The 119,820-nt window shown below is 42.1% G+C and overlaps 3 protein-coding genes and 1 long non-coding RNA gene across 4 annotated transcripts; all 4 read right to left on the bottom strand.

The window, feature by feature from the left end:
- Nucleotides 1-712: 712 nt before the first annotated feature.
- atxn1a (ataxin 1a) lies at nt 713-9,826 on the bottom strand. The gene is made up of 2 exons (XM_080484892.1): nt 7,864-9,826; nt 713-4,209 (listed from the first exon to the last, which is right to left on the bottom strand). Exons 1-2 carry the CDS (start codon nt 9,697-9,699, stop codon nt 3,616-3,618), a joined length of 2,430 nt encoding a protein of 809 aa, XP_080341018.1. The 5' UTR covers nt 9,700-9,826; the 3' UTR covers nt 713-3,615.
- On the bottom strand, nt 9,826-83,432 carry LOC308122803. The gene is made up of 4 exons (XR_013936171.1): nt 83,290-83,432; nt 59,606-59,795; nt 27,301-27,415; nt 9,826-10,239 (listed from the first exon to the last, which is right to left on the bottom strand). It is a non-coding gene; the product is annotated as an uncharacterized lncRNA (long non-coding RNA).
- A 29,350-nt stretch (nt 83,433-112,782) lies between these two features.
- fabp4a (fatty acid binding protein 4a) lies at nt 112,783-114,249 on the bottom strand. The gene is made up of 4 exons (XM_080485459.1): nt 114,106-114,249; nt 113,812-113,987; nt 113,638-113,739; nt 112,783-113,060 (listed from the first exon to the last, which is right to left on the bottom strand). Exons 1-4 carry the CDS (start codon nt 114,176-114,178, stop codon nt 113,007-113,009), a joined length of 405 nt encoding a protein of 134 aa, XP_080341585.1. The 5' UTR covers nt 114,179-114,249; the 3' UTR covers nt 112,783-113,006.
- An 836-nt stretch (nt 114,250-115,085) lies between these two features.
- mrpl53 (mitochondrial ribosomal protein L53) lies at nt 115,086-117,425 on the bottom strand. Its single transcript, XM_080485458.1, has 3 exons — nt 117,329-117,425; nt 115,777-115,889; nt 115,086-115,282 (listed from the first exon to the last, which is right to left on the bottom strand). Exons 1-3 carry the CDS (start codon nt 117,421-117,423, stop codon nt 115,164-115,166), a joined length of 327 nt encoding a protein of 108 aa, XP_080341584.1. The 5' UTR covers nt 117,424-117,425; the 3' UTR covers nt 115,086-115,163.
- Between the last annotated feature and the right edge of the window lie 2,395 nt (nt 117,426-119,820).

The following is a 119,820-nucleotide window of genomic DNA, read 5'->3' as shown; positions in this document are numbered from 1 at the left end:
GTCGTGGCAAAGAGGCAGAACTGGGCGGGTCGGAGACGTCTGCTGCTTCGCCGGCGGTGCGAACAGCAGCGTTCCCGACTGACCGGCACAGAAAGAGGAGGTTTGAGGGGTTTTGTTCAGTTACTGCATATATGAATGACTTCCCTGATAACAAGCAACTGGAGTTGCTACTGCAGTTAGTTCAACTTTGTGAGACGTGGAATAGTGTCCTGGTATATGAAGCTTCTAAAAACGTTTTTACCAGAATCTGAGAAAATTGGATTTTCTTAATGAGCTGAAAGTTATTTTGGTTGTAATGCTAGAGCATTATTATAATTATTATTATTATTATTCATTCTTATTATACATTTATTGCAGAAAGTGTTCCAGTCCTACACAAGGAGAGTGCCTGAATATTGTTGTACTATTGCTTTCTAAAGTAGCCAAAGCAACAAAAGCGTCATTTGCTTTGGCTTAATCTTTTAAAAAATATTTTACCTGATCAACAGTAGAAATGTTTTAGTGGCTGACAGGTTTGTTCAGATGTTGGTGAGGGAGGGTTGGGCAAACAGGAAAAAAAAACGTATACACATTTACAAAACACACACCCACACATGCGCGTATACACACACACACACACACACAAACCTACTATTGTTACTCGTGATGAGCCTGACGTTTCACCAGGTAAACGGAAGAAATGAAAATGCACCACTGTGGTGGTCTTGATTTGAAAACCCTGTTTTATTATCAAAAATAAAGCATTTTTTCAAATCTCATGTGGGGTCTTCTCTTACTCACTCATCATCAACATAAGGTCGCTCACATATCCAACCACCTATACGCCCACTCCCCATCCATCCGTCCTGCCATCGCCCTGGTAAACACCCACCACCTGGAACACTGTCGCTCCATCAGTGGGATGCACACGGCACCGATCCACTCCTCCAAGGCAAGCAACGACAGCCATTTAACAACACCTGAATCCAGACACTGGAGCCCAAAACGGGCTCCACAGAGACGCCGTGGGGAAGCCGCCGCCTCCATAACAGCACTGTTGTGTGTGTAAGCACATGCAAACCTCACAGCAAAACATGGTCACACCACTTTATTACATTTGAGGAACGTTCATGTGTTAAATGGCACCGTCATCCGTGTTAACACATGGAAGAGTTCCAACAGTACAAATTTAGAACACCGTCACAGCCAACCTCAGGATGAGAAGTGAAGTTTATAAACAGCCTGCGAGGATGTTCAGCCTCTGACCCTGTCGTTTCGAAGATGTTAATGGCAGCACGTATGTTGAGGTATCTGCTGGGTTTGGACTCTTCCAAACTGAAGCCGATCCCCTGCAGCCTGAACATCCTGGCAACACCGGTCTGTCTTCAGTGAAGATTCAGTAGGCAGGCACATGTTAAAATCTGCTCTGGAGCTATCTAGGTCATAACCCGACATAATTTGACCTGCTGATGTCGGATCGCTTCCCTCGCATGTGGTAAGTGTCTCCGGAGGAACAGAACTATTTGCCTCCTCCGGTGCGTGATGTGTTGCAGGGCTTCGCTTAGGACAGGGCGGTCAAAAATCACGTCTCCACCTTAACTTCGTCCAACTGATGTGCAAATTGCAAGATTTTCTTAAGTAAAGACTCCAAGTAGAAACACTGGACATTTATCTATATATCAAATGAGTATATGCTTTTTTTCCTATACACAGTTCACATACACTCTTATACAAACTCCCACCCATACACAAACACACCACAGAGCACTTTTTGTAGAGCTGTAATGTCAGCAGTGGGCGTCAATCCAACGTCGGTCCACCGGGGGACGAGATGGACCAAAACACACGTCTGCAACTACAGTATGTGAATGTGCACGACACATCTACAGTACATATCATAGGTCATTTCATTTATGGGATGATCTTTACTGTTCTAGTCTGTAAGAGTGTGTGCGTGAATGTATCAAGAGCTGCAGACCAGGATCACACACACACAGACACACACACACACACACACACAAACACACACAAATATTAGATGACCTTCAAAATTCTGTGGTGCAATTGTTTTTCTTCAAATCATCACATCCTTTTTTTAACTAGTTCACGCCAGATCCTGAACTTTCAGAACACATTCCAAATCTTTCCCCAAGATTTAAACACGATCGGCTGGCTGCACGTTTTGCACAGACAAGTCCTATTTTCAACCTCATTCTTTCCCACTAACCATCATCTAACTGGAATTCCTCTCCACGACCTGTCACATTCAGCCCTTGCTCTGTGATTCCATGGCACGTCTGCTACCGCGCCGCCAAAACGACCCCTTCAATTCTCTAAAGCTTCACCTCTCCAAAGTGCTGTTGCTACTTTCTACCATTGTCTAAGTTTTAAAAAAAAAGAAGAAGAAGAAGAAGAAGAAAGAAATCTAAAAACATACAGTACTGTGTAAATAAAGAGACAACAATAAATTTCTTGGCTGCGTGGTGAGTGTGACAGGTGTGTTAAGTGCTTTGAAACATCCTGACCCTCTCAGAGCTGACATGCAGATTCTCTCCGTCCCTCTCACACAACTTTTCCGGATAAAAAAATATAAAGTAATTCGTCATAAAACAATGCGGATTGTACGCAGTCTTCCTCTTAACATTTTTTCTTTTCTTAAAGTGAAGTTCACCAACCCAGTGTGTTTGCACTTGTACGTATTAGGTTAGGGTATCTCACATTTATACATTAACATTGACCCACGGAGGCTCAATCTAGGACTAAATGACCCCTGATTAAGGTTTCTGACAATCATTGAAAAAAACAAACAAAAAAACTATGTGGTGACACAGGACATGAGGGACTCCAAAAAGAAAAGAAAGAAAGAAAAAAAAAAGAAAACACTAATGATGAAGGTAAAGACTCCATTGTCATCTCAGCAGAGTAAGAGTTGTTCCCTCTCTATTGTGTGGCACACTGGAGCGACGCCTGATGGCGTCTGGTTTCATGTTCGGCACCGTCGAACCACAACGTGAATGTCACACGATACATTAAAGACGTCGACAGTCGGACTTTTCCGACTTTGCTCTGATTTAACAAGTTAATACTTAATTGACTAGAAAAAAAAATAAAAAATAAAATCCTTCATGCTCAGGATCAGCTGACATTAAAACCATGAGTGAGACAGCAGTGGTTGGGGGAACAAGGTTTGTCCAGACAGTCACGTTGCCGGCAGAGCGACAGGGAGTGAAACCCCCCCGTCAAAAAGCACAACCGGGAGCTTCTTCTTCTTGTGTAGTGTGTCAGCGGGAAGCAGAGCCATCAGGCATTGTGCCTGTGTGCCACACAGCCACCCATGAATCCCTCACCTTAAGTCATCTCATGAAATCCACCAAGACGGGACTGATTGCTCCTGTGATAATAAATCCATCTATAAAAAAATATGGTATAAACTATATGGACTTAACGTAAGGTGATACCATGTAGGGTAGGTTTACCTCTACAGTACAGTATTCAAGATGAAGAAAACAACAAAAAAACAAAACTGAAAACAAAACCAAGACAATGAAACATTAATGTGGGCATTCATGTTTTCGTAAAATCCTTTTATGTATATTTTTTATAAATCCCAAGGGTTAATAACAGTCCTGCTAGCCTTCACTTGCCAATATTTGACCTTCCCTCGATGCTGATTTTCACCTCATGAGGGATGAAGGAAGGTTTGGGTAGGGTCAAAGGTGGCTCCTCCTCTGGTTTCTCTACTTTTCGACCCTCGGGGGCGGACCACCTCCGCTTCCTGCTTCCCGATGGCTTACTCGAGCCAGCATCCGTGCTGCTGGCAGCCTGACCTTTAGCGCCGGATCCCCTCTCCACAAACATCAGATCCCCATTCTCCACACCGGAGCCCCCTCCACTCTCGCCGCTCCCTCGTTGCCTGACGCCGTTCTCCCGCTCCCGGTGCCTGGAGGCTCCTCCACTGCAGCTCGGCGGAGCGTCTGGGACCGCTCGGGGGGGTTTGAGGAGCCCGTGGCTCGAGGCTGGAACAGAGGCATGGGAAGCTGGCTCCAAGGCCTGAGCATTCTTCAGAGATCCATTCCTCAGGTTTTTGAGGGTGAGTGAAATACAAACATCGCCCACAGACAGCTTGGTGCAAGGCAGCTCCAGAAGCTGGGTGGTCCGGTCTGGGCAGCAGGAGGACCAACCTTGGCCAAAGACAAAGAAGGGGTACTCCAACAACACCTCCACACTCACCTGGAGAGGAAGGAAAGACATGTAAGTACATGCTGCAAAGCTTGTTCTGCAAGTGAAATGTGCAATTCTGTGGCCTGGCATGGACGGTGAGGACATTTCAACCTCTTCAACTCTGATTGGTTTTTATTCTGCCTTTTCTAGTCTGTCCTCCAACTTTATGAAAGTGCAAAAGAACATTCTTCAGAAAAATACTGCAGAGGAGTACAGGAAAACCGAAGGTGAAAACGTTCTGATCACAGACCAGTGCTCCAAAATGACCCCTGAGAAAAGCTTTAATACATTTAAAACACTTGTATGAAGACGTCACCTTGGCAAGAATATCAAATTCCAGGATGCATCAAGAATACAGGAAATAATTGAATCTGTAAAATTTATTTTGGGAGCAACAACCACATAATGACCACGACTGAGATCACTGCTTTTCTGGTGGTAATAATACGTAGGTCCGTTACTATGTTTTCCAAAAACATAATCAAAACGAATGTTTATTTTAAAGTAGAGTCAAAATCCTGAAAAATCCTGGAAAGTCATGTAAAAGTAGTTCTCTCAGGTATGTGAAGGATTACTTTTTAGTTAGTTTTGAATAGTTTTTCAAATGAAAATGTACTCCTTTGAAAGGATGTTGTAATATTTTCAGGAAAATGTATATATATATATATATATATATATATATATACACACATACAACATTGTTTCAGCCGACTGTATTATTTCCTTTGATTTAAATACAGATTCAGTTTTAAGGGTATTGATTGGGTCCTGTATTACAATATGTATGTAAAATGGAATGAAGAGACAGTAGAGAGAATGGAGGCTTTGAGAATGCAGACTGGGAGAAAAAAAATCCAGAGGAGAAAGAAAATGAAGTGAAGAAAGATTTGAAATACTGAAGATTGAAGAATGAGAAGGTGGAAGTGGAGGAAGTGAGATGAAGATGAAACAGAAGTGGAGAAAAGAAAGGGGGAGGGATGAATGAGAAGAGGAGTGAGGAAGTAAGTGTGAAAAGGAACACAAGAAAGATGTGAGTGAAAGACGGATCGAGCAGCCTCTCAAAGCAAACGTCAGACAATATTTTCCTTCTCGTATTACATAAAGAGTAAGTTTTCCGAGTGTGGACTCAAAGCTGCTACCACCTCTCAGAGAGAGAGAGAAAAAAAAGTAAGAACAACCACTAAGGGAGTAGAAGAGAGGAGGATAAGTCTTTGAAAGATGGTCAGCTTTTGTGGGGTACGGTATCAAAGAGCAGCTGGCGGCGGCAGCGATGGTTGGAGATGTGCTGTGTAGGAGGACGAGTCGCAGCATGGACAGATGAAACAGATTAACTGGCTTTAACACACACCCTCAAAGACAAGCAGAAGGGCGGTTGTGAGAGTGTGAGAAGGAGTTGGAGAGAGCTGGAGACAGAAAACAGAAATAAATGGTGGCAGAATATCAGATTCTAGCAGATTATGAGGAGCTCTGAATAATAAAGGCGAAAGACAGCGAGAGAATCAGATCGTATCCTAGATCATTTCCAGGCGAATGTTGTCACTTTCTCAACTAGCAGTGGGGAGATGGAGCAGATCCCAGCTGATAATGGGTGATCGGCAGGGTAAACACACACACACACACACACACACACACACACACACACACACACACACACACACACACACACACACACACACACACACACACACACACACACACACACACACACACACACACACACACACACACACACACACACACACACACACACACGCGACCTCGAAAGGAAGAACAAACCCTGATACTGAAATCACAACATGTCACAGACAGAAATCCACACCTAAAGATACATTTTGAGGCCATTGTACTTATTTAGACGAATAAAAGCACACATGATGTAACTGGAAAAGTAGGTACACCGTTACATTTATCGCGCCTTCACAACTTTTTTAGAAAGTACTCTGAACCCTGTTAGATTTTCGACGACTGATTTCAAAGATCTGATGTTAGTCAAGGTTTTTTTTGCTGTGAAGTGTGTGCTTATTATGCAGATATAAATAGTTGTTTCCGACTAAATGTGTTTATAGACAGAGAAAGCGAAGATGCAACAAGTTGTCCGCACCTAATAAGGCTGCCTGGTGCTGACTGGAAACAGCTATTCAGTGTTGAGTAGCTGCCTAAGGGACAGTACAGAACAACCCAAATGACCTCTGAATTGTATAAGAGTGCTCGAAAACAATTCCCCCGTTAGAAAGTTGACCTTTAAACAAGATGATCTAAACACCAGGATGTGATTATCGTGGAAGAATGGGGGACATACCCTCTCTTGGAGGGGGAATTTATCTCCACTTTATAGATACTGAATCACGTTCAGCTTTTTTAAATCAGATTCCTTCCAAAATAAAAATGCTAAAGAACCGGGCATGTTGCGAAAACATCCCACCTCTCTTATTGCTGTCTCTCTCAACATATAAACAAACACAGCAGGCATACATACATGAATAAAAACTGATATTTTGGATGGTCTTGTCAAAATCTGCACATGAAGTCAATTTATTTTTTGCGCGCGGGGGGGATAAGGGGAGGGATGAAGTTTTACAAGAAACTGGTGCACTGCACTGAAAAATGCTTTGATTTCAGCTTCTGGCACTTGGGATATATTTACCTTGTCCATAATACAAAATAACATCTCGTGATGTTTCAGAGGGCAAAAAAAAAAAAAAAAAAGACTGAAATTGCTTAATTTCATTTGTTGTACATAAAAATCATCTTTGTGTCTTGACACAATTTTTACGGGAATCAAGTGTTTTTTATTTTTGTGAGCTTTGATTGTTTTCTTCAAACACTCCCCCGAAAAAGATCCAAATAAGATTGAGATCTGCGAAGACATTTCTCGGGTGAGACAATCGTATATCAATACTTTGCACCATTAACATTACAGAAAACAAGCAAATTCTTATTTCTTTTCATGTAATTGGGCTTCAAGTATGCAAGTACTGCATACAGCATCAGAAATGTGTTCCTCTACTGTATCAGTGCAGGGATGTGCTCGGCTTTAGTGAATAATTAATACAGTGTGATGAGCACATTCCAGCACTCAACTCTCTGAACTCACGCTCATTTCCTGAACATGTTTGTTACATGACTGCAATTCTATTACATTGAATCTAATTACAGTGGAAGTAGCTGAGACCTGAGAGAATCATGATAACAGAGTAATTAATGTGGGAGCAGAGCAACACGTGTCATTCAACATTAATATCACCAGCTAAGAATATGAATCAAAGCCCGGCTTGCAGAGCTCGTGTTAAAAGGCATTTGTCCTCTCGCTCACAGATTAAAAACTGGATTATTCAGGGCTGTGACGGATGGATTCAGGTACTTCATGATTTTAAATCTGTTTTTATTTTGAAATGACCGAAATAATGTCTCAAAGCTGAGCTAAGCTAAGTAGCACCTAATGAGTACAACATTTTATAAAAAAATATCAGCACGTAACTATTTTGCATGAAGGCTGTGTGAACACTCATTAAATGTTTCAATATATTTTAATATGATCAGTAAATCCCAAAATGTTTCTGTTCGATGTTTCAAGCGAATGCTAAGTGAGCAACGGCGGTTATGCTTCATGATGGCAGCTATCTGAATATACCCAATATATTCTGATGTATAAAAATATCTCACCTGTGTGCGGTGCTCGCCGACGGAGAACTGGACCACAGCAAAGTTGGATGAGGTATGGCTCCCTTCGATGCGCTCCACTGTGGACGAGTCGATCTTCAATTCACTGCTGATCTCTGCACTCTGAATGAAGTCCTCCGTCTTCAGGTCCTCCACGCGTTTCAGCTCGCCGTCGGCCAACTGGATGATGGAACCCTTGATGAAATATGGGGGGAGCGAGGGAGGCACCGCGACTGTACCGGCGGTGGATGGCGGAGCCGCCGGAGCAACCATACCCGGCGGAGCAGGAACGATGGGGAGATGAAGCTGGGCCTGAAGCACTGCGCCTGAAGTGTCATGGTGGTACGGGCTGCTCGGTGTTTCCAGAATTTCTCCTTTGGGCACAGGGGCAGCAATGTACGTGTGAGGGAGTGTAGTAGGAAAAGGTGTGGCTTGGGTGGATGATGTAACATGGGAGGTCATCGGTTCCAAAGTGGGGACTCCACCTCCACTAACTGGGATGATGACCGGTTGCGTGCCTGGAATGAGTAAGTGTTGTTGTAGGCTAGTGTGGTAGCTGCTCCCGCTGCCCCCCGCTATGTAACCTATGATAGGTTGAGGGTAGATACTAGTGGAGGGGAGTCCCATTGAAAGAGACTCTGTGGCGTTCTGGGTGGTCTGGATGACGGTGTGTGGTGGCAGCGTGCTAACGGCAGCTTTAAGGCTGTCGACACTTAGTGGGGGTGGAAATGTGAAAGAAGAGGTGGTGTTGGATGTGCGATTTACAGGTTTGCCCTGAATGATGCCACCTTTCTCCATGTGTGCTGGGGCAGACGTCGTCAGCTTCTCAGGGCTGACTCTGGGTGGTGCCAGATGGTGGTCCCCATGGCTGTTGGGCATTAGCATGACGGAGTTTCTCAGCCCTGAGGGATCATGCGTGTGGTAGTCTGATGGCAGAACTAGCTGGCGGGCCTCATAGGAAGACAAGGAGGACGTAGCATCGCGCACTTTGCTCCCTGACTTGGAGAGGCTGTGCTCAAGAGATGCTCCAAACCGCCGACCCCTTTCCAGCTCACCATTGTGAAGCTCTCTATGTCTGGAGCTGCCTTCACCTTTCCTGGTGTTTCCGTCCATATACTGCACCACAACCTGAGACATGCCATGTCCCATACTGTGATGTGGATGCAGCGACTGGGATGGAAGGTGAGAGCCTCCTTGGTAGTGAGGCGACAGCACAGTCCGAGGGGATATTGACATGTGATTATGATGGGGGATGGAGTCAGTGGAAGGAGGAGGCATGGAGGTGCGCCCTGTGGATGCTCGCTGCTGGTCCTGTTTGGAGGCCTGCGAAGGAGCAGAGGCTGTCTCTGTGTGTGAGGGTCTGTACGCAGCCAAAGAGGAGGAGGAAGAGGAGGATACGGGGGGAGGTGGAGGAGGGGGTGGAAGCAGTTGAGGGTTTATGTAGCTTGTGTATGGGGCAGTGTAGGGTGACGCTATAAACTGCACATTTGGAGGCCGTTGGGTGTAATGGACAGTTCCTCCGACAGTGGACTGTGACAAGGGGGATGTGTACACTGTAGGAAGAGATGAGACTAGCCTCGGTGAGGAAGAGGATGTCGAAGAGTCCAATATAGAGGAGTAGGATTTATACTGAGGGGACTGACTGGAGCTATAATGTGTACTCAGACTGCTTTCATTCCCGCCAGCCACACTGGCCAGCCAGGCCAGGTTCTCTGTGCGCTGGCTGTCACTGGCAGGCGGCAGGGTCGGTGAACGAATTTCTGATGGTAACGTGCTTGAGGGGATCTCCCTCTTCTTGGGGGGCAGACATTCATTACTGCGTTCCTGGTTGGACTTCATGCTGATCTCACCTTGCGTTTCTCAACAGAACTTATCCGTTATCCTTCCTTCAACTGTTGGACTATAGCTCTTTGTTCCCTCGCTCTCTGACTTTCTTTTTTCACTTTCGTTTCTCTTCTTGTTTTTACTTCCGATGTTCTGTCTGGTTTTGTTGTTGGTATTTTTTCTTACATTAATTAGCTATAAATTAACTTTCCCTATCTTGCCTCTTTTTTCTTTCTTGCTCTATCCAGTTCACCCAAGGCCGGTGATGATCAGGTTGGCTTTTTGATTACAAAGAAAATCCAGGCTCTAGCAAGGAGGTGAGGAAGGATTAAAGATGGAGATGAAGATATGGCGGGGTGGTTAGAAGGGAGGAGAAGGGCGCTCTGTTCCGTCCGGGGATCTTTAGCGGCGGAGGGGTGAGCTCAGTGTGGTAGGGGAGAGTGTCTCGACGTCACACCTGCTGCTGCCGCAGAGGATGATGGGGGGCCGCGTGCGTTGCACTTCATGCGGAATCATTTCCCTGCAAAAGGAAGCCTCCCCACACGCAGCAAGATCCTGTGGACAAAGAGAGACACGGTTAGTAAAGGTGTGGATTTTAAACAGATCAATATGCAAATACAGACAAATCTCAAGACAGTTCACACCTTCCATTGTGAACAAACAAAAACCAAACCCACAAAAACAGATCACATCTAAAATTCCCAACTTCTAATGACACACAAGGGCATTTTCTTTTTTTTACTGAACATAATAATTATCCCTGCTGCATGAACAGCACCTCCAAACTGGTATTGTTAGTATACAGCAGACATTGTAATACTGTCTCAGAGGAGAAAAAATTAACAACCTCAGCCAGATGGATCGCTAATGTAAAGCAGCACATTTCCAACAAACCAAAGACAAAAGAAATCAAAACACAAAGAGGATCTCTAGATTCTGGCGATATTATGCTGTGTAAAGGAGCACAATGAAACACGCCAAGGAGTGTGAAAGTTAACTGATACGTTTTCCTAAAAGCTGAACAGTCAAAACAGGACTTTAACCATATTTGTAAAAACTGCCATTAACAATATTCAACGACATGTAGAGGGACACAAACCCTGGTAAAAATGTCAATTTACTACGATAAAAAATTCCATTTGCGGTTTTCAAAACTGTTAAGAGATGACAAATGGAGGTTGTCGTCATGAATGGAAGGCGACTCTGTACACACAAAGGGAAAACTAGGATGAGGAAGAATTCCATAAAGAATAAATATCTTCGTTTTCCAGAAACTTTAATATTAATCAAAAAATAAAAAAAACTCTTAAGTTTGGGCAAACTGTTGTATTTGCGACTCCGATTACACCGTGCACAACAAAGCATGTGTCAGTGTGTATCACATATGTGTGCAAAGCATGGGTGTGTGCCATCTGCTAGTGAGGACCTCCTGCTGAGAAAGATGGAAGGCTTGGTGTGAATCTCATAAATAATGTACAAGCACTTCAAGAACACATGCGCGCTCACACACACACACACACACACACACACACACACACACACACACACACACACACACACACACACACACACACACACACACACACACACACACACACACACACACACACACACACACACACACGAGATGTGCTTACTTAAACACTGACACCTGGGTATATTCAATTATGCTGACACGTGTTCTTTTCTCGGCGCACAGCACAACTGCACACACAAACAGGCACAATCTCATGTGCACGGAGAAGAGTGTACATTCACTTATATTTATTCAACTAAAAGACGCTTGAAAGTCATTTGGGCATCCATTGGCTGGCACCCTATAAACCTGTGTTTAACATGTAAAACAAAATGCTGTAGTACAACAACTGGGCAGTGCTTGCATGTTTTCCCTGCGTACGTGCGTGTCTGTGTGTGTAATCTTTAATGACTGAATAAAGCTGTTTAGAAGGTGATTAGTTGATCAAATTAAACTTCAAGAATTAATCATATAATTAGGTTTCGGAAAACTCAAACATTGCACAGTGGGTCTTTCTTCAGAAGTAAATCAGAAACACAATGATGGCCTGAAAATATGGAAACTCATTTACTATTCATGTCAGAACACTTGTCATGAACAACACAATGTTTAAAGAAGACATTTGCATTTGTTTTGCAGTAGGTTCAGTTAATTTATGCAAATAACGTTGATATTTAATGTATTTTTCTGTGCAGGTAAAAGCTGTCCTGGAGATTGGAGTTGTGTTGTTGCTGGATAAATAAAAGTCCCATCTGATTTTAAGTTGAAAAATGTGTTGGATAGGACTGCACTCCAGCTGACATTGAAAATGTATTTTCGTAGTCACAGGAAGCCTCCTTGTTGGATATCAATACCTTAAAAGCAGAACGTCTAAATAGAGCAGGAGGATATAAAAACAAGTCACAGTTAGACACTATGCAGCTGGTTTGACTGACATCAGTAAATACAAGGCTGTGGTAGTTGTTAGCATCAGACCCCAGAACACTTACTTTTTAAAGGGTGATTAGTGTTAACTGTCTGTTGTCTACAGGCACTAATACACAGAGGCTTTCTGTCCTTTCACCAGGATGACATTGTCAAAACTTTAAGAGCTTCCCAGGCCCTAATTGTCAATTCTTGTGGAGTGATACGCGCTGCACACACAGTGTGTACATACTTGCCGTGAGTGTTTGTGGTCTTAAGGACGAGGGACATCTTGCATCTCAAGCAGATTCCTGTGATTTAAGACGTGTCGCAGTGCTACTACAACACAACTGCAGAGGAGGGCCTGCGCACACATGCACACACTTGCTCCACTACACACCATCTGTTCCATCAAGCCGCCATGACTCAGAGGTGTGTGAGAGGTAATTTTGATCGTTGAGCTTTTAGCACAGCCAGCATGCACTCTTTTCTCCATCTCTGCTCCGCCTCCACTTCAATATCCAGCTTCAGCCATCCAACCTCTACCGCTGCACATCGCTCCTCTCAATTATCATTCTTCCATCTAATGCTTTTTGTGTTCTTAATCTTCTGTCTCTTAAAGTATTCCCTTCCCTTCTATCATTCATAGTCTACTTGTCTGTCTATTGTACCAAACCTTTCCCACTGTACTTCTCTACCCGGGTCAGGAAATGCAGTTCATCGCAAATTAAAAACAAAACAAAACAAAAAAAACCCTGCTTATATTCAACAAACTGCCTGCTCAAATTAAAACTTTGAGATGAGAGGAATGGTATGTGTCTGAGGGATTTCAGATCAGAGACATTTCATATCGGCTGTCACATCAAACGCTGACAGTGTCGGTACATCCAGCCACAGATCTGCTCATGCTGCCATCTACCAGCGCTTTCATCTTCACAGCAAGGCAAAGTCATTTTTGACAATTCATCCTGGCATGTGAAAATAGTTGTTGAGAACTCCAACAGGAATGATTTACACATGGTGTCCAATGACGTTATGTTTTGTACACTCACATTCAGTCTGAGTAACAAGTGTGCAATCGCACTGTAGCCCTAAAATAGTTCCTACCTGAGAAGAGGTTTTTAATAGAGCAATCTGGCAAATTATAAAACACTTAAATATAGCAATTTAATTTAGATTCTGCAACCAATTGAGTGTGTGACACAATAGACACAAAGTCATTATTCCTTAAACCTGAAGCTTCCATCTTTATCCTGCAGTGTTTCTGAGAACGTTGAACAATGAGAATGACAGAAATGTTTGGAAGTGTGAGAAGGAAAAAGCACAGGGACATGTGCTTTATTTAAGTCAAACAAAGACTAATGGTTGAAAAAATGTCTTAAGAGAAGGATAGAAAAAAAAAAAGGGTGTGGATGATTGGCGAACACAGAGCTTTGAATGGCTTCAGATGAATTGGAGATATGTAAGGAGGCGTTCACACTCAACTGACCTACATTGCAAAAAAGAGAGTATTGCTTCACTGAAACTGACACCCAAACACACATTCACTGAAAAGCTCAGCCACCTGAATCTTGCTGAGCTTGTACGTGTGTGTTTCCATGTGTGGCTGTACGAGTGTGTGTGGTGTGCGAGTGTTCATGTGGCTGTGTGAGTGTGTGTATATCAGATGACCTGTAACCCAAACCGCCAGTCCTCCATGCGCTTTAGTCACTATTTTACACTGATACACACACACACACACACACACACACACACACACACACACACACACACACACACACACACACACACACACACAGAATGGTTTGTCTCGCAAAAACGCTGTTTGCTTGCGTATGTGTGTGTGTGTGTGTGTGTGTGTGTGTGTGTGTGTGTGTGTGTGTGTGTGTGTGTGTGTGTGTGTGTGTGTGTGTGTGTGTTTGTGTGTATGATGGCCCAGTCATAATCATAATCACTATCAAAGGGATAAGTCCAATGTGATGTGTTATCTCACTGTTAAATATAGTCCAACTGGAAAGTACAGTGTAGCTGCAGGCTGATTTCTCTCTCTCTCTCCATTTCCTCCATTTTCGACTCTCAAGTTCGTTTTCCATTTTTTTTATTCTTAAGTTTTGTGAATTTGTATTTGGGCGTGTGTGTGTGTGTGAGAGAGTGTGTGTCCCATGGAAACTTGCCTGACTGGGAACTTTAACAAGGTTGCCACTTTATTCGCTGCCATTCTCCACTACTCATTGCCCACAAAACACGATAAGTGAGAGAGTATTGGAGGATCTGCCACTGACAGATGGAGACGGAGAGTTGGAGAAGCTGGTGAAGAGAGGAGGGAGGGGCGAGTGAGAAAAAGAGTAACAAGAGGGAGAGAAAGTATGAGAGAAAGAGAGATGGGAGAGAGAGAAAGTGGCTAGGAGTTAGAGATGGAGAGAAATAAATGACCGTGAGAAGAACAAGAGAATCTATTTCAGAAAACAAACACTTAGGCAGTGTTGCATGACTTGCACTTTCTCACCCCTCTACAACCCTGATGTGGGGCGGGGAGGTGGGGGGTGGGACACAGACAGGCAGGGAGAGCCAACGAGAGGAAGAAGAATGAGGAAAATGTGAAGAGAAGAGCAGAGAAGAGGTGAAATGCTTTCCGAAAGCAACGTGTTAAGCAACGGCATTTGTCGGGAGAAACTAGGGCAGACGCAGTACGCACTTACAAATGAAACGCTGTGATCCAACATCACAAGTGTGCAGGACACGCAGACACGCTCTCCTGCTCCCACGCGCACTTCATTCAGAGCGAACGCAAAAACTGTGTAAAGTGTACTCACCAGGGTAGCAGGAGTAGCCCACTTCTGCAGCATGCTCATTCTCCCCCTCTCATTCCTCTGCTCCCTCAACTCCTCCTCCAACTCCGGCACCCGGAGTCTTCCTCTGTCTCCCTTCCTTCACGAGCAGATTCGGTGGACTTGTCATACAAACTCTCCCCACCAAACACACCGCAGACACTCTCACACAGCCAGCAACCCTCTCCTAAATCCTGACAGCGAGGCAGGAAGCTCCCTCACTACCACTGACATACAGCACTCAGGTAATCACACTCACATCCACACACACACACACATACACACACACCCACATACACACACACACACCCTCAAAATGTAGCACAGACTTGCACACGCCCACGGGGAGGGAGTCCCGCATGCAGAGCTCCAACGTGTATTATGCAAGGGGCTGAATGCGAGCCAGTGCTCTCACACTGTCTGTCCTACACACACACACACACACACACACACACACACACACACACACACACACACACACACACACACACACACACACACACACACACACACACACACACACAGCCCCTCCCACGGTTCGCTCGTCCAACTTCATCAGGTATTCATTCAAAAAACACACACATGCCAGCTGGCTGCACGCCCAGAGACCGCTTACAAGCACAGAAAGAGAAGTGGAGAGGGAGGGGGGAGAGGGGAGAGTGGTGTTACAGTGAGAAGGGCAGAGGGGGAAGTGTGGGGCAGATAAACAGGCAGGGAGGGAGTGAGCAGTTGAGATTAGAGACAGACAGAAACAGTAAGAGAACATGAAATAGTGACACATGGAAAACTCGTCCACACACTGAGATATGGTCGTGTTCAAATGAGCACAGGCTGTTTTTGCAATTTATTGATTATCCATGATATCAGTCTACTGTCATACAAATGAAACACTTGATAAATAATGAGTATTGATCAAAATTAACTGTATTCATCAATTGATTTATTCCAGACATTGGCAACAGGTAGAATGTGCATTACTTATGCATCCATCCATACATGTTGACTTGGAATAGAGACATACAGTGAGCTTGCTATGAACATTAACTGCTCAGCCATAATTTCACTCTGGTAGTCAGGATGAAATTATTGTGATAATCCAAGTAAACTACTCTTTTGTTTCATTTAATTTTTTCATCAGCACAGTTAACAAAGTCACTGATGCTTAAATACGTGTATCATTATCGTTCACACAGTGATGTTGACATGCTCATACACATTCAACATTCACAAATGTAAACAGACACGTGTGTGTGAAAAATCAGTAAGATGCAATCAAGAAAATGGCCTCAATGTGAAGAAACAAAGCTTTAAGGGTGTATCTTTTTATGCAGGCACTGTAGGTTTGATGGTTGAGGTCGACCAGGCTGCACTTCTCGGTTCCGGCCACTAGATGGCACGACTGACTACAAGTATACAGCAGTCTATTTCTGTTAGTTAGCTGACCTAGTTAAAAGACCATTTGGAAGTAAATATAGATGAAATGTGCTCCTCAATGCTAAGAGATGTAGCACGCACAGGAAAGAAATGAGCACTCACGCATAAGATGCTAACACAAACACACACACAATCAGACACACACACAAACACACACATGCAAAAGTGTAATTCCCACAGGATAGTGTGGGTCTAAACATGCACTAAAAAGACATCCTGTTTGTGCTGGTTGGTTTTCCTGTCAGATTGATATCAATCCAGTGTTTCATCGCGCAGCACTGATGAAGTGTTTAACTATTACAAGGCTGGAAAATCAAACAAAAAAAAGTCTTGTTTTAAAGTTGTTTCAAAGTACTAAAAGTACAGAGGAGTGCTTGGCTGACTAAACAACAGTCTGAGAGTTTGTTAAGCTGTTTTTTTTTAAAATTATTTTTAATTCCAGCTGTTAAGATTTTGCCCCTTTAATGGGTCAGCTTGAGAAAATATCCGAATATGAAGTTTCGTCTCTTCCTACTTTATGTCAGTGCAGGATGCCTGCTTATTTGGATTGTTCTACTGTTGGTCTGCTGAAGTTGCTGCTCATGCTTATGAGAGTTTATGTCGCCTGCTATAATGTTTAAATTCCTGACAGAACGAGAGACTGGTTTAGAACTACCGCATCATATTTAATTTCTTTAATAATATCGTAATATTGAGTTAAAAATAATACAACACAAGACGAAGGCAAACTGGAATGAGGCATTGACAAAAAACCAAATTAGCAGAGATTGAAAAAAAGAACTGAGGGGACTGTGTATTTGTTTCACAGTATCAAGTGACCTCAGCAGCACAGCAACATTTGTCTGTTTCCTTGGTAGCTAATTGGAGCCTATCTGCGTTTAATCATAATTCATTTGTGTGGGTTTGTTTACAGTCTGCCATCAAGTGAAGGAACTACGAGACAGAGAGAAAGTGGGGGTTGAAAGTGAGCGCCAAGCAATGAAGGAATCAGTTCTGAGAAATGTTTTACTCTTTCCATAGTGGGTTTTTTTTTTTCTCTAGATGTCTCCTTTTTTCAGTTAAGCTGTCTCCTCACAGGAGACCTGCTCCGTCTGCTTTTAACAGTCACATATCAACACCTTGCAGTCATTTTTGAAAACACAGAACTCTCTACTGTCCACCTCTGACTGACTCTGGATCCATATGTTATCTATTTCCCTCAGACTTTCCCTCTTGTCTAATTATGTCAACCACAAAACCTGTTTTGGTTGGATATGAATAACAACTGGAGACCACTGGTAAGTGTCTCAGGTTTAATCACTTGCATATAATGTGCCAAGACTGAAATTCAGCCCTTTTGCAAAATCCATTATGTCGTACATGAACCCAGACGTCTCTTGTTTTTAAACATGTCAACACTTCAAATTCTTGACCGACGGCCCGTACATTAAAACGTACGTATTTGAAAGCGACCGAAGCAAATTGCATTCACGCAATACAAGGAATCTTAATAAATGAGATAAGTTTGAATAACTTTTTATATATTTAATTAAGGCGCTCACTCAAAGCATTTCACCTTACATGCTTGGAGCATGTCGTACTAGTTATTCTGATCCTGGAGAAACACGACAATATCCAGCATGTTGTAGTACATCTGAGCAACCACAAATTCCTGAGGTGCCTATGCAAAGTCCATCCATCTTCTTCACCACTTTATCCAACCCATGATTACAGGCAATGGGCGAACACACCCGGGACAGCCTGCCAGTCCGTCACAGAGCACACACACTCACTCACACGTAAAGGCAATATAGATTCACCAAATAACCCGTGGAACAATGGGAGTAGCTGAAGAAAACCCACTGATGAACATGCAAACTGCACACAGAAAGACCCCCAACCCCATCCTAGTCGTTATAGTAGTAAATATTATTTATGGTGACAGAAGTAGTCATAAGTGTTTAATCTCAAACAAAAATAAAACTGTACGAAACTGAGCAGATGGGATGTTTGTTTACAGAACATGGATTTATCTCGGAAACGGATATTATGTATCAAAATGTTTGCTCGTGTTGAACATAATCAAACAAACCCAAACACATACTCGTAAAAATAAAAACACACGGGCTGCACAATATATCTTTTGTGTTTGTTGAAGTCACACTTCTCACAATTGATTTTGAGACTAATTGGAAGATTCACAAGTATGACTTCAGTCAACACAGAGGCGAAACATTTGTCAATAGTACTCTGTATTAACATCAAAGCTCAGTCAATGATCTCCTCGTAATAAGAATCAATGAAATCTCGAGTGCACAGAGAATTTCCACTGCAAATACTGACTTCTTCTCTCCGTCTTTTGCTTTTCTGCAGAGCTGAGTACAGTCTCAGTCACAGCCAGTCACTAAGGAAACTGATGAAAAGCTTCTATATATACACACACACACACACACACACACACACACACACACACACACACACACACACACACACACACACACACACACACACACACACACACACACACACACACACACACACACACACACACACACGTATCACAGTGTCCTCTGCTCTCTCTCTCTCTCTCCCTCTCACACACACATACCGACTCTCCTGCCGCTCTCTCTCGCCCACGCAAACTTCACACAGTGTGGTTATGACAACAGCAACCCCCGCCTACCTACGCTCTCTTTACCCATCTATCCCCCTTCGTCTGTTGGGAAAAGGCTTGGCTCTCTTGTTTATCTACATCTTTCCATCTGTCTCTGTGTATACGTGTGACCCTGTGTGTGTGTGTGTGTGTGTGTGCGTGTGTGTGTGTTTGTGTCTGTGTGTGTGTGTGTGTGTGTGTGTGTGTGTGTGTGTGTGTGTGTGTGTGTGTGTGTGTGTGTAGAGCCATAAAATTGTTACATACCTCAGCTACATCATCCATTGTCAAGCCAGTTTTATAAAACCACACCTTTAATACACGTTCGTCATATCTTACCAATGTTGTCATAATAATCTATTAATAAGAACCTTTTGTAATTGCTCTATAACCGTGTTAACAGTACCCTCTTCAGTTTGAGCCATTTACACACTCAAGAAATATCTTTCACTTTTCTTTTTTTTTGTTTTGTTTTCTGTACCACTTCATCTCGGTCTCTCTGCCAGACTGTGTTAACTTGCTGGCAGTGTAGTGCGCTACTTCGGCCCAAACCACATCCCATTCACAAACCTACTAATCCACACACACACACACACACACACACACACACACACACACACACACACACACACACACACACACACACACACACACACACACACACACACACACACACACACACACACACACACACACACACACACACACACACACACACTCACTCCCAGGCTTCTAATAGTGTGTGTGTGTGTGTGTGTGTGTGTGTGTGTGTGTGTGTGTGTGTGTGTGTGTGTGTGTGTGTGTGTGTGTGTGTGTGTGTGTGTGTGTGTGTGTGTGTGTGTGTGTGTGTGTGTGTGTGTGTGTGTGTGCAGGATTAGGGAGGGAATGGAATGGATGAGCAAATCACTGCTAAGCTCCTCTATTGCTGTATAATCCTGGTGAGTACACACACACTAACACACAATCACACACATGCTGATGCACAAATGTGTAAATATGCACACATGCATTCAAACATGTACACACAGACACACACGAACCAAAGCACTCTCATTCATGTTCACGCACACATACGCTGTATGTATTTGTGCACTCCCACTCACGCAAACAATGGCAGTCATCACAGACATTTAGGCACACAAACATGCGGGCAAAAGTCCAACACTCTTATTCAGGAGCAAATGCAGACATAAACAACCAAATATTATTTCAAAGACAATGTATAATCCTGTTCGGAGAATGAGTGTTGACTTACAAAAGGAAGAACTAGAGAAATGTGGGAGGATGGGAGACAGTTGGGGGACGAAAACAAGATTTCTTTTTCTTTTTTTCTTTTTATGAAAGCCCTCACTGAAGAAAGAAAAATCAAGGCAAGAAAAGTAAAAACTCAGAAATGAAGAATTCATTCACCATAATACCATTGATTCATTTATTCAAGGCACACAACTATTACCCCATCATGCATTATACCACCCAAACGTCTAAACACTGCAATACAAAAGAGTGTGTGTGCGTGCTGTTACAGTTTTGACTATGACAACTCAAATACTGTTTGAGAACAAAATATAATTTCCAATGAGATTCTTCTCCACAGCCTAAAACCACACAGTTAACTTGGATTTCACTCATTCTTCTTCCTTTGGGCACGTGGACTGACCAGTCTAGGGTCTACCATGCACGCGGCCATTGTCAGCTAAGATTGGATCTAAAAAGAATGAATGGATAGTAAAATGGCCTGACATACTAACAGTCTCTGTAATAATCTGCTTGGTGTGAGTGTTGCTTTTAGGCTATGTATCATCACTGTAGCGATGACTGCAGAGGGGAAAAGGGTTGTAGGTGTGTCCATTAAAGTTAACAATACTGTAATTCACTGGCACCAGTTGAAATATTGAATAAAAAAGTGCATGGCTTTCAAATAGCATTTTATTTTTTATTAGCAGTTCTTACATTGCCCTCAAATGTTACTGTGTCCTGTCTGTACAACGTCTCTCTCATTTAATAGGCAGTAACTGCAGCTCTACAGTGGCACCATTATAGTCTAGTATCTGGATGTGTTGTGCGTCTGGCGCTGTTTTGTTCTTTGTACATATATATTTGCCAATGTTCCCTTTAAATGAAAAGACATAGCAGTGATTGCAGAGATTTAATTTTGAAAAGATGTGAAACTTAGGTCTTCTATCACACACACACACGATGCAGTCAATTAACAAAGTTTCTCTGACAAAGCACATGGATTCACTTATTGCTCTTTAACCAGAAAAATCAATTTGTAATGCTAATTTGAAGCAAATCCTCTTTAATGGTTCTAACACCTCATCTGTGAGCCTCCATCATCTGTTTATGTGGGTGGGACACGGTGCAGGCAATCAGACTCACATGACGAATGCAGCATCGTTTCTGAGATGAAAAAGTGTTTGGGAGTGGGATGGGTGACTCTGAGGGGCTACAGAAGCTCCTTTACTGAACACAACAGCTGTGACGGAAATGTATTTCAATGCACGCACACACATACACACACTATGGTGTAGTAAGGGTACCGGATTTGCTTGCAGGTGCGGTTCAATTGTTTGACAGAAGAAGATGACAAACACTGCATATTGGTGGTGCTGCCTGCATGTGTCCACCTCTCGGACAGAGAACCGTACTGCTGTGCTCTGTGAAGGTGAACCACCCTGCCGTAACAGGCACAGGCAGGCAGACTGGCACTAATTGGCATGAATGGGCATAGCAGCCAGCATTGTGTGGATGAAGGAGAGGTGAGTGACTGCTCAGCATGTGTCCTTGTCTGTGAATAATGTGTTCCACCTTTTGAAAAAGGCACAGGGACACGAATGTCAGAAGGGCCGCAGCAGCAGTTGAGCACACATTCATCAAAGCTCTGCGCTCTGCACAAACACACACCCAGCACCCCCGGGACTCAACAGGACACGCATGCTCTACACACCGGGGCCATACAGAACCCAGCCATCATCCAAACAAACAATTTCCACTGCCAGGAGCACACACACACACACACACACACACGCACACACACACAACATAATAACAACACACTCCACAGGTGTCCGCATGCTGCCCAGCAGCACACCTACTCCTGACGCCAAAAGCTACACGATAAACACAATAGACTTTGATAAAAAATGCTCTAACCCATATGTATGGCCAACTATGCTCCTGTATATAATCATGTTGGATTACCGTGTTGATTGCCGTCAGACTCTCGAAATAAGAAAATAGCTCCAATCAGTTTTGTATGTCTTAGACAAATCTGCCAGAAAAATATGTAAATGTTTTGTGTATCAAAACTTTACATGGTAGTCGCTAAAACAAGAAGTGATTACCTTATTGTTCCAGGAGGGGGGGGGGGGGGGGGGGGGGGGCATGCCTGCTACAGGAACTGGACATTGTGATTTTCATGGCAGGGAGGATGATATGTGGATGTAAGAGCAGGCAGAACTGGAGCATGAGAGCAAAACCAGCGAGGCAGAGAGGCGAGATCTGCGGAAGGAGTCGACTGAGGACACGAGAGACTCCATATAAAACTGGATGTAACCAGGAAATGTGTGACAAGTGTGTGTGTGTGTGTGTGTGTGTGTGTGTGTGTGTGTGTGTGTGTGTGTGTGTGTGTGTGTGTGTGTGTGTGTGTGTGTGTGTGTATGTGTGTGTGTGTGTGTGTGTGTGTGTGTGTGTGTGTGTGTGTGTCCGTGTGTGTGTCCTTGTATCCATTGCCCTACTCCTGATTTTTAAAAATTGACTGCTGTTTAATTTGATGTGTTTATATTTAAGCAAAATATGGATCAGCATACAATTTGGTGCAAAAACCTTATCTCCAAATATTAGGGATGGTGGTCTATAATCAATAATATAAAATCGTGTTAAACTCAGACCCATCTAGTGTCTGTTTATTATGTGGATATACAAAAACCTGTGACAAAACCCTACTTGACATATTGCATGAATTACAAACTGAAGTCCAAACACACCCACGAGAATGAAACATACTGAGTTCTTTTTATGTCTATTTATCAATGTCGACAGTATTTCTGAAAATATTCTAAATACAACCTAATTCTATTCTAAAGCCTCTCCAGGGGTATTTGTCAATATTGTTTAAGACGGTGCTTAATTTTAAGCTCGAGTTTCCATCTTCTCCTGACTTTATATTGGATGTTACACTCACAATATGCACGTCCACACTGCTTGTGTTAAGTTTTAAGAGAGAACAACTTCTCTCCTGCTGGGAACACCGCAGACAGAAATGTTACAAGGAAAGACTAACTGACCAACAAGCAGTTACAGAAAAAGACCATATTTATATGCTCTATTCTTGCATGCATACGAGCAACTGTCCTGGATGGAAAATAACATGTTTCAGAAGCTGTCATACACACACACACACACACACACACACACACACACACACACACACACACACACACACACACACACACACACACACACACACACACACACACACACACACACACACACACACAGACTTTTCTTGAGGGTGGTTGCATGTTTTCTGATGAGACAGAAAATCCTTTGACCCTGACCCCATTTCGATGCCAAACCAAATCACTACCTCGAAGACCACATAGCTGGACTGTAGTTATGTAAGGCCTTGCAGTGGCAGAGGGAAAGAGAGGGAAGGACACAGACAAAGACAAGAGGAGAAAAAGACCGGGGGGCTGGGGGTGGAGGAGGAGGAGGAGAGGATAAAGACAGGAGTAAATAAAGGAGATGAGAGACTGAGATTTCACCTTGTAGTGGCACTGCAGTGAGGTGGACAAAGAAAATACAATGAGAAAGAAAGAGAAAGACATGAAGGCAGAATCAAGGAAATGACTTGAGAGATCTACAAGCTGATAGGCGACATAGGCAAGGATATCGGAGGGTTGAATGTGAGTGAGTGAGTGAGTGAGTGAGTGAGTGAGTGAGTGAGTGAGTGAGTGAGTGAGTGAGTGAGTGAGTGAGTGAGTGAGCGTGCGTGCGTGCGTGCGTGCGTGCGTGTGTGTGTGTGTGTGAAACCCGTAGATAACTAACAATCATGGAAATGTGCTGTTCCGTCATTTGTGTGTTTGTCTATTACCTGTGACAACACAAGGTAAACTATTACCTTTCGGGGCCCAAGTCTTAGTTTGTTTCTTAATGCATGGATTAGGTTTAGCATGTGGCTTCTCCGGGGAATGCATGTTAGTGAATGTAATATCCTCTTGAGTGACAAAAATGTTTGTGTGTCCATGTGTGTTTCGAGAGGACAGCATAATGGAATGCCTCGGTTCAAGACTCGCCAAGAGCACTTTCCCATACGCCAGGGAGCCAAGACTTCCCCAACCAGCCAAGAATAGCACTGATTCTCTCACTCTCTCTGTTACTCTCTCTCTCTCTCTCTCTCTCTCTCTCTCTCTCTCTCACTCAAAGACACACGCACTCACACTTTTTTTTCCTACTATTTGGATTTGAGAAACAGGGTGATAGCGTGAAGGAGGAAAGAACAGCCTTTCACACTTACATCAGCACAGGGAAACTGACAGACAAGGAAAGACAAAGAGGGACACCATCTGATCTTATAGCAATCACTACAGCGTGCTGACTGGGACTTTTGGGACAAATATATGCTGTGCCAACAGGCTGTTGATCATTATGACAGACTGAATTTGCCAAGAGGCACACAGGAAGAGTGGGAGAGAGGGACAAATCCACAGAGGGAGAAAACGAGACAGAATAGAGCACAGTGCGACTTCCAGCAGCGCTCTCCAAACTCACTGCTCCCTGCGGGATAAATGGATTTACTCCCCCTGTCAAATGTCGATGTCGTGTGTGCACACTTAAACAGGCATGTTCCTTTTTTTGTTTTGTGAAACAGCAATAACAGGCAGATAATGATGACGCCCAGAGAGGGTCTTCCCTACTCCCACCGTACAGAACAGAAACAGCATCAAAACAAATGCAAATAAAGAAGAATCTCTTTTTTTCTACAGAGGAGACTGGAATTCTCCTTCGATTCCCTCAAATAAAATCTACTCTTATGAGACAGGACACACATTTGCCGAGTGTTTAGCACCTAAGTATACCTGAGTAGCACCTCAGGTATTTTGGAGTTTGGAGGTTTGCATAGGTTTCCTCCAACCGTCCTAAAAACATGCATTTGAAGCTAATCGGTGTGGATGTGTAGGTGTGAATGCGAGCGTGTGTGTGTGTGTGTGTGTGTGTGTGTGTGTGTGTGTGTGTGTGTGTGTGTGTGTGTGTGTGTGTGTGTGTGTGTGTGTGTGTGTGTGTGTGTGTGTGTGTGTGTGTGTGTGTGTGTGTGTGTGTTCCATGTGCTCAGGGTGTACAATGCCTTCGCCTTCGCCTGCGACTTCGCTCCAGCCTCCCCGCCACACTGACTCGGATAGAGGAGATGGATGAATCTGCCCCAGACTTGTTTCAATCAACATAATTCTCAATAAGAGCGTCCAGATTGATTTATCGAGTGTGGAAAAAAACTTGAAAACCACATCAATGTCAGCACCGCAATTAGAGTGCATCAATAATTCATTAAAAAATAAATGAATCAATTAAATGGATTTTTAGTAGCGACTTCTTGGTTCAAAGCCTAAAACAGTCAGAGCCGCCAGGTATTACTTTTTAATGTTCGCACAGTTGATGTCTGTACTGCGCAATAATGAAATGTTTTTAATTAGTTATTATTAGCTCATATCTGGACAGATCAGTGCTGCCTTGAGGCCTGCCAATTAGTATCCTGACACTCTGGTGAATTTAAACATTAATCTTCCACTCAAATTTCTGGAGGAGGTTGGTTGGTGTTTGTTATTAAAGTCGCCCATGCCTATTGCTTATTTCTCATGACGGTAGTAAGCAGACACAGAGTATTCCTTCAGGAAACGGGCTGCCGGAAAATAACACTCTGAACATACGAGACCATTTGGAAGGCTTGAAACTTAACGTAAAGGCTTTTTTGATATTGATTTTTATGACTCACTGGATCAACACCTTATAGAGGGTAGAAAAACTAAATCCATCAAATGGATAGCCCGAGTTCAAATCTTTGACCTGATGCATTCGCTCAGCTGTCTGTGAGCAATATAACCAGCAGCAGCTCCAGAGGTGCTATTCTCCAGCTGACCCCGTGATCTGACTGTTCCTGTGGAAGGCTAGAAAGTGAAAAGAGTGCGTTTTGTCTGGGGATCAATATCACCAGAGAAAGACAGCATTGGTGCTGTGAGTGATCACAGGAAGAAAAATAATAATAATAATAATAATAATAATAATAATGCAATCTTTCACGGTAGTTTTCAAGTAATTCAAAGAAGAGCAGATTTAATGAGCAGAAATCAATGAATCAACATGTGCAGAAATCTGAAATGAATACAAAACAATGAACTACAATATATTCCACTTCCCGAAGGCCTCACAGGGATTTTATTTATGGAGTGTTTTTGCACCCTCAGCACTGCCAATAAGGTTTTCATGCCTGCAGGAGGACCCCACACTAACTCGCTGCACATGGTGCAATACATAAAAATATATTGCCACTCCAACAAAGAGCTCAGATGCAACCTAATAAACAAATGCACTTGTCACTAGGCAGACTACAGTCCCCCTTGCGCTAAAAATACATTTCCTCCAATCACAGCAAAAGCAGAAATTGAACATATTCACCACATTTATCTTGACATACTGTACTCTACCTTGATTTCTGTGACTGAACTCGGCCTTGATGTCTCCGGTATTTGCTTGCATAGGTTCCAAAGAGTAAATACATCAAACACTTCTATACATATTGTTTGGTCATCTCATTACACCACATGACAAGAGAGTGAGGATTAGAGGGGTGAGCCTCTAATCTGAGATCCGAGCTGCACTTGTGATGTGCTGCGGTTTCAAAGCGACAAACCTTGGCTCACGAGCTGCCACTTCACGCACATTAAAATCAAATGCCCTTTACTTAGCATGTATCTGCTCAGTGGCCGAGGTGACGGGCTCATCAGCAAAACAAGCCTCTTGGCTGTGGAGAAAACACAGGGCTGGAAAGTCCTTGATGCCACAACTGATAACATCAAATTAAACAGGGCAGTCAGACTAACAGCTTTTAGGTTGAAAAAGCAATGTGATAGCAGGCAGTCAGTAATGATTCAGCAGCAAGCAGTGAGCCACTGTCGTCTAACTTATGAAGCAGAACTTTATCTGTGACAACAACAAAAATGATATGATGTATGTTATGTCATCGTTTAATAATACAACTCGCTGACACGGGACGAAAAAAAAAGACATGTGTTTTCAAGGACAAAGACTCTCACCTCATTCAATACAAGTCCTCCAGACCCCCCTGGTTTGTCAGCAGGTGGTACAGCCCATGGAGAGGGTTCCAGACTTATCCAGAATGCAGTGTGTTGACTCGGGACTCTGCACTCCCTGGTGAATGAAAACAACCAAGTTACAAGTATGAAACAAATGGTTTTTTTGCTCTTATTTATATGTCTTTCATAGTCATGTAACCAAGTCCAGTTGACCTGATTGAATTACATGACGCCTCCTTCCTGGACAAATAAGAACATGCATAGAGTTTGCTATTAGTGTCTGATTCAATCACCTGTAAAGCACTTAGAGCCACATTTACAGTGAGAAAAGTGCCATCTAATGGGAACTGAAGCTTTCCTGCCATTCTGTGTGTTACATCCTCACTCACATGGCAGAAAATATTGATATACAGGCTCTGTTGTGAGCATCAGCAAAGAACAGCACGTCACAGAACAGATCTGGACAAACAACTGAGGATGTATCACAAAATCTACCGGCAGGGCAACACACAGCTCCGCTTGGACACAGAAGCACAAATAGAGAGTCCTCACATCTTGCTTCAAACAGTAATACAGAGTGAAACAAGCAACATGCAAAAACATGTCTTCAACAGTAGAACGCCTTGTTTTCCTGTTAAGGTGAGGATTTCTGCAGCCATGAAGAGAACAAATGTACGTCAGAGAGTGTGATTCTGATCATTAATAACTATATAAAGGTTGGAGTGACTGGATTTATTTGGATTTTATTGTATAATTGTCAAAAATTGGTGAGAACAAAAGTAATTGGTTTTTTGGTGTGTTTTTTTTTCATTCATTCAAAAGATAGAAAGTATTCATTATGTTCATACAGTGTCAAGTGTTTTATTGTGTACACAGCAGAAAGGCAAACAGTGGTCGCCATTATAAGCATGGCCACTCATGCTGATACTGAAACACTTAAAGACATCAAATGTGCAACAAGCTGGCTTTGGCACACACCCACACACACCCCAGCGTAAGAGACACTCTGGCTGATTGTCGGCGGCGTGCACACACTCTATGGGACTCATTAGGCAGGTTGTAGTAGAATTATGGGGATGTTACAGAGACACGAGACACATGTTCACTGTTGTTAGTCAGCCGTGGCGTGGATGTGTGTATGACTCTTTATGGGATGTATGCGTGTAGTGCCAAACATCCTACTGACCCAGTTCCTACACGAATGACAAGAAAGAAAAAAAAAAGTTGTGGGAGTAAGTGGGGACTCAGCTGTCTCGCTGTGGGGAAGTGTTATATTGAAATTTACAGGAAGCCGAAACGGAAAATTATGTCCGTGGCTTGTTTTCGTGGGATACATTACGTGATAGCAAGATGTGTCACCGCCTGCACGCATTCAGCGTTGTGCGCGGCGACTGTATTCTACAGAGAGCAAAGATGAAATATAATAATAGAAGAGAGGCGCAGAGCCAGGAACAGAATGACTATCTGGTGTGTCAGACATGAAAGAATCAATAGATTTCTGCAGTGGGTTTTATAGTGGAGTGCCAGGCTTATGCATGCGAGTACACGCAGATCAAACTGGCACACACAAGGCAGATGGGTTTGTGTGAAATTGAGATGTTTGTAATGTGTGTATGTGAGGAGGAGACAGAGGAAGAGGAAAAAATAGATAAGGCCCTGGATTAGCAAACACCAACTGGCAAATGAATCCATCATACGGTAAGATAAAGACGACAGAAGAAGGGCTCGAGAAAATAGGAAAGAAAGAGAGAAGGAGCAGAACAGTGCAGGGCAACAAAGATTTAAAAATACTTAGAAATGTTAAGAGTGGGAAAAAAGTCGAGTTGATGAGATCCAGAGGTGACGAAAAAGCAAGACAGATGGAAAGAATAGAGAGGACAGAGCAGTAAAGCAGACAGAGAGGAAGAGGGAGGCAACAGAGAGGCAGAGAGACAGAGAGCGAAACAGATGGCGACAGAGAAGAGGCAGATAGAAACTCGCTAGGAGGACAACACTGGCACAGCCAGCCAGACACAGCAGGGAGTATGGAAAGCTGAAAAATGTCAGCAAAATAGGAGGAGGAGAAGGAGGAGGAGGAGGAGGAGGAGGAGGAGGAGGAGGAGAGGGAGGGCAAAGCAGGATAGAGAGTGGAGGTTTCGTTGCAAGTCTCAACTAACTTTAGGAGAATACACAAAAGTGTGGTACACGTCACACTGCAGAGGTAAAACAGTGTTTCAAGAAATCCAACCGAATGATGGTTCAAATTGTCAATATTTCTATGAGACTGAAGACATATTTTGCAATAGGCAACACATGCCACCAGAGGTCAGGCATGGTACAAGTGACTGAAGAACAAACAGACAGCTCAGTAGAGAAGGATGCTGTTTGAGTGTGTGTGTGTGTGTGTGTGTGTGTGTGTGTGTGTGTGTGTGTGTGTGTGTGTGTGTGTGTGTGTGTGTGTGTGTGTGTGTGTGTGTGTGTGTGTGTGTGTGTGTGTGTGTGTGTGTGTGTGTGTGTGTGTGTGTGTGTGTGTGTGTGTGTGTGTGTGTGTGTGTGTGTGTGTGTGTGTGTGTGAGTATAAAATACCATGACTTGGCCAATTGGATAAAATATCCCATCCAGGTCGAAAGATTTAGACAAGCCAGTCGACATGGACAAAACTGTTTGGTGTGTCTGTTTGCAAGTTGTGGCAACGGAGCTCTCAGCCGGTGTGAGTCATGGTGGACCACAAGTGCCTCTGGATATGTGCATCTCGACCGATATTTACTGTACAGCTCCACCAAAATGTTGGCAAAGTGACTCAAGCTGACCACATTAGATTGGCTAAAATAGAGCTCCATCAAAGGAGGATATTTCTGCTTGGTTTTGAAGACTTTATCAGGTCCCTAACTAAATCTATGTCATGGAGACGCCAGAACACTTGCTGTTAATTCTTCATCACATGCGGGATACAAAGCCTTACCCCAATTCACACATAAAAATTATACACAAAAATGCAAGTGAAGTTAATTCCACTTGAACCTACTCTTTACTTGTTGAAGCTTCATGTCAAAGCTAGACATGTAATAATCTAGTTTCAAGATGATCAGACTGAAAATGTAAACTACTTCATCTTGATTTACTAGGAATGAATCTTTCAGATCTGCATACTGGAAGCAGATCTTAATAAATTACGTGATTGTTTGTCTGGATGGTATTTTAAAAATCTCATTTGCCGATAATTTTGTAGTATAATGCAAAATGAAGAAAATCTGTTTGAATTTATGATTTGCTGTCACTCGGTATATATTTTGAATAGTGAGTTAAGATTAAGAGCTGCTTCACAAGACGCAACAGCCTCACCTACACACGCTGTCAACAACTGAACTCAGGACAGTTTGTCTCCGTCCATCATGACTACTCCAGTAGTCATCCTGGTAAATGAGTCAGGAGTGGTTCAGTGTAAACCACATTAACCGTGCGACTAATTGAATTGTGAGGCACAGCAGAGTGGGCAGCCTCTGAGTGAATGGAAGTGGAAGTGTATTACGTTATTGTGCTTCTTACAAATCATTGTGATTTGAGTTTTTCATTATAAAGGCCCAGAATTGCATCAATGTGGATCGGTGTCGCTGGGGCTTCTATACAAAGCGATACGTGCGTTCAGTCTCTGAACCAGCAAAGAGGGCAGTCAGTGCCTCTGTGCAGGCCCACACAGAATGATCACAAATACCCTCAGACTTTGTTTTTGTTTCTGTATTGGTCAGGGAAGCAACAAGGATTCAACAGAGAGGTTTTCTGCAGTCCGATGCTTCATCTAGGCAAACTTAAAATGAGTGAACAGGTCAGGGATTGGTGTCGTGCACCAGGCTGTTCGCAAGCACGGCTAAGAGTTGGGGCCCAAGCTCGAGTGACCAAATGAGTGGCTGACACACTTGACAAAAGGAAAAAGCTGCAGCCTTTTGTGCGAATGTTCTGCTGATGTATTCCACCACTGTGGGTAAATGGGTTCACAGTTATGCATGTGTGCGTGGGGAAGCGTACAAGACTGCTGTGGATCGAAAGCTGCTTATTTTCTACACGTCTGACAAATATATTGTGTGAGTGTTTCTCTGTACTGGACCACATGCTGTCATGATTACAGAATTAATCCAACTAATCATTACTATCGCTTCATGTGCTTGCATTCTTTGCCAACTGTATCCTGGGAAAAAAATAAAAAATAGTCTGTCCACCCACGATTGCCAAATCCTTTGCCTATTGTACCGGTTTTGTTGTTTAACAACTGTGACCTGTGGATACTGAAGCACAAAGTTCAAAGGCTAATTTTAGCTGAAGCAGTAATGCCCTGCAGGCTGCATTGCACTGAAAATTGTGTTGAATGATGAATTGTTGCTTCATAAATAGAAGGTGAAAGGTTAAAAGTGGGAGCCAGTGATGAAAAAAAAGATTTCTAAAGACTGTTTAAAGATTCATAACTTGGCCTTATACGGACTGATATGTGAGAATCTGTCAGTGCCTGAGGCATCCAGCTGCTCTCCCAACTTACTTACAGCTATTATATTTGCTGTAGTACACAGTTCATCATTTGTCATAAATACGGCAGACAATCACACTCAGAGAAACACACGTACAGTCGCACATACACACATGTACACTCACACACACAGAATGCTTTGGGAGCTGACGTAGTGTCTGACAGCCGCTTGGTTGCTAGAGGGAGAAGAATGCTTTGACTCTTGTTGTGCGCATGCGTGTGTGTGTGCGTGTGTGTGTGTGTGTAAAATGACTGACCAACACTGTAATGTAAGGGAAATGCCTTCTTCAACCACAGGCCCCATTTTCCTGGACTGCAACAATTTTGCCATACCACAAGTGAGGAATCAGCCCTCTGAAGGTTTAAGGTGCTCAGAACAGGACAGGAATGTTATCTTGGGTGCACAGATGTCTGGAGAGACCAGTGTCCCTCACTAATCACAATCCTTTACTCACCAGTCTTTGATTCTTTAGCTCAGACAGGGAGTGTGTGAGTCAGAAATCCCACTGGTACTGTTCATATAGTTTTACAGACGGAGCGCTCACCCACACTGCAAAAGGCAGATTGATCCACTTTGGGTAATTTTTGTAGTGGGTGTATATAAAGTGCACATAATCACTGGGTACTATGCAATACTTTGAATAAATGTTGGACCCCTAAGGCCATTGCTGTTGCTGCTGTATGTGAGCACAGGCCTAATTAACCTGACTACATGTAACAAACAATGGCGTGAAAGCTTTCTGCCTGACTTAGTATTCACAGCCAGCTGTGAGTATCTTAGAATAATCAACAGGAGAAAAGCAACACATATTTTGAAAAAAAAGAAGAAAAAAAAAAAGATATGAGTTGAGGTATACGACGTTTGCAGACAGAGAACAGAAGAGCAAACGGGAGCGTTTCTTGCAGCGGGACAAAAGAGTCACCACAGTGCAAAAGCTACAGCACAAATTAAAACCAGCAGAAAGGGATTGTAAAAGCCACAAGGCTGTGTTTGGGTTGTGTTTTGCAAAGCAGCAACATTATTTCATAAAGCAGGACACAAATACACAAACTATAACAATAAATTAGAAACCAAAAGAGAAGTGAGGAAGCAGTGATTTCTTTTTTTTCTTTTTCTTTGTAAATAGATGGTTGCTGAGGGATTTCTTTGCTGCTCCGGCAAAGTTCGACATGAAGTTTGAAAGGAACGTAGCTGTAATGTGATAAGTACACGGAGACGTGTCATGCAGGTATCTAGTTCTTTCACTTCTCAAACTTCTTGTCATAACTTTCTGTCAGTTCTTCAGCAAACACAATCCCTCAGTCCACCGAAACAGTCCTCTGCTCACTCAGTCCTGTTTGGAGTTTGGATTTGTGTTGTGTATTTGAGTTTTAGCTTTGTGTTGTGGATTTCCTGTCCTATCTGAGCTTTACTTTTGTGAAGTTTATCAACTGCAATTCAGTGTGAGCACACACAGACACATATGGGCGAGTCACTAACAGAGAAAGGGCAGGCTTCATTCGCCCTAAATAAAAACAAAAGAGTAAGACAAATCCGTGACTTTGTGTGCGTGTGCGTGTGTGTGCGTGCGTGTGTGTGTGTATGTGTGTATGTGTGTGTGTGTGTGTGTGGTGTGTGTGTGCGCGTGCGTAAGCCTCTCTGTTAAGGGGGCATGCTGAGAGAATAGGAAGTGTGCTTTCTCTGCCAACCCTCTCTTTGGCAGTCAAACAAGGACACACACACACACACACACACACACACACACACACACACACACACACACACACACACACACACACACACACACACACACACACACACACACACACACACACACACACACACACACACACAGAGCACTGAGCGTTTTTAATTGGCCCCTGATTTGCCAGTTAGTGTTCTTGCCACTCTCTTCACCTCACTGTGCTGGCCCCCTGCCCTCCAGCCTGGCAGAGGCACAGCTGGACTGCGAGCTCGTGTGTGTGTCATCCTGAAGTAATTAGTTTCACTAGAGTTTATGTCTGTTTGTATGTTGTGTGTGTAGATATAAAAAGGTGTCATTTAAAACAAATCCACTTGACATGTGTACTTGTTCAGACGTGTACAGGTCAAGTTCAGTTTATCGGATTCCAAGAAAATATTTGAATAATCGTTATCTACTTGACTCTACTCTGCTGCTCTGCTGCACTGAATTATCTGAAAATTTCAGATGCTTTGGCTTAACAAGTCTGGCCGTGTTAGCTTCAGTATTGTACCTTGCTGTGTGGCCGAATATTTCCACCTAATTTTCAAGTAAACAACACCTTCCACCACAGTGAATAAACTAAGTGGAAAACGAGAGTTTGTAGAGTTTTCAGTAGAGTGAATTATCTTTACACTCAAGCTATTATGCAGACAGTTTGCGTAACAAAACTAAATCTACTGAAATGGTGTGCTGTTTGATGCTAAATGCCAAAATCCTCTTAAACCTCACATACGGTATACACACTTCATAGACTGTGGTGTGCTGCAGCTGAACAAAGCAATGCATCACCAGCATGTTGTGAAATTGTTTACATTGAGTCCGTGGCTTACAGAGCAAAACCATGCGTACTGCAGGCTTTCATGTGTGACTGTGTGTAACCACACGAGTGTGCTGCTGAGCATTTGAGAAGAACAGATGAAAAAGATTTTAGACATGTTCAAGTTAAATTCATTTCAATTATAATTTCAAGGCAGATTTGAAATGAACTGTCGAGAAAACATCTAGATTGCAAGAGGTGTGTGTGTGTGTGTGTGTGTGTGTGTGTGTGTGTGTGTGTGTGTGTGTGTGTGTGTGTGTGTGTGTGTGTGTGTGTGTGTGTGTGTGTGTGTGTGTGTGCGTGCGTCCATGGCATGGACTTATGTGCCTGATATCAGAAGAAGATTGTATCCTCCTCTGCAATATTTTGCAGAGAAGTGACAATCAAAACTCACTGCTCTTGCACTCTGCATAAACTCAGACAACCGACACACACACTCACGTCTGCGAGCAAACCAAGGTCAAAACAAAGTGGATGAGATAAGTGTGTAGCGAGTGGTCTGTGTGCATGAGTGTGTAATGTGTGTGCGTGTGTGTGTGTGTGTGTGTGTGTGTGTGTCAGTGTGATGACATCATTACTAGAGTAGAGCACTCTATAGCTGATTGATGGAGGAAGGGTTGTTATGGCTGACTGCTGTGAGCTCATTGCCCGGCAACCAGACAATCAGGCCTTTCCACCGTGTGTGTGTGTGTGTGTGTGTGTGTGTGTGTGTGTGTGTGTGTGTGTGTGTGTGTGTGTGTGTGTGTGTGTGTGTGTGTGTGTGTGTGTGTGTGTGTGTGTGTGGGATCTCAGTGTGAAACGATGTGTACATTTGTAGCAAATGCAAATTTGTAACATAATGGCCTATTGTCAAAACATTAATTACTGTAATAACAAATGAGTATGCGACACCTATAAGTCCCCATCAAAACATTAATTCACATGGACATTAATGTATACAGACACAGCTGCCACATCTGGGAGGGATGTGGGGCTTTATATACCGCAAAGTTAAAGGTAAATGAAATAAAGAGAAACGTGACCTTGCCACAAAACTGTATGTGCATATTGTGGCCAGGTTCTGACTTCAGAGCCCAGTGATTGACAGATTATGATTGTGACATTGCCTATCTGGTCCTCTCTTTCCCTCATCCAGATACCATTAGCAAAATTTATACTGCAATAGCACGCTACAAGTACATAAGTGAATCAAAGCTATTATAAAGGCCTGTCTCTTGTTAAGACATTCACCACACATCCTTTAATTCCATGTTTTTGGTTTATTTCTCGCCTTCCTAATAATTTTCACATTACAAGAAATCCCTTTTAAAAGCATGTGCTAATGTGTGAAAGTCAGCAGTTTTACTTAAAGGTACAGTCGTCACATATACAGTAGCCTGCGACCGTTGAACCATTTACACTGGTTTTTACAGTGTATCTTATTAAAGTTTCACATTTGTCTTGATTATATTTACATACTACTTAATGACAAAGTACATTATTGAACATACAAACAATTGTAAAACTATCCACTTTCCCAGACTTTTTGCCATAATGTTTTTCTAAGAAAATAAAATGGAAAAAGAATGGATGCTGGGAAAAGGCCAACCTCTAATGTTAACCTGCAGCTGGTGTCAGTGTTTACAGACATGTTACACAAATGCATTCATCTGCAAATACTCTAATGCAAACTGTGCATTGCCTTGTCAGGAAAGCTTTTTCCCAGAATTTTTCCCTCAATGTATATTTTTTTGCTTTTTTGTCTTTATTCAGCTTCATTCACAAAACTGCATTGTGTATATTGTGTGTGGCTGAACTAAACATCTGTATTCACATGTATTTTAACAAAAGAAAAGAAAGAAAAAAAAAAGCGCCGCCAGTTCACTGGGATATTCAGTTCAACCTCTCACATGCGCCCGATCGGCTTACCAGTCCCACACATGCATACGTACACACCAACGTGCCTCTCCGGTGACCGCCCATTGAGAAGCAAACCAAGGAGACACAATACTACCATCACGTCACAGACAACAGCCCAGGATGTCTGATGCTGCCAGCACAGCCAAAATTGTGTCAGACTCCTGAGCAGACTTCAAACGGAGCGAGAAGTCTAAAAGGCCTACGGTAACTGACAATGCACTTCTTCATGAGAACAAACGTGTCACTGAAAGTTCATCTTGTATCACAGGTGCAAACGTATGTTGGGGTGCTCCTTCTTCATTTCCAAGAACACGTTTGGGCTTCATGTGAACGGAGGGGGACATGTAAAGCATCTGCGACTGTCGTGTAGATTTGTGGCGTAGCAATAGAAATATCGCTCACAGGTTTACACTGAATCTTTGAAAAGATCAGGAACAAAAACTGTTCCTTTGATGTTTGATGAGACTGAAATATGAAATTCTAATTGTGTTTTACTGCTGAGTAAATGACAAGAGATGTGTAGTTCATTGAATAAAAAATACACCTTACTGCTGAGGTTACACAGGGTTTATTTCCACTGAGATCACATATTACAAAGAAGAAAAAATATCTCGTAGTTTCCATTATGAAATCTCCTGCAGTCTGTGACCCAGTTTATAAATGAGGGCATCACTGTGGACTTATAGATACAGTAACCAATTGCAGGAAGGTGGCAGGTTCATTCAACAGTCCTTAAATAAAGAGGGAAATCATTTTGTTTTCATTCAATAACGTGTCATGCAAAAGATTACAATATCTATAAGGGAGTATTTAATAATTTGGCTTGTAATCCAAGAAAAGTAGTTAAATCCAGACTTAAACATGCTGCACTGCTGCAGAATCAAAACAAGAGTATCTTTGAACCCAAAAATAAGGATAGGAATATAAAAAAAATAAAAATGCAGTGACAGATGAGGGTGGAGCGATAACAGAAGGAATGAACAAGCAAAATAGACGAAACACAGAAGAAGAAATGAAGAAACTGAGTTCAGGCTGAGTGTGATAAAAGAAGAAAGGACCACGTCTGAGAGTCTCTCCCCCTCCTCTCTCACTCTCTCCTTCACTCTAAGATCTTCAAAGACTAATGCAGCACTCCTGAGACACTGTTACCAATGCTGGTGGGACACACACACACACACACACACACACAGCTGCTGAAAGACAGCTCCGCGCTCGCCCCCCCAAACCAAAGTAATGATACACTAGAAGCTCACACAGGCAGATGAAGGGAGAGAAAGTGGCTGAGTCAGACCGAAGAACTGAGCAAAGTAAAAAAATAAAATAAATTAAGCTGTATTTCAAATGTGTCTAGAGTACACTGTAAGTCTTATGCCTGTTAGATATGCCCATACAATCATGTTGCAGTATTGTCATATGTACATTTTGCTATAGGTCATGTCAGGCGGGAGCGTCACACGGTGATGGATACACACCTCACATTGTGTAACATCACACTCCACAACGATTAAACCTGCTGGGGAAGGTGTTGCTACTGCTGATGTACTCCGCAAGCATCGCTGCCAATTACATGATATCTTCACTAATATTATGACTTTCACAATCACTAAAAATCTCCACAATCCTTCAGTGAAACACACAACAGGATAAAAATGACTTCAACAGAGGCACGAATGCCGCATCTTTGGGAAGAAGGATGACAGTAAATGGAGACTTGTCAATGGACTCATCGGTCTCCACTGAAGCACTTTCCAACGACACACACTGACGTAGGGACAGGGAAAGATGGGGGATTGCTCTTATTACCTCACGAGCAGAGGGTGTTTTCTTGCTTTGTTTTCAAGTTCAAAATCCCAAACTTTTCTGTTCTGTTGGTTGGTAAGATGACTCACTCTACCAACTGAGCTTCAAACCCACCTAACCTGCCAACCGAAAGAGGACGAGTGCCACTCGCAACATGGAAACGTGGGCTCCAAAGCAGTTTGATCACTTATAAACAAGGCTTATAGAGCTGGACTCATTATTAGTGTGGCTGTTCTGGGGAAATATTACTTCATGTTTTATTTAGTTCTTTCAGCCATCTGCATTTTCACTTTGTCTCCACAACGTCTCTTCACAAATGCTCCCTTCTCCCGTGAGAGTTTGCCACACGGTGGAGTCGTGGTTAGTCCTGTCGCCTCACAGCAAGAATATCCTCTGCTCAGTCTGGGGTTTGGGGTTTTTCTGTTCAGAGTTTACCTCCCACAGTCAAAAGACATGTATTTGAGGTTGATTGGTGAATAGATGTCATTCTAAGAAAGAAAAATCCCACAACACCGAAGCTTCAAAGCACAACAGATGGGTGTTTTTGTTATTTTTTTTGGGTGCTGTTACTGATTATACTTCTTTGCATTCAGATCCTTTGTGAAACCTGTCAAGAGTCTGGAAGTTTTCAAGGAGAGCTGCCATCTCAAAAAAAGAAAATAGTCTGTGACTATTTCCTTCACAGCGTAGGAAATCACTCTCTAAAAGCCAACACGTCCATTTATTTTCAACCCGGGAACCTGTCGAACATTAAGAGTGCGCAAGACGGACACACACCAAAAACATGGGCAGACTGGCGGCTCCACATTGTAGATTAGCAGGGAATGGTGCAGAGAAAAGACAATTTGTAATCATGATTGTGGCAACGGTTTCACAAAACAAAGCATTCACCGCTAAAGAGTTTCAAAACCTCACTGCATAAGCACCTTTTCATTCTTTTGATAAGTCAACAACACGCGATTTACTCTCAAGTTCGAAATTCCAGATGTAGCCGAATGCGTTTGTAGTGAGGCACGCAAACGGGTGTCATATTTCTTTAAGAGTGTGTGTTCTGTTGGGCAGTCACACACTGAGCCACATCTATTAATAACCCTGCTGTGTTTTGAGTACTCTGCTACACTCACACTGAAACTGTGCGCACGCACACGCACGATCAAACACGCCCGCCGACAGAAACACACACTCGCGCTGATGTCCACACAAATACACTCTCACAGTCACATTTGCATACAGGCAGCCACCCTGGCTGCTGGAGGCTCTCCTGCTGCGCGGGGTTGTGGGAGTGTGATTTGACAGCTTTCTGACAGTAAATGTATGGTGCTGCTCAATGTTACGGCGCAGTTCAGTTACACTGCACAAGTTCAAAAGTGTCTGCATATTCTTAGGAGGTGTTCCGGTGTGCGGTGCTGAGTATAATGACACGCCACTCCTCAAAGTCGTCAAGAAATGCCTTTGTTTGAATGTTAGACTCATGCAGCAGTAATATTCACAGAAAGTTAAGCAGGTGTTACAGTCCCTTTTTCAATTTAAGCGTCACTTTTTTCTTCTTTTTCTTTTTAAAATTTCATGCATGCATAATTGTTCTTTTTCCTAACAGACATTTTGACATGTCATTACTGGAAACGCACAAGTGTTACGAATAACATTAACAACAGCTTCGGTCTATTCAAGTGTCCCTTGTGGGACTGTGAGTCAGTAACACACTATAGCAGGATCCTGGAAGTGCAGCACTTTTAATTGAATTGTCAACACACACATTTCTATTTATATAAGTGCCTTTCTTCGATTGTCACCTGACAAAATATCCTGTTTTAAAAAGGCATATGGAAGTGCATGGTCAACACATTTCTTTTATGTGCACTCTTAAATGGTCTTGATTATGCGAATTATTCTCTGTTTTAAATTATTGCGTATGACGTATATTCACCAGGCTGCCTGGCTTTGTATGTATGTAACTAGGTATGTTAGGGTATATTTATAATTCCAAATTGACTTTTTACCTGAATGTAGGCCTAAATGATGACTAGTTTTTTTTTTTTTTATTAGCCCTGCAATCGATCTGCGACTTGTCCAGGATGTAGTCCATCTCTCACCTCGTGACAGCCGGGGCTGCTGACAGTACAAGATAAATTAGGTGAAACCCATGTTCAACTGGTTAAGGTGAGGGTATCGATACATCACGGTGATTCAATTAAAGCTGTTACAATGCGAGCTGCTCTTGTTTTTCAAGGTTTAAAGATCTGTGGAGTCTACGGTATTAATATGTGTAATGGACTGCGTGTGCACGGGTGTGTGTGGAGAGAGGATGACATCATTACTATGACTGGGCGCTGGCTGATGGAAGGTCATCATGGCTTGCTGCCATGAGCTCTTAGTTTATGGGCCTGTGGGAGTGTGAACACCGCTGTGCCCAGTGTGTGTGTGTGTGTGTGTGTGTGTGTGTGTTCCTCAATGGCAGGGAGGAGGTACTTTTCAAACTCATAATCATAATGCACACCACCACAAAGATTTCTTTTCCTCAACATGAAAGTCAACACGATATTAAAGCCCCTCTTTCCATACGCACATTCTTTGAATGTCCTTATTTTTCGCCATCCATGACCTTCATCATGACTCCCTCCTTCACTCCTTCTACTCTAAATTTTACACAGCATCCTAAAAGTGACAATCTTATTTATACTTGTAATAACCCAGAATTAACAATCTTTTTTTTTTTTTTAAATGTCAGACTGAAAGAGAACACTGCCATCTCCTAATCGCTTCCTCTTTTTACTCTCGACTCTTTTTATGGCCCTCTGCTGACTTCGAGACTAAATGTTTCCTTTCCTGTCTCCCTCTCAGTATAAATATCTCCTTTTCTATCACTCCTTCATTCACTCCTTTTTCCATGCCGTGCATTGTCCCCATTCCTTCTCTCATTCCTCGCACCCCTCCTCCTTTCATTTGTTTATCTGTTCTTCACTCTCACTGTCCTGAACCTCCCTGCATCTGCACAGCACATCTTCCATCTGGCCCGACTTCCTTCGCCGTCTGTCGTTCAGTAGTTAGGTGAGGTAATCTCAGTTACAGCCATAAAGTCTCCCCACACACAAATACAGGCGCTCTTTGAGCATAAACAGTGCGATCATAAAGCTGACAGTGCTGTCCTTCAGACTTATAGTTCTGGGCAGAAAAACACGCAGAGATAAAGCCAAGAAGTAAAGGTGGGAGAGTTGCCGATATGTGTGTAAGTGTGTGTGTGTGTGTGTGTGTGTGTGTGGGCTGAGGGATAGCACACAAAGGGGAGCCACTACGGCAATTTATTGCCGAAAATCAAATGAAGGGAAAACTCAAGTCTTTGACTGGGGGAGACTTTTATATGCTCCAGTCATTTGCGGATTCTTGACATATATTGTGTGAACAAAAAACCTGCATCCAAGAACATATTTCACATATTTCTTCAAGGATAAAACATGAGTCGGGTTGGAGTTCGATTTGGTTAGCTCTGCAGAGTGTCTCCTTACATCATCAAGTGCTTTGGGCTCCTTCACCCAGAAAGAAAAACACACAGGCCTGTGTATACACAAGAACTAATACAGCGGATTATCTGCAGTTGTGTATGTCTCAGTGAAGATATACTGTAATGAAGTCATATGATTGCAGCGGAACACACTGGTTGAGTTTCAAAGGCCTTTTATAGAACATTTTTAATGTGACTCGTGAGAGAGAGCGAGAGAGAGAGAGAGACTCGCAATGTCTAAAAAATATTTCCAAAGCGCTAAGGATTTCTATTTAATAACAATTAGTTTAAAGTAATTATTGGTCAAGAGTTTTGGGAATATCTTCTTATACGGGTCACTCACACTGTTGGGTAAGTATCGAATCTCACAAGCTGCTCACCTTTCTCTTATGGAAACATAAATCTGCAATGCAGCAAAGTGTTGCAAAAGTAAGCGTCACTTTGAAATCTAATGGAGGATAAGGATTAAGACTTGGCTGGCTGGAAAGCTACTAATGGTTTGAATCATCACTATGTTGAAATAATTGAGCACAGTCACTCACATCTTTCAGTTTGTTATTTCTTAACAAACTGTCCTTTGTTAACAATTGCAAGACTAAAACACTGTTAAATTCACACTGCTCTGACTCACCTCTGATTGGGAGGCAGCAATTCTTCCAAAACCTCAAAACTCCAGAACAACGCTGCAATACTTAGAACTGGTCGCCGCAATGAAGCCATAGTATGACAACATTATCTGGATGATAATTTAATTTATATATTAAGATGATGTTTCCCAAAAATATATGAAAATGAAATAATCCATCAGATCCAGCCTATAATCAACAGAATAACAACCAGCATCAAGGCTGTGCATTTGCTCCAGAAAATAACAAAATGGTCCACATGGATGAGAAGCTTTTTGAAACAGCAATAATATAAGACAATGAGTCTTATATTAGGTGTATAATTTTCAGTTCTTGATATTTTGCCATGTTCCTGATTTGTATTTCTAAAATTCCTAGTAAAAAAAAACATTCAAAAAAAGATGTCTTCGTATACATACAAGATTTGGCCTGCAAAACGAAATGAAATCAGCCATAAAACACTCACACACACACAATGTCCACATGAGGACTTAGGCTGAAATATATGATTCTTCCTTAACTATGACTGGACAAATGTTTCAAGCAGAATTAATATTGTCATGTATAAGAGCCAAAAAAAGAAAGAAGGAAAGAAATGGAGAGCGAGTCAAAGACACCAGAGACACACAGAAAGTAAACAAAGTGATGCTGAGATAAAACAGAGAAGACTTAGTCAAAAGGAAAAAAAAAACACAAAAGCGAGTGAGCTACAGAAACAGCTCACTCGATGTTATCTATACAGTTGTCTGCTTTTACCAGAAGAACTGATAAAAACAAATAAGAGTGCAGGTCACAATATGCTCACTGTTCTGTATCTATGATCCCATAAGAGACCAGCTGAGTGACTGATTTAGACTATTATGCTTTATGGAATTTGCTGTAAGTTGTTGTCTAATATGTGCAATAAAAGCATAATTAAATTGAAAAAGTACATTGCTCCCTTCCCGTGGGCTCACCACCTGCAGGAAAGGTTCTTAATCGGTGCAATGTGATATGGGTGACAGTGCTCAGACTGCTACCCCTGCGACCCGGAAACGGAAACGGGAGAAAATGGATGGATGGATGGATGGATGGATGGATGGATGGATGGACGGACGGAAGTACGTTGCTCCTTTAAGTCAAGCAGACATTTCTCCACGCAAATTTGGAATGGAGGAAAAATGCTCAAAAGAGCTGCGTTAACTTATCTTGATCAGTGCAAACGAGCATGGAACACCTTTTACTGGCTAATAACTCAAGTGTGTCTGTCTGTCTGACTGCCTGCACAGCTGTGTGAATGGATGACGGCCTGGTTAACTGAACAGCTGTGTGACTCAGTGCACAGCTGTATGACGGGCTGACAGACAAATTTATTATCTGTCTCACTGGCTGGCTGGCTGGCCAGCTGTCTTGTGGACTGATCAAAGTACCTAACCGGCTGGATGGAAATTTGTTGACTGAATAACAGGGGTACTGGCCCCCTGAAGGATCTAATATAGCACATACCGTGATATTGCCTCCAAACAATAAAAAAAAAAAAAAAAAACTCCACCTGTTTCTATTCCAACATGTTGACGGCTGCATGTCTGCCTCTTCAGTGTGTGATGCCGGTGTGATGGGAATGTGTGAACGTGCGTGCGTGTGTTTGTGTGTGTGTATCGTTTCGGGGAGGAGGCCTGTTGCTCTCTGCTGTTATACAATACATATTGTATAACAACTGGCAGCGTGTGGGCGGCTCCCGCCATCTGGAGAGATGCAACCCCATACCGTGCCTGATGCTACTGTGTGTGTGTGTGTGTGTGTGTGTGTGTGTGTGTGTGTGTGTGTGTGTGTGTGTGTGTGTGTGTGTGTGTGTGTGTGTGTGTGTGTGTCCACGTTGCAGCTACAAATAGATACAGCATCATCTACAGTAGTCGGGTTCCTGGGTTCATGTGCATGACGAATTAATGGGAGGTAATTGAGTGCAGTCCTTTACGCTCTGCGTACACGGCATGTTTCGCTGAGTAAGACTGATTACGATTCAGGCAATTTCATCTATATTCATTAACGCTAAAAATGCGTGGCGGAAAATCCATGCATAAACAAATGTACACACATACACCTTGTACATTACAGCGATGAGGTGACATCCTATGAAGGTTTAACTGCCGACAGCAGACAGTGAAGGCTTCATTATGTGGCTTACAAAGTCCCACTGTTCCACTCCCACCTCTGGGTTTCCACAGAGATCGACTCAACCAAACAAACAAGGTCTTGGAAGTCTTCATCCACAAATAAACAGTGACAGACAACATACAGTGCATGCAAGCAACCGTGTGAGCATCATGCACCCACAGGTCTTTCTCTGTAATTGTTAGTGGCATTAGATTGACCTACATTTATTCCCTGAATGAAGACTACTACCTGCCTCATCTCAACCGATATTAACAGATTTGGGTCCCCACAATCATAGCAATACCAGGACACACATCTCCATCCCCATCCCCATCCCCATCCGCACACGCGCGCGCGCACGCACGCACGCACACACACACACACACACACACACACCTTAATGCAGACAGAGCAAATAAGGTGCTCAGAGAATCCACTCCATCACCTCTAAGTCTGTGCTCAACTGTTGCTATGGCGAGGAAAAGCACGGCTTTCGAGTCTATTTTAAGGTAACGGGTGTTACTTATTTTTTTCACTGCATATATCAGAGTCAAACAAACTGTAACAGCGAGCAATGCCACAACAGTGTCTGACAGCCAGAAGATATTTGTGAGATTATGTTTTTTCTTTTTTGTTGATCGCTTCTCAACATATGTCTAAATAATAACTGTACAATTATCAAACCACAATGAACAGTCGTTCATTCATGAACACATATTTCAGTCGAACCTTTGGCCTATTGCGTGTACATAAAGTAAACACATGGACATATAGTACTGGTCATGTGGAAAGTCTGCACATGAGTACGTGCCTTCCTGTATTTTTGTCTCAAGGTGAATGTGTGAGATCCACCCGCCGAGAGACTTGTTACATTGCCCCTGTTTTTAGCACACAACTTCACACTTCAGGAGGAAACCAGTGGCGCTCACATCCTGCTTATGGCAACGAGGAATCCAAACTTAACTTCTTCAGGCATCACCCAATTCCCGGCAGATAATTATTTCCTCAGCATAAAACCTGACAGAACAACCGAGGTGCTTGTGTGGTTGATACGTCCTGCTATGCAAAGAAAATCATTTATTCAAGCGATATTGAATATTGCAATAAGGCTCATGCTGTATACAGTCCCTGTAAAGTATTTGTGGTACCATCACAACAAAGTATTTTTATCAAGCTATTATATGTCATCATAACAAGGGAATATACAGTCAAAATGAAAGCTGTGTGCTGTATGGAAAACTCATGAAACATCAAATTATGTCGTCAAACGACTGTTAAACGTCTTGCCAATTAGTAACCATAATGCTGAAAGACTGAAAGGTGATTTTTAATAATAAATTTAAAAAGAAATGCCTATGTTGTGAATTCACCTTAAATCGAATAAATGTGAACACCCTCCAGTGATCCTCACCTGCTAAAACACATGCAGAGTTACATGCTTATTCACAGTTGCATACTAAAACAAAGACAAGAGGTTTGGGTAACAAGGCAGTTCATGAATTGTGATTACACAAAACAATGGCTATTAACAAAATAATCAGTTAATAATCTTATGGGGAAATATTGTGACTCACGCTAAAGTCTCGGACTTGAAAAGCGAATTAAACCAGAGGCCACAGGTTAATCACAAAATATGATGCATGACAAGTCAAGACACATTTAGCTATAACCCATGAGAAAGAGAAATATGTGTGCCTTGATCATTTCCTGTTTGTTTACTACAGGCTTACCTAACTCACCAGGCTAATGGCTTCTGTCCACACAGTCCATTAATGACCATGAAAACTCAAATCTGGTTAACACCCAGTTTCTGAAGGAGCACACAGGAAGACCACCGCTGCTGTTGCGTCATATTTCATCCTACTACTTCCCTTCGCTATCTAACCCTAAACAGGAAATAGCTCCTACACAAATCCCAGAGGCCTGTGTAATGAGGCCTGTAGGGTACAAATGTACAAGTGTGTGTGTTTGTGTTTGTGTGTGTGGGTGCGTACGTGCGTGCGTGCATGCATGAATGCATGCGTGCGAGAGCACCATGCCTGTTCGATCCTTCTCTTATTTAGGATTTCTGTGAGGAGTCACACACATATACACACACACAGGTCTGAAAAGGTTATGGGAAAGAGCCTCTGGCTGCAATTCGAGTAAGGAGGGATTGAAAAGCAGAAGGGGAGGAAACCAGAGGAGGCAAAAAAAAATAGAGAGGAAACAGGCTAGAAAACACCAACACGCATATAAACTGAACGTACCATTCATTTTTGGGTTGTTGTTTTTTCGTATCAGATGAAAAGCTATTTTAGACTGCCAGGACGTTGTACGACTGAAATCCGCCTGCTCGGGATTAGATTTGACCAGAAGGGAATTTTACCATAGTTTCCGAGCCAATGGAAAAACACCAGTGAGGGGACTCATAAATAACCAGAACAATGACAGGAGATATCAATATTGAAGAGCAGAAGGAAGAAAATAAGCAGGGGTCAAGATGCAGAGGAGACAAGATTGAGTTAAAGAAGAAAAGTGAATTCACCTGATAAGCTGTGAGGGTGTTTACATTTGCTTTATTTGCAGACAATTTGTGTTGTATAGTAAACAGTGGTAAGAAAGCTGCTAATATTAATGATCACTGACTATTGTAAAATCAATTGGCCCAGTAATATTACTCTATCAGGTGCAGAAAATGGCAAAGTTTTATTAGCCCAGTTTTGATGACTTTAAATCAACAACAAAAATATTTTTTAAAGAAATAGAATTAGGGAAAAGCAGAAATTAACAACATTGGAGAGGCTAATATTTTTCATTATCTTGCCTCGAGAAATAACAATCTAAATGACAAAATCACAAATAGATTAATCAGGTGATTAGTGAATCATCACAGTTACAATTGCATTTAGATGCCTAACTATTGTTCTCCAGAATAATCTAACACATCACATCCAAAAGGAGAAAGTCTAGAAATCTGCAGGAACATGTACAGACAGACGATGATCATATGAATAATAGTGAAGAGGTGCTCTGACCCTAACAAACAGTGACTATCAAAAGTGACTAAAGATAGAGAATGAAAACAGTTATAATTACATGACATGTGTCTACAAACCTACAAAAAGTTTTTTTTCTTCTGTGAGGTTAAATCATTAGCAAAGCGATGCTACTGCAGCTATTTGATCTGCTCGTCGGTGCTGGGCTGGTTATTATCAACCGAGGTTAAAAAAAAACATGACATAGACCCATCTCATTGCCAGAAGCCAACCACAATATCGATTTAGCAAACTGAGGGACAAACTAGTCTCAAGTATTAACACATGACTGTGAATCTATAGAAAAGGAGGGGGAACATCTGAGGTTTACCCAATCATCCCACAACTACTCTGACTCTGGACTGTTTATCCAGAAACGTGTGTGATGGGTGTGCAAAGGAACTGTGGACGATAAATAAAAAGGAGTGAAGGATAATTTATGGAAAAACATTTTCCCACAGGTTGCCACCTACTGATCAGCCATTACCTGTGGGAGGTATATAGTGGAGTAACTGTAAATCCGACCTCTGCTTTATCTGCTTGGGACGATAGTAGAAGGTATGTGTGCAAGTGTGTGTGTGTGTGTGTGTGTGTGTGTGTGTGTTCTGCTGTCACTTTTAATAAGACAGGTGACTTTTCTCTCATGTAATGATACAACTTGTGCTTTTCTATTGCATCTGCATTATTTTGCCATTATTGTGGAGTGATGTATAGCAAATACAATGCAATTTAATGCAAATTCACTTTGCGTATGTATATATTTAAAACTCATCTTCCAATCTCTTGGTCTCTGCTGTCCCAGAGCAGGGTGGAGCTGGATGAAAGAATTACTCGAGAGGGAGCTGGGACGAAGAACGGCAGTAAATAATGACTGTCTCAATGCACAAGAGATTTTAGACGCAGTAATAGCAGGCTGTAATATGGGGCAAATCTGTCCCCAAGGACAACACTGGATTAACCAACATCACTCAAATCACTCAAAACACACACACACACACACACACACACACACACACATTCTCACATACACACACAGCCACTGGTTCACAAATCAATTTGACCCTCCTTCCCACTTATTAAATAATAGAGTATAAAGAAGAAAAAAAAAAAAAGGAGGGAAGGGCAAGCAAAGATGACAGCGTGTGTGAGAAAGAGGAATGCAGAGAGAGAGAGAGAAAAGAGATCTAAAGAGGGAACAAGAAGAGAGAGATGGAGGCAGAGCAGAGAAAAGAGGACAGGCGTTTCAATAATTCACAAACTCCTGCTTCATTTAGAATAGAATCGGTGCCCAAACTGGACCCGAGTGTCCTTTACACATGACACATCATCCACAGCATGCAGCCTTGGTTTCTGGATAAAGTATAAGAATGTGCGTGTGTGCGTGCGTGCGTGCGTGCGTGCGTGTCGACTGCCAGACATGGATTTCTATTAAAGAGGTGAAATGAGAGGAGCAAAAAAAAACAAAAAACAAAAAACAAAAGAAAAAACATGGGATGTTGTGCGAGCTGCTCGGTACAATTTTCACTACCTTGAAGAACCGTGCACAGGTTTACCCAGGAGGACTGGTGCTGTTGTAAAAGCACAGGGAGGTCCCATCACATATTGATTTAATTTAGGCTTTTGTTTGTTTCTTTACAATTTCACTTTTTGTAGAAAACAAAGAAAAGAAAAAAGACATTAGCAAACCTGCTCATCACAAAGCAAAAACCATGTGCTGTTACATTCCATTATTATTATTAGAATTATCATAGAAAGCTGCAGTCCCATTAATGGAGCATAAAATGAAGTGTAATAGCACAAATTCACACCTGGTACACCTCATTCACACACTAAAGCATGGTGCAATGTGCATGATGACTGAACACGACGATTCTATAGTAGAGTGAATATTCCCTCATATCTTTATGTATAAACTTTAAATTTGGAGGATGAAAAGATGTACGAAAACTAAATTCACACATGAGGAGGAAAAATTCTGTGAGTATGCAGCTACAGCCCATGCTGATATTTGTAATGATTTCTGTGTGTATTGTGTGTATATGTGGGTGTGCGTGTGGCTCCTCCCATCGTTCCTGGTGACCTGCAGCAGCAGGCAGCACTGTTATGTAATCCTTGCTGTCAAACACATTCACACACACCTCTACTCATGCAGACACACACACATACTGTATATGCACATGCACATCTACATGCATACACATACACACTTGCACAAACTTTTTTTTTCTCTCTCTCAAAAAGCCGTAGAGGTTATCATCCAGTCATAGCGAGAAAACTCTGCATGGTATCTCAGCACAATCAAGAAAGTGCCGTTTCTTCCTGGCAGGTAAATAACTGAGTAGTGTAATTAATAGTTCATGCCTGGGGTCTGCTGTGCACTCAGTCATTCATACTAATAGTTTAATTATTTTTCAGGATGACAACCTATGTTAATAAAGTCTTCCCAGAGGATTTGATAGTCCAGACAGTGGCTAATTACTGCAGTATTTTTAGAAATATTAACAAAGTTGGGCTTTATATATATGACAGGCTAATACAATAACAATCGAAAAGTGTTTTTTTTTTCCCCCCTTGATGGAAAAATCTTTTCTAATCATTTCTGAATGCGACATGGTGGCAGTTCTTTCCTCCCCCACTGTTTGTGTTCATGTAAACTCCCACACATCAGTCAACCCAATCTACAGTTCTGTACATTGGTGGACTTGCAGCATTGTGCCACGCTCTTGATGTGTACAGCACGTTCCCTGACTACGGCGATCACAACACTGGATGAGGTCCCATCAGAGCAGCGGCGCTGCTGAAAGGGGGCTGTGCTGTACAAACACGTTTGTAAAGAGTCCGGGGGTTTCACGCCAACATGCACAGCGTGTTATGATGAGAAGTTATGAAAGTATGTAAAGGACTGTACAACGTCTACTGTTGCTTGAGCAGAGTTTCTTTCTAGGAATTATCATCTTGCAATTATTGAACGTGGCAGTGGGATGTGCCTTATGTGCACTTCGAATAACTATAGTATTTATAAAGGATTTCATTTGCGGGCACAATTATTAGTGGGATAGAGAATCAGACAATTGCTTCAAAAATAACTGGAAATCGATCTGGTAACTGATTAAATTTCTTTTGGAATCTATGTCATCTAAACGCTTTAGTTTCTCTGGGATATGTTGCTCTTTTTGTCTATATTTTCACTTGAGTTGTATTATTGTTCAAACTCGTATTTAGAGGAAGTCATTTTCTTTTTTTCTTTTTTTTTTTTCTCTTTTTCAAGTCATTTTCAATCTCATTTTTCATTTTTCTTATACTATTTTCTCCACCAGAAACTGACGAGTCACCAGTCTACCACAGACCGCTCAAATTGTTATAATAATTATATAATAAACAGACTTTGTAATGCAAATTTCCAGCAGAGCATTCTTGTGTAAACAGGGTCTAAAGAATGTGCATCCCACACAGGAGCAGCTTGAGTGTGTTGTCACTCATGGCCTTATTATTATTTAGTTTTTACTCCAAAATGTTCACCATGCGCCCCACAAGTCATCGAAATCTAGTTTAGCTGTGTGAGCTACCAGCCTCCATCGCTCCTCACATACAAGGACTCACAAGAAGAGCAATAAAGTGAAGTGTATCAAGATCCTGGTAAAAGGTTTTTTATTCAGACTGAGCATTTTGATTTGGCATAAACAAGTGTATAAAACACAAATAACTGGCAACACTTCTTTTTATAATACGGCCGGCAGGAGTCCCACAGGAAATATTTAGTTTTCCCCTGTGCTCTCCACAAAAGATGTGTGCAAAAGAAGAGTCAGCTCTGAAAAGAACTGAGGTAATCCTGGTGCATAAATACACAGAAGCATCACAAATGCAAAACACAACTCCGAGAACTGCAGGATTGATTGTTTTTCTACAGGCAATTATCAGCCATGGTGGGGGGGCGGCTCAGGTATCATATCAGCATCGGATCAATCGCACTGTATAAACTTGCCAACTCCATTTACCCACTGGAAGCACCAGTCAGCCATGTTGACAAATGACTGTCATGCTAAAGTGAGAGGAAAAAAAAAAGTCTGCTTCGAATGGAGAAAAGTGCAGCGGCACGTGATGTTGACGGCATTGTGGGTGAGGATAAAGGAGAGGGGGAGACACGGGCAGTCAAGAAGCGAGAGCGGCAAAGTCAACGACAAGGAGAGAGACAAAGTCATGCAGTGAAACGCAGACAGAAACTGACAGAGAAATAAGGACACGGCAAGATGAAAGGGAGAAAAATGAAGGGAGAGTTGACAAAGAGGTGGAAAAAAAAAGAACAAGATCACAAAGGCAACAAGGCTGGGAGCTGGAGTAACACATGGAGACAGACAGCGAGATATGAAGAAAAAACAGTAGGTGGGTAGAGAGTGGGTGGTGAGAGAGATGGCACTTTATCATACAGCCTAGTTGTAAAAGCAATAAACTCTGTATAGGTCTCAGCATAAGGACTTCCCAGGCACCACAAAGGCCATCCCCATTCATCTCACTAAAATCTGAAGTTGCTGAACTGAGCTCGGCTCCTCCTGGGGAAAAGTGTTTGTCACCGTGAACTCCTGACTATTTCAGAACATCCGAGCATACCGTCCACAAAAATAGCTGAGAATCACTTTACTTTGTTTCTTTGGAGCTGAGGGACCATTTGCTTTGTTGTTGTTGTTTCATCCTTTTAAAATGGTAAAGTATGTCAAAGCTTGATTTGGAGCTGAACGGAGCTTCTTCTTTATCCTACTGAGAACTATTTTATTGCATCTTATCGCGCTGTATTGCTGTAATGTGACTTTGTAGATGAATATCCTATTCAGGTTGAGTAACTTTTATCAGGGTGGTGCACTCTCGCCTTAAATTGACAATATCACCAGTTTGAGTCCAAGCTGGGAGTGTGTGAGTGTGTGTGTGGTTGTTTACAATGTGATGGAGCTTGGACCTGCCTGGGGTGTATCCTCCACCAGTCAGCTGGGACTGGCTAGATTACTCTATAACCCTGGAGGCTCCTTTATGAGGGGCCATAGATGCACATAGGGAAACACACAAAGACTTAGTCCATACTCATTTCATCATAGTTCTGTTCGTCTCCTGGAAGTTTACAGAATGCTCATTCCAACACAACGTTAGCAATGAAGTTAAATGACAGTGGCGTATCTGTTTCTGTAACTTCGTAGAGCACATATGTGCCTAAGTTGGATGAAGCGGTTCTATGTGTAGATGGCGGTTCTGCCAAGAATCAACCCACCCACCACCACTCCCAGGAAGACCTGGAAATTATCCAATTTGCATGACTTCTCAATCCTGTCAGTGTGTAATTATCATCCTGCGATGTGATCACTCCGGCCAGCCGCCACCCACCTGTATCACTCCCGTCTTTCTTGGTGCTCTTCTCAATTTTCCCCCGACACTCACAGTGCACTTACGCTGGAGGTGTGATTGCATTAAGCTGCAGAGGGCGAGGGCATCCCTGGAGCCGCACTAATGTACAGAACAGAATGTACAGAGCAGCGAATGTGAAGGAGAGCAAGAGAGAGGTTGGAGTAGGGGGCATCCATTACTATAATCACTTTACTTTACTTGAAAAGGTGGCTCTAAGAGGAGGTTCATGAAACAGAGAAGACTGAGGAGTAGTGGGAGTGAGGGGAAGAGGCATGAGTAAATCTAAAGTGGGACTTCATTTTTCAACTGTTATTGCTTTCTCGCACGAGCAGGCAAAGCATCCTCACAATAACTAAAGACATTTTAGCAGTGCATTAGTGTCCTCTTAGCACGTTTGTAATATTCTTGAGGTATCCCAAGAAATGCATTTCAGATTATGGCAATTAACAGGCGCCGTCAAGGATCGGCGGCAATCACGGCTTTTAACACGAGTCGCTTTTCAGGTTAAAACACACTGGCCATAAATCAAAGATGCTAAATTCACAACCTGCTTACAAATGATGAAGTTTGTTTGATCCCACAATGATTACAATAAAGCCGAGAACAATGCTTCGAAAAAAGCAATATGTTGCTCCATGCAAACAATGAGGGGTATCTTTCAAAGCGGGGGCGGAGGACAGGGAATACCCTGAAGGAATAGCATCTAATGCAATCAGATCGCTCTGGCCAATTAGTCAGCACTAGCCCAGCCAGAGATGATGTCAGCCGTCATTACTCATTGCTTAATGCTATAAAGCAGAAGGGAATACGGAGAAAACAAAGAAAAGAGCAACAAAACTGGGTGTGAGTTCGGAAGGAAGGTGGATTGATCACACCAAACGGCAGACTAGCAGACCCGTGTGAATCATAGCACCCATGCGAAATAGAATTCCACACACGTTAATGCTTTACTCTTCTAAAACACGAGTAAATTCAGTGATTTCAGTCAGTCCAATTGAGTTTTGTTACAAATTGTGATACAACAGGCTCAGTATAAAGACAATGCTCGCAGCTTTGTTCACACCAAAACGGGTGGACTGAAATAAAACTCACAAAACTGCTTTATGTAAATGGCAAGTGAACTTCACTTACATAGCACAATTTCTCACTGTTTGAGTAGTCTTAAGGCGCTTTAAACTGTTAGTCACATTCAAATACACATGCAAATGAATGGCGACAGCTGTCATGTAAGGTGCATATGAACATTGCAAGATGAGGGAAACAGCTGAGCCACAGTCAGCCAGATATTCACAAGTTTTAGTCAAAAAAGCTCCATAAGTTCTTAACAACTTCATCAAGAATAGTGAAGGATATGTTGCGCGATTCTGAAACTCTTCTAAAAATGTTGCATAAAAGCCAAAAAACTATGTTTGTTATTTGTCACAGCAATAAAAATCGGTCGCATTAGTGCAGGAAAGTAAAATCTAACAAATGAATAAGTCAGTGCAGCTTTTGGACAAGAGCAGCCAACTACACAAACTACAACATTTCCACCAAGATGTGCACTCTGGCCCGCGCACGTGTGAAAGCACCTCTCAATACAAATATCAATGCTGAGATGTATTTGTGACGCACTAGCAACACTACAACCGTACACAACACCGCAAAAATAGAGTCGCGGGCGTCGGCGCCCGTTCCCCCACTTACACACAATAACGCACGCCGACACACCGAATGTTCCGGAACATGTATGGTTCATTAGTAACGACCTACAAGCAACATGTTTTTCCATGCTGATGGGTGAATTTCAGTCAATACCCCGCAGCTGCAAATGACATTTCACTTACATATACTGTCAGTGTGCTGCGGTGCACATACAAAGTGCTTTATGTTGTGTCTCTCCATCACATACGCCCACGCGCCGCAGTATGGACCCACAGAGATGCAGACGTGTGAAGACGAAGGTGCATTGCTGTATTAACATAAAAGACGTGCTGACAAGCAAACACAGACTGTTACACTTTTGGAAAGACACGCAGGACAAAGTAGTGGAGTCGCGGTTACGCTGAGCAGACATGCACACTGATTAGCTCCTGCGGGGGAAGACATTGGACCTCATGTACGAGTATTAAACCTCACTTCAATATCGCTCCTTTGTAAGCAGAGAGTACCAGCTGCTGCTGGAGTTTACTGTGAAAGACTTCTCATTCCTGATTTTAATACAGACCGAATTATTCCTCTAAATTCTCTTTTAAACGCTATTAAAAGTTGCAATAGAGTTGTAATATGCGGTGTGGTATTATGACCACACAAAAAAGTCTCTTATTTGGGGGATTTTCACATGGATTTGTGGATTCTTCTAGCAAAAGACGAGGAATACAGTATTGTGAGACTTTTCAAACCAATATAAAGTAACAATGTCGAATAAAATTGAAAAAATCATTTTTTTTCACATGCACTTCACAGCATCATATTTTCACACTTGTTAAGAGGAAGTAATAACTGCACAGCGGGGAGTCTCAGGTTTGCTCCTCTAATTGAGAAACTCTCCCTTTTCCTCTCCCGCTTCGCCTCTTTGCAGCTCAGGCACAATAAGCAGTCTGGATGAAATAAATCACAAACACCACGCACGCTGATTGACTAATTGTTTAGTGTGCAGGGGAAGACGAGTATATGCGAGGAGAGTTTTTCTGTCGATGGCTTGCGACATGAAGAGTGAAGACACGAAGATAAAGCGAGGGATTCAAAAAGAAACTCACAAGAGGGATGGTAACAAAGGACTGGCTGAAAAATACAGAAAGGGAAAGAGGAAACATATTGTGTGTCTTGATTTAGTTACATCAGTGTCCTTGTTTGTCCACTACCAAAGCAGCTACTATTGCAATTTTGTTCCTATTTTTAATATTCTGTTGAACCAGTGCAACGAGAAAGTGAAAGAATGAAAACACAAAGGAAGCTGCTTTATCAATATGTTCCTGATTACGAGTGGAAACCACAGTACACAGAGAAATACCACTGAGGTCAAATAAAGCGGAGCACAGCTATTACCGGTACAAGAAAACAGAGAAGGGGAAATCCAAGCTCACACAGAGGAGAAGGGACGAACTCTCTGTTTACTCAGGTTACTTAACCCTCTAAAGCCCCGGATAAAACAAGTAGTGTGGAACAGCGCATGTAGTAAATTCAGTTCCTCTTTTGTTCATCTATTGATTTCAGTATCTATACTAACATCAAGCACACACGGCTAAAATAAACAAGATATCATTAATGTGGAACTCTTTCCTGAATGTAAATTTTTTTTTTTGATGTGTTACTTCTGATGGGTTTTGTATTTTGAGATGCTAGAGATGTAAAACAGATTGAGCTTTCTTTACATTGAGTATTTCTTCCCCTCCGGCAGCGCTGGGTATCTAAAGGCTCATGTGAAGCTTTATCATAAAAAGCATTTTGGGTTAATTAGGAATTTGACATCTTTGAGATTACTGCGAGCCGCCGCCGCTGCGGGCTGCACTGAGTCTAACCGTAAGTGAGAGAGTGGGTGGGAGTAATTTCAGTTTCATGTGAAAAAAAAAGAGAAAGAAATCAATCTCTGAAAATTGATTGAATCCATATAAAGCTGTCAGATTTCCCCTGCAAGACATAAATAAGTTTTCTTTCTCTTGGCACAGAAAATATCTTCACGGCCTGGTTCTGCAATATTAAAATCAAAGCCGAGCATATTCTGCAAACAAGCCCCGAGGATGATGTGAATCTGAACTTACAACCGACAAGTAATGGGAAAAATCTGAAGGGTGCATCAATTGATGCTTTAAGACCAGTTGACAGATGGATGATATGGGTCCCTGGTTTGTAACGCAGGTTTCCTGGAAAACAGTAAACATAAACTCTGAAATAAGGCACATTTATTTTTATTGTTCATTCAAACAATTCAGTTTCTGGTTCTTTCATTTCTTTTTCTCAATTTCTCTTGGTTATGTTAAGTGTTTAATCAATACTTCAATCAAGGAAAATGGTAAAAAGCATGAATATTATTATTCAAGAAAATGACAGACCAATGACTAAAGTAGCATGTCACTGTTCAAACATTCAGAGTACTGAGTGACTTACAGATATTTTAATGTTACCTTAAATAATAGGGGTCGGAAGCACTTCTTTTTAAATCCAGTCACAAATCCTGTGTCTCCTATTTGAACTATTAATAATATCTAATTATCTAAATCTAGAAATATTCGTAAATTTTGTTCAGTTTTACATTTCTCTCATGAACGCCATTATGAATTAATGGCAAATAAGCCTGTTGCTTCGTTTGTATTCAGTTTGTATCTTTAAAGATTATCAGGTACAAACGCACCCTAAATAAATACCTTTTAAAAAGCCACTGGGGCTGAGCTGCCAGTAGCTCATGGTTTGAAAGCTTTTACAAGCTAAGACAATATCAGTTACATTCACAAGGTCGCATTCATTTCTTAAGATAATAACATAGACAGAAATTAAAACTATTTAAAGTCACACATTAAACATTGAAAGTTAAATAGACTGAAATAGAACGATGAGCGCAACAAACAGTGGCGGTAATAAACAAGACGCAAGATTGGCAATATGCTAAACGAAAATATCCTTTATAGGAAGGGGATTGTACTCAGCAGTATTCTCTGTCACGTGACATAAGCTCGTTCTGCTGTTGAAGTGTGGCTGGATACAACATAAGGCGCACGTCAAACATTTAAACATCAATCCCGGGCGATTTTTGCCACATACTGATTCTGACTTTACAGCTTCAACTTCCATATATATATATATATAGAGAGAGAGAGAGAGAGAGAGAGAGAGAGTGAGAGACTTATTCTATATGCGGTGCACCAACAGCCATATGTTGATCATCACGACGTGTAATTGTTGGAGCTTTCAGACTGTCACCCGTCCATCTGCTCAATTCTGAGGTTTTCAGCTCAGAGAAAGACAACTGTCAACAGTGAATTTACAAAAGCAGAAAGCAGCGGGGGGGGGGAGAAATGTGTAATTTTAATCCAGCAAGACTGATGGCTGAAGAAAGATTGATCGAGGGAAGGAGGAGAGAGAGGCTGAATCTCATAAAAATAAAAATCCAATGACGCTATTTTAAATTCAGGCTTTCTGCTTAATCATCCACTTTGTTTCATTTGCAGATTACCTTTCTTTCATACTCTCTGTTAGCGGCGCTCCTGATTTCCCCCTCCTCTTCACTGCTCCTCTCTGAATTGGTACGGCGTTAATTTAATAAACTAATTAGTCTGTACTTCAAAACATGTTTGTAGAGTTGTGAAGCGAGTCCCTGAGCACAGTGAAGTACCTCACAGTGAAATCTAACGACGCTGCGGGCGAGTCAAGTATTGCTGGAGATTGCTGAGGGGTTATAAACAAAAAAGCTGTTTAGTCAAAAGGCGGCATGCTGCTAAAAGGACGAGGCTCAGAAGGCGCTTCTATCTGGGTTGTTTTTTCCAGATTAATGGAACTTCAGAGTATATGGAAATCTTATCTGTACTACTCTGTCTTTATATACATCTGAGGAGGAGAAGGGAGTAAGAAACGTTCATTGAGACGAAAGTCAGGCTGTCTCACTTTCTCTCTCAGAAAGCTCGTCTTTTCAGCCTCTCATCGGAGGAGGGAGTGAGGAGCTTCCACACACAGCTGGCGAGACGGAGATAAAGGACTGATGGAGGAGCTTCAATAGATACAGTTGGAGGGCACGGACACAAAAAAGAAAGAAAATTGGAGGGAGCTGGTTGGGTTAAAGGATGGGTAGAGAGACGGAGACGTAACAGAGAGAGACAGATAGGACAGCCTGCTGAGTAGAGAGTTATTACAGTGGGAGGGGACAAGGTGAACGAGAGGAAACAAGAAAATCAAAAGTCAAATCACATATAGAAAAGAAGCAGGAAAAATATGAGCAGACTATCCTGAAGTGGTTTAGATTCTAAATCAGCCACAAAGACAGTCAAGACTTCCGAATCATAACTATAAATACACAGCAGCACAAGTTCATGAGTTCACTAATACAGAAAAAACTAATTGTTAGTCAATCCTGCTTCATTATGTCACTTCACACCTGCAGTTTTAACTTTTCATGTGAAAAAATATCACAATCTTTAACATTTCTTCACCGTTTCCACGGCGCAATACAGAGAATAATTATTTAAGACTGCAACGTGATCTTTTATGTAAAGAGAAATGGTGACTACAGTACAAGATCATCCATATCAAACTGTAATATTATGCCTGGGCAGAAAGTAGAAAACTTTCTGCCCTGCCTGCGGTTTATCTGTTCATATCACTTATCCGTTCTCTATCCTTTGGTAACCTCTGTATATATGGTTCACTGTACATGCTGGTCTTACTTGACGTGACCTCATCTATGCATCTCTACATGTATGAATCTATCCAGCCATCTATCCATAGTCAGAAGTTTCAAAGACACAACTCAGAGAATACCACACAACAAGTTACAGTTTCCACAGTAAGCCAATTAAGAGAACAATGACGGAAGCAATCCAGCGCTGTTAAATTAGCATGTTTACAAAGACATTTGTTGCTTGAAAATAACTCATTCTTCCACACACTCGACACAAATTCCTTGACAATTTGTGAGCAGTGTATTAATTAAATAGAAACTCTGTCTTCTTCACTTTGCATGCTCATGTATCCAGTCGACAGCAGCCATGTATGGTGTTTGCTGATCTTTTGGGGGAAACTCAGGAGTCATTGACAAACAATCCACTCTATCACCAGAGCATTCAATGCTCCTCTTAAGAGTGTTTGAATTAAATGTAAATTATTAATTTTGGTGATTAGAAAGCATCATGACCAGCTTTGCTTTCAAGCCCCAATTAAACATAAAAAAGAGATCACCCACAAGCAAACAACGTATGTTAAAAAGAAAACTGAGTCCTACCTGAGCAGAGGAGGCGGAACTCGTTGGGTGGAGTAGGTGGAGCCTGCTGCTCGGTTAAGAGCTTACAACTGGCTGGAGCTGAAGTTCCTGATGTGGAGTCTGGATCTCTGTGGCGAAGGGAGGGAAGCGTCCCAGATGTCTGTCTGTCTGTTCACATCTGTCTGTCTGCTGCAGGTGCAGTCACCATTCCCTGCAGGTGGGGAAAACACACACGCGCACGCACACACACAGTAGCTCAGTTATGACTTCAGGTTCAGTTACACGATGCAAAAATAAAACTACTTACAGAGGAGTTTGTTTTCAAAAGGTGTAAAACTTCGGCAAGTTGGATGCCGATACGTTAAAAAGTATTAAAGGACACACATCATCACATGAGGGAATCCTCTGTTACCTTTTTCTTTTGTTCATATTGAGATCACGATTTAAAAAAAGGGGGAATAGCCGGAGTTTCGTGTTAAATGTAAATAAGATGAATTAAATGTAAGTTCTAATCTACCTAAAGCATCTGCTGCTGTGAATGTCTGTGCGATGGGATTTTGCACACTATCACTCTCTGCTAATTCCCCTCCGCTGTTGCACAGCATCCCTCTCCTAAGAGTATTCAGAGAAAACACCCATGCTATTTATACATTGACGCCCTATCGGCATGGCAACCACGCTTTGTTTACCCACATGAGATGGTGGTTTGAGGTTTGTGTCCTCCTCTTTAAAAAAAAATAAATAAATAAAAGAAATTCCTGTTTGTAGTCATTTAGGTTTCTTTCATGAACTTGACCCACTTTCTCTCGGTGAGGACAGCGTTTCACTTTGACCCAGTGCCTGCAGTAAAGTCGGGGCTGTTATGATGAAATGGAAAGCTGCAAAACAAGTGTTTTCTCCGGACAAAATATTTAAATTGTTTGGTTCACATCAGAAATAGTTAGTTTGTCTTTTCCATCACAGATAAGCACTCCTCCAAGCCTCCACTTTTATATCACCTTCATTGGGAGATCCATGGTAATCCAGCCTGCTGGCTTTAGTCTACCCAGCTTAATATCTACAGGGATTCCAGTCATTCTAAATGTGGGCAGCTTTGAAGTTAGATGAAAAATGCTACTTTCAGATGAACAATACTGTATGATCAGTCAGATCGAATAAAACACATCCTGCATGTGCAGAATAACTAATTCCCATTTTACATCGTTTTGATAGGTTCTGTCATGGAAACTGGCAGTTCAGCTGCTTAATTACCACAATAGTAGAATCTATTTCTATCAGAAACACTACTGAGAGTATCACACTTCTCCTTTTCGAATCTGCGAGTGCGCCATTCAGGGAAATAAAAAGCTATTTTCAAGCCCCATGCATCAAATGCTTAAAGAACCAGAAAACGTCTGTTTACGTCTACTGTGCAAAGCACTTAATCCCACAACTACTCAAGTGACACTCCACCATAACCTAGAGCAAAGCATTATCGTGTCATGTATCACCCTGGCGTGAAGCTAACTTTATGGCTGTGCAGCGAGATGTTCATGAAAACAAATGAGGTGATCTTCCTTGGGCTAATAAAAACGTGCCACAATGTTTTATTCCGTGCACAAGCACACACAGAGAAAAACACACTTGGTGCACACGTTCAGTGCACTCTTCTCGTTTACAGGCTGTTACCTCAGTGACAAAGACATGTCCCAAGGTCACACGCCGGAGGCGAGCATCGGGTCGAACCCTGAGAAAGAGCATCGCCCCGGCAACATAAAATGAGGTCAGTTGACCATGTGACAAGTGGGCCCTGCAGACATTAGGTGATAATACACTTTTGCGTTGTTTATACTACGCTGACACACCTCAACAAACACACACACACACACACACACGCGCACACGCACGCACGCACGCACGCACGCACACACACACACACACACTCAAAACTGACCTGGTTTGTGTAAGAGTTAGTACACTGACAAACACAGAACAACAAACAGAGCTGCACGTGAACAGAGAACAAGATGAGGGGGGGGGGGGGGGGGAAGGTTATAAAGGATGGAACTGAAACTTTCTAACATACTGTTAATGAAGACAGTCACAAGTAAAATTTGGAGCTATGCTAAATGTTACTTTTTACTTTACATATATAAACTCTATATAGGAAACTCACTGAAATATTGAACGTGTGTTTTAAAACGTAACAACAGTATTCACTTGCAAAATAAAGAGTTAACCATGTACATGATGGCATACAGTAGCTAATTTCTCTCATTATGTATTTTTCACTTTAGTTCCATTGCATGTCCACATACAATGGCAATCAAGCAATTCTATGTTCAGTCAAGACAAGTCAAGTCACAAAATTACACTTGATCGGTTTAGATAAATGCAGCTTTAAATAGGCATGTGCAACAAGCATACAGTGCAGTATGGCGATGGCCTTTCCTTTTAGGGTTAAGGTATCAGCTGCACAAGTCCGCCCTCTTATGATCTGGATATAAAAAGCAAATCTGTTCAGACACTCCCTGTCGTTTTTGATGCTCACTGTTGTATACAGGGAGAGACATCTTTAGCCAACAGCAAACAAGTACTGACATGGCTTAAACTTTCCCTGTCAAAAGCAGGAAATAAATTATCACTGTACATCGAGGGTAGCCCGATTTACATTACCCGAATAGCAAAGCATGAATCAATAAAAACCATTGTGTAAAAGTAATACAACATAATGAATTTTATTTGATCATCTCTTTCTTTGTGCTTATATTCTTTCCCGCTTGGCCATCTTTTAACCTGTCCCTAGCATAAATCGATACGTGTCTCTGGTCAGTTGAAGGGGTCAAATCAATACCGGACGGAGCTTTCACCTGGGTTCACCTTGTCTGTATCTTTATCATGTTCTGTTTCATTTCAGGCCGGTGAATAATCTCACACGGTCAGCTCCATTTCCCCTCCTACTCAACAGCCTCGCATTCAGCTCTGTCTGTTGCAAAAGCCACCCAATAATACTGGCAGACCCTTCATGCGCAGGTGTGCTTACACTCACACTGACATTTATTACTGTTGAGGGGACATAAATCTGCCCATACAGTGATCGTATAGGAACAAAATAATTTTTTTAGGTTTCAGCCTGAAGTCAATTTAAGGTTAGAGTTGGCATGACACCAGTACAAGTAGTAATGTTTAAGGTTTGAGTCAATACAATGTCCGTAGAAGATAATGAAAACAAAGTTTCAGTTGCGGGGAGGGAAATGCTCGCACGCCAGGCTCTTCAGATGAGATTATTTTTAGGTACATTTGTCATTGTGATGGTTCATGTCAGAAAAAAACAAACAAATTTTTTGAGTGTCCTTGTGAAGAGAGAACTTTCAATAGATAATAGCAAATTCTATCAGGAGTTCTATTTCTCGCAGTATTACAAAAGGGAGCTGGCTTGTCTTGCTAATGTTTCTGTCACTCACAACGAAACCACCAGCAGACAGTGGGCAAAGAAAAGAAATGTAACTCTCTAGACATTTGGGAATATTCATATGAAGTTGTGTCTAACTAATAGTCTGTCACATTTCAATCCCACTTGAATAGTGTTTTCACACATTATTTACTTTTTCCCTCTGTGTATTTCATTACATTTATTAAGCCTTTCTCAGGAGGCCAGGCACACCATACTCCCTTGTCGACAAGTTTGGCAAGGTAAGCATGTCTCCCTTTGTGATGCCTTTGTACTTCATTTGTACTTTTGGAGGTTTAAACTAAAAGAGTTATCAAATCAATGCAATAAAAGGAACGAGCAGAAAGCACCAGCAAGCGACTGGCCTGAGAAGGGAATTCTCCTGAAACCGACTATTACTTGGCTCCCCAACAAAAGACACACTGCAATAAACAAGCTGTTTTTCTGGTTTAAAATGCGTCATAAGCACCAGCTTCCCAGGACAGGGGAAAGTGCAGCGTTGCAAAGTTCTTGGATTGCACTGCAGGTCCTGGGTTCATTGGCTGCGCATAATAGGACAAGTAACTAACTGGCCAGCCATGATAGGCTGGTTAGTTGAACATAATCCAGTCTGCATCTGTTTGTGTGCATCTGAGAGGTGTAATTACGACCCAAAGGAACGTGGACCTGCAAAATGTACACATAAAATATGTATGTCTGTTTACAATTTACAATGCTTAAAAGAACTCGTGAAAGTTTTACAAAGAACATTTAACACAAATGACCCACATATGACTGAGCGTTTTATAAACCCAGCAAAGATTTGGTTTAAAGGAGGAAATGTTCTCTGGCGGAGTGTCCTTACAAGCTGAAAAGATAACATATATTTGCTTTGGCAATATAGTTGGTGAGCTATTATGCGAGTACAGCTCAATAATGTGAAACTGAGAGAAGCAGCGGCAACACAAGAGAAAAAGAGAGCCCCACAGATACAATGAGACACTGAAAGAAACAGAAATTATCTCTCAGTTATGCAACTCACTCGCTCACTCTCAGCACTATCAATACAGGCCAAAGTTCACATCTCCTTAAAAGCTGCCCAAATGTTCCAGTGTGTACCTGATGATCACGCTCTTCCTGCTGATAAACACAGACAAGCTTCCACTACCATTCACACAGAATGTGGACATACGCAATAGCATGCCTGGCAATCCAGATAGCACAGATAGTGGTGCCGTTTGAAATAGTCACCGATGCCCTGACACTCTGTTCCCAGCTGAGATAATGCAGCAGGCTGAAGTGAAAATACACATTAGGACGAAAATGGACCTGCTTTGTTTGTTCAAATCTGGGTTTGAAGGGCTTTCTGTTTAAAGTAGTCATGTTCTTTATGTGCATGTGTAGGGTTTCTCACTGTGTATTCTGGTTTCTTCCCACAGCCCAAAAACAAACATCTGAGGTTAATTAGTGACTTTAAAATGCACATCGGTGTGAATCTGGATGGATGGATGGATGGATGGATGGATGGATGGATGGATGGATGGATGGATGGATGGATGGAAAACACTTTCTCTCAGTCCAACATCACAAGCTGGGACAGTAACTGAGCATCTCCTCATGTTCTGTTAGACCACTAAAGACTGAATAGGAGCTATTTAATTCCTGAGATGACAATCATTTTAACAAAAAGAAGTTATTAAGGGCTGAGAAAGTTACCTGAAAGTCAACCATCAAGGTTGGATTAACCATTTTACAAGAGTTCTGCAAGTTTTTAGAGAACAAATGGAGAGGAAAGATAGCTACAAGAAAGAGTGCTGGTGCTGTAAATCCTCAGAAAAGAGTATTTTCATGCACTATTTCCTTTGAATCAGAGAGTTTAAATGTAGACCAATGAAGGTTTAATCAAATCCAACATTCCTATTTTTCACCTCTTCCCCTCAGCTTTTTCTTTAATCATATCTGCCTCTTTCTACTTCACTCCTCACATGCACTCTTGTTTTCCTTCTGATATTTGTATTCTCCCGGGCAACGCACCACAATAAAACCTCACAACAACACGTGACCGAGACAAAAGCAAGAGGGGGAAAGGACCATAATGTCTACGCTCACACACACATGCACACGCGCCCCTTCACTCTGTAAAGATACAGGAAACTATTAAGTGTAAAGTGAGCAAAATTGCTGCTACACACGTTGCACGGCACAGTGCTGTTTTGACCGGTGAACATACAAGTGTGCAGGGAGCGAACATGTGTAAGCGAAACTGACAGAGTTCACTAATGTTGAACATCAGAGCGCGAGCTGCCACCTCGGGGAATTACTCAGCATTCCTCAGTCGAGCCACGTTAGCGCACAGGGCCCCGAGACATGGGAGTCGCAGGGAGCCCGGCTTTGATCGCCTCCCTAGGATCCCTACGCCGGGATAAGGAGTATACGCTGGGAGGGGGGCCTGCAGGGAACACGCACACAAACGCATCTTCAAAAGTGTACGCACACACCCACTCCTGCGCGCCCGCACTGCATTCTCCCACTTTCACTTCAGCAAACATTCAAAAGACATACCGAATATGCTACCCACGCATGCATAGTAATAATCTACTGCCTTTGATCCTTTCCCAAGTCTTTCTTTCCGCATTTCAAAGATGCATGTACATACAATATATGCACGCATGCAGAGGCAATCTAGAAAACTGTAAAGGGTTCACCGTCACCTTGACACATTGTTTACCAAAACATAAACTCCATGTGCATCACGCTCCAGTGATTAGATTAAAGGGAATATCATAATCAACTAACTCGCCGATTAAAATCCAGCATGAGCACAGGGAGAGTATACAGTCCCAGTGTGAAAGACCCGTGAAAGACGGAAATCTCACAGTGAGGCAGGCAGCAGGTATAATGGCCGGATTACGGACTACCATGGTATTAAAGCAGAGGGGATACAAGCTGTTGCTGTAAGAGCAGGTTTCATGAGATCTCATTCAACTGTTTGACACAAACTTTTCGTCTCGCTCGCCCCCGCGCTTTTATTCCTGTCAGAGTTTGCCGAGTGACGACTCAACCTCTGGTCTTTTTCTTGTCTGCCATGCTTTTAGCTGTGGCAAGAGAGCCATTTCCTTCTGATGGTTTAATTGCTTCTATAAGCCAAAGTTAAAGTTCACCGGGGACACAAAATAGTCTGCAATCAGAGCAAATGTTGACGCTGCATCTTTGGAAAAAGTAAAAGCAATGTGAAAATAAATCCCACACATTTTCAGAGAAGAAAGGCGATAGACGCACCTCGATGACGCTCTCGCCACTTAATGCTCAGATTAACAACAAAACCAGACCAAACAAATTTATCTTTTTTTGTTCAAGAATCAATCTAATTTATGAAGCAACTGAAAGAAGAAAATGATAGAGAAAGCCACCGACATGAGCCCCGCAGGACACACATGCAAAGTGGCACTACTCTAACTTGCTTCTTTGAAAGGCGACAAAAACAAACTGGGTCAAACAGGTGAGGACAGAAACAGCTATCGGCTGCAAGATTCGTTTTTTAAGGAAAATACTCACTCTAATTTGTAATTGTTTTTTATGCGAAATGAGTTTAACAGTTTAAACTCATTTAGCATACAAATGTGCTTTGATTACAGCGGGAACTTGAAATAGACACAGTGTACAGGTCCATCCCCTCAATCTATGCGGACATTGTGCTGACACTTGCACACAGTAGTCCTGGGCTGCTTTGAAAAGCTTTGTAACTAGATAAATATCTTTTTTAATGAGAAAACCTGTTTCACACAGAGTGACAGAGAGAAAGGAAGGAAAACATGTCAATTGAACATAATTGTGCTCTTGGGCACATGTCTGTATTTCACGGTTTCTTTTGCTGGACAGTAAAGCAAGTCAAGTTTAAGGAGCTAATAGTTATTATGGGTTTCCCAGCACGACCTTAGGAAGTCACCCGTATACGTCAGGAAGCACCACAGCCATGGCAGGCTCCTGCTGGCAGCACAGGTGCTCACATGCACACACACACACACCCGCTACACAATAAACACACACACACACATACATATTTGGCTGAAGTACTGTAGATACACCCTCCTAACACCTCCTGACATGTACAAGCACACACACGAAGACACACATAAGCAAAGTACAGGTGCTCACACTGGCCCGCCAGCTGTCCCTGGAGATGACCAAGACAGAAAGGACAAAGGAACACAGAGGCTACAAGAGAGAGGACTAAGCAGACGCCAACACTGACAGGTGTGAGTATAATCTGTGTTTTTGTGTGTCGACGTGTGTGTGTGTGTGTGTGTGTGTGTGTGTGTGTGTGTGTGTGTGTGTGTGTGTGTGTGTGTGTGTGTGTGTGTGTGTGTGTGTGTGTGTGTGTGTGTGTGTGTGTGTGTGTGTGTGTGTGTGTGTGTGTGAGAGGTTGTGGCTCAGCTCCAACACGCGACACTGCCCTTAACCCAAATAAGGTCCAGCTCTCTTTGTTTAACCTTGACTGATAGTACTACATGTATAATGGGTGTGTGCATTCATGTTCATGTGCATGTGTGTAATACATCCTTTATAAATCCAATGCATGATAAGAACTCCTAAAAAATTACGCCATCTAGAAAATTAGATAACTAGTCAGTCCTTCACGAGTTCAAATGTCATGTAGGTCACAGAGTAATGAGGCACAGTGCTGCAGATTCTTGTGGCTTCGGGTTATGTCATTGTTCAGTCATGTCAGCAGCATGACACATCATAAAAAGCTGTTCCCACTCGCTTCCACAAAGCACTGGCGATCAGTTATATAACCAAGGTCAGGAGGTCAGGGCAGCGAACACAGCGAGGCCACACCCTTCAAGCCTGTTAGCATTCCGTAGTGAGCTATCCTGTCAATACTTGACGGGCTGGCGATGTGCAGTCCTGTTGTCCTTCCTCCAGAGGCCAGGCTCATACATGTCTACTGTGACTCTCCAAAATCAGCCTATGAGAATAATCAAGACAGCAAAGGATTAGAATCAAATAATCAGTTGAGTCACGTTGATATCTGGTTTAAAGTGCAACATGTACAGAAAAAAAAAAATGCATTTTGTAACATGCTGACTAATTGTGTTTAACTGATCTAGTTTTAAAGTCTACAGCTATCTTAAGGTGACAGTCTATCACTCCTTAACAAATACACCTATATAATATGATTAACATTTTTTTTTTTCCCATCTCATTCTTATATTACAAAATACTGCGTAGTGTGTGTCACACACAGCGAGGAGACGTGTGGAAGCTCGCTCCTCGACTGCATACAGTATTATATTGTGTTCTTGTCAAGTACAATGGTGCATTTGCTTGTGGCAGCTTGTTAGGCTGGGCATTAGTCACAGGGATGGTACTGTGGGGCTACAAACTACAACAAGGTCATACTGAGATTACATTGTTGGAGGGGCCAACAGACTGATTGTGCACTCACTCAAAAACACACACACACACACACACACACACACACACACACACACACAAACACACGCGCGTCTTGTCTTAGGAGATTGTAATTTGCTGAAACTCGATGTACCAACCTAACACTTTAGAAAAAGGTTGAAGGTTCTCCATCAAGACTTAAAGGTCAATATTTGTAAGGATGATTTATTTTATTTATTTTTTTTACATTATTTGTGCACCATTTAACTTCACCTCCAGCTTTTGTGTCAATATATGCATCAGAATTTCAAAAATGAAATGAGGGCAAAACAAAGTCAATTGTAGTAAATCACTGTCATTGAACCAGCAGAAGCTCAAAGGGTTTGCATGAGGAGAGAAATCGTGTACAGATTTTGTCTTTAGATGTTGAAAGTAAACAGATGCACGCATGAAAAACCACACTCACACACACACACACACACACACACACACACACACACACACACACACACACACACACACACACACAAACACACAGGGTAGTCTCAGGTCAGGGAGTTCTTAAGTGCATTCTCTTCTGACACATACTGTACCAAAACCCTCTCTCACACTCACACGGGTACTGTACACACACACACACACACACACACACACACACACACACACACACACACACACACACACACACACACACACAAACACAGAGCGAGTAAAGAACACACACCACAGAGACACACACGCAGGAGGAGTGCCCCAAGTGTCTATACATGATTAAAAGCCTGAAAGTGGGGCAGGCGCACAGTTCTTGCTCTGTGAAATTACTGCAGCTCCTTTCAGCCCACCTCAGTGCACACACACATTCACACACGCAGGCACACGCGCACACACATGCACACATATATCCAACCTGTCCCATGTCCTGTAAGCATGCAACACACATGCACACAATCCCCCGTCCACAGTAGTGGTTCAATAATTGAGTGATTCCCCTGATGCAGCGTCCAGGGAAAGTACAAGAGGCAACCACTTGTATTGTTGCTGGTGAAACGAGAAATGCTATTTCCTAAAATATAAAACTCTGTTCTCTTCTCATCTCCCTCCTGAAAAGCTGTTTTCCTCACGCTTTGCATTGGAAGAGATGCTGGACATAATTATTTCATAATACCATTCTGAACACCCTACTGTGGGCGCAGTTGGGCATCTGCAGCCTGCTCAAACACACCCCCATGGCTCGTACAAGTGTGTTTTAGGTGTTATGTCAGTTTTTAATGAGAAACAGTTATCTTTAAATTAAGCCCGTTTTTTTTTTTTTTTTTGCTTTTGCTTAGCATAGCATTGCATATTTGGAAAGTAGATAACATAAAGCAGAGCACAAATTAAAGAATCAATTGAAAGGATTAAGAAAAGATCCAGGGGAATTTAAAGATTTGATTAGACAGAGATCAGCAGTCATAAAGCTTGCGTTGCTGTTTGCCAGGAAATGAAATTAAATCTGCATAACCTGATGATATTTCAAAGCAAAAAGACTGCATACTTCATTTATAATGCTTTATCCTGTAAGGGCAAAGGCAGGGTAATGGTGTCGATTACAGGTCAATCACAGAGAGACAATTTCCTGGTGACAACGCATGCATGTTGAAGAACATGCAAACTCCACTTCGAAAGGATAGAAATGTTTTATACTTCAGAATTACTGTTATATTATCTAAGTTTTCAAAAGTCAAATACTATAAAATTGATGTTGAAAAAATGGGGGAAAACTATTTTCGGAGGAGCTTTATTTCTCTAGTCAAATGCAGTCTGAGTTGTGTTTGGTAGAGGGGGTAAAAAGGGGATAATAGTACAAGTTACAAATCCCTGACTTTGTGCACAGCCTACAGTCAATTGTTAAGAAAGCTCGACAGCCTGATCTGAGCCATATCTCCTGAAAACCTTTTCTTTTGTTTTCCACGCAGTGCGGTTTGCAAACCGAAAACCATATAAATGAGCACAGGACACAAGCTTACTACTTTTACAAGGCATTATGAAACTGTGCCTCAGTTTTAAAAGATTATAAGTAAACAACAACAATATAAACCCTACAAATCTCTCCTCCAAAGCTGGAGCAGAGGGGACTGAGTAGAATTACTATTGGTGGACTCTAATCATGTGTTGCACTTGGCAAACACACTTAGGACAGAGAAAACCCGTTGCAAAAAGTTCAAATAGAAACCTGCAAATCCAGCAGCTTCTTAGCGGCCTTGTGCAAGTTTTCTGAGAATTAGATCATCGACTGGGAGAGGGAACTTGAGTTTCTTGTAATCTGATGACTGAAAGAGCCATTTTTGCAACACGAATCATTGAACTTGGGGATGTTCCCAGTTGTTGGTTGATTAGGTTGCAGAAAATGAGTGCTTCTGTTTCAAAGACACACTTAAAACGTGCATGGAGAACCACGACTGATCGCTTCCAAGAGAACCTTTCATGGGATACAGAAGGCCTGCGGGTCCTGTTGATGAAGCAAAGGCTTGTTGCTGGTCAGCAGATAGGAAGTCACAGATAGTGGCACACACATGAAACAAGACACATCACAGCACTCATTGATGGAAATGTGTGTTTCAGTGCTTAAGTTCATAAAGCGAGCATACATAAAGAAACACAGCTGAATCTGTCTTCCCTTTTGGACTTTTAACATGTTTCAAATGCATGTCGCTGCAATTAGAAGTCACACAATGGCTTCTCTGGATACAAACACCCACACTAAGCAGTATTTCTCAATCACGTAAGCCTTTTTTCTGAGGTATCCCTGACGTGTATTTCCCATCCTATCAATATATCGACATTACCAAATTGACTAAATATAAACTCCAGCAGTCAGCACTTATATCACAGTAATGGCTGAGTCATCTTGCGTACCCATAGTGCCCAATGACGCTTTAAAACTCAGGGTTAGGGTTACATGGGCTAAGGCACAACAACATGCCGTCCTCTTGCTTTCACGAGCTTGTCAACAATTTCCCTGTGTCTGGCCATCAAAGGTGAAGCTATGAATATCACCCCAGTCAAACCAAAGAATGTTTTTGATGTAAACAATGACGACTGAACCTGCTGCTAAATAGTAACAACTGTAATGTAATGTAGAGTCTAATTACCATCTGGCTACAGACCTAAAAAAAAAAAAAAGACAAAAAAAAACAATGAGTCACATAATATTTTTTAAATATCTCTTTAGAAACAAGGTGATCACAACTAAAAAGTTAAAATCAGTCCATGGTGGATCTAATTTATGCTGCTGTTAATCCTCCTAGCTGGTGTTGGGTATCACAGTGGATCATTGTGGCGCTCACATGGTCCAGGGTCCTTCGAGTGCAGACGTCACAGAGTTCAGGTCTATGTGAGCAGAGACCTGAACCCTTCGAGTGCAGACGACACGGAGTTCAGGTCTGTGTGAGCAGAGACGACCTCAGGTCTACCTCAGAGTCAGCGGACCGTGCGCTCACTCAGCTGGTTTCCTTTAAAAGCCCAAGAAATCCAGTTTGCCGGCTTCCTTCACCGCCTCAGACAAACAGCAAGCTATATAACAGCTTTATCACAACTTTTCAAGTACCAAGAAGAACTGACAACTTTTCAGCCGCATTAGGAAATTTACGCTCTCATGGTTAAAGAGTGGCGGCATTAAACTTTATCTCCGTTTTACAATCTTTTACTCGATGCAGCAGAAGGTAAAGTTTGGTAATGAAGCATGTGTCTGACTTAACAAAGATATTTTGATGCACCGAGTGACTGGAGCCGCACACAGACCAGCCTAAAGGTCACTGTTTAATTTCACATCCCAGTGCGGTGTGTTGTGTTCGCCAAGGTATGAAAGTAGCATGTTTTACTATTTTACTTCTATCCAGTCCCTTATAGCCATAATTCAGAGAGCATTTATGACAGTGAGGGTTAAGTGGCAGGCATCACCATTGGTGTGTGTGAAAGGGTAAATGTCTTATTGACATTACTGATATCAAGGAATAATGAGCCCATTTGGGAAAAAGTCAACATGTTTTTATTTGCTGAAAAACAATAAATATTTCAATTTCCTGCGATCTCTTGTATTTACTTTTCCCATAAGCATACTGGAAGTTCTCTGTTATCCACACGAGTGTCAGTGAAACTTGTGTATGACTATGTCTGGTCTCGAAGGCTCACAGTTCCTTTACATTAAATTGACTTCAATTGGGATTATATCTGGTGTGCAAATGTGCTAAACATGAATGAGCTTTTTTGAGTTTTATCATGAAAACCATTGAGATCTTGCAGGTGTTACAATGAAAAAAAACTTAAGTGAGAGCTGTTATGACAAGCGTATTTTGTTCAAGTTTGATGTCCTGAAACAACATAAATTTTGCATGCTTTGCCTCCTAATGACCCCAGCCTGGACCCAAATGCACACACTCTTTCCCCTCCACACACACGGGCCCGCTCGCTTTAAGTAGGAGTGCAAATGGTATCTGTGAAAGGCCTCCTAAAAGGTGTACACTACCTCCACGGCCCCGCTCCATACCCCACGCCACCCCAGCCCACCCTTTCAGGAGCAGTCAACAGTTAGGTAGCGTGTCCTGTCAGGTTGCAAATGCACTCAGCTATCCATCTCAGGCAGGCCGGCTGGAGGTAGTATGGGGGCAAATAGCTAGCAGACCTAATGGCACGTCATGTAGCATTAACCAGGCTGACTGGGCACTCGCCTCAAAAACCAAAGCACTTCACTGAAAGAGAGGGGGGGGGATCTTTGTACTCAAAAAGATGTTGCTAGATTTTGACGCTTATTGAAGGTGAGAGGTTTGATATTAGGCCGGGAATAAACAGATCTTTTCAGGGTTATTGGTTGATGCTCCTCATCTGATGGGTATTTGTAGTGCCTGTCATGGTGAAGCTCGTCTTCAAGTGGGTGCGGAGGGAAATATTGTTTAAGAAGACATTAGTGATTACACAATGTCGTGAGTGCAGCACATAAAAAGCAGTAAAGAAGAAATGTCAGCAGCTGTCTATTTATGTTAAACCGACTCAAGTTTATTTACAAGGCTGTCTAACTTTAATCCTACGCCTACATATCTTACCCCGAAGATCAGACCTTTGACAAGGAACAAGTTAACATTTGCATCGAAACCTTATCATGGAAAAAGTGTAGATTGAAAAAATGCATGGTGAAGCTTTCAGATCGACTTAACAGGCCTTTCATTGCACTTCATTGGATGGGCTATTACACGTATGAGCGAATATTTCAACATTGTGATTTCACTGTCACATTTTTTTTCTCTTCATAGAAGGACAATTTAGATGAAGTCCTTCAAGTCTTCGACATCAGGTACTTACAGATTCTATGATGATGATAATTACAAAACCACCATGGCTTTTTAAGATCTGACACACGCGAAGTTAGACAAGTTCCTGTTAGAATACTTGATGGTATGGAATATACAAATAGTAACAGAGTTATTTTTATCAGGGAGGATACCTGGTAATTTCCGATGAGGTCAACTTTCTTCTCCAACCACAGGTACTCCCACTGGGTAAGCCCCTGCAGACGGTTAAAGAACAGCTGCACCAAGTATGACTGTTTGTTTTATTTGCTCATGCAAATATGTGCCAGGAATGTGTGTGTATATCATATAAGTTACATGTGAACCTGTTGTTATGTGCAGCAGTAATATGAGACAGGCTTCTTGTCTGCCAAACGATTTTCACTGCCCAACGTGAGCATATAAAATTGTGGCTCCTTTGAAGATTCGTCTAAACGCCATCAGTACTCAGAACTGCTGTGACCCGAGGCCAGTTTGCAGCCAGGTGTGTGCACTGTGGCAGATGATAGTAGATGACAATGTCAGAGAACTGGACCCGGCCTGGCCACGGTGAAACCTCACATTAACCTCATTTATGTGAGCCACAGCTCATCACCTGACTCTGCGCGACAGTCGCTCACTGATGAGCACGCCAGCAAAAACAGGAGACTTAGCTGCAGTGTACACAAACAACATCACCTCGAACAGTGTGACTGCACATTTCTATGATCCTGACATGAACACAATCAATGAAATTGGACTATTGTTTTTTACAAGACAATATCCTGCAAATCAATCACATCTAATCAACAACAGAATGATTCCATGGCACAAAAGATTGACTATTTAGCTGTAAGACAACATTGGGAGAAGAAAAGCAGAAATACATAAACTCCTCTCCATTGTATGTGTGCTGCACACAGGAAGCCACAGCAACAGGAGTGAATTCTATAGCTATGTGTTTGCTGTAATTGCATCACATGATGTTTTTTCACTACTCCACATGATGTTTCTTCACTATGACACCCTCTTACAGCATGTCAGTGTCATTTATAGGCCCAATTAAATCACCTCACCTCAGACAATAATGTAGACAATCCTGTTACTTTTGGAGGAGCCTGTGGTGCTCATCAAGCAGTAGCAGCATGCCACAAGAGGAACTATGTGGAAATGTAGTATCAAAGATCTCGGATGGCTGCCCCATAAAGGAGCTATTGGTTCTGTAAGTGGTGACGGACTCGAATGAGGAAATAGCATCTGGGCTCACTGGGTTTTATCTCTGGAGTTGTGTTTTAGGACACCTCATGACTGTCCTGGCCAGGCATCCCTGTTCCTATTTGATGACTTTACTACAAAGTCAAAGAGAGGCCAGAAATAACAGCCAGTCAGGCAGCCAGACAGACATGTATCCAGCTCTCCCACAGCCAAGCATCCAACAAAATGTCCAGCCAGATAGAGCAGATCTACAACCAGCCAGCTGGTCATCCAGTATAGAAGGTGAAATGGCCAAGCCACTACCCCCAGCCAGCAAGCAATCCAGCTGGACAGTTGTCGGAACAGAAAGACAGACAAGCATCAAGCCACGCATTCACAAACTTGCTGTTTTCAAACCACACCACAGTTTGAGGAAATAGTTTCAGCCTTACATACACTGCTTTAAATATTGCATGTGTGGTTAAGTTGCACAGGCTCGTCTTGACCTGCCATCCAGTGCTCACCCATGTACATCCTCGGATCATGTGGTGAACCAGGTCCTTTGTTTTCAAACAGAGTCTGGGGACAGCAATTAGCTCCAGACGGACAGGGACTCAGACCTTCCCAGCATATGCCACATCACAAAACATCAAGGAGCAAGATATTTTGGGATGCATTGTACTGACCGTGCCTACAGTGCCATGTGTCGTATCTTGACATCAGCACACCGAGGTGTAAACAGTAGTAATGGGAATGCAAGGTATTGCCAAGAACAACACTGGTGAAGGGTGGGTTTTGGTATTTCACTGATTGTTTCTATCACTGGCCATTTTCCTGTTATTGAATTCCTCTCGCTCAGTGCATATCCTCCCGGCTCAGACTTAAGACATTGTTGACACCCACACACCCACCTTGCAGCTGAGAATCTGGGGGCTTTTCTTCCAACAATTGATGTAAAGGCCTTGGTGAAAACAGGAGTTATAGAAAGTTCTAAATGCATAGTCTGTTTAAATTGTGCCACCACCCAGGGAACCGGCTGGATGCATGCTGGTGAACCTTGTCTGTGATCCACTTCTTGTACTGGAGACCAAAGTAATGAGAAGAAACTGGGTGGAAAGTTCTATTTTTCAGTATTTGGATTAATCTTGTAGCTATCATAATCAGACGAGTTATTGTTTATCAAGAAGTAAACACGCAAAGCCCTGTCAGAGGATAGTGCAATAAGTAACAGGGTTATGAAACTGCAAGTGTGAATATGTGGAAACATGCATGCTGAAGGCTGCAACTGTAGACCATGGTTTTTGGACATTTCAATGTATTTTGCACCATGGAGCATCGCCAAAAATCAGTCATGAGCGAAGATTGCATTTCTACTCTTTACTGTAAAACTTTTTCAAAATGCACTCGGACCCATTGGCACTAAAACAAAGGCAAAATTGAGAGTTGACCTAAAATTTGGATATAAAGTATATTATGCAACAGTTTTACTGCTCTTCCCCACTCACAAATAAATTGGGCTGTATGTGGCCCCTGAACTAATCTGATGTGAACTAAAGTTGACCTTCCACAAATAAAGAAAGGAAAATACCGGTTTAAAACACTTTGGTGTAAATACAGAGAGAAGATATGGATGGTTTTGTCTATTCAACTGACCGAGATATATGTTAAGACAAGAAATATGTGACTTCTTACATGTAGTACGAAGCATTAAATGTTATCAATGGTGGTTCAAATTGTAACACAGTCTTCAGACAGACAACACTTGTGATGTTGGATGATAAAAAATGATGACAGTTCTGCTACAATATGCGGCATGTACACGACCCCAATTCCTAGCGTTCTTCTTTCATCCCTCCTCCTTATCACTATCTATCTGGCTGTGTCCCAGGTTGTCAGCTTATCCCCGTCCCAGGCCCGGAGCTCTATGGGGAAGAGAGGAGTCGGCAGGAGCTGTCTGCCTGCCATTCAGTGTCAGCTCCCCTCTGTAATCCTCTACTGCCTCCGATAAGGAGAAGGAAGAGAAGAGAAGAGAAGAGAAGAGAAGAGAAGAGAAGAGAAGAGAAGAGAAGAGAAGAGAAGAGAAGAGAAGAGAAGAGAAGAGAAGAGAAGAGAAGAGAAGACGTGCAACAGCAACAAGAGACATGGATGACGGAGGAGGGGTACAGAAGGGTGAATGTGCATGAGAACATATTTCTAAAGTAGGGAGATGACTGGAAACATTAGTTAGAGGAGGGAATACTAACAATTTAATCAACAAAACCAGACTCCAGTCCCCTCCAACAGTGATATGGATTTGTCGGAGAGCGAGTCACAGTTGAAAGCGCTCAGAGACCCTGTGCTGTTTTGCACCATATAATACCATTAAACATAGACAAAATAACTCAAACCACATTAGATTTTCTATAAAGAGTCGACTGCTATTAATTAGGTTTCCCCACATTTATCTTCGCCTCAAAAGGCCAAAGCCTAAAACTGTCCACACTAAGCTGGGCTCTGCTTGGACTGCGATCAAATATAAATCAAGGCGAGAGAGATCACAGGGGGAGCATGCTGAATCAACTATTGCATGATGACTTACACGCGGTATCTCATTTGACGTTGAGGCCAGGCGCAGTAATGATCTTTCTAGAGAGAGTTTATGGAACAGCTCAGAGGATTTCACCGATCTGATGAGCTGCTGAGATTCAAATTGAAGGAGGAATTCAAATTTGCAGGCTGAATGCTTGATTTTTACCCACAGCAGCACTCTCTCGTCGTTTACACGCCGAACACCCTGCAGTTCAGGCCGCTTCCGGCTTTTACACCAACTCGCTTGGCATATAGACAACTGTATATCATGTCAGCTCCACCGGCAGCCATTACAAGGCCAAAGCTAACACGCGGCTGAACTAAGTCCCAAAGCCAGCTTCCTTTTTTCACATGGTTATTGAGCCATGCAGCGGCTTATCGACCCGACAGTGTAACACAACTTTGGCGGATGGCTTTAGTCTTCACTCACTTTTATTCCTCTCCCTCTGCCTCCCCAGCACTCGATCTCTCATTCAGACACCGGGACTCTTGTTGTCATTCAGAAGATTGGTATTGATTAGACTGCCACTTCAAAATAAGGGCGGTGCGCACAGAAACAAGGTCACAAAGACGGCAGATTTATGCATTCACTTAGCTGAGTCCACCCACCTGCGCACTGATCAACAAGTACTAAAACTGTAAGTTACAGCATTTCATTATTAATATTGCTATGATAAAATATGAATCTCTACTACTTAATGCTCCTGCTTGCGTACAGGTGTCACATTTATATATTCACTTTCTATGTCTTAAAAAGTCACAAATGTTAAACCGAATGATTCAGAACTAGTGTTGGCATGAAGTCCACAGTCGTGATTTATTATTTAACAAATATAATATGTTCTATATTATTGTTTATTTTCTTTGCAACAAAAGCTGACAAAAACATATTCTCCAGGAATACTACAGGTGTGTCCTAATGATATCAATTAATAAATATACAATCTAAACAAATACAAAAAAAGAACAAGCCCTTCCTGCAAAGTGTGCTTTTCAAAGCAGGATGATTCCACCTTGTTAAAAAATAAAAGTTGAAACAGTTGCTCTAACCATCACAAATTATAACACTAGGCCTGAGATCTCTTCAGTGATAAGAAAGAATAGCGATAAGTTGTAAGGATGAATCGGACATATTGGCTGCGTTAATCGAATTATATTTTCAAAAATTGAAAGCTGAGATTTCATCATATTCCTTACCCTTTCTATCGCCATGTATTCTTCTCCTGAAAAGCAGATTTCAAGGGTCTGTCAATTCATTCTACACAGACGGCCGACTAAGAGGCACAAGACTGTGCACTAAGCAATAAAAACACATGATAACACAAGCTGGAATGTTCTTTCACATAAAATACAAAACCCGCTCATTGATCCCCTTTAAAGGCAGTATACAGTGTGTGAGTGTGTCCTTTCTCTTGTGTGCATGCATGTGTACTCAGTGCACTCATGAATAGAAGAGGATGAAAGGAAAAGCTGAAAAGGTCTGAGCACACTGCATGGTTCAACGAGACAGCTCAATCTCTTGATCTGCCCCCATCCCCACCCACTGCTCTTTACTTTTTCTAAATCCTTTCACACACACACACACACATATTTTTAAAAAAATTTTGCCCCAGTCGTGGCTCTCTTCACTGGCTTTTCTGTCTTTTTGTCATCTCTTTCTTTTCCGACTTGCATCCTTCGATACCATACTGCCTACATTGTTGTTCCATTGCTCCGTTTTCAAACAGCAAGGCCGTCTTTTCTCTCGCCGTACAGCTCATGGGTAGCTTCTAGTATGAAACGGAGGCAACCGGGGATTAACTCGTGACACGCGGTGTAGTGTGAGAGCTGCAAAAAAGGGGTTGACATCATTTTCATTATCACACATCAAACATGAAAAATGTGTGTGTGTAGAAGTGGTACACGCTCAGACAGAAAGGCAGGCGGTAAAGAAGAACAATATCTAATCAGTGTGCTCTACGAAAAATGTGTGAACTCAGTGTGTTATTTTCAATGTCCATTTCATTTTTTGGAATGTGACCTGTACATTTTGTCATCTCTGGAGGCCCAGTGGGAGCAGCTCTGTCTGTGATATTGCAATGAATGTCTGCGTTTGGTTTATGGGAACATTTGCGCGACATGAGCATTAACAGTTGGCCCTCAAATAAAGCACACACATAAGAGCTGATAGCATCGTGTTCGCATTGTGTTATAATCACCATATAGCCATGACCCGGCCGCCAAAAAAAAAACCAAGAAGAAAAGCACGATCAGGTTTACTGACAAACATAGAGTGCACATTTCGTCATATTTGTGTAAATGTTATTCCGTTTACGGAGAGCTCAGCCACAACTTGTTGTCAGCGTGAGCAAATGTAGACAGTACGTTTTGTTGTCCCAGCTAATTTCTCTTCAAATTTACACAGACACACACAAACACCTGTTACACACATTGGCCAATCCATTTGACCCTCCCACCCATCATTCACTCTCCCTGCATTTGCAGAGTATAGAGCCATTTCTGTCAATTACTCATCCAGCCGTGAAATCTCCACCCAATCATTACCGTCTGTGTCTCTGTGTGTGTGTGTCTGTGTGTCTCCAACATACACACTCGTTGGCACGGTCTCCACCCTTACATAGGCAGCAAATTCCAATGGGGAGGAGGACACTCTAGCATGATCTAGCGGATGTGTGTATTCATGTGTGTTTGGTTTGACTGCGTGGGTCCGTGTGCGCATATGGCTCTGACAAATGAGCCAAGCTCAGTTAAATGGCTTGTGATTAGGACACATTGGCTCCTAATTGCCTCTCATTACCATTTGAAAGTGAGTGGCGGCTGGAATCAAAGGCTACGGTGGCAGCGTTGAAGTGCGTGTGCGCGCATGTGGTAGGTGGGTGGGTAGGAAGGAACAGCATGCTTGATTCACAGTGGCACGGCTGCACAATAGAGCACCGCGGTTCGGTCTTTCCCCTCATGCTTGCCATCAAACCTGAGGCAAACAGTCAGTTTAGAGACATCTGAAAAAAAAAAAAAAACCAAACCTCATCTAATTCTTTTGCTGCTTCAACCTGAAACTCCTCAAAACTACAACTACTCCCTCTACTGTTCCCAAAATATACCGTCCATTTGCTTCTCAGTCTCTAGTATGCCCCAAATAACTCCCAAATCTATCTGGCCAATTTTAGACATACTCCAACGCCCATTATCTATTTAATCGTACTTAAATTCCTGCATAACATTGTGTTTACCTGCTTTGTAAACCTCTCTCCACACTTTTTGAAACACAATCTGCCTTTCAGCCATGCACTCGCCACCCTTTAAGTTGTCAAACTTCCTCCTGAAAGAGTTGGCGTTGAGGTTCACGTTTGTTCCATCCCGACTCTTAAATTCCTTCCTCAGATGCCACAGTGTCTTGTTTGCTCTCTGTTTGCCTCACATCTGCATGGCAATGGCCATAATAGCACCCGAACTGCCTTGTTTGAAATCACAGTGCCGGCTGACTTTGGCCCCATGCTTCTGCTTCCACTCCTCCCCATCTGAAATGGCCTTCTTAAGATGGTGTCTTCTTAAATCGTCCTAAAACAAGTATTCTCTATTGGCGTGCGCTTTTCTGTGAGCGAATCACAAAGCCCCGCAATTCGTTGAAACACAAAAACAGCAATTTGCTTCTTAAACTGACATCCTCAGTCAGCAATCGTGCAACAAGAGCCATATCATTACAAATGTATAATATGAACAGTGTCTTGGCAGACGTTTGGCCTCATGGATTGTTTTGCTGCATAATAGAAATATATATAGATATGATAACACAAACAAAATCACTTTGGTTATTTTGAATCCTGTGTTTTTCCTTTCTGGTCCCCGGAGCATCTTCCCTGTGTGCAGGTGTCTCCCTGCTGCTTTACGCCTAATTTAAACGAATGGCACGAGAAGCCTGGCAACAACGAGGAACGTGAACGGTTAGTCTGCTTAACAATTAAACGTCCACCTTCTCGGTAGCCTGCATCAGAAATATTAGTCGGTTCAACCAATTACTGTTTTATTCATGGACAAGGGCGCTTAGCTGTCATGCTGTTTGGGCTGCAGAGTCGTCAGACAGCAACCGCCCCCCCACCCCCCACCACCCACCCACCGCCGAGTAGTAGATTTCAGTTTTGAAACAGTGCAGTGGGACAATGGAGAGACGTCCTCTCTCCCAAAACCAGCACTTGTATGGCAATACTTTACTCAAGAAATGGAAAACAAGGTAGCATGTAGGCTGTGTCAGGGAAAAGAACCACATTCAAGTCAAGAATTTGGATATTAACCTGCTGATTTGAAATCATTGACCTGGAGACGTTGTGATCATCAACATCATTAACATAACTCGTCATGACAATGACCATGTTAGAATGTCCTTTCTTAGACCAGTCGACTAGTCTTGATGGACATTTTCATTTAGAAGACAGAAAAGATTAGTCACCATCAGGAACATCTCTGGTAACAACCAGGTCACATGAATGGAAAGTGACAAAGTAGGTGGAGATAGGAAACACGCAAAAGCAGTGGAATCCAGTCCTGGTCCAGGGAAATACAGCCGTAAACTGTGACATAACTTGTTCAATAAAATATCCCTGCACTGTTTGCTTTAAGCAACTATTCCGAGGCATTTTTATTTGCACAATATAACAATTTAGATTTCCTGCGTTCCTCATTTAAGGCATGTTACTGTCATATGTTGTCAATAATGTGATGTAACACAACTCAATAATTGTCTGTATGCTACAAACATGAGAGGAGTTCAACAAGTTATTTTTTCTCAGATTGCACAGATTGAGAAAAGGGGAACACTTCAGACTGTAAACATGCGGCAGGAGAAGTGCGGCTCTCCATCCATGGCCTGATTTGGACGCCACATTAAATTTATAATGTGGGGTGAAAAAAAAAAGCATAGGGACGCACATCCTACCCTGCTCCGAGGTGTAAACAGAGTAAAAATAGCCTGCTATCACAGGCTTCCCTACAGTCCCGTTATATAATGGTCCAAGCTCGGATGAATGACATCACGGGTAGTCCTGCAATCACAAACCGTATGTCCTTTACAACCAGCTGGCAATGTAAAACACTGTGTAGTAACATACAGGGCGGTGCAAGGAGAAATGCCCTTAATCCACACTCCAAATACGCAACTACGTTTCAGTACAACAACAGAAAAAGACTGGATAAATTATGTGGATTGGGCTGAGTTTTTCTCCGTCGCTTGCTCTGAGGGGAAAACACTTCCGCGATGGTGAAACGTTGATAAAAAAGAAAAAAAAAAAGAAAATGTAATGTTTGCCTTTGACAGTCCTTGTCAGCGCCGAAAGAGTTCAGAACAAGACACGCACGGCCGGAAGAAACGCGATTCATTCGAGAGCGACACTGTTTGTCGCTGGGAAATAGTGTGAGAAAGAGGCAAATGTTTGGAGTGGCGCAGTTACTGGAAGTGCAGCGGCTGCCCGACGGCAACTCGCCCCGGCGAGCGCGCGCCGCGCTCGGCCACCGCGGCGGCCGAGCCTCCGGCGCGCGCCGTCCCACTTCAACAACACTTTGCGTTCACGGCGAGAAATGACAAGTGTCCCCACCCGGAGACCCGGGAGCCCCCTCCTCCCGTGCTGCTCGCACACTTAAAAAAAAAAAAAAAAAATAGGTCAGGGAACGAAGTAAACATTTTTTAATTTTTTTTTTTTTTTAAACCAGTGCTTTGAAGTAAACCAGAGCGTCAGCGCCACCCGCTCCAGTTCTTCCAGCCATTTTATCTCCACAGAAGAGAGAAGTGACGCGGCGGAGGCGCCGTGTAGGAGCCGGCTCCGGGTAAAGACTTTGCTGCTACTTACTGTGGGGTGTAAGCGGGCTGCTGAGTTTGTGTCTCTCCTTGTTGCCAGGGCTCCCCCGCTCTGCTCTGCTCTGCTCTGCTCTGCTGCTCCGGCGCTGACGGTGGAAAGCAGCTCCACTCCTAATGATGTCTGCAGCGCAGCTAATAGCGCTCTGCCCCCACCTCCTGAGAGAGAGAGAGGGGGGGGGGGGGAGAGAGAGAGAGAGAGAGAGAGAGAGAGAGAGAGAGAGAGAGAGAGAGAGTTCAGAAATGTTGCAGTTAGTAAGCTACTCATGCACAAATAAAAGAGAGCTCTGAGCACAAATACAAAGAAAGTTCAGTGACAGTAGCACGGCGTGGGAAATAGACAATTGTCAAGTCTTTTTTGTTTGTTTGTTTGTTTTTTAACGGGAGCAAATGTTGTTTATTTGAATTACGTGTTCATTCAAACAACAAACACGGCAACAACACAACAGCTCACATACAGCAAAATAGATCATCCAGATTGATTTAGATAATATTGTACTTTATTCATCCCACGATAGGGAAATTTGCATTGTTAAAGCAGCAGAGAGGTAAAATAGGCAAAATGTACTATGTACTCTACTATGAAACATATTGACATTATAACAGTAAGTAAAATGTGCAACAAAAAAAAGTTTTAAAGTAGCAGGTATGGAGATGGAGGTATATGACAATCAGTTAAAAAATAAAAAAATAAATATTGCACATTATTATTATATTATTATTATAAAAAGTATCAGCCCAGAATACATACATCCCAGTTCAGACAGATGAGGGACATGCCGACAAAAACAGACTTGGATGACTTTGGGAATACCTGCAAGAGAGTCAAATGATATTTGTAAATGAAGATGCCAGACTCGGTACAATACATTCGACCTTGAGTGGAACATACATGTAATAATAAAGTCACTTGGAATGCAATCAAGGACTGTATCATGCTATGACTTTATAGTTAGAACTGCAGCATCAATCCAAACAAAATAAAAGGGGTTTCCTCTAGCAGCAAACGTAAGGATGTTATGAAAGGCCTCTTGTGATTTCTGTTGGTCGTATTATCACCTGTGAGGCCAAGTGTTTATTTATATTCTTAAAGTAACATGTTATTATTATTAAGATGAAATTATGCAGCTCAAATCCAAATCGTGACATAGGACATTATGCTATGATGGTAAAACAACATGAACTGAGTATTTTATACATTAGCAGCTGATTTGATGAGCGTAAATCAGTATTTCATTTAACAAGGAAGGAGGAGAAGTTGACATATCTGCATTATTATCCATGGAACTATATTAAAAATAACAAATCCTTGGTGAAAACAAATTATGTGAACCACGTGAATGTGTGCGTTGCTCTGATCTGGTGGTTTTATAGTAGTTAAAATAACATGAATATTCAATCGAGTAGGCAAAGAAGATGGAATTAATGCAGTAGCCATGTTATCAATGGAGTTTCTTGCATCACTATTTGAGGGAACTTTCTCGAGCGCTGAATAAAAGAGCTCAGCATGTGGCCGGTGACCCCCAATTATCTCACAGTATATCTGCACTGTCCAGTCACATTTTGAAAGCAACACAACCATTTTAGACATTATTAACCTATTATTGCTTCTATGTGAAGGATATAAATCAGTTTTTAATAAGAAAGTAGGAAAAGTTTGCAGCTGCGCTAAAATGCATGATAGTTCCTAGAGTTCCTAGAGTTTTATTAGGTGTTTTTGGGGGAAGGGGTCAGGATCTCTGCGAGAATCTACTCGGCTGAAAACAGTGACTGATAGTCAGCTGATGGTGACACGGTGGAAAATCTCAGCTGCTCTGAGCAAGTGTTTTCACTTACACACACAACAGCCACAAACAGAAACACAACCATGGAGCCACACGGGTAAACATGTTGAAGAAAAGACCTTTATGTGCTCGTGCATTGAACTCGAAACGACTTTTTGAACTCCTGATTTTGATTCCGATTGAGATGTAAGAGTGGACCAAAGTTCAGAAAGAATGCAAACCCCGACCGGGCTGCTGTTGCTGTACCGAGTCAAAATCAACACGCAAGCATTCACAACCCCCTCCATCTTTTCAGGGGCTTTGTATCATCTCGACCTCCGTGACCTCTCTCCCAGATTTTCCTGCATGAGAGAAAGTGCCTTCACCTCTTCGTTAGAGGAGAGTGCAACCCGACCCTGACCATGAGCCGTCGAGTGCACGAGGCCGCCGAGTGACAGACGATCAGGGATGTATCCCACTCCCCGCCAGTCACTCAATAAGTGGCCCATTGTCCAGCTCGCCATTGTGCCCTTGTCACATGTATGCCAAACAAAGAGACGGCAAGGTAGGCTGCCCTGTGTGCCGGAAGGCTAGCATTACAGCCGTGGCCTGGATGCATAGAAATGAAGAGGCACAGATAGGCCATGAATGGACTCTAATGTTTGAATGAAGAGAGTTTCATTTCACATAAATGCATTATGCAGACCATGTTTATGTCCTTGTGTTTATACTGGGGTGAGAAATGTGTGAATTCCAGCTGAATATTTGATTAGATGGAAGCATATCCAAATACACTGCTCAGAGTGTCACGCCTGTTTTGTAAAGAATGGTTGAAACATGATCCGGTGTTAGATTGTGCAAAATCATTAGAACAATGTTGTTGTTGTATTGTCGCTGTTGAATTTTCGTCACAATATACTTTGGGGCCACATTCAGAATGTAATCATGTTCTATTGTATCTGTATTTTATAATTCTGACTGCGATGTGACTCTATATTGTACCTTCCATTTTATTGTCCCTAATTGTTGTCATGCATTACTTGTAAGCTTGTTCATCACCTTGTCTTAGCCAGGATATACCTGGATCTATATTTTTAAATCTGGAGGTGATTTACGTCTCGTTCAAGGGGATATACAGAGAAAATGAAGCGCAAACATTTTTGAATGAATCGCATACCCCCGTCAAGGCCACACTTTGGTGCAGAGTTTGTGCGTTCTCCTCGTGTGTGCATGGGTTAATTGGTGACTCTTAAATGGCTTGTGGGTGTTAAACGGAGTGTATATGTTTGCCTCGTGATGGACCGGTGAACTCTCCAAGGTGTACCCTACCTTTGCAAAGTTGATCACCCCCCAGCACCTCTCAACCCTGAACTGATTAAAGTCGTATAAAGGAAGGATGGATCCTTGTCAGTCATTTAAATGAACAGATTTGCTTGGTGCCTCGGTCGCTGGTGCAGCTGCATGTATATACACAGCATGCACTCGCACAGGTCTTTATGCTCTTGTTCCACTCAGCGTGCGCTTGGAGCTTTACACCAACACAGTCAGGCAGTGGGCGGCTGAGAGGCTCGACATGTGGAAAAGCTAAAGGTTAGGCTTTCTGAGAGACAGTTCGACAGTCTTTTGTCTGCAGAGCTTTGATTTGAACTTTGGGCTCACGCTGCTTAGAGCACAATGAGAACGTCTCGCAGAGCAGGGCCATGGCATGCTTGAGGAACAAAACGCTCCTCCCAGAGGAGGAGCAGATTCTTCGAAGGTTGCGTTACTCCCCAGAGATGCACCTGAGTTCTTTGTCGGCAGTGTAAACGGTGTACACTCACAGACAATAAAGTGTACCAGGTGTGGCCTGTATGGGACGAGCCCTGAGAAACATAAACATGCTGGCTGCTGCGGTTCCAATGTGCATATTTCTTTCTTTTTTTGCTTGTGAAAGACTCATATTCAAAGGTCAATGCACCTTTCCAATGCAGAAACTACTCTGTTGACATCATAAACAAGAAGAGCCTCTATTGCACTGAATGAGAGACATCTACTTACCAGGCGAGTGTACACAAATAAGGGATTTGACACTTTGCCTGGGACATAAACAAATAACACACTGGAGTTCCAGCAGGCACAGAGAAAGACACGGAATTAATCATAATCAATGTTTGAAAGAAGTAAGATTTTTTTTAATGGCTATGGACATTTCTTTTTACATTTGACAGCAGAGTAACATAGTAGTATGCTCTCTGAAGTGTGTGCCACTTATCATAGCATAATCAGCTATTGAGCACATGAGCTCTTTAGGCATTTAGCTGTATTCTTTCTTCTTCTTTTTTTTCCATCTGTGTCTGATTCTTCCCATTCACAGGTTCATTCACTGGAGAAAGAGTTATTCAGTGCTCCGAAATGTAAACCCCTCACATTCCCTGCAATAAAGACTCTCTTAGTAAAAGGGGAAAGCTCATCTTGTACGCTTTTAAAGCAGCTGTCACTTCTGATTTCAAGGCTACAGTATCTCCTCCAGTCCTGGTTGTGCACAGTGGCTGGAGTGCCGTAAAGCTGCTCACTGCTCCCCCTGTTGTTTGAAATGGAAAGTGTTTACAGGTTTATAGGGTTAAACTGGTCGGTGAGCTTATGCAGATGTGCACTGAGTCTCACACTGACTCAGCAACAACTCACCAACAACCAAGGACTTACACATTGTGACCAACACACCACACACACTCATAGTCACACCGATCCCAGCCATCCTCAATGTTTTGGACCGTGGGAGGCAGACAGAGCAAAGTTAGGCATGCACAGGGAAAACATGCAAACTTAATGCCGAGTGGTAAAATAAATGATAAATTAGATGGACTTCAGCTTTAAAACAAATTTCTTATTCTTCTTACCTTTTCCCAATTGGAAACTGCAGCAATAACCTTTGTGCATTTTAGCCTGGTTTAATATCCACATTATGTAGTCAGCATGCAAAAGTCAGTGTGTAACAATTACAGTCTTCCTACCATACCATCACTTTCACACCACCTCTCCAACAACCAAATTACACAGGCTTAAAGTCGCCCTTGCAAATGTAATCCTGCAGTGAACGCCTGCTATCGGCTAACCTGTTCTCACACACCTTCCCTATTCTGCGACAAGGGAGAAGGAAAGCTGGGAGGATTAGGATGCAAAGAGAGTTCCCTAATCTGTGTATTAACAGCAGCCAATTGAATCAGGCTTCCCGGGGCCGGCAGATTTTGGGAAGTAATCTGGAGTGCTTTTAATGTGATCTCTTTAAAAACTCTGGACTTAATTGGAGAGAAGAAACATACTTTGATTGTGTATGTGTCTGAATGTTTCATTCTCACAGTTTTCAGAAACACCACAAGGACAACAGAATGAAGTGACATCAGAGCGCGAGTGCATCAGATGAAAAATGACTTCACACTTTGCCTTTGATAAAAACATAAATAGGCATCGAAAGAGAGGCACAGAACAAAGATGAGTGTGTGTCCGTGCATCTAACAGCCATACTCGCTCTGTAGGAAAAAAATAATTGGCGCTTAGTTGTGGACCCAGAAATTATTATTAGAGTTCTGCCTTTGTAGATGAAACTGCAATATTACATCAACGCCAAATGTTTTTCTACTTTCACCCACACGGTGAACTGTTGCTTTGCTTTTTGCTTCGGGTTTACTGCAAATCACCAGCGTGGAAATATTTGAATCTACTTTCACCCTCATTGTTATTCCTCCTGCTCCAGAGATGTTGGCTATTCCTTTAATGCCTTGTCTGTGTTCAACCTTCTGTCCCCATAATACAAACACCAGCTCCTCATGTATGATAAATGAAGGCAGCGTCTCTGCCATCTTTTCCAGTTTAATAAGAGTTGAAAAAGTCTCTCTTAAGTCTGGGCCACTCTCCTCCTACTACGCAGTCACTTGAATTATTGACCAGACCAGGGCGGCTCTCAAACACTCTTTTACACCCTTGCAAACACCCCAGTGTACACACATACACATATAGATGAAAACAAGGCTGTGTGATATCAGGACACGTCTCTACAGTAACGACTCCGGGGTCACAGAGGAGTCACCAGGATAGTAGATGAGCTGGAAGGAAGCAGACGACAAATCTGTAGACCTGGCGGTACATTCTGCCTGTCTGCGGGGTGTCTGATTTTCCTTTCCTGTGAATGTTTGATAGTATGACTCTGGTAGAAGAAAGGGAAAGTGACAGTCTGAGGAGAGCAGGATGAAGCCGGATCGAAGTGAAGACGCAAAGACGAGCAGAGGAGGCCTTTGATCTATATTAAGGTGGAATGAGTATGCCTGGTGGAAATCCCTCTTATTTTAGCAGGTTAAAACCTCATCTTCCTTCTGTACAACATGGAAGTTCTGCTTAAGAAAGTGATATCAAAGTGTTATAGGAGACTTATTACTTAAATAAATTGGACACCTGTGTTTGAAATCATCAGCATCATCATCAGCATCAGCATCTTATAAGAAGATTGCATCTATTTGTACATTATTAGGGCAATACTGGGAGAGCGGATTAACAGTAGAACATAGCAAGAAGGTTTTCGGCCCTTCAGTTTGGAGTTTGCATGTTCTCCCCATTAAAAAGCAGAGTGTCTGTTATTATCCTTTAACAGTGTGTTTGTTGCTAACATATAAGAAAATATATCAATGAGAACACTGTGTGGGATCGTTGACCAACTTGGACCGTGGGAAGAAAAGTGGAGTGCCTGGACACACAGGGAGAAGAAGTACTAGCCACTACATCACTTTTGCCAACAATGATATAGTACGTGACAGTGATGAGGAGAATTTGGTATTCAAGGAAAGGAAAGACGGAAAAGGAAAGGACAGAGAGCCAAAGACATTAAAACTATTTTTGGACTGACGAGTAGAAAAGAAGAGAAGAAAAACATAAGCAGGCGTGACTTGGATATTTTTACCATATTTTTATGGATAACCATGCGATAAAATTTGATTGAATATGTTAATAGCGAACCGAAAAATAACTGAATGCAGTAATCGCCACTGGACGAGTGCAGCCAAGCCGCACTGATCGCTGTGTATTGTGGCCATGAATCAATGCTGCTTCTGTGGTTTCAGGCCCTGATTGCTACAATTAGCATGAGAATATTGAGGTTTGGATTGTTTCTCCATACATCTGATATCTGAATGTTACAGTACCAGATGTTGTTATTCATCCTGAGATGTACAGTAGTGGGCAAACCACATGGAACATCTGGGTTTCCAGTGTCGAGCAGCACTAAACTTAGTTGACATTATGGGAAGAATAATATGGAGTGGCTCACATCAGTGAATCCAGTGGATGAACTGTAAAAAAAAAAAAAAAAAAAAAAAAGCACACAATAAAGCCAAAGACATTTATTTTCAGACATACGCGCACACTTGCCTCAAAGATTTAAGAGTAAAAGACCTTGAAGTGCTGGCCTGATTCAAGAGTCGAATTGTTGTAAGTTGTATCGAGATGTGAACGCCTCACTGTGATGGAAGATTACAAAAAAACACTCCTCATTTATCTGTTGTCTGAGCTCCTCAAGTGCAGCTGAACATAAACACCCAGCAGGACACATCGTCTAGACGCTCAGTTTCAAAACCCTTTTAAAAACTTGAATCAATATTGTTGCTGTCTCATCAACTCAGGGTTTCCCTTTTATGTCTGACCACAAAGAGGCCTCATAACATTATGCTTGTACACGCTAAAGCACTATCAACTCATCTTTACCACCGTGTATCTCTGCTTGTTGTCGTCTTTGTCATAAGTGTGGGTAAAAAAAAAAAAATCTCTCTCTGTGAGGGGAGAGTCTCTGTGTGCAGCTGTTGATTATGTTTTGACTCTTTATTTATGCTGGATAACAGTGAAGCCTCGTGTTTATATCATTATGTGTGCTCATGCGCTGTCTGAGTACTTTGTCTCTGTGTTGACTCATGTATTACACTGAATGTGGGAAAATGTTGCTTTTTACTTTCTGTGGGGTAATTGTTTTCCACAGTATCAACATAAATGATTTGTTTCTGGCATGATTATCGGAGAGAAATGACTCTTTCTCATAGAAACATTGTACTTGTGGGGCAAACCTCTCTGACCCCGGGCTTCAGCCTCTCTCGAAGGTCCAGTCAGTCTAACTCTGAGAAATATGGGTGCAAGGTACATAAATACAGTCGTTACAAGTATGCCGATTTTCAATAAATTCACTATAAGATACAGAAATGTCTTTTTTCTACAAACATCGAATGTTGATTTAGATTTTAATATTGTTTCTTTCTGGTTTCTATGCAAGAGCTTGGATGAATATCACACTGAAACACTGCAATAAAAGCACAAAATACATGTTACAATTGCAATAAATATCTGTTTAAGTTACGTTCAATGCTAAAGATTCAAACATTGCTTGTATTTGTTAGAGCTGAATGTGGTTCAAACACTCATTTTCTCTTGTATGAAAACCTGTGATCAACTCCGGGACTGACGTGTAAAAGTAATATGTTAACTGAAAATATACAAGAACATAAAAACACAGTAAAATACAGTACATTTTCAATGGGAAAATTGTATTTGAGCCTTTATACCTTTGGGGATTTAGTTGTGCAACTTACAAAACTGCAACATATGTACAAGTCATAGTTCAAGAATATTTTAATAGTAGGACAAGGTATTACAACTCGTGAAGTACAACTTTAAAAAATACAAAACATATGGGGGATCTGAATACTCTTAGAAGTTTCAGGGCTTTAATATCTGTAAAAGTTGAAAGATGAAGTTATACATCTCGACACCACTTCACTTACAAAATAGATATTTTTAAAAGAATAACATCAACCATGTCTTCTTTTCTACATGCAAAATCATAAACCTTGTTTTTCTAATGTGACATTGATGCATTACGTCTCTCGCTCTGCTTGCGCTTTTTGCCTTTTCCCTCCATCACGTCTCTGGTCGGCCAAAGACTCGGTTTTCACTGAGTCGCCTCTGTGCTCGTCAGCTGGCGGGGCTAAATGTGTGTAGGCAGCATAAACTATAGGTTATATCTGTGTGAAGATCACAGCTTTGAATAAATGAATTTAATCTAAGAAAATATACATAATGCACTTGAGAATACTGAAGTAATTAGTATGCACCCTCCCCCAATATAGTTAGATTAAAGAAAGTTTTCTTTCATGATAGTACATGAATATATTATCTAAAAACTTTTAAAGACCATCTCTATATAGATCCCTTTCTTATTCATTCATCATCTCCTTGTATTTCGGAAAATATAGACTCTTCTGAACTTGTGCGACACATCACAGCATGGGTATATTATCTGAAGTTTCAAGTAACTCAACAGGCAAACGTTGTTTTACAATAATCCTGCAAGTCAACACAAGTTTTTACACTCTCATTTCCAAAGAAGTGTGTATTCCAGAGAACGACGAGTCTTGTTGCATGAAGAATTTACTGTGGGAAAAGGTGGGGTTGTCCAAATACCGACAAGATGAAATCATTACATGGTCACAGCTGGGGCAAATACACATTTCCCTGCATATTTGCACCCTCATATTCAGCATCATGATGAAGGACAAGATAATCCACCACCAAGTTGTCCGTTCTTAGTAATGCAGTCAGACAAAAGTAAAGAGGCGACCGTGAGAAATCAAGGTGAACCTGCTGCCATGCAACAATCCAACAGGAAATGTCAAAATACGTCTGCAATATTGAAAATGTTAGAACATAGTGACACAAGCAGCTTTAGAGGAAGTCTGAAAGTCAAAGAAATAAGCAGCAAAAATCTCAATGGAAAAGTTTAGTCATATTTATGAAAATGTGATAGAAAAAAGCAATGTGCAAGACTTAATTAAATTTTTTATTTTTATTTTTTTTACCTCCAAGGCCTTCTTTAGCTGCTTTAGAGCTTTTCTCTTCCTCTTTGCTGATTCATCCGTCTGAACCTGCTGAACCTATTCAGGCAGAACATCTACCAATACTACTACATCAGTGCAAAAATAAATAGATGTTATTTGGTGCTCATTTGCATGTGATGATAGGTGTCCTGGCTTACTTACCTCCATTAATAGCAGTCTGCAGTAGGTGAGCCTGCATTAACACACATGGTCAGTCAGCAGGCCAGAAATATCCTCCATCATACTGCTACTCTGCTATCTGGGGGAGAGAGGAGTGGGATTTTTTGAATTCTATACATGCCAGCCATCTAACGTTCAAACAAACACAAGCTCCATCTATTTTTGATATGCATATTTGCAAATGTGTAAAAATAATTCTGCTCAGACTCTTTGTCTGTATCTATTCTTTTACTTACTTGGGCTTCTTTTTTTTTTATATGTCTTTTGAGCAGTAATTCACATAAATCCATATCTGTCTGCAGACCACACCATCAGCACATATGGAGATACTGTCCGCCCATACCAGCAGCCACTTGAGGATTATTTTAGCTCTGTTAAAGCTGTGGGACTCTGGCACGTTGTACATACCTCCACTAGGGGGAACCAGGTGTTGTGTGTGTTGGGGCCCCCAGTGTGGAAGGCCTAATCCGGGGTCACTGGTGGCTGTCAGAGCCTGATACTTTCTGTGTCATGTTGAAAGCCAAACTGAAGCTTCACAAAGGACACAAATGCTCTGCAGATTCTGTCAACACAGGGATTAAAGACAGCACTCAGAACTGTACATCCAGTACCATGACAATAATCACACACACATGCGAGTACACTGCACGCCCTGTAAGGTTTGTTTGAACATGCTGTGTACCGACAGCACACTTTCAAACTGAGACACGCTCCTGTAGCTAGTTCCAGTCTCATGTTCCTTTGTGGGGGGTTTTTTTCTTTAGTTTTTTTTTTTTTCTTGTTGTCTCAAGTATTCCAGATTGTACATGCAAGAGGGGAAAGTGTGTGTAGAAATTCTTAACAGGGAGTGGCACAGAGGGTGGAGCACTTTTGTGGAGATTGGGCAATGGAGAACAGCTGACAGTACACACATGCACGCACACACACACACACACACACACACACACACACACACACACACACGCACGCACGCACACACGCACGCACGCACGCACGCACGCACACGCACACGCACGCACATGCACACACACACACACACACACACACACACACACACACACACACAATGAGACAACTGCTCTGGTATCCAGTGTTTACCACTTCCTCCGCCTCCCTGCCCCCCCCCCCCCCCCCCCCCCCCCCCAGCCGTATATAGTATAGTACTACATGCTCCAGTTGACAGCTCATGCCGAGCCAGCACATTCCACATTATTACTACTTCAGATGTTTGTGGCCCAGAAGCGCAGCGATTGGCTGAGCGGCCTCTGACACTGAAGCGACAGAGAACCAATGGGGGAGTGACTCTGAGGAGCCAGGAGGCAGACAGTCATCTCCAGAGGGACTCCCTCTGCTGGGCCACACGTAGAATAACTGTGACAAGAAAGACAAAACTGTGAGATAAGTGAATGAGACCTATCAGCTCACAAATAAAATGTCTCACATGTGATTGGTGTAGAGGAACTAAGTTTAAATAGGGAGCATCCAGGGTACAAACCAGCCACCAATACCGTGCAAGTTGCACTGATGTCTGTGGTGACCCCATCAAAAAACCGCAGCTGAATAGACAAATAACTATAATGTTATATCTATTGGATGTAAATAAATTTATGCTATATCCATAGAAAGAGTTCATTCTTTGTTTTCCATCCCATTGTCAATTCAATACACTTTAACAAAGGGAAACCCACAAATCCCACTTGAGCAGAGTGAGTAAAATCTCCCTTTTTACCGGAAGAAAGCTCAGCAGAAGCAAGTTAAGTGGTGGCAGCTTTCAGCTACACTCATTTGAGGTGAAGGAATCGTAAGAGAGAAAAGGACAGGACAAGTTAACGTCAGATGGAAGGACTTGATGAGGCAGGGGGCACAGGACCTCAGTACAACAAAGTGTGTCTCCCTACTCTCTAAACATAGAGCAGCTTAACTAAAAATGTCCATGCTGACTAGAACCAGCTGGATTCAAATTGTATTTAATCTTTAGGGTTAATCTGGGAAATGCAGACTATCTTAGCCTGAGAGTTGGTTTCTCAAAAGAAGCCTGACAACTGAAAGCTCTGACTGCATGCTATTTACATCCAGGACTCTCAACCTTCACTTATCGGTCAGTCAGAGGGAGAGAAAACATGGCACCGATAAGTATAAAAGTAGTCAGCTTTCGCATGACTACTCCTAAAACAATGGATAATGTACTCCCTCTTATTATTGAAACAGAAAACATATACCGATCCTCTCAGTGTTGGCGCGCATCCAAGCATCTGGAATGAGCTTCTGAGGTATGCGAGGGTGGATTGTCTCGCTATGAAAATTCTCATGAAATGTTCATCTACTAAAAGAGGTGAGTCACAAGTCTTTGTCCACATGCGCGTGCATAAAGTGCATTAGGTTTACGGAAATAAAACCATCTGCACAGGAAAAACCCTCCCAGTTAACAAGTATACAACACCTCCATTGTTTACGTTCGACGATGTTTCGCCCCACATGTTAAAGGCGCACTTAAATGTATACGTTTAAAAGTTTGATGTACTGAAAACGACATGAATTTCGCATGCGTTCCCTTCTAATAACTCCACCCCTTGACGCAGACGCACACATTCTTGACCCACTTGCTTCAGGTAGTAGTGTGAATGGTATCCATGAAACGTCTCCTGCAAGGTGTGCGCTACCTCAGCGCCCTCGCTCCCCAACCAGTCACCCTTTCAGCGCCTGTCAACAGCTGAGTAGCGTGCTGGGTCATCGGTTGCTTGGGTTAAGACTGGCTTAAAAATGGCCATCCAGTACAATGTGTTTTAAACGCTGTCAGATAACTACGGAATGTCTAACAATAGCTCACAAACAGCTGTCAGGCCATGGCTCATTTGATTCTACCGTACAAAAAGAAGTTGGCCTCACTTTGATCTATTCATACGTCGCCCATACTTCCTTCATTCAAGGACTAAAGGCAAAGTACACCTCACTGAGGTCAGTAATTCATTGCAGGTGGAACACAGCCAGACTGATACTAACTTAAAGACATTTGCCCTCATGGGCAATTCAGAGTCACCGATTAACCCAGAAAACACCAATCCAAATGGTGTGAACCACTGAAATGCCGTGTACCTCTGGTTACAGCTTTACAATTAAAAAGCAAGCGGTTTTGCGCAGCAACCTCTCCTTGCTGAAGTCTGCATGTTTCTGTGTGTTTTGTAAGTCCAGTGAAGAGAGAGAGTGGACGTGTGTGTGTGTGTGTGTGTGTGTTTGTTTGTTTGTTTGTTTCTTGTTGCATGTTCAGCGTGACCGAGAGTAAACAGAGAGAGCCGAGCTGTGCGGGGGCATCTCTTGTACAATAACTGAGAGCTTAAGTGAGGCTGGTTGAATTTTAATAGACTTCCGCGGGGTATTCCATCGCCTCTGGTCCCACGGCTCAAAGATCAGAGAGAATTTTCAAGCACGGTGTCCCTCAGCCTCTCGCTCCTTTCTCATTCTTTCTCTCCTCCTCCCTCTCTCCCACCACTCCTCTTCCCATCCTTGCTCCCTTCCATCTCTTCTCATTCTTCAACTGCCTTTGCCGATGCTCCGTTTCCTCCTGGGCTTTTGTCTTTCTCTTAATCCCTCTCTGTGTCTCTCACTTGCAGTTGCTTCCCCCCCCCCCCCCCCCGCCCCTCTGTCTCCCTGTGAAATTTGTATTAGAGCCACTTGAGGCGTAATTATTGCTAAGCCGCTCACAGTTCCCTGGCATGGAGAACAACTCATGACTCTCAGCACACACACAAAAAAAAAAACTTGCAAGTGAAGGACAAAATGCTGTGATGAACTTTTAGAATCAAGCACAATGGCTGACAAAATGTTTGGATAGTCTTTCCCTGCGTGGAGATTATTCAACAGAAAGCTCATTTTCTCATTGCCTCAAAGCCATTTCAGAAACGAACACCTTTTTAATTTTAAACTCTTATCTCAGTTTTACAATCTGAGGATTTATGGAAAACACTACACATTTATAATTCAGATTCGAAATTTGCATATCTTCCACCCTCTACGAGTCCTAGATCACGTGTGTGTGATACTGATGATCCCCAGATTGGAGAAATATTAAAATAAGACAGTGAGCCTCAGCTGTCAGCGAATGATATGACGAAGACTTGTGCTGGTAAAATATCTTGATTTGTCTTTTGTTTCGTCCGGGTGCACGTTGGAGCAAAAAAAAAAGGAAAAAGAAAAGTTGGCAAGAGACTGGCGACGATTACTAATTCATAAGGATTAATGGTTTCTATTTAAAAACTACCATTCTGACGAACGCTGCCTCTTCCTTCTGGGACCAGAAGACAAAATATGCCCCCGGCTTATCTTACATGAGCACCGCTCATAAAAATTCAACTCTCACGCAATTTGCCACTGAGAACCAAAAAACGAGAGTAACCGGCGTCATTTAGGACTATTCCTACAACTGACAGAGGACATTTTGGGGGAGTGGAGACGGTTCAGGAGCGCTGGTAACTTGGTAAATTACCAGTTGGGAAAGCAACTTTTACAAGTTGAAGTTGTGTCGAGAGACAGCGAAGAAATGTACATGACAGGTGATGTTGTCATTGAGCAGAATGAAGTAGAATTTGAGACTCAGTGCACCACAGCAGGGACTCGCTTTGCTCATAAAATGAAACGATCTCATGGCCCCGTCACTCATGAACACGCTTGGGACACTTCACATGGTGTATCACTCCACTCCAAGTGTTTTAGTGATCCTTAATACCATTCATATTTAACCTTTGCTCACTCACGTAACACTAACATCCCTGTTGTCTTCCCTCCTCTGGTGCACATGAGTTGAATAATCACATATAACTGTAAATGAGTCAAAGACAAATCCCAACGGATGTTTGGGAGGTTTGTGCAGAAATCCCATTGTTGTGGCGAGAATCACGCTGTGCGTTCCTGGTTTCACAGTTGAACCCTGTAAAGAGAAGCCGATAACTGTCATCAGTCAGGACGTTTCTTTTTTCTATTTGTTTGTTTTCTTCTAACCACTATCAAACTGAATCTTAAACCGCCAACTACTAAAATCGTGTCATTAATATTTCTGTGTGAATAATGCTGACTATATTTAACCCAATGAGTTGTAGGAGTTATGCAGGACTTAAGAAGGGTCCATGGTTGACACATGCCTGATGTGACACTAAACGACAAGTTACAGACAAGCTAGAACATAGAATAAATGCACAAAGCACCATATTCATGGATACCTTCAGTAAAGAGTAAGAGTCTGGATATCTCAGCTGTAACAGCAGTTTATTGGAGCTGTGACTGTGTTACACTGTGCTGCCCTCGTGTGGTGTGGCCACAAGTGTTGCTGCAACGATGGAGAATAGTGTCGAGTGGAGTCAAATTGTCCGTTTAACTTTGATTTAGTGCCAAAAGGCACAAGTAAATAGGAAAAAGAATGTTATTTCAAATAAATGTTTTTCTATCCTCGGTGAGTAAATTGATAACAGCCTTATTTTCAGGCCATACGTTTGTATGCTTGTCAAAAGGGTGTCACTTCTTGACAGAAAGAACATCTTCATTAGTGCATTAGTCATTTTTCTTAAGGTAGTTCCAAAAAAAGAAAAGAAAATGATGGCGACTATCTGCTTTGAAAGGTCTGAAGTTGGTCTATGTTTCAATTCAAGGTGACCTTTGTGTTAGAAGCCAGTTGTACACAGGTCTTTTAGTGAAAAGTAATCCCTTTAATCCTATATTCCTACAATACAGTAGCTCCATTACCTGCCTTCTCAGGCATGAGTCCAAGGAAATTCATTTCTTAATATATTCTGAAAATCCCCTGTCAATTATGTCTTCTTTCTTTTTTTAAATTGATTGAAACTTTCTCAGATGTGGTGGAGTTTTCACATACTTATCTTTACATTTTAAACTATTGTGCACTCCGACAAGCTGGAGAAAAAAAAAGAATCACACGTGATGTTGCCTGTTTTCTCTTCAGTCGTTTACACCTTGGAAGGTGTTGTATTTTATGTCGGCATCCGTCAGTGTGCATCACAATGAGAGAACTTCAAAGTTCAGTTTTTTTCTAATGGGATTTGTCTGATGGCTGAAAGCCATCCAATCACACACATCAATAGGCTGTGTTCATGCAGTGGATTTAAGGAAATTATGGTACTGAACCAGCGCTGTCGTGCATTCATAAATCCATCATATTTAATACCAGGGGTTTTGTGTTGTGCTTAAGTAGAAAGGTCCAAAAGTCCAAGTTATTAAACTCTACACAAAATAAACAGTGCGCTCAGGCTTCACACGGAAAAAAAATCCATAATGTTCCAGAAGTAGCGGCAGATTGTCAGCTTCACAACACGGTTTGTTGAAGGTTCTAATCCCACAGCCTTGGTCAGGGGTTGCACCACAGTGGACGTGTCGTACGTCACCACCTGCAGTCCCAGCAGAAACTTCCCTGGAGTCGCTCAGAAAACCCCTCATTTGGTGAACAATATAACAAATTCAGGCAGACGCCGCCACATTCCCACTAAAATTGAGGTGAAATGAATTTCTTTTTTTTGGCTCATTCGGGGGGGGGGGGACACGCCAGATGGCCTCAGTCTGAAGTGCCCGAACGTCCCACCTGGGAACACGAGCCACTGACGCACAAACCCAACAAGAGACGTGATTCATGACTTCATCTCAGGCAACCGTGAGTGCAGCGTTGCATCACCGGCCTCAGTGGGAAACAATGTTGTGTTGTAAAGAGCTCCGACTGGGCCTGACTCTTCTCATTAAGGGGAGCGTGTGGCGATGAGGCAGCTCCTCATCATCCTGGGTCTGCACACAAGGGAAACACCAGATTTGCTTGAAGAACTGCTTTCATGTTTGCATTGTTGGTTAAAACAACAACAACAACAACAGTATCAACAAAATAACTCGTGTTGGCTTTTGTTTTCAAACAAACAGATTCAAGGCTGGCAGACATGAAACAGTGATGTAAACACTGCTTGAGTGAACTGAAGTGAGCGCGAGGCCGTTGAATGACCGCGTGAGTTTTGAAGAAAAGGAAAAGGAAAACAGTATTTTGTACAATTTGACACGTTCAGGCCCAAACAAACATCTAATCCAAAGCATTTATCTTAAAACACATGACAGTTATTCACGAATGATACTTTTCTCTTTAAAAGATTCTACAATCCCTAAAATGTACAAATATTTGGAAAATAAAACTGGATTCAAGTTCATTCTTCTGACATTATCTAATTTGATAAATGTTGTTTCAAAATCAAACTTGTTTTTTCATGTTTACTCTCTCATTTGGTCTTTGTCTTTATTCTTTTATGCAACGTTTGTATGAAAGTAGTCGAATATAGAGTTAATTTAGAGTATAATGTGTATGAATGCAATAATCATGCTCGTCTGAAACGTTTTAAGCATTTTTCATACTTTTAGGTAAAAAAAAGAAATGAATTAAATGTTTATATTTTCAAATTCAGCATTTCCTTTCTTCCTGATTTGTAAGGTAGAATCATAAAGAATAATAAAGAGTGTTTTAGTTCATGTGGAATAAATCTATTACATGGGAATGTCGCCATTGAAATAATGGGATGAATGAACTTTTCCTGTTATATTTCAAACACAATCTTAAGTGTTTATTTAATTTCCTTTTCGGGGTATGTTGATTATATTTGACTGAAATTTAATATTTGGTTCTTTACCACTAAGTAGGCTAGGATCAGTCATTATCTTCACTCGATCCGCCAAGGAAGTTTCCTCATCCACCTCCATCATAATGAACTGGGTGATGAACGGGCCAATGTCCCTTTAAAGAGGAGAAAACTGTCTGTGTGAATGTGGTGAAACAAGGCAGAATTAGAGTAATTACATTATGTATTTTAGGCTTGCAGAGTGTCTATAATTAATTCGAAAACACAGCGCTTATCCGGTGAGAATGAGTTGAAATGTACTAGACTGTTGATTTGCTTTAAACCAACTTTTGTGGAGTCTTCGATCGGGATTTCTGCCACAACAGTGTTTACTGTTTAATCACTTCAGCTTCTCAGCTGCATGATCCACAACAGCAAAGCACAATGCAAAAATCCACTGTACCATCTCGAGTGTCTTTTTTTTTTCTCAGGTATCATCATTTGTTTTTAAATTAATGATGTGTTATTATGTAACATATAAACACATGGTATATGTTAGGCACTTTATTTAAGAACTTGTTTCCTTCGAGGTCAAATTCTTTCATTTTTCTGTTGTGTTTGTTTCAAACCTTTTAAATTGACAAAATAACAGGGATAAATAAGAGAAAAACATGTCAATGTCTTTCCACTTGGTCCAAACTTTAGGAAACTACCCTCAAACTTCACCACACGAGGGCAGCAGAGGTCTGCTGGTTCAGAGGCGTCATACGTGAACGCAGCAAACTGAACAATTTGCTTTAAATTTGTTTATAAAAGTGTAAGTTAATCAAATTGTTTCTGTCATACAGTTAGTCACATAGCACCAGTATTTGTTTTAATTCAGGGTAATTCTATTCTATTAGCATTTTAATTGAAAGCCATTGTTTTCTGTGCTCTTTTTTTTTTCTTTCTAAAAAAGTAAAAAAGTGTGCGTGTGTGTCTGTGTGTGTGTGTGGGGGGGGGGGGGGGTATGGGGGGGGGGGCTGCAGCAACAGTCAGGAATCTCAAACATGTGAGCTGAGTGACAAATCAGTAGTCTGGCACAGAGGTCACTTGGGTCAAAGAGTGAAAATGCTCCAAAAAAAAAACCTAACATAGAAAATGACTTTTCAAACGGTTAATTCTTCTTTTATATAAATGCTATTATTTAAAAGATAGCATTTCAATTTTGCTCTCACATACATGCGCAAAACAGTTTTTCATTTATCTCCCTTTTTGTTTATGTCTCTCTTTCCCCGAGTCTCTGCTCAGCAGACCAGTTACGTCTCCTGCAACTGCTTTGGTGTTCCACCTTTACTACGCCTCGTCTTAGTCCAGTTCTTTGTCCTCATTGTTGCACCCTCGTCGCTGATTAAAGGCATGGGGGTGGGTGGGTGGGTGGTTGGGGTGGGTGGGGTCGGTGAGGGTGTGTGTGGGGTGGGGTGGGTCTGGGGGGGGCATTGCATTTGCTGACTGGGCTGGCTTGACTCTTTGGGCTAGGTGTTAGGTCTGCCAGTTCAAAATGATTGTGCCTGGCAGAGTGAATGGAGCCAGCGAGGCGGACGCCAATTCGACCCCAATGAGCGTTATCCCAGTCAACAGAGGCCATACGATGACTGAGCCCAAAAGTAATCGGGCCCAAATAAAAGCTGCGTCCGGCAAACGCTGACCCTCATAGAAACCCAATAACCTGGTGGGATTACTGCTGTGTGAATGAACAGGGGGGGTGTAAATGACTTGGTGCTTGTGACATTCAGTACTTTTGCTGAAGTCAAGATTTACTGTACATTTATTCCATCTGATGTCTCTATAAACTCGTGTTGTGATGAACTCAGGAAATGAGATGTGTTGTTGTTGTTTACTGCTTTCTGATTCTATATTTTGGATATGCACATAGTAACCTGACTGTAATAGTTGATTATTTTCACCTATTTAATAGTAGATGGATTTTTACTAATTGAGGATATTTTACATGTCGAACATTTTACATGATCCATCACATTCACGCTCACACTCACAGCAATGGTGACAGTCGCCATGTAAGCTGCTCACACGCCACTGGTAGCAATCTGGTGTTCAGTATCTTGGTCAAGGACACGTCAACATATGGACTACACAAGACAGGGCATCAAACTCACAATTCAATTCAATTCAAATCAACTTTATTTATAGACTTTATTTAAGACACAAAGCATTTCTGTATTCATACATTAAAAAAAAACCATTATTAAAGTATCCCATATATGAGAGGAGACTACTCATTTCATACATGATACTAACATGTAACTTGTACACACATCAGATCAAAGACACAAAAGACTCCATTGATAATGTTTTATTGCCAAGCAGACCTTCATCAGTTCTCTACGGTTTTCAAAAACATGAACACTGAACATACTGCTGTCCTGTCAGTGTGTCCCAGTCACACTTAGTACATTCTTCACACATCAAAAGTAGCTCAGGACAAGCTCAGGACAAACCAGGACGTGTCTGTTATGTAAATTGTCACTTTTCCATTTACAGTTGTAAATTCTCTGCAGGATGAAAGGTAACAGAGCCACTCACTACAGTTGGATTAATGTTGATTTTCCCGCTTTGAGATCTGATTGCAGCCTGGTAATTTTGTCTATATCATCCGTTCATTCACTTTATACTTGGATGACACCCCCTGCATATAACCCCTGTTCCTTAGGTAACCTACACACACACACACACACACACACACACACACACACACACACACACACACACACACACACACACACACACACACACACACACACACACACACACACACACACACACACACACACACACACACACACACACACGTACACACACTTTCCACTTTATAGCAACTAGAATCAACCTGACAACAACGTCCTGGGCCGAGGGAGGAAGCAGAGATAACCTGAGAAAGTCCCATTATGTTTGAATCAAGAAGATCCTTGTTTAGAGGTCACAGTGCAAATCACAACAACACCATAATGTTACATGTAAAACGTCCCTGTAGAAAACAAAATGAGAATTAAAAAGTGTGAAGAAGCATCAAATCAGAAACATACCTTCTTTTTTTTTTTTTGTCAACATATAGAAAAATGTGTCATTTTGACCTTCAGCTCTCACAGAAGCAACACATCACCTTCCTGTACATAATGTTACATTGACGCAGACCCTCCCTCTCATAACAAACAGGAAAAAAAACACAGAGTTCCTGTGAAAACAGTTGCTGTGTCTATACAGGATGTGTATTATACTCTCAGACATACACTAAGAGAACAAGGTCACCGAGTAGCCCAAAGTAGTGAGCCCAACAGGAACTGATGAGGTTGTTTTGTTGTCTTTCTATTAGTCTTTGTCCTTGTTTTTTTGTGTGTGTTTTTACACTAACTACTTCATTCCAGCCTATACTTTTGCTTCAGAAATTTCAAGGAAACCAGAGCCAGCCAGACTCAAGCCAAGAGTCTTCTTGCTGTGAGGTAGTGGAGCTAACCACTGCACTGAGCACCATCCAATATGTCAAAAATGTTGTTTTGTGACGCAGGCTTCTCGATAATCAGAATTGTTCTCGTCAAATAGACAAAGACTTGTATAAAAAAGGATTTTTAAGTGTTACCGCTACTTTTATTGATTAAGATTAATCATCTGGCACATTTGAAATGTCAAAGAAAAAATTCTAACCGCGCAGGCTGACAACTATTCCCAGAAGTTATACTGGCAGGACTCAAACAGCCACATGGAATTCAGCCTCTGCTTAAGGAAAGCTGCCAGATAAGCACGTATCACTGGTTTTAGTCAACACCGATGTGGAACCTTTTATCAAAAGCAGCAACATAACATCCAGATAACCATGTCAAGAAGCCCAATTAAAAGAAATAACCACTCGTGTCAATGTGGGAAGTTTAGCATCTTGTAAACACTGTACATTTCTACTGCTCCTTTAACACACAGACGTCAAACACACATGCATGTTAGAGAAATGAACAAAGCATTCATCAGCGGTTCAAATAATCGAAGGGGAAAGGAGTCACTTGTGTCGACTAGAAAACCGGGGGGGGAAGCTGTCATGTGATGTATGTTTGAATTCCGTTGACTTGTCAAAAACCATAAGCCAGACAGAATACTCTGTGACACTTCATGTTTCACTCAGAGATCAAAGAGCTGATCCTTCACATTTCCACTTGTACAGTCGAGGTTACATCGACAAGGTTGAATTGACAAACACTTCACGCGGTTCCGTGCATCACGAACGGGCTGAAGAGGAACTGCTCCTCCATGTGCTGAGGCAGCAAAGGGAAATCCTCGCTATTTTCGCCAAAAGAACAGGATAAACTAACTCCTAACTGTTTCGTATGTAACAGTGAGAACCAATTAAGTAGATTATGTCTGCTTCTCTTCAGCCGTGACAGGAACACCCAAGGGGAGGCTGAGAGATTACTACAGCTCTCCCACCGGTCAAGAAAATTCCCCTCTTCCTCTTCATCCCTCACCCACTTTCTTTTATTTCCTGTATATGTAACAGTACGCACTCACCTTCCGCCTGTTGTTAGCACTCTGTAGTACCAACACTCCTCTCTTCCTGCAAATACAGTTTGGTTTTACTCCCCTAACTAACGACAGCCACGTACATTTTCCCTGAGCCTTCACTTCACTTCAGTTAAATCATGTCATTTTGGACTATTGTGACAGGTCGGGGATAATTATGGTCAATTACAAAACTAATAGCTGAAGAAACATGTCAGGGCCCACGGTATGGGCACTATAAGTGCGTAGAGATACAGACAGGACAGTTTATTCAATGATGAAGTATTGATCTTGAATGTAAAGATTCAAATTCCAGTTGCAGATAGAAGGCCATCGACAGTACTAACTAACCAAGTCTACAGTGCGTGGTGTAATCTCTTGCTGGGGCCGTCCATCTGAAAAGGAGGCAGCTTATTTGTGGTCTAAGGCAGGCCAAGACTTTTTTTATCATCGCTGACGTATACCATTTCTCACTCCGTTGTCATGATCGTGTCTCTAAGTCACATGCTCCGTTTTACTCCCTTCTGCTTTTTGTTTTTTCCCTGATCAAAAGTGCCTGACAAGACAAAGAGAGAAGAAAAGAGTTGACCCACGAAGGCTGCTTGTTTGTTCAATGTGCAGCTGTGCAATGCAGGGAAGGCGGCCGCACTCTTTCCCACACAGACATCTGATGAAGCACATGTAAACCCGCAGACCTCAGATCAGTGTTACACAGCTGGAGTCATATAGAATACAGCCGTGTCTGGTTTAGTAATGTTTACCTTCTTCAGATGAAGGTTTGATGCAGTCCTACCGTATATTTTAATTCTGACGCTATACCAACCAGGAGTGACTAATGGCTTCCGTTTTCCTCCGGCCTATCGGAGGCCGCGGTTATCTCTCCTGTGCACTGTGGCCAAGTGGCTGCTCTCGACGACACCTCTTAAAGACTGATCATCTAGGTACTTCTCAGTAACGCAAATTTAAAGTGCTCGGAGAAGTAGTCTGTAGGACTAGAGTAGTGTCACTTCTGTGCCCAAGGTGGTGGTGGTGAGTCACTGTAGAATGTCCTCCCAGGAGGTTTCTTTTTAAGAGTCAGTCATGGCTTTGTGTACTGCTGTTTCTTTTGTTGGGACAGAATCGGCAGACATGCAACACATTACACCATCTTGTGGTTCACAAGTTAACCTCACGACAAATCACTGTGGTATGACAGATCTTTTTTCCCATTGAGATCCACGATTGTGATGATTTTGCCAGATTGATTAATTATTGAATGTAATTAAGTGGAAAAAATATATAATATACCTTTTAGAGAGTGACATTAGCATCACTTGTAGTTGTCTGTCATGATAATGTGTCATAACTTTCACATATCGGTTTTGTTGTTTTAACATTTGCTCCATGAGCAGGGCAAAGAAACACAACAGCTATTAATATCTATCATTATTTTCAACTATGACAAAAAAAAATTTACAAGCCAATTACTGCCTAAAGTGGTTTTCCTTTTGTTTTTTGTTTTAAACATGGTCATTTTTAATGTATTATCTACACCACTGGTCACTATATATTTACTATTCGGTGAGACTTTTCCAGTTGTGAAAAAACATCTATTATAGCCGCTGAACATCCGTTGACAACTGTGAAAATACAAAAAGAAAAAGTTGGAGTTTCTGTCTCTCATTGAGAAAGAATTAGCAAATCACCGAAATCATCACAGACAGACAGTCTGGCCTTTGCGTTATCAACATCATTCAGTCATGCCACCTGCAGTAGAAGGTCACCATGCCTGTGGAAGTGTGTGCGCGGCATGAAAAACAGAACAAAACACTGTTTCCTGCTCGCTTATATTACCAGATTTCATGGAACCGTACTCATTTGTCTCATGAGCACTGCAATGGTATGAAACAGTTGGATGTGTTGTCTGGCACAAAAGGTCAAATTGTACTTTTTGTGAAAATGATGCTGATGCTGTTTTCTGGATGGACGAAAAACACAACTACTCATATATTCTCGCACTTTACTCTGAACTTAGATTTTCTCATTAAATTGCTTATCTCTCGTTTTAGATTTTCATGAAATCTTAGTAAATTGTGTTGTCGTTAGCACTACAGTACAACACAGTGCGCAAAAATGATTCTTTCAGCAGACAAGCAGAAGCATATTTTACAGTGTACTGTCTGCACCAGCCCCTGAAGTCAGCAAAGATGCACATGATTTGCAAATAGGCATTTAAATCACTTTTTTCCATTTCGCGTTTTGTACAAATATAGCCATATCTTGATGCTTTTATCAACACATTCCTTCAGTGTAGCATGAAAACAGCATGCACGCTTTAGTTATGCCGATTTCACTGGGTAATAATCTTGGGTTTTTTCCCTTCAGAGGTTCCATTAATGCTCTTCACGCCACGGTCATAATAATTAGCCGCTCTGCATGCTACAGGTCCTCTGTGAACGGAGCACAAAGAAAGCTTGATGTGGACCAACAGAGGCCATCTGCAATGTTACTTCCCATCGGGCTGAACGCAGACCCACATAGTAGTCAACGGCCGCAACGATTTCAAAGATCCCTCTCTATCCTCAAAATCGTCACCCCCTCAAGATTACAAGTCACATGTCCTGTCACACAGTGGCGACAGGAGGAGGAGGAGGAGGAGGAGGAGGAGGAGGAGGAGGAGGAGGAGTGGATAATCCAAGCACGGTGAAGACTTGTGACGGATTCACAGCAGAAAATACCGCCACTTTTTTTTTTTTTCCGTCTCTTGCCCCGCCAAGCGTTTCTCAAGCTGCTGTTGAACAGAAAGTGCATTTTGCGGCACTCATGTTCGGATCTGCATAAAGGTTGTAGGCGTGGGTTGCACTGTTCTCTGGGGAGACTCTATTGTTTGGGCTCTGGAGTGCATATAGCCTCACTTTAAAGATTGTCACCATCCTTCCTCCTCGCCATACAATCACAGGCTGGGGGCCTCGTCCTTAGCTAAACTTTGGCAGGAACTCCTGGTGGGACGACTAGAAAAACAGAGGGTCTTTGTGGTGCTCTCAAAGGCAATAACTGACTTCCTCATATACAGCACAAAGGCCTTTGAAAGTTGTGTTTTGAGGTGCCTCTTTCCTTTTACACTGGCTTGACAACAACTTCAAGCAAGTTTTTAATCTAAAGCTCAAACACTAATTTGGCTCATTGCTGACAGTGAACTGGAATTGGGTTAGGAAAATAAACTAATAGCTATTTATACCTTGAATAGAATGGAAGTCCCTCATAATATGGATTTACAGTCGTCTACTCCGGACACAAGGACAGATAGCAGACTTATAGAAACACTGAACGCTATATGTCAGTTTACTAACTTTATTCCAACAATACTTACTCAAGTAAGCCGTATCACTTTAGTGAGTTATTCAGTACATCCAATGAAAAAAATCAGGTTTCGAGGCTAATGTGCAAATACTTACTGTCAGTAATGCTTTAGTCACCAGCAGTTGAGTGAAATATTAACTGAGCTGCTCTTTACTAGAGACAAAGGCCTTGGCTCATACTAAACAACAACAAGACAGAGAGAGACAACAGCTCTACATCTGCATGACGGACTTGACAGTATTACTTATCTTTTAATGACAAAATCTAATGTTCTGCTAAAGCCTTACTTCAATAAGTAGTAGCAGTGGCATTATAGCAAATGTGTTATGCATTACAATTCAATCCAAAACAAAAGCTGTGTTAGATTCTTCCAGATGTCAGTCCTGAAATCTCAGATTTTACAGACGGTCTCTGCCCCTCCGCCTGCTTTGTGCGGCCAGACAGCACGCAGCTTGCACAACTTCCAGACTCTTGTTGATGAAATCAGACTTTGTTTCTTAGTACGACTGGATCTCCAGGTTCAGGGAAAAAGAAATTACTCCCCCCCCCGCCCCCCGACAGAGCTGAGCAGAGCTGGTTGCTCTGGACACTGATCTTCAGTCAGCATGGCTCGCACAGGTCCTGCAGAGAGGGTGAAGGTAGATGCGCGGCGTATTCAGGGTCTTTTAGTGAGCGTGGAGCCGCACTTCACAGGAACACTGCTTGGAAAGCAAGTGGAGGTCAACATCAAGGCCACCCCCACCCTCAAGGAGAAACCCAAGTTGAACAACACTGAAGGGGAGCGGGGGCTTGTGTTGTAGGTGCAGCGAGGAGAGTCTCTCCTTACTGTTGATGTTTAAAGTTTCCCTGAAACCAAAGAGACGGAGACTCAACAAGTATAGTTGAGAAAAAGAAGGTCAAATGTTTGGCTGCTCCAGTTTTTTTTTTTTTTTTTTTAACTTTAACTTTCACTTGTAACTAAGTACATTTTATTTATATAGGATGTTTCAAAGAAAAAAGTCACAAAGTGCATCTCAATAAGAGGCAATATAACACGATTCGGTGTAAAATACTGAAGTTTCTCCGCTGCCTCCGAAAGATCCAATGCAGTCTGTGCTGTGTTGAGACAGCAGGAGAGAATTCCAGTCATGGGGCCACTGCCCGAATTGCTCGATCCCCACGAGATTTGAACCGAGGGCTCGGGGGAAACGGCAACTTCAGACCTGTTGTCCTCAGAGCAAAGGAAGAAGGAACATGCTTTCAGCGAGTCAGAGATCATTTTGGGAGCTTGACCATGTAGGGCCCTGAAAGTTAAGACAAAAATGTTGAAAGGAATTCTAAAATGTATTGGCAACCAACGAAGAGAAGCTAAGACTAATGTGACATTTTCTATTGTCAATTAAGAGTGTTACTGTCTCCCATCGCTATTCTTCAATCGTGAAGAGAAACAGAAACCATTTTGTCTTTGACTGTGTTTTCTGCTTCACAGATTGACTTGTTGTGGCTTTTCTGAGATCCAGACATAACACCAGTTCTTACTCTTCACTGGATTGAAGAATGGGGAATTTATCATGTCTTAACTGCACCCAAAGTCACAGCTAACAAGTAAATAAACATAATCTGATTACTCTTGACTTTATGTCTTTAGTCTTAAAACATGAAAACAAAAGTTAAGCAATATACATGGCATGAGAACTGATTGTTGTATATCATGTATCTGTATGCCCGCTGATCCACTTGAACATTAAATGTGTTTTTCTTTGACGGGGTTTAAGCGGAGGACATGCAAAGGACAAGCAGAGGAAGGGTGTCAACCCCATAGTTCAAGTGGAGCTTTCCAGATGTTTTGTGAAGGATGTGATTGCATTCTTTTAAAGTCCGAGACAATCTCTGTTCACACCAAACAACCTGGGAGTCAACAAGATAGATTTTCTTGTCAGGCCCGAGAACACACAGCCCTGCTCACACTCACTGGGACATATGGGGACGTTTGGCTTCACGCTGTGTAAGAGTCACATTGAGCTTTAGTTCACATTTCGTTGCGGAGAACACGACTCAAGCTAGAGTTCCACCACTCCGTGCCTTGCTCCTGTGGTGCCTTTGTGTTTTTGATTTATTTTAGATTTTTTTCTGCTTCCTTCCCTGCCAGCTTGCTCTCAGTTGGCCTCTCACTGTCTTTGTCCTTCCTGAAGCGTTTCCTGGTTGCACTCCGAGACCACTCTGCAGATGTAGGGTTAATCTCTTGGACAGCAGGAGCAAGAGCAGGACCTTTCCTCTAGTGGAACATATCCCTTCCTATCCTGTTTGGCTGCAGGCTGAAAGTGTATTATTTCAGATGGTCTGAGAGACTTTCTTTTGGGGGTTTTCATACCTCATGCACACAGCTCAATGTACAGAGGTGTACTGTTTATTTACACCTCTTCTTGAGTCCTGAAAATCCAGAGGGACCATCTTGACCTGTTCAGATGTTTTGAAATTGCCTGGTTTACTTAGCAAATTAGATTTACCGTCACTCAGAAACGCTAAGGATCTATGACACGAGATGCCTGGTGTAAAACAGATGAGGAGAAGATCAGACCGATACCCTACAGTTATCCAAGCAAAGTGACGCCTGCGGATCAAAAGCAATGCACCTGTAAGTCAATCCAAAGCAGATGTGGTCCGTTCCCCTGAGCTGCGAAAAAAAAAGAAGCTTTCCCAGTACATTGGTGTGACACGCTCAGAAATCTCACAAGAAGTGATCAGACGTTGATCTGTTCACACATTAAATGTGTTAATGAATCTCTGATACGTCAACAAAACTTAAGAACATACGCAATGTCATCATCACAATCATTTGTTTCTTTTTAATGTTTGATCAGTTTTAACTTGTGGTGATTCAGTTGGATGGATGGATGGATGGATGGATGGATGGATGGATGGATGGATGGATGGATGGACCTTTATGATATTTTAGTGAAATCCAGTCATCAACATGCACTCCTGCCGCACTCCACGTCCTCCAGTTATCTCTCATCCATCCATCGTGTGCATACACTTCATCCATGTTAAGGTCATGGGGGCTAGAAAGATTCCCAGATTGTGTGAAGAGCAGATGACACCCTGGATGGATCGATTGTTCATCGTGAGAGAAAGACAAGCGAGCATACATTCACAGTGACAGGCCATCTATCAAGAATCAACCGTTCTGGTCCCTGCAGAAACCCATGCAGGTTCAGGAAGGACCTGCAAAGACAAGACCCCATGCTTATTGCTCTCTTTCTAGCCTCTGACTGCAACCAGAACATGCTGTTATTGCTCCTACTGTATGTAAATCAACGTGAATTGTCTTCTAATTGCAGAGGACCCAAGGTTTACACATGAAATGAGATCTTCAAACAAAGCCAGTGGGACAAACAAAACTTAACGTTGACCTCTTTCGCTGTCAGATCTGATACTGTCATCAACTTGGCGTCCCTCCAGGAGTTCAAACATTGCCTGTCCTTGACCTCTGCCAGTCCTATTGTCCCAGCCGAGGGGTGTAGGAGCCCCCTGTTCCACCTGGTTCAGCTGTTTTGGCCATTAGGTCCAATCAGCGCTATCGTCTCTCCTTCCTGTCATGGAACAGTGGCTGTTGTAAGTCTAACAATCTGTATGATGCAGAAAAACCCACAAAATTTGACCAGTGGCCAAAGGGAGGGGACATCCCTCAGTGTTTTTAGTTTCTCCCTCCATGTACAGCTGCCAGCACATGTGCGAGGGGAAATGTTTAACCTCCAAGACGGGAAGAGGGGATACATGTCCCTGGTGACCTCTCTGCAAGATGCTGGAAAGAGTTCACATTCTTCAAAGAATCCCTGCTAACACACATTAATAATCAGGACAGATTCTGACTCTTTTTTTTTTTTTTTAAACAAGGGCGGTGTGGATCTTTTAGGTTGTTTTTTCTTTTTTTCCCCTGCCCAAAGTAACTGAACTGTACAATCCAATGCAGCTGGAAATAACCACTCCTTGTGGAGTGATAACAGCTTCTGAGAATATATATCATTAAAGTCAGGAGATCAGCTCCTTAGATTAGCCGCGTTCCCATTAGAGCACATATTTGTACAGCATTCCTCTGTGCATTTCTGGAATGCGTTCAAGCATGGTGTACTTGAAGCTGGATGTTACACAATTAATAGACTGCAGACTAACCGAGCGCTAATGATACAAACTCACAAAGACCACAAGATTCCCACAGATTTTCATTCATTTTTATTCAGATCACCACAACAATTCCAAATGAAGCCGGATGTGTCATGGAGAACGGAGGCACAGGTTTTGGGAACAAAGTGAGGATAAAGAAAAAGAACAGCAGAACACGCCATTGCTTTCAGTGTGGTATTGCGCTCATTGAACTGAGCCTGTCATCCAGCAATGCATCAAACAAGTGGGTTGGGGGGGGGGGTGGAAATGACTTCATCATGCCTCCTTCACGTATGTCCTCACTGCAACCACGTCTCCCAGAATGCATTTCTGTGAAGGATGACAAAGATTAGGTGAGTGCAAGTATCTGAAAGGTGGAAAGACATGATCAGGAAACTCTGAAGACATTTTGGAAGTGGGGAAGTATTTGGGCCACAGATGTCAGAGTAGAGCAGAATTTTGCATCACATTTAAAAAAAAAAATTTAAAAATTAAACCTCCTGGGTAACTTTTGTTTAGTAAATGTTGGTCAAATAAGGACAACAAAATACTTGTCAAGACCGTTTGCATAAAAAGTCTGTAACCTAGCAAAATCTCCTTTGTTTAGCAATCATGAGGAAAACTATTGCATAATGTGATCTGTTCCAGTGGAAAGTTAGTAGAGCAGGGGTCTATGACCCTTGTCCTCAAATAAACCACTTTGAATTCATTAAATTAAACTTGACGTCAACAACATTTAAATTGGAAGGGGTAAAAATCCAACAGTGTCACCTCAAAGTACAAGACCAGAGTCCCTTTAAAAAGGCCAAAGACAAATTATTTGCAGTTCATATTGTGAAGGCTGGAAAAGGCTGCAGAGCCATCCAAGGACAATTCGTCAGTCCGACATCTAACATCGAATCCTTACCGCTATCAATTTCCCATCAGAGATCTCCCTCTCGATATTCGTTTCTTTGCCATCCCAGCTCTGTTTCTGCACCAGCTTGCCATTCTCCAGAGTCACCACAGTCTGCAGGGCACAAACCAGACACAGTCAGGCTTTGATTGATCTTAATGTTTCTGAATGTCTGGAGACACTAACCCTGGTCTTCCTGTCGTCTGCGGTGGTCTCCTCGAAGGGCTCGTTGAGCTTGAACTTGATTTCAGTAGTTTTGAAGGCGCTTTGAGACTTCAGAGATATGAGCCCCTGATCGTCCACCGACACTATTAAACTGGGCTTCGTCCGGTTTCCCACCTGCCGGATTGCAAATCCCACTCCTGCAGAGCAAGGATGCATGAAATATAAATTGCATGTTAGGGGGAAAATGAAGGAAGAAAGAAAGAAACAGATGGATGGATATCAGCTGATCGATTTTTTAAACTATAATTTCCTCACCGATTGCCTTCATGTAATCATCGAAATTCTCGCTGGAAATCATCTTCCACGTCCCAACAAACTTCTCGACCATATTTGCAGACTCCGGTGGATGTTATCCTCCAAACAAACAGACCACTGCAGCGACTCTGGACTCTCCTCCAGGGTGGGAATCTCGCTCACTGCGCTTTTAAAGGGCTGCTCCGCTTTATCAGCAGCCAATCACAGCGCGCGACGTACACAGCAGAGCCGAGCAAACCCCGCCTCTTCCTCTGATCCGTTTTATCACATTGATTTTTTTATCGGGCATTGCTGTGATTTATGATTATACTTAATGTAAATTTGATATATGACGTCTTATAGTAATAATCTTTTAACTCTGTAAATCTATATACCATGATAAAGCTAAAGAGGAAACTTTTACAAGTACTAAAGTGGTCAAACATTATCAATTGAATAAAGAATACTGGACAGATTACAGTGGATGATTCAAAGTCTTTGTGTCAAACCCATTTATCCTCTACTTTCTCCTTTTCAAGTTGTGGTGTAAAAGTCAGAATCTCCATCTTGTGAGTGTATAATGTGTGTAAGCAGCTTCACTGTATGTGGCTCTTAATTATTTATATATTTATTTATTTTATCATTAGTGCAACCATAATTATCCCCAATAGCTATGCATTTATTTCAATGGCTTACAGGAAGTTTTCCATGGTACATTGAGACATAAAGAAAGAATCCAGAAGGTTTCTGATGTGAATATTTCCACCTCCTTCCAGAAAGTTGTTTCGATTTGGGTCAGAGGTCCTGCGGTGAATTATTCGAATTAATTAAAAAAAACCCGTGGGTGTTTTCCACGTGTGCATTGTCAGTGTGGCAGACAGATTGGTCTGAATCCTCTGCTCATCGTTGCTTATTATGTATATTTACATCTCCTTTGTTACTTATTCCAACATGCTCAACTTCATTGTTTAATCCAAAGTTCACAACCAGAAGCACCGTTTATATTGAATGACATGGTTTTATTGTACAAGTTCAACTGTATACACAAATAAATACAATCCAGAAATATTAACGGGGGGTCATTTTTTGGCTGCGGGTTTCCCCTGAGGGTCTTTAGCAGTGCAGCGGGACTGGAACGCGCTCAGCATCTCACGGCCGCTCAGGTGTGCCCCTTTCATCAGCAGCGTCTCTCCGTCCACTGTGGAAAGGAGGTCAAAGAGACACTGTGATGACTCACGGGGATACAAGAAGTCAACTCTGAGTAAAAGTCACGCAGCACAAAGTCGGGTTCATCAGAGCGGAGATCTGGCCCACGCCTCTACTGGCCGTCAACCTTGACTCACCGAGTGTGAATGATGCTTATTGCATGAAAACAATCAGCAGGAAATTAAAGGACAAGGTCACGTCAGACGCTGAGCTGCAGTTACAGATGCAGCTTCTTGTCAACAAGAAGCCTGAGCAGGCGGCTTTTCTCTGCAGCTCACATTACATCATCAGCACAAAGGACTTTTTTGAAAGGACGGAAACTAAAATGTGAAGCAGTTCCAAGTGGCTTTAAGACTCTTCTGTCTGCTTCCAAATACTAAAAGTGCCGGAGTGAGTTTATAACACATGTTTGCCTTGACGGCTACCAAACTTTGCACGGATCATTTTTCTCTAATATGCAGATGGAGCAAATAACAGTAAACTTACTGAAAGCAACTTCTACAGCGGGCTCAGATTTGTCGTGTTTCACCATGGGGATGACCTCACAGTTCATGTTGGTGGCCCGGGCCTTCTCCGAGCCCACCAGGGCCAAAAACTCTCTGTGGAGCAGAAGGGAGGGAAAAAAACACACATTTCAGCTGTACTGCACCTCGGCAGTGGTGAGAACGTAAACATTCTCAGTGTCGGTATGATTGTGAGCTATTGCAGAGTAGTAGCATGTTTAAAGTGCTACTGGCGTCTTATGTCAATATTTGCGATTTGTTTTCAATACTGCATGTCCCTCAGAAACATCATCCGAGTACCGAATACAAACAGAATCCATCAGTGTTATTGTACTCAACACCAAATCAGTAGGCTATTTATAAAAGTAGATATCACGAGTTTCACCTCAATCTACGACGTTTAAACACAGCTTCTACGGTACTGAATCACTAAAAATGACCAAAAATATGACAAGTGAAAATACCTGTTGCCATTTCCATAAAGACACATGAAAATATTTGCGAATACCTGTGATGTTAATCTTTCAATCTACTTAAAAGTTGAGTAATTAGATCAGGTATTACTACAAAAGGATCTTAATCAGATGAGTGACCAATGCAGCCCAGGGGTTTGTTTATCTAAGAAGGCATTAAATGCATCTTTATTGAATAAGTATCTTCTAGAGGGTTGCAATGTTTTGCCAAGATTAACAGGCAGAAGAAGCTGATTTTTATTTATTTTTTTAAATGCTTAAGTTGTAGACTCACTGTGAAGATTACAGGTGGAAAATTGTCAGATTGTAACACAACTAAGATCAAACAAGGCTTCTGAATAAAGGGCAAAAGTGTGTGTGATAGTTCTAATTCAAATTCTGTTTGAGCTCTTAATCAAATTACCACTCCCTTTGTTAAAGGTGAAGAAATATTTCTGATGAATGCATTGTAAATAATACAGATGACAGTATAGGTCCTCATAATTTATTCACTTCGACCTTTATTCCCTCAGGAAATCAAATAAACTCAAGCTATTAATTACGTGCATGGATAATCTGCAAAGGAAGATGGATCTCAGTACGAAATCATAAATTGTTTACAACAGCCAAATTGCCTATATGTGAATATTTCTCTTTCGTTGAACCAGATTTTTCTACATATCTAAACGGTACATTTCCAGCTTATCCTGTAAAGTACACTTTCGTTTTTTCTTCACTCATGTTGAGTCACATTTGTTTGCCTTATTTCTAATGCGCTTGCGCCGCAAAACTCCAAACGTCAATGGCAAAACAAACCATTTCTGTCGCTATGAGGAGTCAAGCACCACAGCTATGAAAGCGCATGAAAAAACAGAAAATATATTCTATTTTCAGTGACGGTTTAGTATGTAAGAAATCTGAATACCGTAGTTCTAAAGCTAAACTGGTGACTTCAGTCAGGTAAACAGTAACGCTCGCTGTCATTGACGGTACATAAATGCGCACAATTTAACGTTTAACCTCATTACAGTCTATTCAAACTACGACCGGAGATAACGACAACATTAAACTGATAGTTCTCACCGTGTGGAGCGGACATTGGGCTCGAAAGGACAGAACTGCACCGTGATTTTCTTCACCGCCTTCAGCACCACGGCTACCTTCTTGGGGGCCGCCATGTTTCTCTGCCGCGGTGACCTCTGACCTCCACAGAGTGACGCTGCTCCGCAGAACCACAAGGGGGAGCCAGAGGATAAACAATTTACAGCTGGGACAGCGTCTCTATGTTCATAATCTAATGTAAGAATCTCAGATGGTAAATCATTTCAAATTATTCAGAATCACAGATGAATGTAACAAAATAATTAAAATCTATTGTTCAATGGAAAGTCTGAGACGCTCAAGACACAAGTCAAGAAAAGGCATTGCTCACACTCGTCTCTTCAGATCATCCCACAAGTGCATGTTTCTCACAATTGGGGCGACATGTACGACATAATCAGGCGACAAAGAAGTAATTGATCCGAAACGGATGTCCTTGCTTTTTGTAGGTAGATATTATATTTTAACAATCCTGCATTTACCACCAACAAAAGCGGTACCTTTTTCTTTCAAAACAAAGTACAAACCTTCAACAGACTATCTATTAATTTTTTTTCAATATATTTCACAATTACACATATATTTATAAGGAAGCTGTTCTTTTTCACAGAAACAGACTGGGGGCTTGTATAATTTAACACTTAAGACGTAGATGATCAGCAAGGTAAACTAAAGTATCTTTTTCACTTTTTACTATGACAAAGATGTTTAAAACAAACTCAAGAAAACCAACATTGACACGTTCCTGTAATCGTCACCTTGCCACAGAGCAGAATTTTGTTGGAGGGCGAGCAACGCGGATGGTGGGTCTGTCAGGAACTGAGTCAATAAAGGAGGTGCTCCTCTGCAAATAGACAATCAAACAGACATGTCTCATAATCAAATAGACAGAAAGGACAGGAAGTGGTCCCCAGCTAGTGCTGCTTCCTGCACTTACCCACATGAGACGGGTCAAAAACATCCATACCAGGCGGTAAGAAATGTCAGAGGCGAGAATACGTTTAAGATTTTTTCCTGAGTGAGCACTTGAGTTGGATTTAATTATTGCATGAATAAAACAAACATACAAACATACAAATGTGTAGTTGCGATTGTCAAGTTAAATTCTTAAAGGAGAGAGTATACCTCAAACTTTGTATTGTCTTCTCAGTAAACTGATGGTCTTTCTTTGAACACATATTTTTCTTGTGACTGAAGAGAGAGTGAAAAAAAGTGCACACTCATGTCCTTATGTACCCTCTCTGCATTAACCTCTGTGTTCACACTGAGGGTATTTATAGGAACACTATTTTTCAGGTCGTGTGAAAAACAAGTTCTCGGATCAGCAGCTCTTGAGCTCGCACAACTTCTCCAGACTTCAACACGCCTCGAGTCTCTCTTCCTGAACGTCTCACAGTCCGACCCAACCGGTGACAGTTGGACAGTGGGGAGGCACGGGGCCTCTAAATTTAGACGCGCAGCTACTGTGAGGCAGAAGCATTTCCTTTACACACCCCACATGCACTGTGCGCACTCACACACACATTGAATAAGTGGAATCTTCAACTGTACTGTGAGTACACCAATAAGAAAGTGTGCCTGTGTGTGTGTGTGTGTGTGTGGGGGGGGGGGGGGGGGGGGGGGGGGGGGGGGGGGGGGGGGGGGTGCAGGATTCAAAAACAATAAATCCTCAAGGGGCCTGTTGACCTCAAAGAAAAAAGAAAGGTATTGTCTCGGTGCAGGATTTACTCTATCAAGGTCTCTGCCTGAGTACAATAATAAGTTATGAAATGGTCCGACAAGGAAACTGTGGTGTTCAGGACACATGTCCTATTTAAAACTATTAGTGGGGCTCCTTCTCTGCACATTGTGGGACTTCAGGGAGTGTTTGCCCACTACCAATACTACTACTGTATCTGCTCTCACTTCATTGTGTGATAACATGACTCAGTGTGTTGTGCATTGTTATTCACGGTTTTCTACACCTCGGGTGAGCGCTGTGTTAGGTATGAATATAGATTGTGGAAGCTGTGATACTATCAGAGTGTTAAATATAGAGCGGCTGCACTTGAAAGAATGAATCAGGAAAGATTGTAACAATATGTGAGTGAACGCCCAGAGGGGTTTTCAAGAGGTGGTGATACCAGTAAATTCACTTCTGGAGAAAAGGTGTTTCCCCTGGAGACAACACACACGCAGCATATGCACTGAAGTGGCACTTTGGTATTTATTACAGTCAAAGCTGCATCTCGGGAACTCAGAGTCATGACGGTGTTCCCAGAAGTATTCACGACATAAAATCACACGATCACACGCAAAACTGGACAGATGTAAGAACAGTGCACTCAAACAACACAAACCTACACTTTATGCGTTTCTCTCCAATCTATCAATCATTGGATTAACGTGAGACTCATAAATCACGGAGATCATAAATCAGTATCACATGAAAAAAAAAAACACTTTCTGTTGACGTTCTGGGGCAGCCTGTTCTG

This window comes from Lipophrys pholis (assembly GCF_963383615.2).
Source record: "Lipophrys pholis genome assembly, chromosome: 17".
NCBI lineage: Eukaryota > Metazoa > Chordata > Actinopteri > Blenniiformes > Blenniidae > Lipophrys > Lipophrys pholis.
The sequence above is the reverse complement of the archived record's forward strand: the minus strand, read 5'-3'. Positions and strand labels throughout refer to the sequence as shown.

Excerpts from the sequence above, each read along its gene's own strand:
- atxn1a (XM_080484892.1), bottom strand. The coding sequence starts at position 9,699 with ATGAAGTCCAACCAGGAACGCAGTAATGAATGTCTGCCCCCCAAGAAG. Across the intron at positions 4,210-7,863 it reads TCGGCGAGCACCGCACACAG|GTGAGTGTGGAGGTGTTGTT; the intron begins GTGAGATATTTT and ends CTTCCTCTCCAG.
- fabp4a (XM_080485459.1), bottom strand. The coding sequence starts at position 114,178 with ATGGTCGAGAAGTTTGTTGGGACGTGGAAGATGATTTCCAGCGAGAAT. Across the intron at positions 113,988-114,105 it reads TGATTACATGAAGGCAATCG|GAGTGGGATTTGCAATCCGG; the intron begins GTGAGGAAATTA and ends CTTGCTCTGCAG. Across the intron at positions 113,740-113,811 it reads CAGACGACAGGAAGACCAGG|ACTGTGGTGACTCTGGAGAA; the intron begins GTTAGTGTCTCC and ends TGTGCCCTGCAG.
- mrpl53 (XM_080485458.1), bottom strand. The coding sequence starts at position 117,423 with ATGGCGGCCCCCAAGAAGGTAGCCGTGGTGCTGAAGGCGGTGAAGAAA. Across the intron at positions 115,890-117,328 it reads CCCAATGTCCGCTCCACACG|AGAGTTTTTGGCCCTGGTGG; the intron begins GTGAGAACTATC and ends TCTGCTCCACAG. Across the intron at positions 115,283-115,776 it reads CGCTGTAGAAGTTGCTTTCA|TGGACGGAGAGACGCTGCTG; the intron begins GTAAGTTTACTG and ends TCCTTTCCACAG.